Consider the following 144,179-nt stretch of genomic DNA (forward strand, 5'->3'; position numbering starts at 1 on the left):
ATGGAAATAGGCAGCTTCCTTTCCCCAGCACTTCCAGAATGCAATAACATAAAGTCTTTTCTTCACAGTAGTGTTTCATATTACATTATTAGAAATCTCTAAAAGAAATAAGGACATATAATTTTGATAATGGCAAAATTGGCAAATTATAGCATCACCAAATTCAGATATTATTGATACAGAAGAGGGAAACAATAACCTCTATGCAAAAATCTTAAGTATCTGTCTATCTATTAGGGTTTCCATGGTAATGAAAACTTGAGAAAACTCATTGTCAAAATACTTGCTAACTTCAGTGTGTCAGGATCAACTCAGAAGAAACTCTTAATCTTTCATTCAAGAAACAGACAACATGATTTGCAATTAGTAGGCTCTCTACACTTCTTCATTCACTATACATAGTCTAACTTAAATCGAAGATTAGAACTTTCTTATCAGTGAATTTAGTGGGAATGGTCCCCAATTCTTATCAGATATTTTTCATAGCACACTTTTCAGTCATTTCTCACTTAGGAATAAGCAAGAAAAAGTAAAGAACTTCTGACTGCTGGTTACTGTGAATGGAAAAGGTATTACTTAATGCTGTGAAGTATGCAAGTTTTTTTAATTTGATGGATGGCAACAAAGTGGATGTTTAATGAGAGACAACTAGTTTTGTAAACAGTAAAATAAAAAATGCTATTGGTGCTTACATCAACAAATACGAAAAAATCACACATGGATTTTTAAAAAAGTCTGCCTTTTTCATTTAAAATCATATAAAAGAAAGCTGACAGGACATACAATGTGGGAGGGAAAGAGTTATTGACTGAGAGACGCAGATCACAGAGAGAGATGAAAGAAAGATTATATGGAGAATTTTCTGTGATAGATTGGGTAGTTGTCTACATGTTATATACACATAAATAAATAGTGTGTGAAAAGAAGTGATAGTCAGAATTGCATGTCCCTGTGAGAATGACATGTTGTCTTCTGTTTCAAAATATTGCTTACTCTCAAGTATATATGTCAAAGATAATTCAATCAAAGTTTAGTTAATGCATGATGGCAACTGTAAATAGAGAAAATCAGAACAGAGAATTATAATTAAAGTATTTGGAGGAAAAAAAGAAAAAAAGCAAAGTTCAAAATAACGATAACCTTAGAGGAGTGGGATGGGGAACAGTGTCTGTGTGGTGTTTATTTAGCAGAGCATATCTGTTGTAAGGACTGATGTGTGCGCACTGAACAGGAGGGAACTCAAATATGTGGCAGTGAGATGGACAAGAGCTGTGGGTGATGGGAACCAAATTTAATTGCAGTACAGGTAACTGAAATCACACAAATCAACAGCATGTGACAAGGTGAGTGGGGAGCAGCTCCATAGAAGACACCTGCATGTCTTTGCACTCTAAAGGGTGAGTCTTACATTATTCCACATATTCTCATCCAGTCAAAACTAAAAGGAGGGAAAAGTTGACAGGAAAGTAGAAGGGAAGTAGATGCCACAAGTGGCTCCAATAAATGTTTATAGGGACAATGATATATATTTGCATGAAAACAATCCCCAAGATATATCCTTTCTGAGCAGCATGAAAGAAAACATCTGTTTCAGAGAGCACAGGGGCTTTGCATTCACAAGATGTTCAATTTTGTACGCACAATTTGGTCTTTTATGCATATTCTGAGACATTTATAGTGGTGCCTCACATAAACTGTGTCTCCCTTGTGGAAGCTAGCACTGGGGTAGGTTATTGGAAGACAGAAGCCATTACAGTGGTAATTTGAGCTGGAACAGAGTAATGGCACCACATTATGAACCAATAATGGGATACTAATATTTGTAATATACTCTTGCAGTGCATAATAATGAAGGGAAAGTATAAGTTTAAAATCAATCCTTAATTAGGTGAATGACTTTCTGATTCTGACAAACACTGAAATTTGCCCAGAAATACAGCACTGACTCACAATGTTTGCCGTATTTCTGCCTTAGGAAGCACGCAGGTCCCTACTAAGCAGTATTGCAGGCCTGTTTGCTTTAGCTCTTACTGAATTAAGCCACCTCTGAGTAGCTTTTCTAGTCCCTTAGATTTGCATAGTTTTATTCCTGTATCTTATGCTATTTGGCAGTACCCACTGCTGCAGTGAACATGTCATGATTTCAGCAGAGTGAGAAAGACAACAAAAAGGGAAAATGCTGACATATGATTCTATGATTTTTGGAGCAGTTGGCTTACTTTAGATCAGTGTGAGGAAACAGACATAGCTGAAGAAAATATTTTGGTAAAAATACTCTGACATTTCAGGTGACAAAGGCTGTTAACCTTCCCAGCATGCATAAAGGCTGGCTACTGGACGCCTTGTGTAGGGAGGACAGTGTCTAGATCAGCCTGTTGCATTAGATCCAGTATGAATGGCACCCATAGGGAATGCTGTGGATGCAGCAATTTTCTTCTCCTAGAGGGCCTGAATATCATGTGTTAGTCATATATGAGGGAGGAATTGATAAATTTAAACAAACATATAGAATGCTTGAGTCTGCAACAGTATTTACACACTGGCCCAAATTCTCTTCTGCTGCACAGTAGTATGAGTTGGAGTTTATAGTCATCTAAATGGAGAGTGAAGTTGGGCTCTTCAAGGCTAAACTGCAGAACCTCTTTTTTTATCTCTGTGGTTCTGTTTTAATAACCTAATTATTTATTTATTGAAAAACAATGTGTAAGACCTCTGCAGGTGCCCTTAGGTTCAGCTGTGCCAGCTTCATAGTCCATTAAGCTAAACGTTCCTGCTATTTTTGCTGATTTTATAGATGTGGTATAAAGGTTAGGGAATTCTGCTAAACATCTAAAAAACACACTAAAATCTGAAGAGCTCAGACACTGTATATACAGCACATTCATCAGCCCATGTCTTCAAACATCTGTGACAGCTGACAGACTGCTTGTCAGGCATTCACACCACAAAGGAGCAGCAGAAAGGAAACTGTCCATTTGGCATCTCCTGTTTGAAGTGCTTATATTAGGAACTCTTTCATTCAGAGTATTATTTGACGCCCCCTTACTGAAGCCTTTGGGTCTTCCTAGAAACGAATGGAAACTGATTTAAAATGGTAACCTTCATGGGGTAGCAATTATTATATAAATTATTTTTATTTTCCTAGAGAGGCATTACTTTCCTCTCAGAATATATATTTACTATCAATCCCTCCTCAGTTTGCTATTTATCACATGTCAGATCAACCAAGTCAATTTTTTAATGTCCAGTCATGGTTTTAGGTCATTTAATTTAGGGCAATTAAATTGCTAGAAATTTCAGCACATTCCAGGTTAATTCATTAAGTTTTGTCATTTTGAAGTTTAAATTTAACACTTTTCTGCTGAATTACAACTCTAATTAATTATCTTCTATGCTACTCATCAAAAGGACTCTTCTTCTCCTGTCCTAACCTGCTAATAAATGGCAGTGCTTATGAAGAGGAATGTGCCAGATTCTCATTTGCACTAAGGCTCTTCACAGGAAATGACAGTAAAAGAGGCCTAATAAGGGTGTAAGATGTTTTTCTCCAGTTTTAGAGACCCCCCTCTACTGATATAATGGACAATTATTTTGACATTATCTAAATTAGCAAAGATCTAAGATTTTGTGTGCAGAGAGGCAAATAGACAACAAATGACAAATACTAGTTCTAGGATTTAGAACCCATTATGTGTATATATACCATTTTTTCTTTGCTACACTTCATATATTACAAGAGGAACAGATCTTTCCTCCGTATCCCTAGAGACACCTAACTCTCCCTGTTGATAAATACTTTTTAAGGTTCTTTATTTTTCTTCTACCAGGTCCATTTTTTTTAAAAGCCAGTTTTAGCAGCCACATAAATAGAAAGGGGGTGGGGGAATGACACACCACAGAGAATGGGGTTATTTGTTTGTTTGTTTGTTTCTCTGACAAGCAGGTGTTTCCAGAAGCATGTTGACATTTCATTGTCCTCTGGACTCTTCTGCTCTGGAAGAAGAGCTATATTTTGTGGGCGATTGCTTTCAATAGACAGTTACAGCTTCATTCCTCTCCTGTATTAGTTTAAGCGTATAACCTTTTTGTCCTGAACAAAATTATCCTGAGCTGTTTTGAATGCAGGGAAGGGGAAATGAGTGGTAAGCAGAGCTGTCCAGGGCAGGTATTTGCATAGCTTCTATTCCTTGACCTGAAAAATATAGAAAAATTACAGGAAAGGCATTACATTTAATCAACCACAACTGTAAAATGACAGCAGCTTTGTTGCTGTTCCTACATTTTTGTGATTTTTTTTTTCTTTAGCCTTCCAGTCTTATTTTTCTTCCTAAGATTACATCTAGTTGATAGCTCCCATATGTATATGTTGTCAAGGACTGTGAGGGCCCTGGGGAGCATTAGGGCAGGACCTGGCAGCCAGGGGTTCATAAAGAGGCAGACTGGCAGCTTTGGTTACGATCTGACATGCCAGACATTTGTTAAACTGTAACTCATCTGCCACCTAAACACCCAGGTGATTGCCAGTCCAGCATCAGCTAACTGCCCAAATGCCTCCAACCTGAGCACACACCAAAAGGTTACACCCCAGGGCTTGTACCCAGGAGCAGCCTCCAGCTCATCCAGCAGAACATCTGGACAGCCACATCTGCCACATCCTGGAACTCCTTTGCTGCTCCAGTTTTCCCCTAAAGCCTTTCTTTTAATGAGGTGAAGGACACACCTGTTGTGCTGTTGGGGTGGCTCAGTTAGTGATGCTGGAGCTGAGCAGTCGTTCCCCATCACAGGTCCATACCTGATGCACAGAACTGCTGCAATGAAAGCTGGTGAAGAAAGCACCATGAAAAAATGGGAAAGGAGGGGGAAAGGAAGGCCTGTGCTGGGAGGCAATTATCAGTTCTGGGCCAGACAAGGTTAGCAGAACTCAGAAATGTTTCTCCCAGTTTCCGTGTTATTCAACCTAATTTCTTTCTGGAGGCATGTTTCTACCCTCTGCCATTTGCAAGGGAAGAAACCACCATGTTACCTATTCTACCCCCATCATCCACCTCCTGAGCAGTTGCTGCTTATTTTCAAGCCCATGATTCCAGCCTCAAGCTCCCTCTCACACCTAAAGGCACATAAGTGCTGTTGGCTTCTTCCCAGTGAATCTGCTGATGATTCCAACCTCATCCCAGGAAAAGCATGTTCTCTGAGCATACTGAACCTTCCTTTTCTCCCTTCAGGACCCTCTGGGGCCACTTTTCCCACCCAGTGTCACAGCAGTGCAGCGAGAGCCCATACCCTGCTGGTGCAGGAGGCCATAAGCCTTTTCCTCCTGTAGCTGTATACCCTGCCAATTCAGGAGAAGCTGATATCAGCTTATTGACATCACCACTACCTGTGCTCTGTTTGGTGAGGAGCCACACATCTGGAGACTCCTGTCTGTCTATACAAACATGGTTTAAGACTCCTTCTCTGGGGCAGCACCTCAGCAACTTGCTGCATCTTGGGTGAGTGTTGTGTGGTTGATACAAGCTGCTCTGTGACATTCCATTGCCCGTTCTGCACTTCCTACTAGCTCTATCTTATTTTTATTCGAGGAGAGACAAAGTTGGCTGCCAGCCTGGATTTGCAGCTGGTGTCTCTGGAAGAAAGCTTACAGAAGGAAAAAATCCCCACAAACCAATAGACAAAACAACCCAAATTCCATGCTGAATTTGCAGACTATGCAGTTGGCATCATTCAAACATATAAGACATTGGAGACCAAGAAGGAGGTTAAGGCTGTGACTGCTTTCTTTCATGGTGGGGAGAGCAGCCGTAGTGATTCTCCTCCAGTGGTGTCCAACAAACTGAGAATTCCAGGTGGAGGCAATGCTTTTAGTTACACAGCTCTGCTGTGCAGTGCAGGAGTTAGACTCTGAAAAGGAGGAAGAAAATAGAAATTTGCTGATAGCTTACAGAGAATACGCTATGTCACTGCCAGAAAATATCCCCACTGCCATAAATACGTAGCTCTCTCTTTCAAAAAAAAAAAAAGTTAAAAATAGTAGCTTGTTTTCCCACTTGTATTATAGACAGAACAGCAGAGCACAGAAGGTACAGAGAGGGTGATTCTGCAATGAGGTGAATAAGCCTTTTCTACAATTCAGCATTATACTTGGTAATATAAGTGGATTTGCATATGTTAAACATTGCAACAATTAAAGGCAGTCATGGGCCAGCAAATTACTTCTGACAGGTGCCTTCCATAGAGGCTGAGTAGCCCCTTTTCAGGGTTGTTTTAAGGGGCTTTGGGCACAATGTTCTATGCAGTCAGCAAGCAGAAAAATGCCTTCCATCCACCTACCCCAGTACTTCTGCTGTAGTAGAAGTGGATGGAGTTAAAGAATTCAGCTGTGCAGCATTAAGCTGGATAAACCTTTCCTTGAGCCTCTGGAAAGGTCTGAGGCTCCAGTCTTAGAAGTAACTGAGCCTGCAAACTGCAAAATGTTCATTTGTTTGTTTAATTACTCCATCTGAGAAAGATGATGCCCTTCCAGCTATTGTTTTTCCATGAGGTAAGATCTCATGGCTACCAGATGCATCACAATATTGCTCTGCACTTCTAGGACTTGAACAGATGGGAAGCTTAAGGGCTCAATTTGAAGGCACTAATCCTGCAACTGGACACCTGTGGGCAAGAACCCCATGCATACCAACAGACTTTGCCCAACTACAGCACTCTTGCCTAAACATTAGTTTGCAGCACTGGGGCCTATGAAAAATAAACATCCTCATCCATTCAGGAGCTTTTCTGTTTAGTGACACATGATGAAACTTCTCAGCTATCAGACAAAAACTTAGCTACCAACCAGTATGTTCAATATGGGAATAGGTTGCATGTAAGAGCTTTTTTCCACCTATTTTGCATTTGCATGATGTGATTTTTAAGTTAGTTGATCACACAGTTGATGAGCAAACAATAGATCAAAATAATTTGATAAATCTTAAAAATATGAAAGTGTCAAAGTGGAAGATGCTTACTTAGGAGAATCTGGTGCAGAAAAAAATGGACTAGATACAACTTGATTTAACTCACAAGGAGTTTCATTGATATGAGCCAAAAGAGTATGAAGAGATTGTGATCTTACTCCACATTGTAATAAAGTTTAAACAGAATCATTCTAAGAAATACTAATAGAAATTACAGAGAATAACTAGTTTCTGCACTTACATTTATTTCAACATAAGCAGTTCTTGTTTTGCCATTTTTAATTGTCTTGGGGCACGAGACAAGTCTATACACTGACGTGTAAAGCTCTAACCATGCATCTCATGCAAAATAAATAAAAAAAAAGAATTATAATAGGCATTCTGGAATATGAAATAAATCAACACATGCCTACTGCATCAATAATAATTCTTACTGAATATCTTTGAGTGATTGAGGCACCAGCAGGGAGGGAAAGAAAGAAATAACAAATTTTCAGAACTGGAAGGAAGCAGCAATCGTAGTCAAAGAAGCACATGTACAGGCTTAAAACCCTGGTATCTTACTCACTGAAAATAATCCTTTAATTTTTACAGTAAAAAGTAGATATGATAATTCTGAACATGGGTCCTGCACAATACGGCAGTTTTACTGAGATCTTCTGAAGTCAAGCTCAGGATGGGATGTGTGACACATCCAAACCCATAATTCCTAGGAGTAGTATATTCCACTTGTACCACTGTTAAGGCATGATTTATGAAATTCCATCTGTGTTTTCTAAGATGGGGTTATTGATGGTGTTCAGGAGATGAGGCCCTTGATGGCTGGCTCCTATGAAGTCAAGCAGGATCTCAGCTCCTAAGCATCAGCTAGGAGCTATTGAATAATCTGAGAGCTCCAGTACACAGGTTGCCCATCAGCAGACAATCAAAGTAATCATGCGGGGAAGATTAAAGTACCTAAAGATCTCACTGTTCTCCAGGTACTTGGAGATGGGAGAAAAACACTCAAATCACTTTCAAAGCCATGGAGAAGTTTTTTGTCCTGTTCATGATTTGGTTTTCCTCTCTTTGCCCCATGACAGCTTCACTGTATGTAGACTTACAGAGACACAGAAGGCTTTGGAAAACTTTTGCAGGTATTCAGAAACACTGATGTACAGCTAATTGATTAGAAGCTTGTATGCGTAAGAATTCTTTTAATTTCTGTACCCCACAGAGCAGCGCCATTGCTTACCTCCTGCTGAGATGCCTATCACAGACTGGCTGTTTACCACAGTGTGAAAGTAAGACAGATTCACAAGGGGTATTAAAACAGAGCTCTTGTCAGACAAACTTGATTATTCCTTTCAATAAGCACTAAAGAATTAGTGGGTAAAGGGAATGGAACAGTATAATAATTCTTGATTTCAATTTCAAGAAACCCTACTTGTAAAATTAATTCAAATTGACTTGGAGTGGAAGTGGAAAGCTGTGGTTAAAGATTATTGACAGGGCCTATTCAGATGTGGGAAAGGGCATAGGGATCACAGCAGAGACAACATGATTTTTTCAGAGACAGAAAAGGAAAAGTTACACGCCCAAGTTTCAGTAAATGCTAAATGGAATTAGAGATCTGAATCTCTCACCTGTGTGCTTTTGAAAATCTCTCATTTATGTTTTATTTGCCATCTTCTTTAATTATCTAAGATGAAATAAGTGGGATGTTCATGAAATTCAACTTAAAAAAGAAAAGAAAGACTCATGAATAATTAGAAGCGCAGAGAAAGGTAAAATATGACTGAATTTTTGAAGCGGTCTGGTTAGAAATAATTGAAAATCTGTGCTGTGTATTTCCAGGGGGATGAAGTAATCAGGAGAAAGACAAGTAAAGTGACATAAGTTTGCAATATAAGGAGGCAATAAAAAAGAGCATGCAATAATTCTATATATGGAAACAAACCATCAAAGTCCAGGAAGGGAATAACCTTTGTTTTCTACCTCTGTCTTTTCATTACTGAGCAAAACTACAATATGTGCATTTGTGGGTATCTCTTTCTCAAAAGAGGATTGAACAGTTGGAAGAAGTTCAAGGAGAGTCACAAGACATGTTTTAAAAGAGAGAACTGCACTTGTCAGAGAAGTTTCAGGTGATTATACACATAAATTTAGCAACTAGTCACAAAAATAGAAGCCAAGCCTATTTTCTCTCCAGGGACCAGGAAGATGCTGCTTAATTTATCCGTGAGGACATTCAGGACTAGCATCATAGAACCTGTGGAAGAGCAACTGTTTTTTCCCAAAGACTAGACTTAGTTCTGCAAGATGGTGAAACCAAGCTTTCCCTTCAGGAAGAGTATGCAAAGGCTCCCCATCCATCCCTGTCCAGAGACGGAAGCAATGCATATCATGTCCTGGAGGCGTTGGGGCTTCAAACCCTTTGGGATGCCTCCAAATCCACAGTGGCATGGAGGACGATTTTTAACCCTATCTTCTATAACTTCATTTCTCAACTGTGTGGCCACTGCTCAACAGTGGTGACTGAGGTGACTTCTGCTGTGACAGTAGTCACCTCAATTGCTGATGTTAGAAGCTTACCGAAGTAATTTAAATCAAGTGTAGGTATAAATCAGAACAATTCAGGATCAAAGTGTCTGTGATCAGTTTTGTGCTGCATTGAATCTAATGTTACCTTTGACAGACAAATAACACCACAGAAAACACGCAATTTACCTAAACAGGAAGAAAGAAAAGGGGGGGAAAAAGCTTTTTAAGGTCATTGATAGCCTATTTCCACACTTTATCATAGGCCAAACTAGCAATCTAGTAGGGATGAGAAATATTCCATCAGGTGCTGCCTGCTGTCAAAATTTACAATTCCTATGTGCAGTATGCATTCATGAAGAAAGCAACCTCTCAAAAATTTATCATGTGTAATCTGAACTTTGGGCACATTATGAATTAATCTATATTAAATTAATGAATTGCATATATGTTAAGCAGATAGTATATAAAGTCAGAGCTTTTCAGCATTAAATGTTGCTTTTGAATGTGGAAAGATTATTTATTGCTTATTTGTGATATCCCCTTTATGTTAATTTAATTTACTTCTGTTACTGTCACTCATCTGTTTTGGAGTGATTTCTTGGTAAAAATTGCACTACATTGTAATTGAAGGACCTAACATGTTCAGTACTAGAAATTATCTAACATATGTATGAAAGATTAAACAACCTAGTATCTCAGAACTAATCCCATCAAGCTATTTCTGAATTCTCTTTTTCTGTATATAAAGGAACATAAGGCAATGTTGTGAACAAATATAGGAATTTTAAAAAACAATGCAACACAGAGACACAGAAATCCCCATTACCTCCATCTAATCTATTATTGTTTTATCACAATCCGTTTTTGTTTCTTATTATCTGAAGAGATGGCCCAGCAAGAACACGAGTACTCCTTAGGGGAGAAGAAAATTCTCAAGTATTTATTCTCTTATGTTCATCACTAACTGCACTGACTCCATTTGTGCTTTTCCCCCAGTGCGCCTTACACAACTTAATGCCTGCAACTGAGGACTGCCAGGGTGCCAAGCGTCAAACAGATGGGAGCACAGTGGGTGCTGAGTTTATCTTCTGGGCACCATTTGTACTCTTTTTTCTTAGCACCGTTTTTCACAGTCACGAGCCCATTTTCATAGAAGGAACAGTGTGGTAAAGCAGCAAAGATCTCCCATCTTCTGCTATCTACACGTAGGGATACTATGATTTGGTCTCATGGGACAGCTGTTTTCTGTGCAAACAGTAATGATTCAGCTGAACAAAACAATCCCAGTTCAGATACAGTGATGCAGGGTATACCCATACGAAGGCAAGTATATGTACAGCAGCCTGCAGTAGGTACTATGCCCCCATGAATAGATGTGTACTGCATGAGTAGTAGCTCTTAACAGCTCTTACGTGCACTAGCCTCAGGCAGCCCAGCATCACATATCTGAACTAGGATGACCAGTTCAGCTGCAGTACGAACACACAGCAGGTGTGGATTGCAAACTGGATGATAACAGCATCAGCAGCCTATTTATTGGTGAATAATGTCTTTGTGGATACCTTCATTCTATGACTGGACAGCACTAAAGGGATTTGATGCCTGACAGTCTGAAAAAGAGCATGGGGGTTATATGACTTTTCCTTCCAGCTTATGCTTTAAGTTTTTTTTCTTGTCAGCAGTGCTGAAGTTTATTCAAACCAGCAAAATTCCCAGTTGCCCAGCTTCCCCCATCATTTTCCAGTGTGAAGACTATGGTGGCTCCTTCTGAATTTGGATATGGATCTTCCAGCAAGAAAAAGTTAACCTCTTAAATACAAGTGATGGTATGAATAGTAGCAATCGAAAAGAGAGGGGTAGAGAGGAAAATATAAAACAGGTTGAGAATTTACTTCTAGATAACAGATCCAGTAAAATAAACAACTTCATGGCCCACAATATACAAGCTGAAGTAATGTGTGAATGCTATTTTTATGAGGAGTCACATCAGGGGTGTGATCCTGCAAAAAGTTAAAGGTTTCCTGAGAATTTCTGATCATCTCAAAGAGTTTGGTTCAGGACACAAATCACTCATAAAGGGAAACCAGCATTGCCCTCTTGTTACCAAGCGTAATAAATTGGAGTTTCCACCTCCAGTAGTAAGTATATTTTTGAATATCATTACTTGAACAAAGATAGCATTAGCAAAGCAAATGATTATACATAGCACTTTTTTTTAAAAAAGGCCACAAAATGATGTTTTTTTTATACAATTTAGCATTTTTTAAATTCATTCAAAGTGAATAAAAATGAATTTGAAATTCTATTTCAGAATTAATTTCAATTTTTCTAAGACTTGTAAATTTTTCTTACTAGAAGAAGAGCCCAGAAATATTCCTTTAGCAATAGAATAATTAGTCCACTATGTGATTCTGATGTGTGTTTACACATTTTAAAGGTGTATCATTGTATGACAAAACTGTATCTCTATTCCCCATCTATCCAGTTAGAACAGGAAAGCATACAAAAATTGGTGCATATAGAACCTATTATGAAGTCTTAAAATTAATTTTTATAGTGAATAAACATGGCCAATGATAACAGTATTTCTCCAGCAGATTCTGATGTATTAATCTTGTGAAATATTAGCTTAACTGGAAGACTACTTAGTGAAGGAAGATTTGTTTTATTTTTATCAGATCCAAATCTTTAAACATAATCTAGAATATATTATTCTATATTGCTGAATATGTTAAAATTAAGAATTGAAAAGCATACAGGGATATGAATTTCATGTCGAATCCCCAATATGACCATAATTAAACGGATTGTGCTGATTCAGAAAAAATTCTGAAAAATAAATACTTCTTTTTTATAAGAATTAAGTTCTTTCCAGAAATATACTATGTTTACATGTTATATTACTTTTTGTATTTTATCTGGATTTTACAATTTGTTAAATATAATTAATCAAAGCAATTATTAATTATGAAACTAGTTGGTCTTTAATGACACTAAATTTATAAAAGGGTAGAAAGGAGGCCCGTGGGAAGTACATATCTGCCAGCCTCACCTCTGTGTCTGGCAAGATCATGAAACAGATTCTCCTAAACAATATGCTAAGGCACATGGAGGACAGGGAGATGATTAAGATAGTCAGCAAAGCTTCACCAAGGGCAAGTCTTGCCTGTGGCCTTCTGTGATGGAGTGACTACATCTGCAAACAAGGGAAGAGCACTCACAGCCCAGAAAGACAAACATAACCTGGGCTGCATTAAAAAGGCCAGCAGGTTGTGGGAGGTGATTCTGCCCCTCTGCTCTGCTCTAGTGAGACCCCACCTAGAATATTGCATCCAGCTGTGGGGTCCTCAGTGCAGGAAAGACATGGACCTGTCAGAATGGGTGTAGAGGAGGCCACAAAAATGACCAGAGTCTGGAGCACCTCTCTATGAAGACACACTGAGGTTTTTCAGTCTGGAGAAGAAAAGGCTCTGGGGAGACCTTATTTCAGCAAAAGGGGGCTACAAGAAATCTGGAGGGGTACTTTTTACAAGGGCATGTAGTGATAATTGGGAATGGCTTTAAACTGAGAGAGGGTAGATTTAGATTAGATATTAGGAAAAAATTCTTCACTGTTAGAGTGGTGAGACACTGGCACAGGTTGCCCAGAGAAGCTGTATATGCCCCATTCTTGGCAGTGATTGTAGGCCAGGTTGCATGGAACTTTGAGCAGCCTGGTTTAATTGAGGATGTCTCTGCTTGTTTCAGAAAGGCACTTGGACTACATGATCTTTAAAGGTTCCTTCCAACCCAAACCATCCTCTGATTTTATAATAAATAGTCCACATACATAACTGTAAAACATAATCCTATAGAATGTGAAATTAATATAAAAATTATCACAGATATATTGAAAGAAAAATGTACAGACTTTATTATTTACATTAATTTTTTTAAGATTTTCAAATGTCAGCTCATCTTTCCTTTCTAGAAAAATAATGTGTGTTAAAATTGTAAACCTCACATAAAGTGGAATTTTAATGTACTGACCACTTCCACTTAAGTCCAAAAAGCATGGGTTCTATGGCAGATTATTCCCATGTGTAACAAAATGAATAGCTGAAAAGAAGAGAAAAAGATTGAAATGCAAAAAGAAAAAGCAGTCATCATACAAAAGTAAGAAGAACAGAAGACAAAGGGTGAAATCATCCCCACCATGTGCTTCTAATACACAATTCTCTTGTAGCACCTAAGAATTTCCTAACAACCGTAGCCATCTAAATGCTCACAAGCTCTTCTATACCACCAGTGATCTCAGCTTGCTTCCTCCCTAATTACAGGCTGTTGTCTGGAAACTGTAGATTAATAACCATATAAATAGGGTTGGAGCTGTAACTGGGTAAACCAGATGAAAAGTGTGATGAGAGTTAGAGAATATGACCAAAGGACTCACAGGAGCTGTCGTTTTCTCCCACTCTCACATCCCAGTTTTTCACACTGAAAGAAGGAGGACAGTGTAGACTGTGCAATTCCAAAACCAAAACACTTCACCTTCAGATGCTGGTATGGTTGCTAAGTAACAGCAATGTAGTTAATTTCCTACATCACTCACTTGCCTCGTGGAGCGGTTAAGGTTATCATAAATCATAGGCTGCCTGCGTATTAAGGTATGCATATGCATTAAGATAATATTCTGTTCTCTGTAAGAATGAATTAAAAATGTTCGAAGAAACCTTAGGTAGTATGATAAAAGGAAAAGAAAAATAAAACTTCATAAAAACATCTATATATGAACAAATTAAAATGAATGGACATGGAAAAAAAATCAGGTACTGCCTGGAGTATTGAGAGTAACTTAGGAAGGCCAAACAAACCTCCAAACTCAATGGCAACATTTAATGGGAGGTTCAAGATGCTGTCTGAACCTAAAAGCTATCACCCAAGATGGAAACATAGCCTAAAGAAAGGTGATGGAAAACAGCATGAGGAATGAGAAATGCAATGAGGACAGATTCAAAAGGCTAAAAGAGATCTTAAATCAGTGTGAGATTTTTCAAAGCTCTCAATAATAGTCTAACTTTAGACTAAATAAAAATAGAATTGTACCTACTGGAGGTTAGTGAGTCATAGTTAAGTGAAGGAAATAAGTTAAGGAAATTCCACCAGGTAAAGACTATGAAGCCAAAGATTAAAAAAGAGAGAAAGTTCTAAACATGTCTAAGCAAGAAACTTTCAAAAGAAGGAATAGGTCTCTTGGATGTCAGAGAAAGAAGCAAGCAACGAAGGTAATGGCAGAGCTGAGAAGATAACTGGTTTCACACTAGTTCATACCCTGTAACAGAAGTATACCTTATACTCTTTCAAGTTATAAAAATATCATCGAAAGATGAAATGTTGGAGCTAACTGCTTAACTGAATAGAGTAACCAGCTCTAGATAGGTTAAAACCAAACAAAAATAGTGAATAAAGTTGCTGAGCTACTATCAAAAGTATGCAGTCTTTTGTTAAAGTAGCTTGTCAGGACTGAAAAGTAATACAGACATTAGGAATACACCTGGAAATTACAACACAAGAATTTCTCTTTACTTTAGCTAAACCAGTTAAAATTACCATTACTTGTAAAATATCTATTCTGACAGAAATGTATAGTTCCTGCTATAAAACATACAGGAATGGACTCCTTTAAATGTGCATGTGTATGTTTGTGTGTGCAGGTGGTAATATTTTCAAGTCTATAAGAACTCAGCAGCTCTCTTGCTAACTTCAGGGTCCTTATCCATTCCAGCTATGACTGTCTGAAGCACAAATTGTCTTCTTGGTGATGTTGTAATAAGAAAGGTATTAATATTCTTGTATCTGTGCTGAGAAAACTGGTTTGTCATATTGAGTTGACTATTCCTAGAAAACTCTTCCTTTGTAAATGTATCACACTGCTGTGATATTTTAACTCTTCCATTTCTAAGCTGATTTTTGTGATCTTATAGAATTGGAGCTCCTTTCAGCTCTGTAAGTAAAAGTACTCAGTTTTCTGGTTCATTCCCTGATGCTTCTTAGCATAACTCTCTTCTTCTTGGACAATCTGTATGGTGGTTCAAATTAAAAGTCCCTACCCAGATAATTTTTCAGCCACTCTTTAAACATTTGGGTTTTGTCTTATTTTGTTTGTTGGTTTTTTTTTTTTGTTTGGTTTAGGTTTTTCCGGTTTCTGGTTTTGTTGTGGTTTTTTTTTTTAGCAGAGTACTTATGAAAAATTTTTTTTAAAAGTAACTATTTCCTTGATTTTATTTTCAAAAGAGAGGAGACAATGACAGCCAAGAAAATCTACCAGAAGGTTCTTTTAATAAATACATTAAAGTCTCTTTTATTTTAATCCAGTTTTAGCGACTAATATAACAGAAACTTTCAGACCATCAAACCAGTTTTCACAATCTTCCATAAGTTTGCATTTCACAGAAATAATCCTGACAAGCACTAATAGATGAACGTTGTTGGTGCAATAATAAAACAGTATAAGGCATATTTACACCATCCTTACATACAGAACACTACACACAAAAAAATCACAGATCCAGAACAAAGAAAATGCAATCCCTTAGACTTTTTACTTTTATAGGCTTAGTTTCAAACAAATAACTCTCCAAGCAACAGACAACCTCTTGTTCCTGTGTGATTTATTTGTAACATTGTGCTCATGCAAAATAGGTATTTGCTTTATTGCATTAACATTGAAAGAAGGTTGGGAATTACTTCTGAAACCAGTTCAATCCGATTTTACACCCTGTTTTTCTTCATCCATAGCAAGTCTGAGTCGTTGTTACTGGTGACATAAAATGAGGCGTTAACTGATGACTGAGATTTTTATTTGGTAAATTCCAAAACAATAATGAAGATCAACTGACTACAGTTCGAAAACCATCTTTCTTGACCATGCACTTTTTTCTTTTCTATTATGAGGTGGTTTAGATGAGATGCCTTTTGTATTTTTTAAGTTTCTATCTTTTTCTATATATTATTAGAGAAACCATGTACTATCCAACATCCACTGTTCACAGAAAGAAATAAGCAGCAGGAACAGCTCTGGTGGCAGAGTTGCCCAGAAAGAGGACATCAGTAAGTTAGTAGCAACTTAATGAACATCAAATGCCCCAAAGATGCATCATGAAAGAGCTGGCTACTATAACCCATATTTCTGTAAGAGTTCAGACTGCCAGGGACGTTTGCGCTCTGGAAAGTAATCTGGAATGTGGATTTTTTTAAAATCTTGGATACATTTTCTCATTTCTTCCTCAACACTCAGCTTCTCACACACCTTCTTTTTGGAAAGATTTGTTTCTCTGGACTTGCTAATGAGAGTTTGAAAGAGTTCACTGTTCCTGCGTTTGTCTGGTGGTGGCATCCACTGCACTGGTGCCTTCTTAGATGGACGATCCAAAGTCAGAGTATTTGGCTGGTGGGCTGTGGATGGCTGAGTGCTGGCAGCATTTTCTTGAGGGGTGCTCGCTTCTGAGTGGCTGTCGCAGCTCGAGGTGGACAACTCATTACAAGAAGTTCCACTTTCACTGCCCTTGTCCAAGACTTTGTCATGTTTCCTTTCTTCGTGGTCTTGTTTGGGGGAAACAGTTCTCTGGGGGGGTCCTAATACAAGGAAGGAGAGAAAATGTGTTAAGCGAGCACTGGTTTACACCAAAAACTGATTAGATGCCATTTAAAACAAACGTGACTCAGAGTCTTGGCTGGCATAAATCAGTGGCATTTCCTTGTAGTCAAAAGAGCTATACCAGACTGGTGAACAAGATGAAGGTCTAGTCCTTCAAATTCTCGCTCCCAAAATGTTTACAGCAAGAATAACTTCACTGCCTGCCTAAGAATACAGGTAATGAAACATGTATAATGCTCATAGATTATCTGCACCAGAAATCCCTGCAGGCAAGTTTAAATGAGTTAGTTTGCTGTTACACCCCAAGAAGTTATTATGAGAAATTAGATTTTATAGTATTAGGAAAATACTGCCATACAATTTGTAAACTCTTTGCTTAAATAAGAATATTCCAAGGCTTCAGTGTCCTTTTTGGAAGTTCTTAACTCACCTTCCCAAAACAGTCTACTGATACTATGCTCTGCACATGTCAACTCTGCAGAAGCCCTGCACAGAAAAAGGAGCATTAATCCTAGAATAACAGAGATTGCTCACTACTGACAGAGTCTTTAGGCTTTTTTTTTTTTTCCTTTTTGTATCCTGTAGTGATTTCACCACACTTCTTACTGTCAGTTATTATCCCTGGCTTGCCTCAGTGCAAGCTCAGAATTCAGCTGTACTCCTCTTACTGCACAAGCTGTCAAGGAAAAGTAGGTTATGAAGTTATTGATGAAGAGGCACTCTGCAATGGTCTGATGGCCTATCAGCAGCCATTGCTCAGCACTTCACATGTCAGAAAATTGGATCTAGACTGTTATTCTCTCCAGATACCACTTTTGCTTTGAAGTCTTAAGCAGAATACAAATGTGAAAATTAAGTGGTAGCAGCTAAATCTGTACAAGTGTTTTCATTTCTGAAGCCCTATTTCAAAATTCCAGCTGTGAAGTGAGATGACGCTATGCTGACATCATATAAACGTCACAATCTTAATTTAGGACACTCACTAAGGCTTACAGAAATGTCTAGAGCTCAAGAGGCACTAGATCAGACTGAAAAGATGTTTAAACATCTAAATGAAAATGTAAACTGTGCCTGCTACAAATCCTGAAATATCCAAACAGTTTAGGCATCTAAATATTTTACAAAATCTGGATTATCCTTACAGTTTCTCCAAACACCACCAGCATCAGTTAACTGCTCTTGCCAGAACCAACACTCAGAATGAGAGCTCAGATTTCAGATCCTGGGACAGAGTAGCAAAGAGATTTTTTTGAGTCACTCTGTTTTTCAGAATTACAAATTAGCAATATAATTACAATTATAAAGAATGCAGAAGCAATATGAACGCTCGTGTCTTTTTGACAGTACAGTTCTATGATTCAAAGGAATCTAAGAAGATTGCAGTATTTCATATTTTATTTATGAGACACAGAGGAAAACAAAAGAAAGCGGGGGGAAAAAAGAAAAAATCAATAATAATCTAACAACAGAAGCATTCAACAACATGCTTTGCTTTTGTTTTAGTCAGCATCCCAGGATGCCATGTCACATTTCTGTAGTCCATCTAGAGAAACCAATGTGTAACCAACATCCAAAGAGTAGAGAGGTTTGTAAATTAAATTATTCAGGGTGAAAAAGACAAGTAATTTTCTACTTCATTATATTTAATCCAAATATTTAGCACATGGTTGCAGTGATTACCCTCCTCTATCTCTTCCACAAGTATGTTCACCTTCTTAAAGAGATGTATATGCTTTCCTGCTATTGTTGTATCAAGCATTTCATTTCATACCTCAAACCATTATATGAATATGCTAAATTGAGAGTCAGCTGTCATGAAATTACTCTGGCTTTGCAGCATGTGATTATAAAACCGAGTAGTTAATCAGTTAATGATTTCAGTATTGTTACTCTGATTTTCAGTAACATGATTAACATCAATATCTAATCTAGTTTACAATCTTAGCTTCTAACAAATGTATCAGCACACTCTGTGACTAAGAAATTAAAATTTTCTGTTAGCAACACCCTGTAGTCTTCAACTGTCTTTCCTGCACATTTTTTGCTGTAATAGCATAAATCAAGATATTATTTCAACTTATACTTACTTCTTTTAGCACTCCTTGCTTCTCAAGGGCTCAAATCTGCATGTACTAAGGCTCTACTTCAAAAAGGCACTGAAATACACCTTCAAGAATATAAAAAAATTCCACTTCCTGCTACAAGATTGTTCAGGAGCCTGATAATAGGCATGTATTTAAATGCTTTTTTGGATCACAGCCCTGAGGTTCAGTACCTTACAGTACTGAGCTCTCTATGCTTCATTGAACCACCTAAATTCACAATGACTTTAATCCAGACACACATTTCTCCCACACCTCTCCTTTTAAAAATTAACAAATCCTCCCTCACAAAGAATTCTTTACATGCTCCTGCACTTCTTTCTCAGCAGTGTGTTATTAACAGAAGCACCAGTTCTGCTACAGGGGAGGTTTTTCTCACAATATTTTCTGCTGGCTGAAATCCAAAAGAATTTATAAATACATAAGAAAAAATCCTCAGGAGATATTTGTTTAATTTTCAGCATCAGGGATTATCAGATAAATTTAACTCCAATTTGGAATGCATCTCCTTATTGCCCTCCAAGCTGGTGTGCTCATCTGTGGCTGGGATTGGGTGATGGGATGCTGTCTCCACTGGACCTTCTCAGCCCTTCCAGAGTAACACCAAAGACTTTCAAATACCTAAGTCTGCTTGAAACTATTTATTTTCCAGGAGTGCAGAATAGTTCTTAAAAACTCAGAGAAAGTGTATTTGCTCCATCGTGCACACAGAATCCTACAATGATAGAATCATTTAGGCTGGAAAAGGCCTTCAAGATTATCAAGTCTAACTGTTAACCTGACACTGCAAAGTCTACACATAACATTAAAAATACTTCAGTGACTTACAATCTATCCCTCCTGCTCCTGCCCTTTCTAGGATCTCCCACCTGCTGCTGGTTCCCTAACTTAGATGCTGGAACTGAGTCACTGCATCTCAGACCTCTCCTACTCATTCTTAACAGTCTTAAAGTTAAGGAAATAATATTAAAATTCAAATAACCTGAGTGCTCCATTATCTTGCTTCACCAAGGGCAACCCCTGCTATAGTGGGCTTCTATAATGGAGTGACATCAGTGGACAAGGGAAGAGCCACAAACGCCATCTCTCTGGACTTCTGTAAGGCCTTTGACATGGTCTTCCACAACACCCTTCTCCCCGAATTGGAGAGATATGGATTTGATGGGGGACAGTTCAGTGGATGAGGAATTGCTTGGATGGTCTCATCCAGAGGATAGTGGTCAACAGCTCAATGTCCAAATGGAGACTGATGACAAGTGGTGTCCCTCAGCAGCCCATACTGGGACCAGCACTGCATGATATCTACATCAATGACAGATAGTGGGATCAAGTTCACCTTCAGCAAGTTTACAGATGACACCAAGTTGAGTGGTGCTGTTGAAACACCAGAGGGATTGGATGCCATACAGAGGGACTTTTAGAAGGTCAAAAAATGGGTCCATGTGAACCTCATGAGGTTCAACAAGGCCAGTGCAGTGTCCTGCATCTGGGTTGGGGCAACCACTGGTATCAATACAGGCTGGGGGCCAAAGGGATTGAGAAAGTATGTTTATACTGAATGTAAGGAAGAAATTCTTTACAGTAAGGGTGGTGATACACTGGCACATGTTGCCCAGAGAGTTTGTGGGTGCCCCATCCCTGGAAACATTCAAGGTCAGGGAAGGGGCTGGAAGAGGCTCTGAGCAACCTGATCTACTTGAAGAAGTCCCTGCCCATTACAAAGGTGTTGTTTGGACTAGCTGACCTTTAAAGATTCCTTCAACCACAAACCATTCTATTATTCTATGATTGATTCTACAATTCTCTCTCTGTAGGTTGAACTCCCAGTTTATTGTGTGCACAGTGGCAGATTCAAGAATTAACTTCTTCCTCACACAGCTTCTTTATTCCTGCAGTGTCTCAAAGATCATTTGTTTGTTTATGAATCAGTTTATTTTTACTGCAGAATGTAAAAGAAGTTGTGAACATATGCACAGACTGTTGCGGTTAGCTATTTTAATAGCTACTGTATTGACAAGAAGGATGGAAAATCTTAGCTCTGAAGTACAACAGTTACAGCTGGATCTAAGAGATGTAGATAAAAGTTGAATAATGATATAAATATAGTCATTTGGAAACAAAACATGAACAACACTTTAAATGTGTTCAATAGGAAGTACCACAATCAAGAATGGAATCTGCTAGAGAGATGCTTTTACTGTTCCAGAAAATATATACAAAAAAGTGAAATTATTTGAGTTTTGCCAATCTCCTTGTCAGTACTACAAAATGAAGCCTGTTTGTTCACTTAAATAAAAACCTAAACCAATTAAAAAACCCCAACAACAACAAAACAAAACAAAAAAAAAACCAAATGAACAAACCCAAAATCTTGAGGTTTTCTATGATATAATTTTAGTGAAACAAAGTTCTTTGGGGTATTTTATCTTCATCATTTTCTGTTTTGTCAATTATACCTTAAAAAAATCCCCAACAGACCAAAGGCCATTTTTATTTGTACTTGTAGAAGATTTTGTATCTAATCCAACAATAGTATTTTCAGTTTAATTAATAATTTCTGCATGCTTAAGAATATTGGTCATATATGATTTTCACATGACTTTGCATGAAATGCAAATTTTTTCACATTGTTTTGCATGGAGAAGAATCCTTATTTTATAGGCTTTACAAACATCTTTAACCTGATATCAGCTATGTTAAACCCCTGAATGAACTTTTTCTCTACCTATTATCTCATAATTATATTATATTCAGAGTGAATATAAGATGAATCTTACTGTTTTATGATTTAATCTTAAGAATCTAAGCAAAAAAAACTATAATTAATATGCAATCACACAAAACTCCTCATAAAATATCACATTGTAATGGACTTATCCATCTTCAATATCTAGGGTTTTTTAATTACTTTTCATCAACATTCAAAATATTACACTAAACTGAATGCTTAGAGAAGCCACCTGTGGAATCTGATGACAGGTTATGGCCACTGTGGGAATCTTTTCGCTGCAAGACTTTTAAGTACTTAATATCACATTTCAATGGCAAATGATTTTCTTTCATGTCTAATTTTACTTTTATTTTTTTTTAAGATTATTTTAAAGAGATATAAAAGGATAGCTCTAAGCCCCTGACATATTCTGTGACATATTAACTATATTTTCAGGTTTAGAAGAAAATACTGTTCTTAGAGCCCAGCTCAATACGTGAATTCACTCCCTGAAAACAAAGGGATTCATCGTGCCTGTTACCACTGGAGTTGTAGGTTACAACTAACTTTATAGCAGGCAAATTTAAAGTGACTTCCTGATCACTGCACTCTGTCATCTTTAAGGCACAATAAAACCAAGCTAAATCCAGTGCTTGGATTTAACAGTGAGAGTTTATGTGGATTTTTTTAACTCCATACAGTTTGTCAAGGAAACCTTTCTACTTATTTTAGTTATTGCAATTCACATCTAACTTAGGCTTGTTGGGAGCCGGGGAGAGAGAATGCCATGCCCCACTTACTTAATTGCTATTTTCAAGCTAATATGCTGGCTTACATAGGAATTAAGTGGCATTAGCTAATCCTCTGTCTACAGATCAATTTTATCCATTATGAATATACCAAACAAACGATACTAATGACTAAGCATATAATGTGAGAAATGTCTAAGTGCTTTTGACAAACTCTGCTCTTGACAGCTTGCACTTATGGGGAGAATTGAAGAGTTCAGAGTAGAGATTTCAGTGGAATGAAACTTTGTGTGAGAGTCTTTATGCTGTGTGGTTTCAAATTGCTTCAAGCAAAAAAAAAATAAAATAAAATCAAGTTTCCAATTTCGGCCTCAGTTGGTATAAAATTTCAAACCACTTTTTTGGACTAAAGGCCTGATCCGAATAATGCTTAGTATATAATAGTGAAGTATTTTTCAGAAAGGAGGATTAAACCTCAGCATTTCCTATATTCTTTCTCATTTTAGGTGAGTGGTGAATTATGATGGTTAGCCAAATGCTTACACTTTCCTGTTATTTGACTTGACTGATGCTTAGCTTTAGTCAATGCGAAGTAGAATAGTTTCAATAAAATGAAAAGAATGTTCCTTTCACCTTTGATTACTTCAGGGTAACATATTCATTTGGAAGAAGTGAGTTAACTTCCCTCAGGCACAAGAGAGAATTAGCATCTGGGAGGCTTTGATTTATTAATGTGCTAAGCCCTGAACTCTTGGGTAGAAGGCCAGCACTGTTGACATATCAACTTCCAGTAGTTTGAGCAAAACTTGAATTGTATGTGATTTAAGAAAGCCAAGCAAGTCGTCTTGCAGATGAGTCTGCCACAGAGAGGTTTTGCAAGTCTCAGCAGGGCTTTCCTGACATGAAATATAGCACTTAGGCTCCTCACATTTTATTAAAGCAGTTTTGTAAATATGCCCTATGCTCTGGTGAAACTTCAAATTCATATCTACAGGGCATATAAATTGGCTTGGCTTCACTGACAAGCTGATGATGAGCTGTGAGTGTGGGTCCAAAACTGCATAATTTAAAAAAAAAAGGTTATACTTAAATGTCGACCCCATTCAAGTCGAAGTCAACACACTCTGTGATCCCAATTTACAAATCAATAATTAAAAAGTAAATCTTGTTCATTGTAGTGTGAATGAAAAAAAAAGATCTTAGAAGGAAAGCAACTTAATGGTGAAAGCAAAATGGGTGAAAAAAGACTCTCTTCTTGAAAAAAAAAAAAAAAGAAGTTGAAATGATTTCTGATTTCTCACTGCTTTACTCAGAAAGCATAATTTTATTGGAACCCCTGGATAATTCATCTTTAGGTGAAGCCAAGCAAAATTACTTTCAGATAATACTTTAGCCCCCAAATATTTTCACAAGAGTATATGAAAACCTCACCATAGACTTTATTATCATCTTTGCTAGAATACAGAACCTATAATAATAGGGTGTTCAATGAGTCATTGTAGACAAACTAAAGAAATTATGAGAAAAATAAAAAAAAAATCATGGTGATTATGAGAGATGGCAAAATATACTTCTTGATTATTCAGAAATGTTTTACCACATTCAGAATTTAACAGGAAATGCAAATCTTTCCATAATAGTTCTTGTCCCCTACTGACAAGCCCAAGAGGCATTTTACATGCTTTGATTCCAACACAAAATTTCAAAGTGGTAATTGTACACTGAAGTCTTAAGACTGAAAGTCAGGAAACCACCAGTACCATCAATATGCACCCACGGTGTATGACGCATGACAGATGTTACTAGTTTCAAGACTATATTGCTAGATCAATACTCTGCAACTAAATTTGCCAACCCAGCTAATGACCCTCGAAGAGACCACTGTTCAGCAGATTGCAAGATCTTCTACTAAAGATAAACTTAAAAAAATCTATCCCAGCTAAATACATACTGTAAAGTTATCTGACATGTTCATAACAGGCAACACAAATGTCCAGAATCAAACAGATGCTTCATGTTTTGTATGTACGGTTTTGGAGAAATAGGACTCACTGAAGCAGCACAGAATATTTGTCCTGAAGCAAGATCTGGATAAGTCATCACAGTTTTCATATGCTATATTAATCGTGTTAGCAGCAGAGTAATAGCTCTACTAGAGGATTTAAGTGTCAAGGATATAGAATCATAGAATCATATAAATGTCCTTAAGTTGTTTTTTCTTAACCATTTTCTTGAAATTACCTCTTAACACAGGCTTAAGTTGCAAGAAGGAAAAAAGCCCCAAACAAATTAAAAGGCAACAAAACACAGAACTTATGTTAAGGGCAGAAGTGAAAAAAAAGAAAGACAATCACTCCATCTTGGCATTGCAGAAACATATCCCAGATGAGTCTCCCTCCCATGATTCATAGGACAAACTATAAATGATTGCTTGACCCATGGGTTTAGAGGCTCAGTTGTATTTCCCCTTTGGTTTTCTCAGACCACATTTAGAGAAAACAGCTGTTGGGCTACAGGAGAATACTGACTTCTATAACCTTGTTTATTCCTCTTATAGCCTCAGATCCTTGGTGTCCCTCTGGAGCTGCCAGTTATTATCATTCTCCTTTTTCACTCCCCTTCCCTTTTATGCTAATAACATATTTATTTGTAAGTCAACTAGGAATTTCAATCTGTTGTCAACTATATTGCTGGCTGCTTCCTCCTGCCTTGTAAATATAAATATTGGTTGGGCATCCCATGAAGTGTGAAACAGTCTTTGAGCCAGAAAGCCTGTGTTTGGCAAAGCCCGAACCAGAGTTTTAGGCAACGTGAAGCTGAATCTTTTCCCACACTGATAAGCAATGCATTTCTTTGAACCATTCACCTTTTAATTTTTCCTGAATTATTTTTAACTTCTCAGCTGTCAGATGTGGCTCTCTATGTGGCCACATAAATGCTTGTGCACAAACAAAAATGGGAAATATTCAAGGGAAGGAACTGCACTCCTCAGTGACAGCTTATGGCAATTTGAAACGTACTTGAAGCAATTACTTGCCTTCTTGTGACATACACATATGTTAAATATATTGATTCAGTAATGTCCTCATCAAATATAGTTTACTTTCAATAAATGTATACATGGAATGCAAAAAATGACATCTTAAATAAGATCTACCAGTCAGAAACGTATTTCAGGGACACTTCAGAGATTCAACCACTTCCAAAATCACTGCTTTTCTCTTAGAAGCTCCAACATGAGTTAAAGCAGAGAGAATGTGATTAACACAGCAATCTCAGGATTCTTTGTTCTGATTTTTATTTCAATAAAAGTTCATTCATAACTTATTTGTAAGAACTATCCTCTTAAGGGACTGTCAGTAGCCTCAGACTTGCTTACTTTGTTCTTATAGTAGGAGTAACAGGCAAAAAAACCTCCAAACCAATCGAAAAAACCCACAACAAAAAAGGTACAGAATCAACCACCACATTTGTGGCTTTCTTCCCCATTCAGTTTCAGATATCTAACCAATAGTTTTCCTTGTTAACTTTTATTTCTGCTTTTCTAGTATGATCTCACATTATTTTGGTTTGTCAATTACTTTGTCAATTGTTTTAGCTAAAATGTGTCATCTTCATTTCTTCCTTCCATCTTTTTCAATTTTACAGGTTTCTTTCCTACTGGCATGCAAAATAAATTAATGTTAATGTGAATTTACAGAATGTGTACAAAATATGTTAGCAGAAAGTTGTCAAAATACGGTGCACTGGCTTTGGCATTAGAAAAAGTCTCAAATTAAAGAAACACTTCAGACAGCAGCAATCTTGGCAGGCTTACATAATACATATGACAGCACTTCAGGCAATAAGCAAGTTGGAAACAATGGGAAATGCACACTTGAATCAAGTTTACATTTTACTGAGATCTAGCAGTGAATTATCTGAACTGGGCAAGTGTCCACAGTGAATTATCTGAACTGGGCAAGAGTCCACAGTGAATTATCCTAAGGGTTCAAGCACTAAGAGGGAAGCAATTCAGAATACCTTCAGGTTATATTTATATAGTTTCATGCCTTTCCTCTCTGGATCCCTGGATAATAGAAGAGTCTCAATCTACAAGAGTTCTGTGAACAGACTGGAAATGTTCACTGAAAGCTTTCCCTAAGTAACACTGATGGTCATCATTGAGGTCTTTCTCACTTCTGTGTACAGAGCACGAAGTACATTTCAGACTAACATTTAAACTACAGCAGTGCCATTCATCTATTTTGTCATTAAGGTTTGGTACATGAAAACTAAAGTAAAACAATATGAAATTAATGGACCATTGAATCCTAAACTATGTAAACACATGCCAATAATAACACACTAACTTTAGATCCAAATTCCTAGAGCTGCCTTATGGAACATTCAAAGCATTCACCCCAAGTAAATAGCTACAGAAAATATTAAAACTGGTATAGATGATCTTAAGGTCCTTTCCAACCCTAACTATTCTATGATTCTATGATTCTATATATTTAAGTAAAATAAAAATTATTAAGATGTGAGGGATAATGAATTCACTCTGCACACATCTTGGTCTCCACAAAAAATAGTTTGCAAATAATCTGCATGTAAAAAACATACCCACACAAACAAAATATTATGGCTATATGACATAAACCCACAAACAGCAAAAATGAATGTTGAATTCATTAAATCAGTTCTCCTTGAGAAATGGTGAAACCACACAGATTACAGCTACAGTATAGTAAATACAATCTGAAGTTCTTAAAAGAAATCCTGAGTATTTGCAGAGCAAACTACATTTTTTACAAGACAGAGCCAACATCATCTAAGGGACAGGATTACAGTGGTCACATTTAGAAATTCAAAACATATAGGGATTCTTAACAGCAATATTAGACATATTGCAAAATTTCTTCAGACACTTCTTAGATAGTATTTGAAGATAAAAGTGATATTATGTATCTTGAACTAACCTGATATTATATATCTTGAACTAATCCAAATGTTTTGTCATTACTTAATCCTCTAAAAGTAACAAAAAGAAAGTCTAAAAAAGGATCTACTGCTATTACTGAGGTGGTTGTTAGTAATATTAATTTTATTTCCCTTGCAGACTGTATTTTCTAGTAACAGGCTACATTGTGCATAATGTAGTTGTGCTGCATAATAATTAATAGATTACCTTTGCCCTGAACAGGTTAAAATCTAAGAACAAGACAAGAAACAACAGATGGGAAGGGACAGACAGATGGGAAAGTACCAGAAAATGCAGTACCGGTCAGCACAATAGGCTGGCTGTCTCAGACCTCCAGCTGTCTAATCTTTTCTCAAAATTTATATGAGCAGCACAAAACCAGAGAGTTTTAAGGAGGATTTTGAATGATAATAATACAATAGCTTCGCAGATGTTACTGGTATCTTCTCCCTCAAGTACAGAGTAGCCTCAGAGGTGACATGAATGCGAGCAACAAAGCCACAATGGTCTGGTTGGGGCTAAGAGTCACCATTGCAACAGCAAATGATAGGGGCTAGGTGAGAACAGGCAACCAAAGTCCTTAAGGGTGGGGATAAGCAACCCATGTCTGACCTAAAAATGTGAGATTTAATGTAGGGACTGAGAGGCAAAGGTGAAAGCAATAAACTACAAAAATATTTTTTTCTACCAACACGAAGCAGATATTTTGGAAGCAGGTAAAGTAGCATTTCCCACAGCTAGATAAAGTTTGGATGGAAGACGTGGAAAACTAGTTGCATCCAATAGTTGCTTTTACATGTCACATTTCCATCCCTGTCCAAGTAACAAAGAGTCTATGATTACCAGCCCAGGTGAAACCAGCATCAAAAAGAACAGGAAGATTTAATCCTCCTATTATTCCAAATATTTCAGATATTTACCACGAAACACAATCAACATATATAATTGAGATATTTGATCACTTACTACAATTTGCAATGAATAAATTAGGCCCAGCTCAGATTGAAATGTGTTTGTTTAAACTTGTTCTTTCTTGAAATATTAACCACATTTGAACATTTTAAATAATAAAAATGTTAAATATTAAAACATGGACTGGTTTTCTACTGTCCTGCAAACTGAATACCAAGTACAGAAGGCTATCTAAAGAGGGTGACAGCATTCTTTAATGAAAATTTATTTTCTTACATTATTCTTAGCAATTTTCTAGATAAAATATACACAATCTTGAGCAATTTACAAAATATGTCTTAGCTGTACTGGAATATAGATACTATTAGTTGATATCTAATTTAGCCCTAATGGAGGCAAATAAAACAAACAAAAAAAAATCTCTAAAGAAAAAGTATGAGAGTTTCAGAGGAGAAATTCACATTTATTTATACATCTCACCACAATCCTACATTCCAGTAAATTATCTGAAGAATGCTTCAATTAGGAGCTGTGTGGCTTTTGTAGCTTTGCATAGCAACAAAAAAAGTTAGAGCAGGAAGGAAAAGTACACTAAAAAGCATCTTGAGAAAGTGAACAAACAGTACTATTAAAAATTTTTACATCAAATTTCATTTGCCAAATCAACCTGAGCAATTTCCATTTTATCATAGCAACCTACCTTATAATAAAAATATTACATAACCTCATTCTGATTATCACTGATAGTTCTGCCTCAGTTCGATCAAAGGCACAGTCAAAAGCTGTTTTACTAGTTTCATTAGAGCTAAAGTAGTCTATTTTCTCTTATTTCCTTTTCCCATTTTTGACTGGCTCAACAGAGGAATGACCAGCAGATGGAAAATTAATTTGGAATGTTATCACAAAAAAAAAAAGTCACTGTGTTATTAAAGCAGCATTCAGTGCATTTTATTAAGTGATCATTTATAATGAATACAATCTTATTTTTCATTAATCTGCATTTTCATTACATTCACGTAAGAGCTATCATATATTGGCTATAGAAAAACCTAAAATACACAGAATATAAAAATTTAGAAAAAGCTAAATGGCAGTAGATATGAAAACACATATTTTTTCTAATAGCCATAAGGCTTGGGGATATTTACTCTTTCAGAATTCAGAACTCATTTGTTGCATCATGGATATGGGCATGAGTTTGCAGTAAGAGTTGCAGTTCTGTATTTTTAAGTTTCCAACAGCAACCCAAACTGAAACCTGCTTCTGCTCACAGCTGAGATGGTGCTTCTTCTTTGTCACCATGCAGAGCTGTCAAAAAACAATACTCGATATGCATAATGGCTGTCAACGGCCAATGATAACTTTAGTGACTCAGATTTCCAAGTGCAAACTGTGCAGTTATTAACAAGGGAAAGGGCTATATGTGCCCTTTCTTCTCATTTTTTGTATTCCCAAAAAAAGAACCCAGGATCAAAATACTGCTATTGTTACATTCATTGGTCCAAGGTTTCTTATAAAGAAATATTTTCCATCCTACATCCTTGTTTCTCCTACTATTACTACTCTGATTCCCTTATTTCCGCAGGCTTTACCAACGATAGTGTATCTTTCCTATTCAGCTGTACATTGAGCTTTCAAATACAACAAAGCAGTTACCCAGAACAAATTGGTTTTGTGTCTAAAAATGTAATTTTCTTCTGCTTTCCGATGTCAATATGAAAGTCAGGGTACTTCTGTCTCAGTGACAGATTTTCTCCATCTGTAAAATGTGAGTTGTCCCTTCTGTAAAAAGCTTGAAGACCTACTGCTGAAAACTATGACGACTGGATGCTAATAATATGCTAGAATAAATCCTGATAATTTGTTACAAAATAAATTCCAAATTTATTTTGGGGTTACAAAATAAAGTACAGATGGGAAAAGAGAAAGTAAAGTCAACATCATAAACTAGGAAACATGTTTATCTAATAAGACTGCAGAAGATGTCTCACTTGCACATTCTTACTGCTATTTCTGCACCAATGAATGGTATGCCACAGTATTACTGTGGCTTGACAGATTTTAGGAAAGCAAAGAAAGCCGAAGTCCTTAATGGAAAAGATGAATGAAAATCTAGTAATCACAGTGTTGGTTCTTCTGACTGCTTCTGGTTGACTTTGTCTGATTTTCACTCTGCAGTGAAAAGTTTATGAAATTACCCATTCCTACTTGCTTTTTATTAATCTTAAAGAGTGTAAACAAATGTGGAAAAGAGGAAGAGAATTATGCTACATTCTCCCCACAAGATACTGCAGCTTGCGCACTTAATGATTTAGCTTTCCTGTTATCCTTGGTATGAATGAATGGCAGAGCTTTAGAGCTGCCTGTATTACAGTCAAGGTCACAAACAGGAGATGAACACCGGCAGGGACTTTTACTGACAGAACAAAACCTTTGAGATTTCCTTTGAAAGAGACTGTCTGCATTTAAACAAAGCAAAATGAAAATGGAAATGTGTAGAGAGAGCTCTCCTGATATATCCTTCCATTGCCCCACAGCTAAGCTTAGGAGCTTCACGGACTGGGAATGGTGACTGCAATAGGCGGCTATTTCATTATTCTAGTTAGTGCGTTCTTCATAATTATGCTAACATGAAGCAGGAGGCACAATCTTGGCTATGTGCTCTATTTGTTTAGAGAAAGGCTTTAAACCAGATTCTTTAAACCAGTCATGAAATGCTTTCTGACACAAATAACATCAGCACTTCCTTGTATAAAAAAAACAAAATAAAAGACCATTCTTCACAGTAAACTTACTAACATATTTGATTTTACTTTTCAGTCTTTTGTCACTGCTTTTATTTGTTTATAATTTTTCCTCCTCAGCAGATGTTTATATAAGAAAACAGAAAACACATGTATTTGTTATATCTAATTATAGTGGAGGTGTTGTGTTTTTTATAATATGCAATGGTCTATAACATAACAGAATTGCTTTTTCCCCTTCTCAGGGTGGGTTTTGACTTTTGTCTCTTGTTTTAAGAGACAAGATTTTCCATTTCAGCAAGTAGGATGCTCGTTGTATTTTTATAAAATAATGTAAAGAAAATTGGGAAAATAATGTAAAGGAAGTTTCTACTTACTCTTATAATTAAAGAAAAAAATAATAAAGCTACTAAATTATCTTCCAATGATTTTGGAAATCACCTGTTTTTCTCTTAAAATTACTTTTTCTAGGAAAAAAAATTAAACCCATGTGCTTAAAATATTTTAGCTTTAGATAAAACCCACAGTTTTTAAATGAAAAAGTATTTCAGCATATTTTCCTGAACATAACCAGTGTTGTATGTCCTCCACATTTTTCATCGCCCTGTGTCTGTGGCACAACTGAACCTACAGTTCCACAGATCACTTTTATCATATTTGTCAGAACCTATTTAATATTTTTATATGGAAGAATGAAAGGGAGAAAGGGACAAAGAACAAGAATAATTTTAACATGTATGGTAAGGAAATCAGAATAAGAGTATCTCTGGATTGCACAGTATTTATGGATAATGCAGATACCGTACAAAAAATACAGATATAGAAATACATTTCTACTAATGGCAAGACATTATATAATATATCCATATAACATTAAAAAAATGCCACTTTTTCCCTCAGCAGATTGAGGCAGGCAATTATTTTTCAATCATCATCTCTTTTTCTTCCTACTGCTATTGTTGTGCTCAGTAATAAGAATTTCAATCCTGGCACATTCATATGGATACATTTCTGACACTGTGGCTCATATTCTGAACAGAGTTACACTGCTTCACATCAGCAATGTTGATAGAGCTGCTCTGGTCTTTCACCATGCTCACAACAAAATATAGTAAGTTGAGTGAGCTCATCTCTCTTATTCTTATACATTAACCTGAAGAAGTGCAAGAGACATGCTCCTATACCCAGCATCCTTACAGCTGGACCTGCATGTTCTCAGTTCCTTTTCTTTCTTAGCACCTTCTAAAAATTCTCAGTTTCCAAAAACTAGGAAAAGTTTTCACACTGACCATCAAACAACACTGTTAGGATTATATTCTGTATTGGAACCATTGTGTTGCCCTTGCAGTTATTTTTTTTAATAATTTCTCTAGTTAGATATGTTTTTTAAAACATAGCTGATAAGAAAGGATTCATCACTTTTAGATGATTAATTGTCTTCTGCCTTACAGAACCTCAGTAGGCAGTCCAGGCATATACACATGAAAAGCTAAAAGCCTGGAAAGTGGGAAACTTTGCTGGAGATTGCAAGTGTTCCCATAGTGAAGCTTTCTTAGGATGACATTTTGGACTTAGGGGTCTAAGTTCCACCATATATGCCTAAATCCTCTTTTTTTTTTGATGTGGCTTTAAGTTTTCCCCTAACTGAAACACTGCTCAGAGATATTTGCTACTCTCCTGTCATGTGACAAATTAAAAATGTCAAGGTTTTCTCTCCATTATATTTCTTTGATAAAGACTTCACTGATCACTTTCAGCATTTCATTTAAATGAAAATAAAAGCCAAAGCTTATGGTTAGGAACTGAATGAGTGAAAAAGATTTGGAAATGGTAGTATATGCAGTAGCTGATCAGAGACAAAGCTAATAAAAGTAACATGGAATGAAATCCATCAACATTACCTGGGCAAAAAGAAATTGATGTTGCCTGTCCATCCCTGCTTTGAAGCATCTATGTAGGCAAATAGGTGCCTGCTTCTTGCAAAGATGTCCACTTCTGACTGTGAGTGCAGCACAGCCAGGCATTCTGCCTGGTGTGTTGGATACACGGATGGATGCCCCAGTGCTTGCCCAGCCTAGGTGTCAGGACAGGGTCACCGAAGCTGAGAACCCTCTCACAGAACAGCTGGGAGCTAACATTCTCTAAGGAGAAGCATTGGTGCTCACCTTCCAGAAGTGCTGCAAACCTGCTTTCCACACTTCTCTGCTCAGGGACATGAGCTAGACAACCATTTCAGTAAAGTCTATTGCTTTCATTTGAGCTTTTTTTCAGAAATAAATGAAACTCTTGCTTGCATCAAGGGACACCCTGAGAATGGGCTCAATTTATAGAGAAGCAAATATTACCTGATGTCCATGATTTCAGATGTAAGAAACAGTGATAGTCACTGAATGACAGTGTGCAGCATTAAACTACCCCCTTCTGAGAGCAGCATGTCTTTTCAGGATTAACAATTTATGAAGTTAATGCACATCTAAGTATGCAGCTGTCCTTTTCTATTTTTAATAACCAAAAAGAAATGTCACCAAGTAAAGGGGGGGAAAAGCTGCTTCTCAGTTGGGACTGTATATAAAATAGTAGCAGCATTATCCTCTGTGCTGTAAAATGGTCCTAACCAGTTTTGTCATGGAGCTTAAATATACAAGATAGACCTAAAAATTTAAACTCTTTTCATTTTCTGGTCACACTATTATTAAATTGTTCTTTGAATTAACTTCTTTTAACTGTGGTCACAAAATGGGTATGACCTCATGTGTGTGGCTTGGTATAAACAGGCATTAGACAAAGCTACTTGAGGTATTCCAGGATTTAATTCAATTTTCCTACTGCTTTACACAAGAATTAATATAAATAATTGTTTACTTTCTTTGGGCATTTAAGTATGAAGAATCCTTAAGTCCTTTGCAAAATTATATATGTGAAAGAAAAACGTTCAGTGCTTAAATACAGCAGTCCTCTGAATGGGCCTTGTGTAAATAAGCATTTTTTTTCTGCTTGCCATGGGTTTCTTGGACTTTGGTGATGGGTGTGCCATAAATACTTCGATAAGAATAGAATCCGCAGCTGCATGAAAAGATGAATTCTGAGCAATAAATATTTTGCTAAGACATCAGTACAACTTCTCACTCATTTGAGGAGTATTGTGAAACTTGTGCAGCAGTGATCAACAAAAAGCCAGACTAGAAGCAGACTGATACAAGAATACAAAGGTGGCTACAGACTTGAGTAAATAGGAGGTGAAGATGCACTGAAAATTGAATTGTTGAGCTAGAGAAAAGTGAGAAGTGTTTATTGTTAGGAATCATTCTTGAGATTAATCTCATTTAATAAGTGCATCTCATCTCATTTTATGAGTGTATCTTTAATGAATAATATGTTAGAAGAGCAAAGATCAGGATATACTGGAGAAATGAAGTGATGCTGAAGTCCTAAGTGATAGAAGCAGCATGAAATGTAATGGTAAAGAAAGCATCTTGGGCATATTATCAAGAATTTCTTAGCATCTGAGTGGAAGCAAAAGGAGAGGAAAAAATTGCTGTGCTAATTGACCACAGTTCCTCTGAGCGAAGTAATACAATCATGGAAGAAAAAGTTGAAGAACATGACAAGTGAGGCATACCCAGGAGGAAATACTGTACTGCTCTACAAGGCAAAGGTAAGACCTGACCTGACTTGGATACTGTGTTAATTATGGCTTCCCATGCTTATGAAAAACAATTTCAAACTAAAGAAAATGCTTCTAGATTTTTTTTATTCCTTTTTTTTTTTTTTTAATTTGAAAGCTCAGAAGAAGAAAAAGTTATGCAAACAGAAATTACAATGTTGGTACAAAACCAGCTTGATCTTACCAATTATGAATTCAGAAGAAAGTTTCTAAACACGATTATGTGTGGTTGCTTTTGATAATACAAATTCAGTAAACTAGGAGTTGTCTTCCAGCCACATCTATGATGAGCCCCCCAAATAAACTACAGCTTTGGGGTGGATCTGCCTAGATAATTTCCTTATACATATTTCTTAAAGGCTTAAAGACTTTTAGCAAGTGAGAGGAGAAAAGAACAAAACCAACCCAGTTTTCCTTGAATTGCTTATGCTACCATTTTTATTTTTCTTTTTTCTGGGAATTGCACACCCAGCAGCTTTGTGGATCTTTCCACCCTCTGTACACCTGTTGAGGGCACCAAGAAGAAGCAATCTTTCCTCTCTTCACTCAGCCTATCTCAAAAAGCACAGTGCACCAGCTTAAGGACAAGCAAATGCAACATGCATTCTGTCACACCTCACAATGAATCTCACAATTCATACACAAAATAATTTTTATAGATCCCGTATTCTGCTTAGAAAAACAAACAAAAAACCATATCTGGCTGGTCATCCTGATAATTTGCTGTGCAGTTGGCAGTAGCACATATATTACATGTGTGTTGCTACAGACATGGTGATATCAGCCACATTCCCATACAGTGTATGGGATCAAGACAGTGTGCCATCCCTGACAAGAAGGGGCTACAAAATACTTTGAAGCCAGATGTGTATAATAATCCAAACCAGAATGGAAAAAATAGTTCATAGTTCAAACTTCATAGCAGTAGGAGATGGTATAAGACTGTGTTAGAAGAGCTGCTGGATTCAACCAACATTTATTATCTATTTAAAACTATATATCCTGCTTTTGATCTTTTGGAAATTTTTTAACAAACAGCTCTGTTTGCGTGTAATGATAGTGGGTCCACCTTTTAGTGAAACCTTATCGTCATAATTGGTGAGTATGTACCCTACATACTGTTGATTTCATGAGACTTCATCACTTCCATGGCTGTCAGTCTCAGCATTCGCAATGTTATGTTTCTTCCTCACACACTCTAATTTCTTTAGCACAGGGCAGGCAGTGGAGCATGATGTTTATGCCGTTATCTCTGCTGCTGCTGCTACTACTTCATCTAGTGCATCTGTGATACAAGTTTTTAAACCATCACAAGAATAATAATACATTATGAAGCAGGCTACTTTGTTATATAAGAACTATGAAGTTCTTATGGTATTTTTAATGTACAGTTTAATTGCTATCATCACTGCAGTCTGCATAAAGCCACCTCTAAGTCTAGAACAAGACCAAATAATTGTAATTCAGTGTCATTAGTGCTGCAGGTTATGAAGCAAAATCATAAACACATATGAAAACGTTTCTTGTAATTCAGTAACGTAACTCTTTGAGGTTATGTTAGCAAACTGCACATTTCCCCAGTTTATCTGCATTAGGTTTCAGTTACTCTATTTAAAAAAAAAAAAGTATACTGTGTCCAGTTCTGGGGCAAAATGTAACATATTTTGCTCCTTTTATGGTCTCAGCAGCAAATGAATAGAATACAGCACTCACTGACACTGGACCTTAAATATCAGTACATGGGAGAGGAACCCTAAAGGTTCATATTCATCCTGAAACCCCGAAATTTATCCACAAGTGCTATGATTCCAGGGGGGAAACTTAGACTTACCAATTCCTCTGGAAGCCAAAGCAATTTGTCTCTTGTCTATAGTACATTTGTAGGGCAGATACCAGCATACATCAACACAAGTGATCATCAACAGAGGCAGAATTCAAGTGATATATAGAAGTAGCAAAGACAGACATCCTCTGGTAGGGCTTGCTGAAGGTGGACAGATCTAAAGCTTAAACTCTTTCTTCTCTCTGCACCTCTAGATGAGGTCATTGCCCCCAGAAACAGTAAAGAAAAAAAGCGTGCTGGCACCTCTGCTGCCTCAAATCACAGCCCAATAGCCAAATCTATTAAAAATCAACTTCAGTGTTGCATAATTATATATCTTTCTTGCTTGGTTGTATCACAGCCCTTGCTTTGGACTATGCTGTCCACAACAGCCCCCATGCCTTTAATGATGTAGCTTGACACATAGTCACTCTTCTGATCTAAGGATACCTACTGGTACAAGTCACTCAAGTTAAGAAATAAGGGGACAGTAATTTCTGCAGCTCTATCTCCTAATGAAGCAAGGGGGCATTACAATTTAGCAAGATATTACAGTTGAAACAATTAGAAGTTTTGTCGTGGTTTAAGCCCAGGCCATAAATCAGAACCACACAGTCTACTCCCCTAGCCACACCCTTTCACATCCCTGCTCCCAGCAGGATGGGAAGGAGAAGCGAAAAGAATGTAACTCTCATGGGCTGAGATAAGAACAGTTTAGTAACTAAGGTATAACACAAATCACTACTGCTACCACCAATAATAATAATTATAAGAGAAATAACAAGGGAAGAGAATACAATACCACCCACCGACCGATAACAATACCTAGCCCAATTGAGCAGAGAATTAGCCCTTCCAGGTAACTGCCCCCAGTTTGTATACTGGGCATGACGTGCTGTGGTATGGAATACCTCTTTGGCTAGGTTGGGTCAGGTGTCCTATCTCTGCTTCCTCCTGGCTTCCCCTCCTCCCTGGCAGAGAATGAGACTCAGAAAGTCCTTGGCCAGACTAAACATTTGAGCAGTAACCAAAAACATCAGTGTTATCAGCACTGTTCCCAGGCCAAAAGTCAAAACCACAGCGCTTCACCAGCTATTAAGAAGGAGAAAAAAAAATGACTGCTACTGCTGAACCCAGGACAAGTTTCTTGTTGCAAAATGGTTTGGAAAAAAAGAAATACATTCTAGCTTAAAAGCAGATTTGCATATAGGAGCTTAACTGACCAGACTGAGGGATATATTTTGAGAAGAGAGAGAGTACAGGTGGAGAAGAAAAGGATATTTAAGATGATTATGCCTTCCAGTTATGCCCTGTATACTTACCTTCTAACATATAAAACTTCTGTTTTCCAAATAAAACACCTCAACATCTTAATTAAAAACAAATACATTGAAAAACAGAAGAAGCATTTCCTACTCCTATGAGGTAAAGTGATAAAGCTAGCCAACACCATAATATAAGGAATACAGTCTAATTGCTGATAAAATGTCAATATTCCAATAGATGTATTCCAGCAGTCAATTAGATTTAATTAGGCTCTCTCAGCAAGCAATAAATAATGTAAAAGAGAAATTGAAAAGGAAATCAGCTGACTGCTGTGAAACACTCATGGATAGGTTTACCAAAGCTAATCTTTGGGTAAATTAAGAACCAGCATAGACATATTAAACAGAGGATTTGAAAAAAAAGACCAATGTCTAATTTTAGTTAAAGGTTAAGAGATTATACGTGAAAATCTAAAGGCACTGTTGATTTGCTCAGACTTTAATTATGATCTCATTATTGATATCATAAAAAGCATTAAGAAAGATCTGAATGAATGGGAACACTACACTGGAAAAGTAGGCTGCTTATGCACAGCCCCATTCTGGAAACTGATAATGATTAATGATTATGATAATGGTTAATGATAATGATTAATGATGATGATTTTTCAAGGCCAGGTTGGACGAAGCCTTGGGTAGTATGGTTTAGTGTGAGGTGTCCCTGCCCATGGCAGGGGGGTTGGATCTAGATGATCTTAAGGTCCTTTCCAACCCTAACTATTCTATGATTCTATGATTAGTGTGCAGCATGCGGACACTCATCCTGTGTTCAGTAGACCTCCATGTAGCTGCTTCTGTGCACAGTATCAACTGGATTAAGACCTGTAGTTCAGAGGGCATGAATGGAAAATTAAATGCAAATGAATCAGCAGCCACATTTGCAGGATGAGGGCAGAAGAGCAGCAAGTGCAACTCACTCAGGCTGCATCAAAAGAAGAATGACCAGCAGGCCAAAGGAGGTGATCCTGCACCTCAAGAGACCTCACCTGGAGTATTGTGTGCAGTTCTGGTGTCCTCAACATAAGAAGGACATGGAACTGTTAGAACAAGTCCAGAGGAGGGCCACGAGGATGATCAGGGGACTGGAGCACCTCCCATATGAAGACAGGCTGAGAAAGTTGGGGCTGTTCAGCCTGGAGAAGAGAAGGCTGCATGGAGACCTCATAGCAGCCTTCCAGTATTTGAAGGGGGCCTACAAGGGTGCTGGACAGGGACTCTTCATTAGGGACTGTACTGATAGGACAAGGGGTGATGGGTTCAAACTTAAACAGGGGAAGTTTAGATTGCATATAAGGAAGAAGTTCTTTACTGTGAGGGTGGTGAGGTACTGGAACAGGGTGCCCAGGGAAGTGGTAAATGCTCCATCCCTTGCAGTGTTCAAGGCCAGGGAGGACAGAGGCTTAGGCGACATGGTCTACTGTGAAGCACCCCTGCTCACGGCAGAGAGGTTGGCACTTGATGATCTTAAAGTCATTTCCGAACCCAACCATTCTGATTCTTTGAACACATTAAAACCAAGAAGGCAGTGGGAATAGAACTATGAAAAAAATAAAAGCAGTATTTTCTGTATTATAGAAACTCTGAGGAATGAAAAGTCAGTAGAATATAGTTCATCTGTCTCAATTAAAATTACACTTTTAGGTTGAGATCAATTATGAGATTTTATATTTCCACAGCTCTTTTCATTAAAGAAATGTCTGAAAAAGTGTACATGACATTTTAATAAACTAAAGGCAAATGAAACACAGCACATGGAAGCAAAAGAAGGGGAGGTTTTATGTTACTATTTGGTGGAAGATAAGGCATGATAGGAATAAGATTCAAGAAAACACACTTTCTAATTCAATTTTTTTTTTCCAAACTAATCACAATAGTTGCCATTTCTACTCCATTTACATAGCATCTGATGAAACTGGGATAGGAGAAAATGACAGAGTGACATTTCCAGAAGCCAGACCCACTTTGTCATGTGCAAAGCACAATAGTCTTCATTTATTCAAAAGTGATGCTATGACAGTTTGCATTAAGCACTGAGATGGGCATTGAGTCTGCACATTACAAATAGAATGGGACTGGTGAGAGGGGGAGGTTGAAGAGAAGTTTCTGCGTTTTTTGGCTTTATGGAAAAATTCTATATTCTTTTAAACTTCTGGCACTAATCTGCCCTCTGTGAAATTACCAGAGAGGAATTGAGAGGCAAATTTCTACATGTGGTTTTAGATTTAACTATTACCTGAGTTTACCTCTTTTTAACTGCATATTAATATTCTGTGAAACTAGCTCAGTGGTATAAATGCTAAATAGAACAGCAATTAGATGGGAAAAATGGAGAATAGCAGCAGCAAATAAGCTTTTAATTTGTAAACCTGTAAACTTCCAATTTGTGTATCTCTGTATCAGATTGCCTTAATGTATCAAAAATATTTTAAATTGAAGGTTAATAAGCAGTTTCTATTAACTTTCTTTAGCTGCTGCAAAAATAAGTTGAATATGTGCCTTTGGAATAATTGTGTTTGATGTGTGTATAAAACCCATTAAGGAAGAGAAATTTTGCACTCTTTTAAAAAAATAATTAGCTGATCTTCATGTTTCCTGCAAACATATGTCTCTCTTTGTTGGACACCAGGGTGATTTCTTCTGCAAAACTCTAACCTCTCAAGAGAAGCCATATTTACTGAGGAAAAGTAGTTCAGTATACACATGGATTGAGTATCCTGTTCACTGAGTATAGGTCTGGACTGTTAACCCCATGGTTTACAAAGCATATGCTCTGGTTTTCCAGATGTGTTTCATTCCTTCACATAGAGAATGCCATACCTCAAATCCAGAAGCCCAAAACACCTGGATCCACTAAGTCACACTACTTTAAGAATACACCACTTTAAGAACACAGTGGTCCACACTACTTTAAGAACAAAAGTTGTGCTTCAGCCAGTAGCAGGGATTTATTTTATTAGCTTATGTACAAAACTCTGTCAGTATTCTAATAACCACTAGCTCTGGGCAAAGCTTCAGTTTGAGATTACCCAAGATACTGACAGTTAACACATTACAGTGAGAATTATCTATGGCATATTTTGAGTGCTACACCTGAGCACCAGGGCAGTACTAACATGCATCAAGTCTATCGCTTCTGGCATTGGACAAGCTTCATTAGCACTTGCATGGAGATCCGCTCCACTGCACTGTGTAGATCTGCCCTATGGAAGTGAAAACTGTTCAAGATCCACTACGCCTTGAGCAGCTCATTCTTCGTTTTTCTTCTTTTTTCTTCATTTTGTTTTTAATAATCTGGAGACGTCCTTTATATTTCCAGTTTACAGAAATGGAAGTGTTTTCATGCAAACTCTGCATGGTTACTATGTTTTATATGCATTACTATTATGTCAGCAACTAGTGAGTCCACACAGAAGGGGAAAATTTACTCAATGATTACTTTCATATTATGCAGTTTTGGGAAGACTGGAGCTTGTCACCTGGCACTTTCTGATAAATAAGGTCTAATAAACTTTTTCTCAACAGGTTTCCTGATAAACTTGATTTTTTTTTCCTACTGGATAAATACATGGGAAAGGTTTAGAACTCCATGTGATTTTTTTTATTTTAATATTATTACCTTTAAGAATGTAATTTAGATGTTAAAGTATACCATTCTGGCAGTATTAAAGCACTCACCTATTCAAATTATTCAGTGAAACAACTCTGGAAAAATTCTTTAGTTAGGATCTGCAACCCACACATGCACCCACTTCCTTAGACTCGCTTAAAGACAGGATATTTTTGGTATTAACCTGAGAATTTAATTAGTTTGATTATCTAATTCCAGCTCAGCAGAGAATAATTTGCTGATTTGACCTTGCTGTGATAGAGTGCTTTATATTTGCTCAGTTTAAGATTATGTACAGTAGCTTAGGTTGGGTGATGTGTTTCCATAAGTGTTTTATTAAATTCTACTAATGCTGTCACATTTTGTGAAATAGATTTGGTTTAGAACTTTGAGGGATAAAAGGATATTAAATGCTCACCTGAATCAGACTTTGTTTCTCACAAAAACCTTACACTGAACTTTTCTTGACAGTTACAGAACAAGGATTAAATATAATTGAAGCTTGCAAACCATCCTATACATTAATTTGATAAAGCAATCATTACAAATTATTTGTCTGGGGGAACGGACTATATAAGGAAGAATTTGGCATCTAAATTTTGTTTCAAGTTTACATAGAAGAAAAATATGAAATCAAACAGCACCATTACACCTGATCAAGGTCGAAGGAGGTGATCCTGCCCCTCTACTCTGCTCTTGTGAGACCTCACTTGGAGTATTGTGTGCAGTTCTGGTGTCCTCATCGTAAAAAGGTCATGGAACTGTTGGAACAAGTCCAGAGGAGGGCCACATGGATGATCAGGGGACTGGAGCACCTCCCGTATGAAGACAGGCTGAGAAAGTTGGCGCTGTTCAGCCTGGAGAAGAGAAGGCTGCATGGAGACCTCATAGCAGCCTTCCAGTATCTGAAGGGGGCCTACAGGGATTCTGGTGAGGGACTATTCATTAGGGACTGTAGTGACAGGACAAAGGGTAATGGGTTGAAACTTAAACAGCATGGGTTTAGACTGGATATAAGGAAGAAATCCTTTACTGTGAGGGTGGTGAGGTACTGGAATGGGTTGCCCAGAGAGGTTGTGAATGCTTCATCCCTGGCAGTGTTCAAGACCATGTTGGATGAAGCCTTGAGTGATATGGTTTAGTGTGAGGTGTCCTTGCCCATGGCAGGGGGGTTGGAACTAGATGATCTTGAGGTCCTTTCCAACCCTAACTATTCTATGATTCTATGATAAACTAACTCATCTGAGGAAGCACTTTGGTCATGGTTATTGAAAATCACTCAGACATTTCTGCTGATGCATAAATAGAGTATTTTAATAATCAAAGAAACTATCCCAAAAGAAAGCTTATTAGGTGTTTTCTGAAACTGAGGCTGTATTCAGACAATGAACAGTGTATACCACCCCAAATCACCTTCAGTAGTACTTCTGAAGTATTTGCTGGTAGTGGAAGGAAAACTAGTAAGGCCATGAAAAATAGAGGCTGAAAGTAAAGTGTACCTCTATGATCCAGAGCTGTCTAACTAACCGTTAGAGGTTATCTTCATAATCCTTAGTAAGAGTTAAGTAAATTTACAGGATTGATGAAGTTGGAAGGGACCTTGTGGAGATCATCTAGTCGAAATTCCCACCCAAATCAAAGTCAACTCCAGCAGATTGCCCAGTGCCATGTCCACTCAAGTTTTTACTGTCTCCCAGGATGGAGACTCCACAACCTCTCTCAGCAATCAGCATTGTACCATTGCTCAGCCATTCCCAGAGTAAAAAGGTGCCCAGGGATTATCTTTAAACAGAATTCCCTGTATTCCCGCTTGTGCTCATTGCTCTTATCCTGTCACTGGGTACTGCCCAAAGGGATCTTGTTCCATCTTTACTCTCTCGCATACTCATTGGTACAATCCCCTTGAGCCTTTACTTTTCTACATTAAACAGTCTCAGCTCTCTTTGCCTGTTCCTACATAACAGATGCTCTAAGCTGCAATATGTGCATGTCTTTCTTGCACTGGGGAGTCCTCCACAGGAGACATCACTCCAGATGTATCTCACAAGGTCTAAGCAGCTGAGTAGTGTCCAGTATATATCCTAGACATTTATACATGAAAGAAGTTTGCTACTTGAGGATATTCTTGAACCTCCTGATATCAGAGGTCACAAGAGACATTCACAGGAGACTTGAAAGTGTCTAACATGTAAGTATGAAGATATACTTATTAATAGATTTTTTTATTAATTCCTGCTCCTTAATTAGATTTATGCAGTTTGATTTAATTAATTCCAAACTAAGGGATTGAAAAGCATGCAATACTGCTTTTACTCATGTTGCTAGATTTCCATACATACTGGCAGGAAACTTTAAATTCTCTGAACTAAGCAGCAAAGGCACAAGGAGGCAATACTTTTCCCACTTGGAATCAGAATCACCTAAAAGTATCATGAAAGCAACTTCTTATAATTAACAAATAACCTCTAATTACATTTTTTCTATGAAGAGTTTTGCACAAGATCCTTATAGATAGAACCCTGTGCAAAACCAGAAGGGACTCAAGAGCTGCCAAAGCCATCCAGAATGTGACTTACTGAAATTTTTAAGAATCCAAAGAGCTGCTTTGCAGTGAGAGGAGGTTGCACACTCCCCCTTTGCCTAGCCTGATATTTTGAATTTGGCAGTGAAGATTACCTCAGCTTTTCTCTGCTGTGTAGGCTACATCAACAATAGCACTAGGTTGAATGTTTATTACACTTACAGAACACCCTCCAGAGTAAACATCCTGTTCTCCACAGCCTGCTCAACTTCTGTTCAGAGGCTGCCCAAGTAGAAGATAAGCAAGCCCTTGCGCTCAGCCAAGGCTTACAGGCCCTGTGGATGTGGCTACATCTAGTATCCATTTCTAGTACACAACATGGGAAAGCGCAGGAGATACAGAAAGGTCTTAACAGGTTATTACATTTTTTATCCCAAGAAACTTCACAATTCCGTATATTGTCACAGCTACTGTGTTTGCTTCAAAGCTTTCTGTTCTTCTATTGGTGTACTCATCACCTATGCATCACTATTCTTTCAGATAAAGGAGTAAAAAGCTTTGATATTTCTCAAAACTAATAGTTGTAAGGAAGGAAAACTTCTGTCAGTTTTGGCAAAATATTTAACAATTTTTTTTATCAGCCATACCTTCATAAATACAAAGATGAGGAACATTGTGTGTATGTGGAGAGCCTCCATCCCTAGCATTAGTTCTCTTAAAAAACTATATTTTTCCCTAATTCTCCATGTGTTCATTGTAAATATGAGATTCAGAAAAGAGTTCAAAGTATCCCTGGTTTAGGTATCTTTTTCTGCTATGGTAACCATGTGCCACTGTATTGCTGCTTATATTGTGTCACTACTGTACTGTAAAGAGAAGTATTTTATTTACTAACAGAGGAACACAAGCAATAAACATCTACTTAGAAAATGGAAAATAAGTGACTCTAAATTCAGTGCCTGTTCAAAGTATTTTGAATGATACACATAACAGTTCATCAATCTTATTCATCAACTTTTCATTCAAATACTATCGAGTATGCTCTAATAAAACTAATTTTAATAACTTATAAATATTCCAAAGAAAAATGATGCTCCTTTGGAGCACATATTCATTCATTTGTTCTACCCAACTAGCATCAGCATCCAGACCAAGTCCATGGTGAGAAATTGATATTATCCATGTGTCATGTAAAGTTTGGAATTTGTGACTGAATACTGTTTTTTGTAGATATCAGGCATCAATTTACCAGTAGTGACCTTTCTATGAGAAGCTGAAGAATTCTGAAGACTAGTACTTTCTGAAGTTCTTAAGGTTTTAAAGCTTGAAGAGATGTTTATTAAAAAATGGCAGGGTACAGGAAGCCCAAAGGATTTTTTTAAGCTGGATGACATGAAGTAGACTGCAGACCACGACTTCAAAGTTGTATCTACAATGTCAGAGTAATATTTTGAAATCTTTCAAGTTTGCTTTTTATACTTTCAATTTTTGAAACATTTTGAGTCATACAATCATATGTGAGTGAAAAACATTGATAGCTATACTCTTTGATGATAAATCATTATTGTTAGGGGATATTTTCATTTAATCTGTCCATCAAATACAAACTTTACAGAAGTCTTGATTTCTCGTGTCTTTAAAAAAAAAAACCATTAAGAAGAATCATGTAATCAAATGCACAAACGTAATATATAGAGATAGGTATATTTTCCTAGATGTAATAGACTGAATTGTATAGAGAAAGTTACAAGTAAAAGAGGCAACAAAGTTAATGAGAAAATAGTCTTAGAGATTCATAGATTATGTCAGCTGGAAAAGACCTTTCGTATCATCCTATCCAGTCATTAAATCAGCACTGTCAAGTCTACCACTAAATCATGTCCCTAAGCTCCACATCTGCACATCTTTTAAACATCTCCAGGGATGGTGACTCAACCACATCTCTCGGCAGCCTGTTCCAATGCTTGACAACCCTTTTGGTGAAGACATTTTTCCTAACGTCCAGTCTAAACCCTCCCTGGCACAGTTTGAGGCCTTTTCCTTTCATCCTGCCATTTGCAACTTGGAAGGAGAGACCGACACTCACCTCACTACAACCTCCTTTCAGGGAGTCATAGAAAGCAATAAGGTCTCCCCTGAGCCTCCTTGTTTCCAGCTAAGCAATCCTAGTACCATCAACTGCTTTTTGTAAGACTTGTGTTCTAGATCCTGCACCTGCTTAATTACCCTTCTTTGGACATTCAAAATGTTTAAATTTCTAAATACTTATAAATATGTAGAAAGCCCCTTTTTGAAGGAAGAAGGTGATTTACTGAACATCTTCCAGCTTACAGAACTTAGCCTGTGACTACAGACTGAAGGAGACACAGGACTGGGGTACCAACACTGACCTTTAGGACTCCAATTCAAATTTTATCAACAACTAGTGCATAATAAACACCATGATATGAGAACTGTTTTGGTGAATTAGTTGTTTATTTCCTTCTTCCTAATTATCCACAGAAGGGCTTACTAGCTCATTATTAATTCAATTACATGGAAAAATGTGAGCTGGAATTTCTCTGCTGTGGGTAAACTCATTTGACTATTCAAAGAGCTACATACTTTGCCATATCAAAATATGATACAGGCTATGTCCTAAACATCCCAGCCTTTAAAAGTGAAAATGTAATGCACAAAGAATGCTTACAGATATTTACAGAAAGTTAATTATAATTGTTCACTGTGCCAGACGCCACCCTTCCCAGTTGTGATGGGCAGGGCCACACTGCACAGGCAGTCCTCAGATCTCTACTGCAGTTTGCTTAAAAAACTTCTGAAGAAATGAGAAATCTCCATCCCCACAATGGAGGCCAAGATAAACTGATGCTCCAAAAAGATGTGTTAATTTTTTTTAATTATTTCAAGCAATACTTAAAAATGCTACTAATTAATTTGCCTCTAAGGGTCTGATAAACTCTCTGATAATAGAAACTTATAGAGAGAATTCTAGCTAACCTAAATTACTGAATTTCACAGTGAATGCTAACTATGAAAAAAAACCAAAACAAAACAAAAAAACCCCACCAATGCCTAGTAATAATAACCATGAATTTTACAGTTACTGTGGTTAGATTCTGGGTGCTCAAAATAGCAAAATAATATAATTGGACTGAAAGACAAAAATGTTAATCCTTTATTATAACACCTGAATGCAGTAGCACGAGAAGCACCAGCATATTTTGGAAAGAATTACTTCTCTTTTATATAAAACAGAGCAATTAAAAATCCTGTTCAAGTGATTTCCCTTAAATACACTTATCAGCCTCATGCCTCTCACTACACTGTGCCAGTAATCAGCACTGGCAATCATATTTTTCTGTTTCCATTCAGATGAGAAGTATACTCATCCTGTATGATAAGACTGTTTGAAATACAATCTTTTTCTACCTAACAACCACGTCATCCAAACGGAGGTGAAGCTTTTCCATCATTTCAAGAAAAAGGAGCATCATTTGTCCTTGAAAGCATACGGACACAAAAGGCTTCATTAATGAAAAGTCAGGGAATACCAGTCACATGCTAGACCAGAGCAGCAACTGATGCACAACAATCTAATGCTTTTCAGTCATCAAATGCTTAATCCTAGATACCCCACTTACCCCCACTCTCCCACCAGCTGCCATAATTCACCCACCTGCAGCAGGTAAGCTAATATGCCAGGAGACAAGAACACACAGTATTTGTAGCTACGCCTCTATCAGATCAAAAAAAATAAACAGCTTTCCACTTGATGTATTCTAATAGCAAATGTATGACCCCGACTGAGTTATATCAGGCTAACCCAAGCAACTCTGTGTAATATAAAACAGATACTAAATATTGTAAAGGTATGGAAAAGCTACTTTGAGTGACCAATACAAGAGTCAGTGGTGACTGCATTGTAGTGTAGAAGCACATGGTTTATGTTCAGTTAACTTTAAACTACTAAGATCATATTCTGCTAGACATCTAATTACATCAGCACAAACCTCATCCAAGACCCACACCAAAGAATTTATTCTGTTCGTTGAGCAATGGTGTGATCCTCACAGCTACAAACCCTGTACCGCAGTCGGGGCAAAGAACAGCGAACACTGTAAAAGAAATGAATTCTATTACTATAAGAAAGCACTGAAGGTTTTAAGTTTACTAGAGCAATGAAGAGGCATATAACTCTTCCAGCATCACCTCAACATCTTCAGTCTGAGAGGCAGGAAAAATATATTAATTCACCCTGAGATTCCTCCTAGTCTCCTTTCTGATGCTTAAGAGACAACTATTGACTTACTAGTGCTGATAAATGAATGAGTAGTTCAATTGAGGTCTATGAAATAGTACTTTCAGAAGTAAATTCCAACTCGTGTTACATTCAGAAGCAAAATAGCTGTCAGAGAGATTTAACTGTCTAGGAGAAGTGTTTGGTAGGAAGATATGTTAAGTTTTATGTTCTTATCAAAACACAGTAATTCAAAACAGATTTATATTTTAGGAAAGAAAACTGATAGATCAAGAACATTTAAATTATGTTAAGTAAATAAAAACCATAAAAGCATAGTAGTTCACTTTCATCAATGTTTCAGGCTGCCCTTCTCTCAAGAATTGATTCAGGGAGAACAGTTATTTACTCCATCTCAGTACTACTGAAATAGGCTCTTGCTATTCAAGCAATAAACATCCTCCCAGATCAGGCGGTGTAATCAACTATCCTATGCAAGAAAAATTTGATTAGTTTTAGTTTAGACTAGCAGGTCTTGAAGAACAGATGACTGATTTTCACAGAATCACAGAATCCCGAGGTTGGAAGGGACCTCAAAAGATCATCTAGTCCAACCCCCTGCAAGAGCAGGGTAACCTAGCGTACATCACACAGGAACTTGTCCAGGCGGGCCTTGAATACCTCCAACGTAGGAGACTCCACTACCTCCTGGGCAACCTGTTCCAGTGCTCTGTCACTCTTACAGTAAAGAAGTTCTTCCTGATGTTCACGTGGAACCTCCTATGCTCCAGTTTACACCCATTGCCCCTTGTTCTATCACTGGATATCACTGAAAAAAGCCTAGCTCCATCATCCTGACACCCACCCTTTACATATTTGTAAACACTGATGAGGTCACCCCTCAGTCTCCTCTTCTCCAAGCTAAAGAGACCCAGCTCCCTCAGCCTCTCCTCAAAAGGGAGATGCTCCACTCCCTTAATCATCTTTGTGGCTCTGCGCTGGACTCTTTCAAGCAATTCTCTGTCCTTCTTGAACTGAGGGGCCCAGAACTGGACGCAATATTCCAGATGCAGCCTCACCAAGGCAGAGTAGAGGGGGAGGAGAACCTCTCTTGCCCTACTAACCACACCCTTTCTAATGCATCCTAGGATGCCATTTGCCTTCTTGTCCACAAGGGCACATTCTTTTTTTATATAATATGCTAAATAAAGGAACTACAAAGTATATTTCATAACCCCAAATGATAAAGTATTTGGTAGACAGCTTGAAACAGTGTTTCTTTGGTTTCTCTTTCAACTTTTTTCCTGTTCCCCACAGTACCTCAGCCTCAAACACAGGTCAGTCTTTTAGCAACAGGTCACTGACACACTTCTTTCATAAACCAGAAGCTTTGTGAATGCTTACTGCTGTCAGTTCCACTGTAAAAAACAACAAATACACACTCAAATTCTAAAAAAAAAAGATTCTGAATTACAAGCAAATACTGACATAATCAATTACGTCATTTTGCTACACAAATAATGTATCTTAATTTGTATCTTTCTGTAAACCATTTTATTATTGCTGTGTTTAAGGAAAGTATAAAACCAGAAATTCAGTGACAAACTTCAGGAAATGGTTTCAATTTTTTTATTTAAACAGTTAAAACCTGCCATGGCTACAGGGAATGTTATAATAAAGTTTAATAATAACCCTTTTGGATCTGTCAGCAAATACTTTGTTTTTGACTACTTCATCATAAGGAGGAAGATTAACAAAGTATGATTTTGTTTAAACTGGAAAGTCAAGAGAGCCTGCCTGAAAATAATCTGTACTTTAAGTGGAATAAGAAATGTTTCACATCCTCTGCTGTAGAAGTAGATGCAAAAACATTTCAAAGGAACAATATATATGCACAAGGCAAGATTTTATTGGAGAAAAGGAGCAAAAAATCCAAAAGAAAATAATCCCAAACCAACAACATAAAACAGGCATCAGGGTGGAACTTGGACATAATTATACTCTTAAATTACATTACATGGATGATTCTGGAGTTTATTGCCTGTAAAGGAGGCAAAAAAATCTATTGGTATTGGTATCTTACTAGTCAAGCGTTATCTAAAATCAAACAACATATAGTAAGCAGGCCTCCATCAAGATCAAAGCACTGTAAATTGCTAGATATAGAAATACAGTGTTAGAGATTGATTTCCAAAGCACTATATGACTTTGCCAATTTTCACATGCCAAGCCTTCCTGTAAAAGTTCAAGAACCACTAATGGCAGACTGGCAGATTGCCTACTGATACCCATGGACACACAGACATGCACTACACTTGTCATCTGTGTTTTGAGCCAAAACCAGATGGGAAACTGCAGTGTAAGAGGAACACGTGTCCACGATAATGAGCTTTTGCAAGACCATGCATTTTAAACTGGACTCAGCACATGTTGCTGCACCAAACGCTGAGCAATGTTTGGATTGGAGCTTGCTCAGAACTTGAGCAGGTTTCATCTGCATCAGTCAGAAATCTACCATATTTGGCCTAAGAGTGAAAATTACCCTGATACAGACACCACCTGCACTAGGGATGCAGAGACTCCTGCATTAAAGACTCCTCATTAAAGAGATGGGGCTCTTTAATGCATCTCCCGGAGACCTCAAGCTTTCTCATCCCAAAGTACACCAGAGTCATCATCACCTGCCTTAAATGATTTCTGAAAATCAGCAATACTATCTGTGCAATTTTCAGTACCAAAATACATGCTGGTAAACAGTCTTCTGTCAGAGCAGTTATGTAGGTATTCCTTCATAGAAGCTTAAGAGAAAGTCCAGCAAAAGCTACAAAAGGAGCACAAGAGGCTAACCCTAATGTCTTCATATGTTTTATTTCACTAAGGTCTTAATATGTTTCATTTTATTTTATAAGAAGATTTATGAACACCCTTGAAGAAAAAATATCATTTACAGATAAATCTACTGGAACCAGAAGACAAATCAAATTTTGAATCCTAATTACAGGAGGAGATATGTAAGTCTAGACAATCAAAACTAGAAAAGCAATAGGGGCATATGGCCTGAAATAAGAAGTCTTTCATGCAGTGCAAAATCTTTATATCCTTATGATGGAAAAAAAGTCAGACAGTTTCTAAAAGTATTTGGCCTAAGACTTGCAACTACTTCTGATGTTTTTCTTTACAGTGCTCAGTATAGGCTGCAATGCATTTTCTAGCAGCTGCATGTTAAATTGAAAGAATATTTGCTTAAAACATTTCCACAAGATGAGGAATAACAATACTTCATTGTATTGAAAAAAAAAAAAGACAAAATCCACCTCTGATAGCCTTTGTTAGAACTACATTTCCTTTTATATAAGATTTCCTATATAATTTCTTTTCCATATTTTCCATTTGGTGATGCCATATTAAAAGTACAAAGTAATTCATGAAGAAAAGTCAAGATGCATCCTTGAAAATACAATTTTCCATGGGAAATCTATGTATTAACTGATGGAGGCAAAGGATAAAATAGGCCAGAAGTTTTCTCTGTCAAGCTTTAAGCTTGAGAGAAGTAACTGATCCTTTAACACAATGGAATACAACTGTGTAATGATTTTTTTAAAAGGTATAAACCTGCCTGAAAATCATGGCCTATAGATTTTCAAGCTTTTCAGTCCCTTCCTTTTGGCTCTGGATTTCCATAAACCTCCAAGAAAGTTTCAGATGAACTGAAGTTCTTAACAGGGTCTAAAGTTCATGATTGCAAAATCCTCATAAATAACTCCAATTTTCTAGTTCTGTTATACTGCCAAATAGTGGTAACTGTTAACTGCTTCCTCAGGTAGGAACTTCTTGAGAAAGTTTAAGGACCCAAAAAGTGAACTCCTGCCACCATCGATTGATACACGGAAATGAATGCCTGGCAGAGGTGCTCTGTTTGATGTTATTTCCATAAATATATATACACATGAAATAAACAATTCATTCTAACTGCTGCGATCACCTCAGCTCTTTAGCAATTAGAAAGTTTCATTATTGGGCTCAGAAAATTACTTCTTTGACCTTATTTTTTGGGGGAAAAAATCCAGATGGTTTAACCTTGCTGTTGTCAGCATTAGAGATGAAGCTGAGCCTAATTCCAATTAAAACCTCGCCTGCTCTTTGATCACACTAAACAAGGTTTAATTTATTTTACCTGAAGGTGTAGCCTGTAAAATTCAAAAGAGTAAGTGCTACAAAGGAGCAATAGAAGTATTCATAATTTAAATGACAGCATGTTTTATACAAAAGACTGTCAAGGAATATGACAAGGCTATGAATTAAATTGAATGGAATTTAAGGAGTCTAATGCAGTTGGTAGAGCTAAACGAGAAAGATTAAAATCCTAGGTAAAGGAAAGGGCAATGGAAATTAAAGTAGTTAGAGATAGATGTAAAATCACTTTTGTGATTGCCTAACACATTTTTAGTATTTTACAAATAAAAAATAATTGTCAATTAGCAGAAAATAATTATTAACAGCATAATATAAAACAGAATTGAAGGAACTCAAAGATCAAAAGACTTGGAAAAGAAAACGCAGCAGCCTGCAAACAATTTTTCAGTTACAATTGGAGGTTCTTTTGTTTCTTTTAGTGGTTGAAGTTCTCTTAATGATGAAAAAGGTAGTGAGTCTTACATAGTCCACTGATTTGTTCAGGACTTATGTGCAATATGGAACATTTTCTCAGGTGTTTTATTTGAGTTGTTAATGGTAAATAAATTGAGTTCTTTTTCCTCTCTCCAATTCATGCACATGCACACAGCAGTCTTATAAAACATTGGAAGAGCTGAGGAAATATCAAAATTCCACGACAATAGTTTATCTAAACCACGACAATAGTTTATCTAAATATGAAGCTTTATGCTCTAATTACCAACAAGCTGACAAAAGATGAAACTAGAGTAGGGAAAATGAGAAGAGCCACTGAAATGTATAAAGCCATGAGACATCCCAGGGATGTTTTTTTGTCCGTAGCCATGTCCCTGAGATGTTCTCATTTGCCTGGCATCTCATTAAGATGTATGGGCCACTTCACAAGTCTTTGGAGAGTTTCTGAAAGGGCACAGAGACATGAAAGAGAGAAATGGTAGCATTTAACTTCTGCACCATTTAATGGATATTTATTGGCATGGGGATCAGGTGCTTACATTTTGAAAAATAACACAAAGAACCACTCCAGTTCTTTGAGGTTTTTCACTTTCCTTGCCCAAACTTTCACAAGCCACTATTGAGGGGTTTTTTGTCGTTGTTGTTCTGTTTCTTGTAATTAACGAGTTTAATGTTTCAAATTCTGGGTGGTAACAACAGGAGAACTATATAAAGTTTCTATTAATGTGGTAGCTCTCAAATATAGCTTCACAACAGATAATCTAAATACCTTCAGTACGTATAGGTTTCTTCGAAAACCTGTTAAAGCAGCCCACTTTCTTTTTTAGTACAGATGTACTTAATGTATCTTCTCCAAATGATCTGAAGGTTGTTAGTTTGTTTTCAGAGATCATGCTGACTGAAATCCGAGCAATCCTTAAAGCAGCAGGATAAGAATGCTATTAGACTAGTTTAACAGAAATTTCAGCCTGCTTATTAAAAAAGAAATGGTAGTAGGTAGAAAGAAATGGTGGTAGGTGAAGTTCTAGTGTAGCTCTAATTAGGCCAATGTAATTTCCCAGGGAACTGTAAGGGCTTTGAACATTTCAAGTCAATCTTCTGTTTAGAATAAGCACAGACGGTGCACTCCGTACACCACATGGTGGGATCTAACCATGCTCCCTCCCCTCTGAGCCAAACTGCCTCTGGATGATGAAGATTTCCTTGCTGCCTGGGACAACTGAATTTCTCTTGATGGAAAAAAGGACATCCTACAAAACCAGGGCCACTGCTGCATCTTCTCCTTATTCTGTACGTATTCCTTCTCTGCCTTCCCATTAGGAATTACAAAAGTAAGTAATGGTGCTATGCCTTCACTGTTAATGTGAGGAGAGAAAGGATTTTAGCAATACCTGCCATCTCCTCCAACAACTGTAAGAGACTGATTGACCACACAGTTATTTGATGGTTAGGTGCACGTGATGGAACAAAACTTATGCTCAGAGAGACAGATACAGTTGAAAGATGATGTAACCTAGTAACAAACAGTCAAAATGAACTATTAAGTTTGTTTGTTAGCATGTTAAAGCTTTAGCTTTAAGTAATCTGTAGCCCCCTTAGTGAGCTGAGAACATGAGATCTGCATTCGTTTCTCATGTTTTTGAAACCATTGTCAAGTGTGTCACCATGCCAAAAGGTAACAGACAAGTTTTGTTCCCGAACTGGAAATTCTCATATTCTCAATTTTAACAATTGCTATATATAATATGGCAGTGAAAGCCTCACTTCATGATATAGCACCTCTGCCTTATGAAACAGTGAAAATTTATCACTATATTAAATTTGCATAAAAGCAATTATAAAAACCAGGTATATAAAAACAGGTTTATTGAATAGCCTAACTGAAATTTATCTATACTAGTGGACATATATTATTTTCAGCATTTTCAGTTTCTTGTTCTGGTGGTTCAAGCTGTTCTGGTGGTTCAAGCCTTTAAAACAAGATTTTGTGGCATGCATTGCAAATAGAAGAATAAGGAAAATGCAGAAGACATATATATTGTATTTTATAAGTATTTTAGCAAGTATTTAAAAGATTCAGACTTTCCTTGAAGCATTTCCAGTTAAATAGTAGTCATTTTAAAATATCCTGAAGTGCGTCTAATGTGTTGTGAAGTTACAAGCTTCTTAGAATTCAATTCTAAAAAGAACAATAATCTAGAAGATCACATCTCTTGTGGTAAGATTTTTATTTACTAATTCATAGCTTGCTTTGAGCATTTAAAAGTATATATTTTAAATAAGTGACGTTTAAAAAAATAATTTTAATTTGATTCAAGTAAACAATTTTAAACTGATTTTTAGTTAAAGATTTTTTTATGCAAGCATCTTTTCATTTAAATCTATTAAAAAAGCAGTTCCTTCTGCATACTTTTGTAGGCTGTTATGAAAAAAAAGCCAACCATATCCTGGACTGCATCAAAAGCAGCATGATCAGCAGGTCAAAGGAGGTGATCCTGCCCCTCTACTCTGCTCTCGTGAGACCTCACTTGGAATATTGTGTGCAGTTCTGGTGTCCTCATCGTAAAAAGGTCATGGAAGTATTGGAACAAGTCCAGAGGAGGGCCACAAGGATGATCAGGGGACTGGAGCACCTCCCGTATGAAGACAGGCTGAGAAAGTTGGGGCTGTTCAGCCTGGAGAAGAGAAGGCTGCATGGAGACCTCATAGCAGCCTTCCAGTATTGGAAGGGGGCCTACAGGGATGCTGGGGAGGGACTATTCGTTAGGGACTGTAGTGACAGGACAAGGGGTAATGGGTTGAAACTTAAACAGGGAAAGTTTAGATTGGATATAAGGAAGAAATTCTTTACTGTTAGGGTGGTGAGGCACTGGAATGGGTTGCCCAGGGAGGTAGTGAATGCTCCATCCCTGGCAGCGTTCAAGGCCAGACTGGATGAAGTCTTGGGTGATATGGTTTAGTGTGAGGTGCCCCTGCCCATGGCAGGGGGATTGGAACTAGATAATCTTAAGGTCCTTTCCAACCCTAACTATTCTATGATTCTATGATAAGCTTACATTCCAACAGTCTTATAAAAGCAAATTCACCCTAGGTGGGCATAGATTCCAACAAAACATTTTAAGAAATACTTTTAAAATAAGTTTTACATAGAACTTTTTCAAGAAGTATGATTTTTTTCTCTCCCCCCATTCTGATAAAATGTTTGTAATACCCAAGTATTAATTTTCTATTAAAAATGTATATTACATTAAGATTATTCAATAGATGTTTTCATTTTTAAATCACTGCTTCTAATGGTTCAGTGTTTTTGTTTAAGAACTGAAATGAAACAATAAAAATATGCACTTTAAGCCAGTTGGGTTTAAGTCAACTTGGCATGATTAACTGCTAGAATACAGAAATTAGCACACTCGTAAGCAACTGAATAAACATTCAGTCTTCATGAAACAGAGCCATATATCTATGGGCATTAATTCTGTAATTAACATAAGTGACAATAACAATGCAGAGTAGCCAAAGGACTCTATTTATTAGAAGAGTGATTTTAATAACTCACAGATGAAACAAAGATGAGATTATATCTTCTTCCCATCTTTTAAAAATTCTAGTGAAAAGAACAGCTCATGTGGAGCCATTTAACTTTTCCTCTGTTGATGTCAGCTTTGCAGTTATACTTGGTAGAACAGCTTTGATTAAACATTTTATATAATTGTAAGCTTCCTGAGGGGACTCAGAATGCAACTATCAGGTGCCTGGGTTACATCCCAGATGGCAAGAGATTTGCTCAGCTTCACACGCCTCTTCCCACTGATGATGCTAAACCACAGTGGAATTAATTTGCAAGTAATTCTGGAACCATCAGGTTGAATTTCAGAGAATTAAAAAAAATCAAAAATTCTTCTTTTACAACAAAGCAGATGATTTGTAGTTATTTTTTAAGCAATTCCCAGGCTTCCCCTTGAGTAATTTTTAAACCCCTGTCGGCAAGCATTATACTCTAAAAGCACTGCTGTTGCATTAAGTTTACAAATGAACTGAAAAGACTTTCTGCAATTAATCCTTTCCCATTTTTAATTTAACATTTAGCTAAACGGACAGTAGTGTTAAAAAATCTAGATGCAAATATGTATGGTAAGGGAATGAAGGGAAGGCAGCCCATAATGAGATTCATTTGGGATACCATCACACCTGGCCACTACCTAGAAAAACTTTACCACAGAAACTTAGCTTCTGCAAGAGAAAGGAAGTTGGGGGGGGGGATCTAATCTCACCTGTAGAAATAGCAATGCCAAGGTACACCTTAAGCATGTTTGGGGACAAAGCTAGGGACACTGCTTCTCTATATTCCAGAGAGATGCTTCAGATGTGGAGAGCTCGGAGGACAATCATAACGAATGTTCTTGGAAATCCCTAATCACAGAATCACCAAATCCCAAGGGACCTCAAAAGATCATCCAGTCCAACCCCCCTGGCAAGAGCAGGGTAACCTAGAGTACATCACACAGGAACTTGTCCAGGCGGGCCTTGAATATCTCCAATGTAGGAGACTCCACAACCTCCCTGGGCAACCTGTTCCAGTGCTCTGTCACTCTTACAGTAAAGAAGTTCTTCCTGATGTTCACATGGAACCTCCTATGCTCCAGTTTACACCCACTGCCCCTTGTCCTACCACTGGCTATCACTGAAAAAAACCTAGCTCCATCATCCTGACATCCACCCTTTACATATTTGTAAACACTGATGAGGACACCCCTCAGTCTCCTCCAAGCTAAAGAGACCCAGCTCCCTCAGCCTCTCCTCATAAGGGAGTTGTTCCACTCTAATAACTATGTTCCTCTGTTTGCCATTTCCCTAGTTCTAGTGAATTGTTGACTGGCCATGCTTGTTTCTTACTTTTAAGTTGTCCTGAGTTCAGCAGTAGCAGTCATTTTTTCTCCTTCTTAGTAGCTGGTGCAGCACTATGTTTTTGACTTTTGGCCTGGCAACAGTGCTTATAACACCGATGTTTTTGGTTACTGCTCACGTGTTTAGACTGACCAAGGACTTTCTGAGTCTCATGCTCTGTCAGGGAGGAGGGGAAGCTGGGAGGAAGCAGAGACAGGACACCTGAACCAAACTAGCCAACGGGTATTCCATATCACAGCACATCATGCCTGGGATGTAAATGGGAGGGACCGGGAAGGGCTCTCTTTTCTCGGTTGGGCTCTTTTTGGCAGGTGGTATTGTATTCTCTTCCTTTGTTATTTCTCTTATCATTATTATTATTGGTGGTAGCAGTAGTGATTTGTGTTATACCTTAGTTACTGTTCTTATCTCAATCCATGGGAGTTACATTCTCCGCCCCATCCCTCCAGGGGGGTCAGGGAGGGAAGGGAAGAGGATGACTCCTTCACAGGTTGGCCACCCGAGAAGGAGAAAAAAGATGTGCAATTGCTAAGCACTTCTATTATATACCTCCCAAAGTATAAAGGTGGTGACCACACTGGGAACGTAAGCCAGATCAGCTTCATGATCAATGATTCTATTGTATTACAAGTCAGTACCATAAAGGACAGATCTGTCATTATCTCAACCCCTTATGCCTCACACTGGGCGCCAAAAATAACTGTCGTAATTTAAGCCCTGTCAGCTAGTCAGCCACACAGTTTCTCTCTCCCCACACTTCTTTCTTCTACCACCGTGTATGCTTATTTGTGCCTAATGACAAAGCTGGACTGGCTTCAGGAATTTTCTTATACCATGAAAATGGGACTTGAACACAGTGGAGGTATTTCCATACAAAGCTTCACCCCAAAAACTCTCATTGGTGACTGAAGATACCTAAATTCACTGTTCTGAGTTCAGATCCACTGCTTATCATGTACAAAATTGAACCAGGCTGATCTAATGCCTATTTAGACTGAACTGGACAGTCTTTTATTTCAGCACCCTAAAAGACTTAATTTGCTGTATTTCAGTCTTAACACAGCATCAGACCAGCCTTCCCCTTCCCGTGCTAAGTAGCACATGGCTGTGACAGATTGAAAATGCCTGAGAAAGAGCAAGTGGCCATAGAGAACTGAGTATTGGTTTTGCATTTCATCAAAATCATCATCATCATCATCAGAATAGTAACAACAATGTGATTCTTCTGCAAGAACTCTTTGAAAGAGTGGCTATAGATATACCCAGTCAGAGGGGAGGAGTTTGAAAAGATGGCTTTTTTCCCTGATCTGGAACCAGAGTTTTGTGCTGCAATGCAGAATGAGAACTAAACTAATGCTAACTACAAGGAGGTTGCTGGCTAAAATAATGCTCATTAGAGCTACTGCTATGTGTGAATTCACTCAAAGTTATTGCAGCAGACAACAGTAGAAGTGTTGGCTGCAGTGAAGTTAATGCCTGATAACCAGGATGGAGAACAACAAACACAGAAGTAATTTGCCACCCCAATTCCTTTTGTTCATTCTGTATTATTGACTTTTTTACTGATAACAGGGGAAGGAGGAAGAGGAAATACTTATACAAAATTTAGACTGACTTGCTTTTTCTGCCAAAAGCTACAGAGTGAATGGCACACCTTTGAATGGACTTCACTGTTATATCAGTAAACTGTAGTTTTCAGCTGAAGATCCATCAAAATACTGTTTGACAGAATTCATTACCCTCTGTAAAACAATCAAGGAATTTAACTGTGTGTAGTAATTTGAAAAATTAACAACAGCAATCTAATGTCAGACTGTCTTACCAATGTAAGATAAGACTGAGCAACTCTCGGATCTCAGCCTCAGGTTATTTAAGGACACAGCTATTTCAAACCCCATTTCACTCTGCAGAAGCAGAATAGAGAGCCATCACAGTGGAGCATCTTTACATAGTAACACTATGAACATGAATAAATTCAAGACCTGTACTTTCTTATCAATATAATTTGCAGATATTACCTTTGACTGACAGGAAAAAAGAAAGTTAAAGCAGTATTTCACAATATGTGATTCTTTGAATTAAAGAATTAATGTTAAACACAGAGTAAAAGTCAGATGAATCTGATCTTGGAAGATAGGGATGATGGACTGCAACACATTAAAGCCTCTGAAATCTCAAAAAAAATAAAAAGAAAGGTCAATAAAGGATTTAGTCAATTTGCTGATGGGTAACACTTTTATGAAAAATAAATCTTTTGTTCTATCAGATGATTAAAATGTCATGCCTGTGCTGTATTCTAGATCTAGCAACATAAATGGGAATTAAAAAGAACATAATTTCATTTCAAATATATACAATAGTATGTGACAAGTATAAGTTTTAAACAGTAATGTATAGATTTAAAGAGTTTTTCATTAAAATAATACTTAAAAAACAACATTGAATAATATGAAAAGTCACAGAAAGTTAAGTTAAAAAATTAATATATACCCAAAAGGACACAACTTACTTAAATTTTAAGTTTCAACTCTGTTTTGAAATAACTGTGATGGACATTTAAAGGTATTTGTATACAGCACTAATATTTTTGTGCTCTTAGTGCTGAACATTAGTTGTAATATTTTGATCCATCAGTTTGGTTTTTAAACTATGACAATACCAGTACTGAATCTAATAAAGTCTTCAGGACATAAGCATCAGCAACTTGTTCAACTTAAGTAACAAAGGATTACCTCTTCTGTAGTTCTTAAAGAGATTTTTGTTCAAGAGAAGGGTCAAAAATGGATAGAGTTCCCCTAGCCTGGAAGGAAACCCTCACAAACACTACCAGGCAGGTTGGTGGACTTTTGGGAGTGATGGTTTTGCTTGCAATTCAGTTGATTTCCATTTATGATTTCCTTTTCTTTACCTACTTCAAAATTTTTTTAAGAGACAAAAATTTTCAAAAGAATCTCTGAAATTATTCTCTAAATAAAACTGCGAATAAATGTCTCATCCCATCTAGAAATTGCTATGTAATTATGTAAACATCCAAAATTTCAGAAAGTTAGATTGCAATGTAATAATTACTGAGTCTTCATTGGATGTCCATGGACTTTCAATGTTGATATATTAGAAAAAATAACTACGATTAATCTGTTTATGCAAAATATTATTATGTATTCCTATGAGAAGTATATAAAGCAGAGAAAATTAACAAATCACTTTAAGCTACACTAGTTCTTCATATAAAGCTATTTTGGAACCAAAGCATTGTATATTTATTCATGCTTATGTTTTGTCCCTGCCAAGACTTGTCACAAACACCCAGGAAACATCATATTCCTAGCTCACTTCAGAGCAATCTTTATACTTTTGGGATTTTTTTGTATTATCAGTCCTTCTGAAATGCTTTAATGGAACAAAGTAAAAGTTTGGCTGTTGTTCTTGAATGGATATATGTGCAGCTGCAGTGATGCTACCACACTGATGTCTACTCAAGAAACAGCTTTTCCATGCTACCCTATTAACAGTACTTATTTAAATAATAAATATCTGAAATTCAATTATTTTTTTTAAAGTTAGGCATCTGTTGGGTGTCTTTTGCATTTTGAATCTGGCAAGGTCTTCTCTGTTCAGTTTTACCATCTTTTCCCTACCTCTGAAGTAGAAAAGATTATTATTACATACAGTGAGATAAAATGGAAAGTTCCATGAAGAAATTTAATTAAACATTAATCACATTAATAATTTCATCAATAGATAAGAAAGATTCCTCCTTTTTTTCTTTAAGAACCGTGATCAGTCTGATGACAAAGCTGCCTGCCTTACTTGCTCATCATTAAAAGTATTCAAAATATTTGTGGGAAAACATGAATTGCTAATGTAACCATCTTAATGTTTATAGGTTTTTCTTTTCTTTCAGTGCAGACTTGTATCACCCATTGCTTTTAGATGTTTCAGGAGGCACACATGAACATTTCAAATAAATATGTGGCAGCTTCTTAGGAATTTCCATTACATATTTCAAAGAGCAATTGTGGGTCAGATGGTGCCTGGCTTCTGTGAAGCTGTATAGAGCTGCAGCAATGGATAAATCTCAGTATCTTCTTTTGTACACCCATCTGGGAAGAACAGCAGCTCTGATACTGAGTAACACAGCTGTTCTTTCCGCATTTTTGCTCTAAGTTTCTGGACTGCTTAGATGATCCTTGGGAAGGGAGAAGGAAGTGAATTTTATGCTATCTCTTAACAGATGTTGCTTGAGGTGCACGTTATCTGCATACCATGCCTTTGGGAGGTCATTGAAAGGACATGGATTTTTCCAAAGGATTCAAAAGGGAAGTAAACTGTATGCTGGGTTTGTTAAAATACTAGGTTTTGTAACAGTCTAGTGTAAACATACCTGACGCTTTCAGATGTTCCTGTGTAAAGAAATCTGGGGGAAAAGTACACCTCCAGCTATACTAAAAAAAGAGGAAGGAAATTGGGAAGACGAGAAGGAAAAAGGCAATTTTTGGTTCCATGTCTAAGTGAAAGAAAGGACAAGTCATCCTTCTAAATATGATACAAACATTAATATAGTCTTTATCCTCAAGGCAAATGAGACAACTCAGACTGGCAACAAAAACCTTCCAAGGTAATCAGTAACTACAGGTTCTAAATTTAAGGACTGAGGCTCTGGCACTGCCTACCTAAAAGTTCCATCAAATATTTACTGGCGTTGGCAGTAGGGCAGCTTTATTCCCCAAGTAGAACTTCAATGGAAATCCACAGATGCTCAAACTTTCCTAAGAAAAGCAACAGTGTATGCTCATTTTTCTCTGTACAGCCCCTTGTGCCTGTACCTTCTTATGTCAGAAAAATTTTTATGATATGAACTTTTACAATGAAGATAAAGACTTTAAAGATAATGAAAAAACCCAGCAAAATATGCAATAGAGTAAGCAAAGGTAGAGCAAGTCACTGCTGGATGCTATTTGAGGGAAATTTTGTTATTGAATAAGCTTACAATTAGAGAGTATCTGTCAGCTATGATAAAACATTAAGGAAGAATGAATGAAAGATTGTACTATAAGAAAAATATAGTTCATAATGAGCAGAGTACAAAATTACCTCCTGTAGACCCTCAGAAGAATAGTAGGTTGTATCATAGGAGGAACAAACTAAATGTGCTGATTTATGAACACAGCCACATCTGACTGAGTCCAAGAGGAAAGTGACCTTGTGCTTTTAGACTTATGGGCAGTGCAGATTGACACTTTTGAGTGGCTGAAATCACAGAGCTAAATATTCATTAGAGAATATGCACATTACAAATGCAGGTAAGCCCTTTCTGAGACAATGAAGCATTCGTAAGCGTACACTTTCCAAATATGTTCAATTTTTACATAATTCAGACAGTTTAGCTGACTTTATTTTTGCTGGAAACATCATGAACAGCCTACCTGGACTGTTTTTGTTGCTTATTTTTTGTATTATTGTTGGAATTATTTGTCGATAATGAAACCACGGAGAAGAAAATAGAGAATGAGACTATGTAAATGTTTTTCATGAAGTACTTGCCAAAATACATACATCCTGCAATTACAGTTTAAGATGTGCATGTTTTTCCTGTACAGACCTTGTATAATGAATAACATGCAGATACATCTAATGTGATTTTTATATTAATTTGAAGCAACTAATAATAAAAAATTATTCTTAAATCCCAAGAATTTTCACATGCAACTGGAAAGTTTCTGTGTAATCATAATCAATGATAATCTTTTGACAGAGAAATCACAACAGTATAGCTTTAACTTTTATTCACGGAATTATTTCAAACTCTGCTGTCGTGATTTAAACCAAATCCTCACAGTACTCTCACTCACTCCCCCCCTTGCTCCCCCAACTCCCGGAGTTAGGAAGGAGAATCCAAAGAATGTAGCCCCCATGGATTGAGATAAGAACGGTTTAATTGCTAAGGTATAACACAAATCACTACTGCCATTATTACTACAAATAATAATGATACAGCCAATAACAAGAGAAAAGAATACAACACCCCACCAGCCACTGATTCATAACTCACTCCACCCTGCCCGGCCGAACACCGCGTGCTCCCTCCTCCATTTCCCCCCAGAGCTCCTCCACCCTTCCAGCTCTCTCTCCCAGTTGCATCCTGGGCATCACGTGCTATGGTATGGAATACCTCATTGGCTAGCCTGGGTCAGGTGTCCTGTCTCTGCTTCCTCCTGGCCTCCCCTCCTCCCCGGCAGAGCACATGCTCAGAAAAGGCCTTGAACAAAAACACCCTCACAACATGCTCGCTATCAAGCAACTGTTCCCAGCCCAGAAGTCAAAACACAGAACTGCACCAGCTACAAGAAGGAGAAAAAATGACTGCTACTGCTCAACCCATGACATCTGCTTATATCTCTAACCATATTACTATTCTCTGTGCACCCCAGAATTACCTATATAGCACCTTTGAATCATTTGTCACTTACTAAAAACTACAGGAAAGGCTAATGCTGCCCTTTCATATACTGCACATCTTTTGAAGAACAGCCAGATAGCAAGTTCCTTCAGCTGAGTCCCTATCACGTTGTTTTGGTATGTGTGTGTTCATAGGACAGTGCCAGACAGATTTCCACCATCAGTTATATCACAGGCTATACCGACAAAAATATATAGCAGCACTGCTGACTGAAGAAGATGATAAAATAAAAAGCACCAACTCATTTTAAGAAAGAGTTGCAGTAGAGCAGCTCTAAATCTGAGTAACTGCTATATGGCTTCTGTTATAACCAGGAAAATTCGTACTTCTGCAGACTAAGTAGGCAGTGATACAGTGAATTGGGACTGCCCGACTTGCTCTTCTCCTTTCTGCCAGCTAAGAATCACTATTTTATTTTTGCATTTCTACTCTCTTTATCCCTTAATATAACTCTACACTGGAGATCAAAGCATGGGGGAAAATGTTTCCTTAACGATATCAAATCAATTATTAAAACTAAAGTTAATTTTATTGTCTTGGCCTCAAATACTTCCAAAGCATATGCATTTCCCCTAACTGTACCTGAGGAATTAAAAATGTAATGCTGTTGTGCAATTCTACTATTAACATACTTTATCTAATGACATTTAAGTTAAATATTTTCTGTGGGCTTTATCCCTAAAAGTCAGGTTTATTTTTTTATTTTCCAGGACAAAGCAATACTAGTTTTACATACCAATTGAAAGCAGTCATTGTAGCAGACAGCTTCCAGTTAATACTTTCCTCTCTGCTTAGCTGTTTACATGTCCCTTGGCGTATGTCTCCTTTCTTGTAGCAGCTCAACATTTATCTGGTCTACAGGGTAAATCCAACAGGCTATCAACTGCTGTGACTGAAGTTAGGAAGGCAAGGGAGTAAAAGATGAAGGTATTCTCATATGTACTTATATTCCTTCTTATTACTTCCTTTCCTCATCAACCATACTGAGCCCACACATGCTAGGAAGCAAATAGTACCAAATGGTGTGCCTAAGGAGAAGCTGTGAGAACACGGTCCCTGTGTTTGTCCAATAGGCCAATGCTGTTTAGTATGAAATGCTTCTTAGCTGCATCTACCATAGTAAAAAAGCTATAATCAAAAAGCTTGTATTTTTCATTATACAGTATTTGCGAAGATGCAGAACACAATAAAAAGGAGTCTGACTTCAAAATTATTCATGCAAGCAGCTTGTAACTATGGGCAATGCTCTTCTCCCACCCAACAAAGCTTTTTTTTTTCTTTACGGATAAAACATCTTGCAGTCCTAGTATGATTCTTTTTGTTGAATAACATAATATGTATAATTAATAGTTTATTTATGTTTTGATACAAAAAAGTTTTTGCATAGTTGCAACAGAAAGACATGAAGCTAATATCAAATATAAAATTTTGGCTCTCATTCTGTACATTAAATCCAGTTAAGCTTTCACAGAGAATCTGCAAAGGCTTCCTTGAACTCTCCCAGTGTTTGCTTTGGTGTGAACTAGGTTCATCCCTCTAAATGATGACAGCTGTCAGCAACTTTAAATTATTCACAGTTAACGAGGTATAGGAAAGCCCTCAGCACTTCTGAGGTTAGAAGCACAGCCATAGTGTTAAACTGATATTCTGTCACCTGTGATGAAGACATGACGCCTGTACGGCTACTAAAATAGCCTTAAATTGATAATAGGCCTCTATGCCATAAATAGTAATAGCTCTGAACCCCACAGTTCAGGCCATACTCTTCTGGGTATTCTGTAAAGAGAGAAGCAGATATAGTTCCTGGTACAAATAACGCATGAATAAACTAACAGATTATTAAATGTAATGTTTTAAAACATCTTATGGCCAGTTATACTGGTACCAATCTCTTTTAACTTCCCTGTAATTCATTCATCAGTGTTTTTTTACACAAGGTTCCAAAGTATGTATGAAATACCTCTTTCATAGTGTGTTTCATAAAAAGCAACTACCATTGTTCCCCTGAATCTCTAATAGAACTACTTAGTCTCCTTCCAAAATTGATTTAAACAGAGCATAATCATTCATATATTTTGACTGACATATCCACTTTTAAATCAATCAATTCAGTCTTTTGGGTTCCAGGATGCTAATAAGACATCTGGACATCAATGAAAGTGAAAAAAACAGTGGTCATTTCTAGACATGACTGCTCAGGCAACAAACTCTTTATCCTATGATCTACTGGAGACAGTGATCAACCATAGCTGCAGGCTGCAGACTCAGTTATTCCTATTCATGTGCAAATTTTGCATTCTAACATGACTATGAAGACACTATGATAATTATCTCCTGTATGTTGTCTTCAGTTAACAGTGTCTCAGTCATCTGCTGTTTTCCAGCAATTGAGCTCCTGTAGGACTTCTCCAAGCCTTCCCCCTTCTTCCCTTCTCAAGCATGGTGATTTTCTACAATACCTCTGATCACCTGAAATGCTGAAATTTTACAGTAAAGGAAAAATATTCTCAATTCACTGGAAACAGAAAAAGATAAATGAACTAACTATAGAAGAAACATAAAATTATTGTAGGCCATATTAACAAGAAACTGCAAAATCAATTCTCTTGCTTGGTTCATCCTCATTGTCTCCACATACATGCAGAAACACCTGCAGAAACACATTACATGAAAGTACACCCACACAGGCATGGGTTTTGCTTCTTGCAAATAAATATGAAGATTTGCAATGCATTCTAAAAAAATCAAGTATATTATTTTACATCTAATTCTTTTTTATAATACTTGAGATATAATTCTTAGCTGTACCTTGGTCAGCTTTTTGTCAGATGGGGAATCCCTTTTAAGGAGAACCCTTAGTTTGCCATGTAGAATACCCTGACTATCTGAAATGGCCACAAACGTCACCTTTTTCAATTAGGGTTGTTACAAGTTCTTTGCAGTATTTTTATAGATTATGAGATTACAAGTATAAACTAGAAAAAGGCTGTAAGAAAAAACATATTTTACCATACATGGGTCATTCCAAAACAGATTTTTGTTCAGTTTGTAAGATGGAGAACAAAGTTTAGCAACAACTAGCTGGATTCTTCCAAAGACAGAAAACTTACACGTTAAGAAGAAATTTGAAAAAAATGTATGTACTAGTACCAGCCAGTAATGCCTACCAAATTGTGTCCCCCTGACAGGAACCCTACTGCAGCATTTCTCAACACAAGCAAAACATTTTGTTGATGCTTAAGAATGGCAACTCTAATATCTCATTTAATCTTATTACACTTCCTGTTATTAACATTGATTTATGATAATAAAGCAATTTCCTTTTGCTATAATTTTTCTATAAAGCAAACAATGTTTCTTTATAATTCATTAGATACATGCACTGTGTCTGTGTTGTCCATTACACTAATATTATATTCTGAAACAAATCCCAGAGGCCTATCAGTGGATAGCAGATGGAATTGATGAACACATGAGCAGGGCTGCCTTTATTCTTTTTGGTGGCTGGAAAACTTCCCAAAGTAACCCATGACACTCATGTATTCATCACTCATTTCTGATGTACTCTGAGTAATTCTCAAGTTAGAAAAAAACCTACACAGAAATGGACCTGAATGCATATTCCCTTTTCAGGGAAGATTTATCCTTCTGAGAGGTTAAACGAAAGCACCGGGACCATTCACTGAGCACTGCTGATCATTGCCTGCAAGGATGTGAACTTCACTGACTTTGTGGAAAGTCAGTGACTACGAAGATACTCAGGACTTTGATGCTAAATACTGACCTTTGATAATTAGTTAGAAAAAAAAAAGCAGTCTATTACATGCATGAATAACCTTATCTTAATTGCCAGCAAATGAAACCAGCCTTTTTTTTCTTTTAATACCTCAAACTTCCACATATTGACCATAAAAAGTTATCTTTGTGGCACTTGCAGTCAACTGAAGCTCAGGAGAGCCAATTAAGATGAGTAGAGCCAAACGGACACATTTTGACACCGGGAAGAACAGACTGTGAAAGAACAAATACTTTGATCTGAACCCCAGCCTGAGTAAGAGATCACATATAATGAAACCTCATTATAAAGCACTGAGTCTGGCATTAAACAGTTGCCAAGAAAAGGATACTGGGCTCCTTTCACCTCAATAGAAATGTGAGGTTCAGTATTGTGCCAGTTCAAGATTTTGGTTTATTTTCACATCCGTCTCCAGAATGAAATGAGACAGTATTATGACATTAATGGAATATTCAAATAAATTTTACTGCATTTGGAAAAGCCCTCCTTTGACTTCAGAACCTGCAGTTTTTACTATTTCACTCATCACAGGAGTTTGTGATGACTTGGTTTCCTCTGTGCTCTTTTATAGGATGGTGTGAAACAGCCTTGATTTTGAGTAGGGTTTATGGAATGCCATTTTCTTCAGATTAGGTCTCGTTTCCAAGAACTCTTCTTTATACCGTTCTTCTCTCTATATGTACTCAGCTCTGTTTCCATCTGCACACGGGTCTTCCTGAAACCTCTGAGTTTCAGAAGTTGCATGAATATGGTTGCTTTTCAGGTAAGCTTCAGTTCAGTAAGAATTTCAAAATTTCACAGCAGGGTTTTCAGTTTCAGTTTGGGGCAGGCTGCTTGAAGTTTCCAATAGGGAATTTTAACCCAGATTTTTCAATTCTGGCCATAGACGGCTATACACATACCTCAGTAGTTCTCAGAGTCCAAAAGTATCTTCCTCCCTAAAAGTGTATCTACTCCAAATAACTACTGTTCTTCCACAGTGGTTTGACCATTTTGGATTATGAAAACATGGAATATTTCAATTCTCCATAGAGCATCCATACATGATGGAGCTATTCTAGTATATTTTAACAGATAAACTTACCCAGTAGGTGAACTTTAGGGTTCTCTGTCATCTATGAAACATAAGGGGACATAAGTCCACAAAGGTGAACTGTGCTTGGGAGTCAAGTACTTAATGACTAATGTGGGTAGACAAAGAATTTTAAATAAATAATATCAGTTCAAGCATCCAAATTCAAAAGAGAAGTCTGCAATAATAACATTGGCTTTAAAGTCATGACAATAAGAAGGGTGCAATGTCAATCTTTTCTTTCTAACTTACAAAAGATGGTAACCACCTTAAAATCTTATCGAAAAGCTTAAATTCTGACTAATCAGATTAATCCAGGAGCTTGATTTTGATTTTTTGAGGAAGAAGACCAAGATGGGGCGGGAGTGAAGATTCTTGGTATATCATGGGATTTCACAAAGAATTCGAGGTGGATAAAATATTACATGATTTTTTTTTTTAAAAAAGGTACATATAAATGAATGTTAGAATAGAATACTAACTGCATGTGGCACTTAAAAAATTGTCATCTTATAAACAGGTACCAAAACACTTCATGAAAGTAATCAGAATCAGTACAACTACATTACAGATGAAAAAACTGGGACACAAAGGACTGAAACCATACGACAAAGGGTGCATACAGGAACACCCTTATATTGACTTTATATCTCAAAAAAGCCCACAGAAGTATTCCTTATCCAATAGTATCCAAAAAGAGGAATCTCTACACTTGCAGATTTTACTCATAAATTGTCCATGTTAAACAAAATGCAGACTAATATTATCCACAGCACCTTGCAAGTTGTTCATATATTTTGTCTGAAAATCTTGTTTCAATGCTTAGCATAACTACCTGATAAGAATAATTTTGTGCAAGCTTCAGACCTAATCAAATATAAATACTTGTTCATATTGTCTTTGTGAACACATAATGCTTTCAGGCCTTAATAAAAACACATCAAATTCTAATTGCTTTGACTCTGTGTCTTTGACACCAAACAAATTACATAAGGGCAAAGTACAAAAAGGGAGGGGAAAAGCAAAAAAGATAATTTCAAGGTAAGGCTTAGATTCATTATTTATTTGTCATCGAGACAGAGTAAAACTTTAGCTCATTAGAAGAACCAGCCATAGCACAGTTGTTGCTAATTTAGCAATACAATATAACAATATCTTCCTTTCAGTAACATTTCTTTGTCTTTGCCTTAAGCAAGGGGAAAAAATCAAGGGGTGGCATATAATTCAATCAGGTTTATCAATTAGAACACTTTGTTGGTATTTAGTAAATATTAGCTATCAGCACCTAAATTTTATTATTTAATCCTGGGAAGATTTACATGCAAACCTCAATTTACTCAAATGCTTAACATTTATACTGTACATAAATCTTTGGGATCATGTCTGAGTCATACATTTAATCATTGTGATATAAAACAGTGTGTCACTATATAATATATCACTGCCATTATGCTTGGAATACGAACTTTGCCTTCGAAGCTCACTCTGACCACATGAGCTGACAAGGCAACATTTCCAAAACTGCGCAGGAATACTTCACATAGGAAAAGCTGGACAGGAGAATAATCATAATTTTCAGAATTACATGTTTACAGATCTGAGTGATTTTGAAATGTAAGATCATCTGGCTGATTATTTACAGGTGACAACATTTGCCTAGCTATGACCTGTTACATATGACAAGCCACTAAGATCTGACAGTGAAAAAAACATTTGAATGGAAGCATGTCCCTAAAAAATTAAGCATAAAAACCAGCTTCTACTTGTAAAGTCTTAACTGTACTTCAAAAAGACAGTATTCACAGACAGCTTCCGTTCATTATAGAGTGTGTTTCTAATTTCCTACTGCTGACTCACAGCAATTAAGATGGAAACATAGCTGAGATAGACAGACTGGCAGACAATTCACTGTTGGCAGATAAGCTTATTCACAATGGTGAATTTGGCTTTAGGGGCAAGAAATGAGGTGTCATGAAATCCTACAGAAGGAAAGTTTTCATGTGCTTTAATTTGAAAATTACAGAAAATGGAAAGAGGTGTATGGAATAATTAGGCTGACAACACTATGCTTTTAGTTATAGCAGGCAAAGCAGCAACAAAAACAAGCAGCTGAAAACAGAAACAAGGTATATAAAGCATTGGGTTTTTTTCCACCCTGAATGTTTCTTTAATGATGGAATAATCTCTGTCACCTACATCAAAGAAAATGTTTGGGTAAAAACTGCATTGTTTTGACAATATTAAAGTAGTATATGCAAACAAACAAACAAAGTGCACAGCTGCAGTGGTGCAAAGCACAACAGAATTCAAGTCATAAATAGGGCTTTTACATATGACCTCAATATAAATACTCAGAGACATCAAGTTTTCAATAGTTAGGCAACTACACAGCCACAGAAGCTTGGGTAATACTCTGTTATAGTAAGTACAGACACATTTCCAAACCCGTAACCTTTAATCACATGAGGTTTTATTTCTTTATTTATTTAAACCAACTGTGAAACTAAGTGGGCTCAGTACAGAATAAAGAGGACACAGAAGTTCCCAACAGTTGACAAAGGAACAAGTACTGTGCATGTTACTGATTTTTCTAATCACGAGTCATCTGAGGTATTTTGTATTGTAAGATTATACATATTCAAGAACACCATGGTTAGTTTGTGTCAGAAACTACCCTTGGTGGTGCTGTAATCATCATTAAGATATTAAGTGCAAACTATCAATCTGGACAAGCCTTCCAGTGCAGATGGGCTGCCCCCAAAGTCAGAGCTTTTTGAATAGCTGAAGAAAGAAACCATTATTTCCCACTTTGCCCCTGAGCCCTTTGAACAAAACAAACAAATGAAATAAATCTCTGATTGGTGGTAAAGTGGAAACACACCTATTGGAAACACTGCACAGGAACAGACATTGTGCCCAGTTTTCTAAATAAAAGTAGGTGTCTGATAAAAGATACATACAATTTAAACAACTATATATTTAGAGCTAGAAAGTTTACAAATATTTTTACATATTTACATACTTTACAATCAAATGAGAAAGGGGTGTGATTTTTTTTTTCTTCTGCACTGTGCTAATATCCTTCACCATCTCATTGCCATTTAAAACTTTCAAGCACATAGCAAAGTTATTTACGACCAGGAGACTACTTATCATTCTCAAGGTCAGATGCTTATCTACAACCAACTAGACTTTAATCAGCATCACTGCTCTGTGAGAATAAACATCTCAGACCAAGGATTCTCTTTCATACTATGATGAAAACATGAGGATGAAAAATTCTATCTCTCCTGAACTCTATAAAAGCATTTGAAGTTCCCCATTACTGGTCTCTAGCCTTTGATTATAGTTTTTTGTTTTCTTCTACTTTTCATGTTGTCATTGATCCAATAACAAACTTGTTCTAAGTTTATAAACAGCTACACTTCACATTCTTTTTCACTGTTGCAAACATTATAGCACTTACTCATTTTTAGGGGAAAAGGTATTATATTCTATTTTTATTGAACATTCTCCAGTGAAAGAATTTCGGTATCATTGGTTATGGACCTCAGAACTCCAGACAGGAAATCATGGAGACATCTGAAGCCTGAGATGCTAATGTCTAAGAATAAATATTTTTTATTCCCATTTCTACTAGAAGAGTGGCATACAGAGTTACAACAAGGAACAAGACCATCTTATCAATCCAAATATGTCAAGTGTTTGTAAATTCAGTAACTATTAGAAAAAAAAAGCAAGAAAAAGAAGACTAAAAACTTTGAAATTAAAACTAACCCACTTCTCAACACCTGAAAATTTGATACTAGGAAAGTGTTCTATGTGAAGTATTCAGGAAGAAGAGGGGGAAAAATTAAAATCCAGCAAATAAATTATGAATTATTTTCTCAGCTCTTTTCAGGACACCATTGATGTGCTTTGGTGTCTCAAAGTTTTCTCTTCTTTAAACATAAAACATCATATTTTAAAATTTAATGAACAAGTCAAAAAGATATTACAAAGGATCTGTGTATAACAGCTACTTCAAAAGTATTTTAGGTAAGTAAAGTTTAATGTTGGCTTTAAAATAAATAATCTGCCAACAAAATTGTCTATCTTTTCTTGGTGAGACATTTTCTTCTGGACAAGAGGTAGTAAATTCTAGGCAAAAGACAGTTTGCAAAATCATTTCTCAAATAAAGGTGCTTCAGTTGAAATCAAGTTAACACTAAAGGAGGTAATGTCATGATCTTAAAATAGGTATGCAACTTCTATCCTTCCAGGTTCGTCTAGAGCTACCTCTCTCCATCGACTATATAGGATTAAACACAGATGCTTGGAACCTTACCCAGGTTACATACTTGAAGGTATCTTAAAGTTTGCAGTGTGAAGATTCACTATGGACTCATTCAAACCATAAGTATGTCTTTGAACATTTCTAGATACACAGTTGCTAGTATGTAGCAAAAAGTGAGGAATGGACAATCTCATACACAACAAAAATCATATGTTCATAGCACCAACTTCAATATCATAGCACCAAAGCCATCAATTCTCACTTGCAAGCTTGTATTTCAGAACGCTAAAATTATATCTGTGAACATAAAGAACAAAATATTGGGATGTGTTTGAAAAATTGCTTCTAAATAAATATTTTAGATATTACTAATATATTATCACTGTTGTTTAAATTTTGTATATTGTGCTATTATTATTTCTTAATAATGTTTTAGCATCAGCAAGTAATTAATTTTTATGATACTTTTCTATTTGAAAGACTTAAAAAACCTAAAGGCATTCTGTGAGAGCTTTGAACTTTCTATTTCCTTTGTACTTTCCATTTCTCTCCCTATTCTGCTCATTCACACATATTGAAAGATAAAACAAAAAGGTCACAAGTAAAAAAGACAGCTTGAGCAGGGCTAACAATAATACAGTATTCAAGTAAACAGAATGAAAACTAATCTTTATAAATGTAGTTTATGAAGGAAACAGAAACTGTTGTTGAAATGATTTAGTAAAATGCTCTTTAGTGACATTGTGTCACTAAAGCTTACATCTCGTCTCTGAAGCTACTAAACTGAATGTCCTTAGCATTTCAGCTTTCTAAACACGAATTAAACATTCTTGAGTGGACTTAAATTACTAAGCCTTTATGTTTTGTGAATTTCCCATTAGGTATTCCCAACTAGGACTGTCAACAAGTAAAATCACCCATGTATCTTTAGTCCTCTAAAAGAAAAAATTCACTGAGTTTAGTTCAGAGCATTTCCAAACAACCATACCTACGTGATACCCAGGTGGAATAATCTGCTTCCTGTAGAAACAACTCAACAAAGCATGCGTAATATCTTCTGAAAGTAGTTATTTAGGAACAGCGAGTAGCTTTCAAACACCAGTGGCAAGATTTGACATCTACATACTTCATTATAGATCACTGTTGGTGATGTACCTATGGTGATATTTTGCATATTTTTCATTTGATAGTGTTACTTTTAACACAGAGCATGTACCCAGCTATAGTAATGATTTACTGGTGGTGTTGGCTAAGCATTTAAAAAAAGCTGCTTCAGTAATATTCACAGAACTACTATATTTTTTCATTAATTTATAAAAGAAAAAAGTCAAATTTCAAAGAATCACAAAAGGCAATTAGTAAGCAGCAAATTGACATTATGCCTTTTCAGTGCCAGTCAAAAAATGACACATGGACAGAACCAGACAGGCTGCTAGCTGGCAACCAGATAAGTGAACAATAAAGAGACAATGTTTTAACAATTAAAGTATGTGTTTGCTGTGTCAGGCTGTTGATGGGTTTCTGAAGAGATGCAAGGACTAAAGAAAGAGAGGTGAAGAGAAATCTTGTTATTGATAAACACAAGGAAAGAGGCAATGGAAATAGTGGCAATGTTGGAGTTGCTGTTTTTCTCTCTGAAAAGGACAGCAGACTCCTACACAGACAGAGAAATAAAAGCAAGAGGCAGAAAATATTATATATGCATAAAAGGCCACTTAAATTACTTGAGGTATGAATATCCAGATGAGATATCACTGCGGTGCATGCAGAATATTGTTTGGCCTATGAGGAAATAACATCACATAGCTCCTGCATGTGAAAGTGCAGCTGGTGTGTTTTGTTTATACTGCTAACCACAAAAAATCACATGTGTTTGCTGCTGGCTTCTTCTGCAAGATATATCCCATTCTACAAACACAAATTTGAGGCTTTACCAGAAAGGGTATAATACTGCAAAAGAATGAGCAGAACCAGCAGGAGTGTGCATTGCTCCCCAGAAGCAGTGCTTCTGATGACAAGCAGCAAGCACTCACAATGTAAAGGGCTGACACAGTGTGCTTGCCTGGAAATTAGATCAGCATATCTGGGATGCTTTAAGTGACTCAATATCAGTGCTTCTGCATCATGGGATTTTGTCTCAGAATTCTCTGAATTCAATAATAATTTTGAAACAAGAGATTATTCCCAAACCAAAACACGCTGTTCTTCAACTGCCCACGTTTGCCACTATAGGTGTTTATTGTGCCAGCTGCCCTGAAGAACAAGGCATAACAGATCAGTTACATTTCTGCCTATGTTATCTGTCATTGACTGACTATTTCAGTTCCTCAAATTCAGTAAACTGTAATCACTACTGCTGCCTCACCACCAAGCTCTGATGAATTACTGAATGCTACATTGCCCATTCCTTCAACTACATGTTGTAAGGTCTGTGATTCACCTGTGCAGTACTTCATCGACATCCTTGCGATGTACTACTGCAACAGGCTGCCAGATCTACCTGTAGCAAGTCTGGATATTCACTTCCCTCCTTCACCAGCCAAGTTCCTAAAATGACTGCCACATATCCACCACCAGAATATGCTCTCCCTTAAGAGGAAAAACTGTTTCAAAAAATATTCAGAAGGGAAAATCATATCCCTATTCTTGCAAAAGATTGTTGAGCAATCTTAGCCACATTGCAGCAGGTTGCAAAAAGTTCTGAGTTTCAAGCATATCCTGAAAAAAGTGATAAATGAGTGTATCACTAGACAGATTATTCTGCGTGATATGCAAGATGCCATTAAAGAAGCTGTTGCTTCAAATCTGAGTCGATGCCCCTGTGTTTTTTAAAAAATAATTCCCAGACTGAAAGACTTTTACTTGAAATGAGTCAAGATCACAAACACCTACTGTAGCACTAGTGCTCTTTGTCAGGTGTGACTAATGAGTTACCAGGTTCTGTCATATAAAGCAACACAGACTTGCATTTCTAATGAATTTGAGGACTTTGCCAAAAACCTTGCTGATTTAAGCTATCACCATCAAATGATCAAGTTGAATAAATGATGCAGAGTTAAAGTGCCTTGCAAAGGCATACTGGTCAACCAGGTTCATCAGATCCCTCACTCATAACAGATCATTTCCACAGCTGGGCAAGGACAGCCTGAGCAGCAGTGCTATAACATGGACTCCATCTATGTCTCTGTTGAATGTACAGGGGTTTATTCCACTGATTCACAACCTGACTCTCCTTATACTTGTTACTCAAGAAAGACACATTGCTGCTCTGCTTGGGATACATGGGAGTTGCAGTCTCCCAAGAAACTTGCCCATCTAAGGGAGGCAGATATTGCAGAAATGTGCTACATGTTCATGTTGGAGATGGGTATTTCATATAAGGAGAAGGAATATTTATGTAGAAAGGAGACTAAAATTTTGGTGCATAGGATGAAAGTTTACATAACATGTAGGGAGATATTTAAAACACAGATGGAAGAGGTAGAACTGGATTTATAGATTGCCCCAGGAACCTCCTAGATAGACCAGGCAGCAGAGGCAGGAAATAGGAAGTATGTTTAGTTTTGCATGCTGTGAGCAACTGTACAATGGCAGACTGTCTCAGTGGTGGTGTAGAGTTAGCTATGCATGGAATTAACCTGTGCAGATATTTGAGCTTCATTGCATGTGCGTTAATTACTATGTTGCTCTGATAAAGCAGCTCTGTGAATCTGCTATGGAGCCACTCCTGTTATCAATGGCCAAAGTCCTGGCTAAGATATGAAAGACTAGTGTTGGGGAAGTTTTAGTCACACTAATGCAGGAAATCTGTCAGCATGCACGCTACAAGTTTCCAAAACATGTAGTTCTTTCAAATGACCTGGTTTAGAGGAAACAAAGACTGCCCAGAGAATTCGTATTTTTCTTATGTGCTTATGTGCTTATGGTGTTAAGCATGGGAATACCTGAGTCAAGTGAAGAGACAATGCCATCTCTTCCAATTCCCACCCACTTTTTGTCTCAGTAAAGGGCCTCTGTCAAACATGAACTGATGAGTGATACATACCTTTCAGACCCACATAGCTTCAGACCCAGGAGGGATGAGTAGAGTTAAGTATCTGCCTCTTTACTAGCTGTTGGCAGGCAGAGGATCATTGCAGGAATAAGTACACAGAAACAACAGACTTAACAGAAAATCAAGATACCTTTGCAGAACCCTGTAGCATGTTTGAGAAGTTGAAGCTAAAGGTAAAGATACAAGTATTGAAAGTGAGTGAAAGAAAGAAGGAATGGAAACTGTTGTTTGTAAGACTTGTTACTGATGAAAACTTTCGATAAGATTCATACCTAACAATTTTATTTGGACTGCTTCTAAAGCCTGAGAAAAGTCAGGATCATGGTCCAGGGGCCTTCAGGGCTCTTATTCCACCCCTGTTTTCTCCTTCCTCTTTCTCCACTCTTCTTGTCCGCTTGGCCATGTCTTTGTGACACCTTCATGATGTGGAGCTCACTAATCCACTGGGGCAGCATCCACAGGATTAAACTGATCAGTAAGAACAGAGTCCAACCCTCACCATGTAAGTGCTGAGAGAGAAAGCTGCATCTCTTTTTCTGTGTGTTCTGTGTACGCTTTACCGGCTTGCAGCTGTAACACATATTGGTGAGCCTAAAAGATGTGGTACTACCCGAAATGGATGCCCAACTCTCTCAAGTACATACTGCATACAGTAAAATAGCCCGCCTGGTCTTAAGCAGCTGCATGATGATCAAATGTAGGCACTTGGCTTGCATGGACTGTTAATTTCCCACCTTCCTTTCTTCGGACTGAAGCAACTTAAACCCTCTTAAAATCAACCTAGAGGAAGTCCTACAACACACAGTAAAAAAGTTGGAAATACACACATACTAGATGGGTACTGCTGAGGACAGTGACAGTAGATTGACCTTAATGGGAGGGAAGGGGACAGGATGCTACAAGAGGTAGTAAAATAATTATTTTTACCAACAATGCATGGGAATGGGAAGGCTGAGGTTGGAAGAGCAGTTGCTAATGCTGACAGGCTACAAGTAGGGATGAAAGAGAAAAGGCAGATTAAACAAACAGGCATAGATGAAATATAGCTAGTTATGGTTAGGAAGGACAATGATTAAATGATTGAAAGCCACTCAGCAAGAGACAATCTTTGTGAACACACAGCTCAAATTTGAATAAAAGCTGCTTGAAACAAGTGTGAAAATAGGTCACAACTGCAACAGCCCAAAGTAGCATGAATAAATAAGCAGAGCACGTTCTGCTGTGAGGAAGAGTCAGAATTATAAAATCTGAACAGATGTAGGAGTGTGATTACTTGTGAATTGCTCTCATAACAGAAATAAGTATATATATCCTCCCTCCATTCTTCTTTTATGTATCATAATTTACTAAGGATTATGATGAAAGTTATAGGAAACTGAAGACAAATAGTTAATTTTAAGGGCAGAAACTTTTCTGACTTTACTGATGATTGTGGACTGCTAATGAGTAATCCTGAAAACTAAAGATTTAAATGTGAAACACCTCCTTATCTTTACTGCCAAGTTCCAAAAACAAATGCTACCTATGGTCTTATTAGCAACATCAAAGCTTTTGAAATTTTTGTGGAAGTCTTACATTTACCATTTGGCTCAAAGACACAGAGGAAGGCTCTTCAAAGCCTTTGGGAATATATCACAAGCACAGTTACATATATTAATAAGAAAATGTCCTGGCCTTGTAACAAAAAGACCAGCTTGCACATTATAGCCAAGTCCAAAGAGACATATGCGGGTGGGTTGAATTACAGGTGGACTAATGGGCAAAAAATACTGATACCAGCTTATTTCCATTTCAATGGGAGCCTACTATATATTAGATGAAAAAGTTGGAAATCATTCAAAGAAAAATTTGCTGGGTATTTTAAAAGCAACTATCATTTTAGCATATTATGTAGAACTAAAGGCCAGAGGAAAAGATTACTATTTAAAATGCCTTTTTTTTTTTTCTCCTTACTCAGATAGACCCTGGCAGAAATGGTGAAAATGTAGATTTTAACCTTTCAGGTATCTACTTCACGTAATTTCACAGAGTGTAATATTACACTGTCATATCTCTCTGTAAGGCAGTTGATGTTGATGAAACAAACAACATTTTATGCTTACAAAGGTAATGCTGTTGACTGACCAAGAATTCAATTATAGACTTTCAATGGATAGAATTCAAAAGATTTCAAAGCTTTAACCTGGTAGGTGAAGTCATCCCGGGTAGAGTGCTTTGATACACTGTTATTTTTATCATGGAAGTAACCAAAAGACATAAAGCTTTTTACATTATGTGAAAGCTTGATTAGATCTTACATCCTGGAATATAACTCATATATAAATGGTTATACTAAGTATTTGAAATGATGTATTAAAAAGAAAAGTAATTAAGAAACTACATATTAGTAGTACAATTTCCAATTTAATTTAATTTAAAAGCAACATGAGTACATCTCAAAAGTGAATTCCTATTATGCTATTCCCAAATGATTGTGTCTAAGGTAGTCCATAAATCAAAAGCCAACTCACGAGACACAGATAGGACTTTGTGGTTGACAATCAATGGGTCTGGCAGTGCCAATGACACCTTCTGTTACAATAAAATATAATTACATATATAAAATATATGTGTATAATTGCCACTCCAAAATACATGGCATGTTATGGCAAAGCATTAAAAACAATCAATGAGAATTTTAAAGTTCTCAATGTAGATGTACAAATAGCATAACGTGTGACTTAACTAATATTTATCGTGAAAAGGATCTGAAATAAAACCATGTGAAATTTAAATCTTACGCAACTTCCTATTCATTGCAGAGTTCATCTACTCCACCCAAAGTTCTGAAATGGATGGTCTTATCAATTTTTGCAGAAGAATTACATTGCAGGAATGGTTTAAATTCACTGTGTATCAAAAGCCCAAGGCAAGCAAAATGTTTAAGTTAGTAGTAGGAATGTCTGTCTGCCACTAGAAGTGATAATGAACCCTATTACTAAAACACAGCAGTAAGCCTAATTCTGAAGCCACATATAAGTTATAACTTTAAAATTAGCATTTTTAATTTTATTCCTACTTTTAATATAGTTTCTCAGCAAACTGGTACATAAAAAATGTAAAGAGAAAACAGCAGGCAACAATCAACTCTTGATTATATGCTCCCAGACTCTGAAGGGGTTGTATAACCTGGGTAACCCAAAACCACATATAATACAAGATACACATAACATTTAGCCATAAGAACACACAGCAAGAGTCCAGTGGGAAAAGGGCAGGGCTGCTGGTGAGTGTAGAGCAGGGAGATTCCCCAGCTGGTGCCTGGAAAGCAGTCAAGAACATATTGTGTGCTCAGCCTCAGCATGCCTGAACTCGTCCTGAAATGAAACCAGCTCATGCAGAGCCAGCTCTGGTGGCTCTGCATCAGTGCACACTTAACCCTGAGACTGAACAATTCATCCTCAGATAATCAAGAGTTGACTGTATCTGGATGAGCTGAGTCCATTTATTAAACATGTCACCTGTAACTGTGGCTATATGCAAAGGGAAGTTTTCACTTGCCATATGCTCTTTACTGAGTGGGGTTCAAATATTCAGATCTTCAGTACATTAGCTGCTTATTCAATTTAAAGACTAAGATAACATTTCTTATAATGAACTTTCATCTGATATTATGAATGTTGCTTCAGCCTGCCATTTTGCTACTGTTAGTTATCAATTTTTTACATAAGCTCAGCATGGAGACCTAGTTTGCACTGAATTGACTAAAAGTATTTTCTTTCTACTCTCCTTTACTTCCTATTTAAACACTTACATTTATTAATGTAAATTCCTAACCTTAGTTTTAATTCTGCAAAGCACTGTGATTTCCAGTTACTCCCATGCTCGGTTTAGCTCATATAAATGAATTGCAGATTTGTATTTTCTTCTCTGACTGCATTATGCTGTATTTAAAGCAAATGGTAACTCTCACATATCCTAGAGATGATGTGAGCACTAAATCATATATTTAAAATGCCCTAAAATCTTCAAGTATGAGGGGCCTCAGAAGTTTAAAATATTATTACTAATACTCACCAAGAGAAAGAAGACTAATTGCTGTTATACCTCCTCGTAATACTATACTGCCACTATCTCTGGTGGAGAACAATCTGTGCTGTCAACCTATCTGTTTAGCTTCAGTTAAACAATTTAGAAACATGAAAAACAACAAGGTGCTTGGTGACAGCCAGCATGGCTTCACAAGGGGGAAATCCTGCCTGACCAATTTGGTGGCCTTCTATGATGGGGCTACAGAAACGATGAACAGGGGTGGAGCAGTTGATGTCATCTACCTGAACTTGTGCAAAGCGTTTGACACTGTTCCACACCTCATCCTTGTCTCTACATTGGAGAGACATCAATTTGATAGGTGGACCACTCGGTGGATAAAGAACTGGCTGGATGACTGCACAAAAACAGTTGTGGTCAACGGTTCAGCGTCTGGCTGGAGACCAGTAATGAGTGGTGTCCCTCAGGGATCGGTGTTGGGACTGGTCTTGTTTAACATCTTTGTCGCTGACATGGACAGTGGGGTTGAGTGTGCCCTCAGCAAGTCTGCCAATGACACCAAGCTGTGTTGTTCTGTTGATACGCTAGAGGGAAGGAATGCCATTCAGAGGGACCTTGACACACTTGTGAGGTGGGCTGATGCCAACTTCATGAAGTTTAACCATGACAAGTGCAAGGTCCTACACCTGGGTCAGAGCAATCCCAGGCACAGCTACAGGTTGGGCAAAAAGGAAATTCAGGGCAGCCCTGCAGAGAAGGACTTGGGGGTGTTGGTCAATGAGAAAATGAACATGAGCCAGCAGTGTGCACTCACAGCCCAGAAAGCCAACCATATCCTGGGCTGCATCAAAAGGAGCATGACCAGCAGGTTGAAGGAGGTCATCCTGAACCTCTGCTCTCGTGAGACCTCACTTGGGAGTATTATGTGCAGTTCTGGTGTCCTTAACAGAAAAAGGACATGGAACTGTTGGAACAAGTCCAGAGGAGGGCCACGAGGATGATCAGGGGACTGGAGCACCTCCCGTATGAAGACAGGCTGAGAAAGTTGGGGCTGTTCAGCCTGGAGAAGAGAAGGCTGCGTGGAGACCTCATAGCAGCCTTCCAGTATCTGAAGGGGGCCTACAGGGATGCTGGGGCGGGACTATTCGTTAGGGACTGCAGTGACAGGACAAGGGGTAAAGAGTTAAAACTTAAACAGGGGAGGATTAGATTGGATCTAAGGAGGAAATTCTTTACTGTTAGGGTGGTGAGGTACTGGAATGGGTTGCCCAGGGAGGTAGTGAATGCTCCATCCCTGGCAGTGTTCAAGACCAGGTTGGATGAAGCCTTGGGTGATAGGGTTTAGTGTGAGGTGTCCCTGCCCATGGCACGGGGGGTGGAACTGGATGATCTTAAGGTCCTTTCCAACCCTAACTATTCTATGATTCTATGATTCTATGATTTTTACTACACTTTGGGAACAGCTATCAAACATAAAATATGACTGAAAAGTGTTGCTGAATATATTGCCTAGTTGACTAAATATTGTTTTAATGTTACTTTTTATTTACTCCTGCAGATTATAGTTTTCTGACAAACTTCAACACAGAATGTGCTTTTCATGCTAACACATGCTAAATAATTCCCCTTAAAGTTACTAATATTTAAAAAATCATATAATTGGTACCATTCTTTAACACACAGAAGAAATATTCTTTGCTTTTAAATCATTCAAATGTTTAGAATACTATGCAGCTGATTTTCTCATATCAGTACATTAAAGTTCAGTAACAATAAATTCAAAAACAAGGCAAGCTACTGTGTAAAAATCTAAAACTGTAATTTTAAAACAGGAAAATTTAGGGCTATATGTAAAATTTAAAGTAATTTTAATCCTAATGTATGTAGCTGTATGGCTACAATAGTTAGCAGCCCAGTTAAAAATATAATTAGACCAATATTTTGTGCAAAGATATATACTGTTATTATCACAGTGGGAAATAACCCTGGCCTTTAACTTGAAATAACTCAGCAAGTTACCTTCCTGATAAACAATGCAATATTAATGTCACAGTTGGGAGCAGTTCTCTGAACACTCACAGTAGGTATCAAATTTGTTGTTCAGTTTTTATTGGAAACGTAGCATTCCTTTCTAATGGGTGTCTTTAGCTTCAAGTAAGAGGAACAAGTGGAGTTCAAGATATAATTAAAGTAATTTTATATTAAGTCAAAGGACAAAACAATCCACAGAGCAGCAAATATTAAATCATGAAAAGCATAAATGTTACAAATTATTCAAGCCACAGGTAATGGTATGGCACAAGATTCTTAATTATCAGTTCCCAAGAAAGCATATAAAATTTGAAAAAAACCATACCAACACTTTGGGAAACACTTGTATCCAGGTTCAGTTTATGCTGAGATTCTCAGTCAAACTGCATGATCTATTATGGTCTCATAGATAACCCCTTTTTTTTTTTTATAAAAAAGTCCTCTTAAAAAAAATATCAGTGACAACCTTAAGCACTTTCTGGATTTTAAAAATACAAGAAACACTGGTTTGAACAGGAAAGGGTGAAAGTCTGACACAGTTATTTCTTCTACTTTTGAACATTACTTATCCTAACATAACCTTCTGCACCTTTTAATACACAACAAGATGAGAGGTTTTCTTTGTGACAAAGCACATTATTTGGTAACTGAAAATCAACTGTAACACAGACTGATAGTAGGTCTGCTCAAGAACTCTGCTCAATTTCCAGGTTATTCCTAATTGTATAACCAATGAATTCTCTTGAAAAAACACTAAACTGTACTTATCAGAAGACTTCCATATCTAATATAATTTTCAATTAGCAAGTTGTGATAAATGCTGCTAAGTGTTCTGCTGTTCTTTTATTCTCAGATGAATTTTACCCACAACTCACTTTGGCATTCGCCATGGCTCCTCTTCCCCTTCTGTTAACACCTGAGATAAAAGGTTGGGGGTTTAGTGTACTGAAAAACTCAAAAATGGAAAATTATATTTCCTGAGGAAAAAAAAAATGGCACTCAAAATTTAAAAAATACTATTTTTTTTTCTCTTGTGTTTATGATGGTCACATTGTAAGGAATTTTAGCATACAGTATTTAGATTCTTTTTAAAAGTGCCTTTCACATTTTTTCTGAAGTAGCTTCGGCAACTTCAAAGAGCAAGGAGATTTTATAGCTACAGAGTGCACAGCAATTTATGCACCAGAACAGTCAAAAAGAAACTTCAGAAATCCCACAGTCAGCTGCTCTTATCTACAGTTGCTTTTAGTTCTACATAAAATAAAGTGAGATTAATCAGAATGTCAGCTGTCCTGCCTGTCAGTATTATTTGCTGCTGGAATAAACACAGCACAGAAAGTAGAAGAGCCTGTGTATTGTATCATATTGATGTTTTGCTGCACAACCAAAAAGCCCCACTGTCAGTGATTTTCTGTTGCTTTTTATAGAAATCTGCCTTCAAAAATTGCTTTTGTAATTTTATCAGGTGTTGAGTTCAGATAGATACATATATATAAAAGATGTATAAAAGTTATTGTTAAAGGCCTCTATTCCCTGATAGATATCCTATATTAAAAAACCAACCAAACAAACAACAAACAAAAAAAACAACATAGGTTTATATGGTTCATATTTTGTAAAAATAATGCCAAGAAACCAATGGAGACTGTTGAAGCATCCGCACAGTATGACAAACAAGTCTGGCTCTAAAGCAATATGAAAAATTATCTGGACTACCCCATTCAAGTAACCAGTGGAACCATGTCAAAGAAATAATTTACAGAAAGAAAATGGTTTTTCTTTAAAAAGCAGCTTTGTATTCACTCTGGCCATACTGTCCTGGATCTCTAGGCTGTAAAAAATGCAGCATGGCTGTACCATGGCTGCAAAAAAACCCAACAGTTTATAGACAAAAAAGAAAAAAGAAGAAAAAATTTTAAAAAGCCCACATAAAACCAAACAGAAAGAGAAGAAATCAAGTTCTTTTCCAGAGAAATCTTCCTGACAATAGAGGGTTCAGGCAAGTCAATAAGCTAAGAACAGAATATCATAGAAGTAACGTGAAACCTAATGGAGTGCAATGTAACGCTACCAAGTGAAATCACTGCTATGCTAATGACAAGAAATTTCTTGGAGAAGACAAAGATATTACTATCTTAATTGGTAAACTAATGCCTGCATGATATGGCTTTGTAAAAATTATAAATGTTATCTTAAAATGTGTAAATGCCTCAGCAACGATAAAATCTCATCAAATGTACCCTATACAATTCTATCTTTCTTCAGATGATGTACAGTTAAACAGGATCTGATGCAAAAAACAAAGCTACTAGAAAGATAAGAAGCATGGCAACACTGTCAAATAATAGTACATAACAAAATCATATCTTGTTCATTCTAGTAAACCAATACACAGAAAAAAATATGACCATTCTTTATAATGGAACAAGAAGACCTATTTAAACTCAAGCAGTATCAGCATCAGCACATAACAAAAAGAATAAACTGACTCTGACTATAGCTAAAGCTGAACATTTTAAAGTGGTTTCTACCCAACAAAAGTAGTGACAGTGAACAAAGTGATAGTTTTTAAATTGATACATATGTAGTAACAGGATAATATACCTTTACTTACTAAGGCAAAGACATAGATCATTAGTATCTGAAATGTCACGCCCATGTTTATGTCCTACTTTCTACAAGCCAACCAGTACAGCTGGAAGTTGCACAAGGAGAGCAATAGAACAGAAAGCTACAAATGTCTCAATGCATCACTAGACAAAACCTATTATATCTTTACCCTTGTCTCAAAATACAGAATGTATTCCTAAATGAAGACTGAGAGAGCAAATAATCCACTTCATCCAATTCTTTGTGATATTTGATTACTAATTATAATTTGTTCTTTAATTAAACATTTGGATAATATCTGGGTTACCTTACCTTTCCTACAAAAGGAGATGCAGGATTATATACAAAAAACAAGGTTCACTACTACCCTGTGGGAAGGAAGACTGATCTTGTGATAAGAAGAATAAAGGCACTGTCATTCCACTCCCACGCAGCTGCACTAGAAAGAGCTGAGAATCTCTAATCTGTGCAGACCACATCATAATGAGTGTGATCAACTGCATTTTAGCTCACAGAAATAAAATTATTGTATCCCATTAATTTACATATGCTTTGAAGTATGTAAAAAATGCATCAGACTGAAACTGAATCCTTGTCAGACTTCAGGTAGATCCATTCCTTCTTACTTGTCCTAGGCATAACTACTTAAGCAATTATGAATGTGCAAGTTTGGGGCACACTTCTGTATTACCAGCAACTACACCAGCCCCACCGGTATTAGTTTTCAGAGATTTCACTTCCAGAGAACACAACATCAATAAAGTGTATACTTATGTCACCAAAGAAGCAACATATATTGGCAATTGTGAAACAAATACATGCAATACCAATAGTTAAGAAAAAGAAACAGGGTTTCAAATCTTATCTATTATGCTATGTTTTTCATAACAGGTCTGTAACAACACTAAAGGTTGCAGCTTTCTTCACTAAGCTCCTCCATTCAATAAATATAGTAGGTGAATAAAACTTCAGTGACATTGAGAAGTTAAACCATCTACACAGACTGCCACTGAACACTACCGCCTTCATGTGCACGTCACACGGATTGCTGTTTATATTGCCATGAGGAATCAGAGCCCAGTAAAACGTGATGCAAAACTCACGATGCCAAACTGATCTATTCATAACAGACAACAGAACCATGTAATAAAATCAAACTTTTGCAAATGTTCTACTCATGTTACTATGGAAACCTAAGATGCAATTCTCTTTTTCTTTTCATACAGTCCATTTTCATCTGCTACAAAATCATATTTTAAAGTCATAGAGCCACAGAATCATTTAGGCTGTAAAAGATGAGACCGTTAAGATCATCAAGTCCAACCAGTAACTTAACACTGTCAAGTCCACCATTAAACCAAGTCCTTCAGGAAGATCCAAAATCTTTGTAAGCTGGAAGGAGTGAAGTAACATTTCTTATTTCCTTTTCCAAAAAACATCACAGTTGGAAACAAGTTCCACCCTCCAGCAGGGTAAATGAGAATTAAAAACCCAGGGTACAAATTCAGCAAACTTTGTCAAAAGATTGTTGGCAAATACTTCAAATAAAGATTTACATCATGTCCAACCCAAATGATTTAAAAATATAAACAGAAAAGAGGAAAAATATATGGCACATGGTTTGCAAATGGAGTGAAAACTGTGATGTGATCTGGGAAGAACATGCAGAAATTAGGACTCTGCCTCTTCATTGTGTCAAACAAAAATCTCTAGCTGTTTTGAGTGATTTTCAAATGGTCTCTCTGAAAAAATAAATAGCGAAAACTAAAAGGGATGGAGAGAAAATAATAGAATGGAATGTTATATGGCAGATATTCTGTTTTGCAAGATTTAATTCAACTGATACTTTAAATGTCAAATAGGAAACTAAGTACACTAAGATCCAAAATGATAAGATACTAGGCATGCCTATCATGTCCAATAGGAATGTACATGTTAATACATTGTGTTCTAGAGTTTGTACCACCAGCTGATTAAGTCATCCTTAGACACTTAGAAAATGGAAAAGCTTTCTCTCAACTTGCCTTGCTCTTGCTTCAGCCTCCTATATCTGCTCTGACTTTCTGTGTCTAAAAAGGCTTTGCCCATGGCAGAACCAGGAGAAAGTGCTGGTGCAATCTACCCACTGTATCTGAACATCAGAAATGGAAGAACAGTGGCAAAGCATGTGCAACACACAGCATCCATACGATGGATAGTGTGTGGTGACCACATACAGCATCCTAAACTGAAGTTTGTCAGTAACAAGCTTCAAAAGCAAGAAAAACTATAATAGTGGTAACTGGGTTCCTCAGGATTGGCAATTTTGGATATTTAAATTAAAATGCCAGTTCTGGTTTTGCCTCCTCTCTGTATACAATGCTGTAATCATTCCAGAGAAACATCCCGTGCCTTTTGTTGTTGACTTCTTAAGAAACAGCAAGACTGAATATGATGTTCCCTTCCCCCTCAAACAATTCCTCTTGAATTTTTAATGCTTCATGATTCTCTTGTCATCTTTGTAGAGAACAGTATTTTCCACAAACACTCACTTTAATATTAAATTTCACAAAGTTAAAAAGACAGTGAGGCAATGCTATAATTACACACCTAAAACTGGAAATCAAATCTACAGAATACAGGATGAGGAATAAAAATAGCTGATAGAAAGTAGTTTTTATGATAGTCTTTTTTGTGATTTCTTTAAAATAAAATAATTTACAAGTTGGGCAAAAATTTCTTAGGAACTTCTTTAAAATGAAGAAAATTCATTACATAATTATGTAGCAATATAGCACAGAAATTAATGCATTTCAGTTTTACAAGGCATTGCCTCTAATAGTGGCATGAATCTACCTCACTACCTTTGCTCCTATTATTAGATAGTACATTCACACTTATGATGGTGGATCTGAAATGAGGCAGAAAGTTTAAAAGCTGCAACAATGAAACAGACAAAAACATAAGACTCTAAAAAATCTTTTTAGCTGTTGTTTAATCTTTTTGCCTTTTTATTTTTGTACCTGTCTTAAGAAATGAAAATACTTAAAGCTCTACTACTTCTCTGCTGTAAGGGCAGCCATAATTTACCACATGTACCAGCCTTCGAAGAGCATGTCCTGATTCTCACATGGGAAGGAGACATAACTGCTTTCCATCTGAAGGAAACAGGCATTTACTAGATAAAAAAATGACACCTAAATATGGATAACAGGAGTAGCCACAGCAAGCATTGGAAATCAGAGGGCACTGCTGGACCTGCTGCAAGCATCAATCAGTACACTGGGAAAACATTCACTGGAGAGGTGGGCTGGTGGGAACTCAAACATCCTGAGGGGTCCTGCTGCCCATCAGCTCCTTTCTTCAATTTTTTTAGAAAAGAGTCTGCATTCCATGTGAAATTGTCCTGACATACAAAGAGAGGGATCTATAGGTGTTGCCAAATAAGCATACTGGCTCTGTGACTAATCCAGGACAGTTAAAATGATAGCAAGAAAAATGCTAATTTGGTTGTTGTTGTAGAGCCACAGGCCAAACATATTTACAGCAGTTCTACAGACTATAGCATAAGTTTCTCACTTCTTCACTTGCATCTGAACCTTTTCTCTAGCAGCCAGCTTGACTTTTCAGCTGTACTGAAGATTTGAATCTATGACAGCAACCAAAGCAGTAAATGGAAGTGAAGGATTTTGAGGATGTTGGAAAATTTTACTGGTGAATGCAATAAATTACGAAAGCATTAACATGAAAATATGTATTTCAGCCCCTATTCTAAAACACATGAATTGAAAGAAAAAAAAAAGTATTTCATTTTATAAAGCAAAAACCAATTCCTTATCTCTATTATGCCACCCAAAGAACTTGCATTGATTTGGAACAGCATGTGACCACAGGAAGTAATAGTTAAGGAATGGAAATGAGGGAACCAGCTGTTTTCCATATGTCTAGCAGGATGGAGATGAGAAAACAAAGACAATTAAGAAACAACCAAAGCTGCTATCTTCGAAAGGTTTTAACTTTGCTAGAAATGAAATAAAGTGTGATAGCAGACTCCATGTTATGAAAACCATAAGTACACAGTCTTCAAGTGCCGGTAGAACAATGTATTCAATTTTCAAGAAACTCTACAAAGAAGCAGGAATTTTCAAACTAAAAAACAAAACAACAAAACACTTTCCAGGTTATTAAAGAAAAAAAAAAAACAACAAACCAACAAACAAAAACAAACCAAGGACAAAATACTGGTGGATGTTAACAGTAACAGCAAAAATCCAAACACACACAAAAACAGAGAAAAGAAAGGTATAAGAATAGCCATATCACAATGGAAAAGCTAATGAACTCATTTATAAACCTCTGAAGAAGAAACTAATCAACATCACCTGTCAGTGTGTGTTTGCAGACCAGGAAGCCAACCATATGCTGGACTATATCAAAAGGAGTGGGGCCAGCAGGTCAAGCAAGATTCTCCCTCTCTAACTCTGCTCTTATCAGACCCTACCTGGAGCACTGTGTTTAGCTCTGGGGCGCCCAACATAAGCAGGACATGGACCTGCTCAAGCAAGTCCAGGGGAGGACCACGAAGATGATCACAGGAGCACCTATCGTATGAAGACAGGCTGAGAGAGCTGGGCTTGTTCAGCCTGGAGAAAAGAAGGTTCAAGGGAGATCTTACAGCAGCAATCCAGTACCTAAAGGGGGCCTACAAGAAAGCTAGAGATGGACTTTTTACAAGAGTATGTGGGGACAGGACAAGAGAGAATTGCTTTACTGAAAGAGAGTAGATTTAGATTAGATGTAAGGAAGAAACTTTTACTGTGAGGGTGTTGAGTCACTGGAACGGGTTGCCCAGAGAAGCCGATGCCCCATCCCTGGCATTGTTCAAGACCAGGCTGGATGAGGCTTTGAGCAATCTCATCTAGTGGAAGGTGTCCCTGCATGTGGTAGGGGGATTGGAACTGGATGATCTTTAAGGTCCCTTCCAAACCAAACCATTCTATGATTCTGTGATGGCAAGAGGAGAAATTAAGTTGTATAGGTCCAAGTAAAGAATCCAAAAATTATGAGAACAACAGGAGTGCTTAATTAATATTTTGCAAGAGTAACTATGACAAGAAAAGCTGTTCAAAACTGAATTTATGAAATTTATGTTAGGATGCATTTCCCAGGTCAAATGAGTCAGAAGGATATCTTCAAGTGCAATGCGCAAAACTTAACTAATAAGTAATTGGACAGTAGGAAAGCTGCAATGAGGAATGCTGACATTAACTAGGCAGGAGTAGAAACTCTTGCATTACTATGGTGGAGCTGACATTTCAGAATGAGAATGAAGCAAGCAGAATACTGGGGAGGGGAAGAGTATTACAAACCCATAAGCAACACCTTGACAGTTTTCCTCATGAATGACAGATTATCAAACTGTACAGCCTTGGCATTTTGTTTGCTTTTATTTTTCAAAAGCACAGCCACAGTTAACTCAAGTAAATAGTCTGGAAGAGAACATTGCCTTTTTGAGGAAATAAAGTTTTAAATATGAGTGTTAACATTTAACAAACAAGGGCAGTCCTTATGCTTACAAAGCCCGACTCTTGAAGGCAAACCTAATGCTTACAATTAAATCATGGATATGAGTAAAGGCAAGTCAGTTGGGTGGTTTGAAGGATCCTGTCATTCATTTGTTCTTCAGATCTAATCAGAACTGCCATGCAAGCAAGATAAAAATCTTCTATTGAAGCGAGCTGCTCCTGGCTTGCATGAACAAAAAGATGAGGGTTACCATTGCTTTGTGAAGTGCTGGTCATGGCTGTTAATAAAAGTAAAAATGGCCACAGAACTACTGATGAGATAATCAGATTTTAATGAGACATTCGAATTATTGTTAAGATACAGATGTCAACTTTCTTTGGTACTTACGTTAAAAGACTACCTTTCTTCTTTTTTAACTGGAAGTTGATCTGCATACTACACAGATTGGTTAGAGTCTCTGAAGGTGGTATTTTGTTAGTGATAACAAAACTCTAGCACTGGGGTACACAAAAGGCTTCTATATCTCCAAATACTGTACATCATGCAGTCTGTGAAACTGTGTGCTCAGGAATACTGGAACTCTGATAGAAATTGACTTACTCTCCATATGACTTCCTTTTCTCAGACTTCCCAAAGATCTTTACAAAGGGAAGATCCCAGTTTATCATCTAACCACAAGATAAAAGAGAACCCAACCAAGACAGAACATTAACACAAGCCCTCCAAACTCTACAACAGTCCTCACCAAGCTCAAATTTTTCTGCATGATATTGTTTGTATAAATGCTCTTTTTTTTTCTCAAACAACTATGCTTCACACTTCCTACTGATGTGAAGAAGCCTAATTGGAAAACAAGTTTCTGTTTTATGAAAGCCTTCAAGGCAAGATATTTATATTCAAATTCAAGATATTTATATTAAAATTCAGAAAGAAAAAAAATATTGTTGCAAAATGAACAGGCATTTCTCTGACAACCTAACCTGGTGATTAGAAAATTCATCTCAGAGGTGGGACGTCTATATTCAATCACTTGTTCTCTCTGATTTAAAGAACTGGAAACTTCTACCTCCCACATAACTGCCCCAAGCATGAGGCTCACTCTCTAGCACCAAATTCCAGACAAATTCAGCACCATTTGCTGCTTCCCCTAACTAATAAGGAATCGTCTAAGTGGTACTATCAAATATAATTTGCATTGCATTTTTATAGCAAGCCATCTGCGTCTTCTGCTCTGGCAGAATTATGTAATAAATTATAGGCAGGACTATCACTTTCTGTGACATGCAAAAAAATGACAGCAAATAATAGCAGCATATTTTGCAAAAAGATTCAGTTTCTGTGAATGTTGTGGTAGAAGATAGGCAAACATTCCTTTGGCCTGCCTGCCTTCCAGCATCATTAATGAAATTTCAGCTAATGCTGCAGATTCAGTAAAAAAACAGTGAGAGAAAATTTGTTTTCCGGTATTTCAATTTGTTTTTATCCAGCTCAATCAGTAGACATGTAGCAAAAAATAAAATAAAACTGAATAAATAAGGCAGAAGCTGCATGTAGCCATGTCTCAGGAGATACTAAGTTTAGTTAAATTTTCTTTAAGTAAATGTATTCATGGAAGTATTCTTCGCACCCTCAGGCAAGAGCTTTCCTGGTTTTAAAATGTTTAACTCCAGTGAGCAAGATAGAGGTACTGCATCAAATTTACCTCCTGTTAAGTAAAAATTGGACTGGAACTTGAAACAATCCCAATATTTTTTGAGCAAAATCCATGATGAAGAGACTGTTCAGGAATTTTACATAAAGTTGTTTCATTTGTGGTCCTCCATGTCCTGACATCTTTTTCTTCAGGCTCTTCTATACCTTTCAGCTGTTTCTCATACAATCAGTCATTCCTATGTCAGGCTGGCTTTTTTTTTTTTTTTTACTGTTACTTGTCTTTTACGGTATTTAATTTCTCCTGATCATGTTATGCAACTGTAACGGCAGAGCCTACTGGTATTTTCTGGTTTTTAAATTCCTGTTTTCACAGGAACTTTTCAATTTTAAATTCTTTCTTTAACAGGATCAGGTGCAGGATTTCTTCCAAGCCTGTGAACACAAGATTGAAAATATGAACACCAGATACACACAAAACAAAAGACAAATGGTTTTTCTGTTTGCTTTAATAACCTGTGGTTTTAAGGAACTTATCCATAAATTTTGAACACTGTATCTTAATTTCAAAATTAGGTTGAATTTCAACTGCAAGCTTCCAGCTTTTAGCTTTCTCCTCTAACTGCCACATTTACACTTCCAGAGCCCACTTGTTTCTAATCCTGATCAGTGGTCACTATCAGAGTTCCACAGACTTTGCAGTTAGCTAAAATACTTCAACCTAGTAAACTCCCAGTCTCTCATATAACATACCATCCAGGAGTGCACCCCAGGATGTACATGCCCTGGCTGTCTTCTAACTTTTAACACAGCAATTCCCAGATGTACCCCACCAGTTCTCAGCTCTCCATCCCCACCTCTCCAGCACCTGGTTTTCTTGGAAAGAGAAGGAAGCTGTGTTTTCTCTCACTGACTTCTCAGTATAGACAACATATGGCTCAAAACTGTGAGGCAATCTGCTCAGAGTCTGGATGCACTCTCAGCTCTAACTCAATACAGCGTTTCATGTGAAGTTTCTATGAACACTGTTCTTTGGGAACAGCACAGAGAGACAGCCCCATTTGATCTCACCTATGGCAAATTCAAGCCTGGTTCATTTGTACAAAGGAAGGGGGGAAATAATTTGCATCTTCCTTTGCCCATCCATATGTGGCTAATGATAATTCAGTCTCCCATCTGCAATTCTTTGAGCCATGTATGTGAAAGAAAACATGAAACAGAAGGATTTCTTCACCCCACCACCCCCAGACAAATTAAATCAATTCCCCTCTCATGCACTAGTGCTAAGGCACTGCCATCTAGCGTAGAAAATCAATATAACTAAGAAAGAGAAGAAAAGGATTTGCATACTGCCTACATATCATATTCATAACACTAGTCATTCTACTTTATGAAAGCACACAAAAGCTCTCCCTTTTATAGGAAATTCCCTGACCTGATGGACTGCAATGTACTGATTGTATTGTGTCACGTCAGACAGGCTCAGCAGAGCACTTAGTCCCTGCAGCCTCCTTTGGAGTAACTTTATGAAACTAAAAATACAATTCTACAGTATATAATGGCAGGAATCATTTGGTAGAAAAGAGATTTTTCTGAATTACCACATACTTTGTTGCAAATTTACAATTTCAAGATTTTACTCTCTAATACACGTGATCTGGAAAGCATTGCAACATAACAGTCTGCATGACCAGAAAATCAGGAATTTCTGAGTTTTGCCTCTGTGTCTATACTAGCTGAAGATTTTCTCTTGTCTTCCAAGAACATTCCGGTCCATATAGCCCCAAGTTTCCGCTGGTTGTGTCCTGTACAATTACTTACAACTGTTCAATGAACATTCAAAAGATCTGACCTGTTTTGCTTGGATCAGCTTTGTATAGATGAAGTTAAGCACATATGACATGAGCCAACAGAGCACAGACATGGTAATTTTACAAAACTTGCACAGCTCTCACAACAATCAGTTATTATAAATAACTTTAGTATTTCTACAATTTCTTGTAATCTCTGTATCACTACTGAGCTAATTGAGGTTTTTAAGTTCTCAAGGAGCAACAGAGTCTACATCTTTCCAGAACCACAAGAAAACAACATTATATACTATTTGGCTGGTGGAGATATTCCACATCATCTTCATCATCATACACAGACTGCATCAATGACTCTCAAAGTGCATATAACAAGATTCTGCATCCTGATAAATATATGGTTATTTTTGTCTTGCTAAAAATGCAGGAGAAACACTGCTAATCTGGAGAGCAAGACAGTAAAGAGAAAATAGCTTTATGTGGCAGTGAGACTACTTTCCTATACACTAAGGCCTGGAACATCATAATCTTCAAAAAGAAACATGTGGAGGGAAAATCCTATTTAAAAAGCAGAAGTCAGAAAGAAGAATACCCAAAAGGCAGAGTTACTTTAGTATAGTATTTTATACTTGACAACATAATTCTCATGTATTTGATGTAGGATTTAGGACAGCATAAAATGATTAATAAATCAATATTTATATTGTGGTAACTGTATATACTCTGGGTCTTTACATACACATATTAAATCACTAAACTGAATGCAAATGCTTCCAGAAGCTTTGAATCAAGATGAAACAACAGTTCTTAATTTGTGTAAAACAAGTTAGGAATTATTTTGTATTGCAAGTCATACTGCAAACAATTTCAACATTCTAAACATTCTAATAATGCCATGGATCCCTGAAGTATTCCTTTAGCTTTTCTAAAAAATGTGCAGAATAATGACAATTATATATGATATGTCAATATTCTGAATTGCATTGGTACAACCATTTATTTCATGTATGTCATAAAAAAGAAAGGAAATAAAACAGCTTGCCAAGTATTTAAAGCCTGACAATAACATTATAAGGAAAAACACTTTTGATAGAGAACTGTATTTAAGTTCCTCCCAAGCCACCATAATATGACTCAGTTACAACATTGAGCCAGGATGTCACAATCTAGCTAATGCCTTTTCAGATTACTAAATATAGATAAATGTAAATACATACAGATATATGTATGATGCATAGATTTAAGATTATGATACATTAAATTTCAGAAATATCTGGGAATATTGGGTTGCTAAATTACTAATGTAGTTCCAATGGTAGTCTACAAATGAGGGTGTACAGAGGGCACTGAAAAGATAATGAAAACATAGCACAGTAAATCCTATGCTCCTGATACACACGATCAGATGTGAATTTCAGGCTTTACCTTTATAAAACAATTACTTGGTCCTCAAAGTTGAGAAGAAAACTTGTAGCTCGTGACATAAGACATAAGTTCATGACATAAGACATAAGCAGTGAAAAAAACAGTTAAAGTCTAGAGAAAAATCTGAAAGTAGTCCTGAGGCCACCCATGCAAATCCCCAGGGAGCTATGCTCCATGATCCACTGCTTCTAGGTCACCACACGCTTAGGAGATGGGGAAGGGATGTGTTGAAACCCTGTGGTTGCTGTTCCTCAGAATCCCTTCCTCCCCTCTCTAAGGGACCCATCTTCATCTCTCTCTCAGAAGCAAAATACAGCCAAGCCACAGCGTTTTGAATACAGTGTCACATAAGTTTTGTATCTTATTTAATGTGGACACAAACTAGCTAACACCATCAAGAAGATATCTAAACCTTCTCTAAGTGGATGTAGGTGAGCTCATAACAAAGGTATCAGTACCAATCTGCCCAATCCCCTCTATCACTATGGATGCAGTGAAAATATTCTGTACCTTAACAACACGTTCCCTTCCCAGGAGGGTAACTTTAGAGAAGGAAACACATTACCAGGCATACTGACATAATTTCATTGACATCAAGTGTTTTGACAACCTACAACTGACATAAGACCTGTCTGAAGATCTTTTTATTATGCTTCTTCTCTATGACTATATACATACACTTATCTATTAGGTGTCAATCCATACCAGCAATATTTCTGGTTTAGTTTGTTGTCATAAGCAATATTTAACAGCAAAAAAAATTCCAGACATATCACTTCAGCAATCTTTTCATTAATGTGGGAAAGGCAAGAGGAACATTTAACATTTTTTGTACAATTCTAGTTATTAGTGCCCCATGCTCCATTCTTACATTAAAATTTCAAGAAGGAAAAGAGACAACCAAATTGTTTAAATATCCTAATAATTAACTATATTGCTATTACACTATGCATTCATTCAGCAATGTATTGCTGAAAAGTAATTCAGCATTGTTTATGTTTGCTTTATGATTTATTTCTTTTTTTATACTTCCAAGCTACCTAAAAATTACCACTGGGCATTTTTGCAGTTGCTACGTAAATTGATTCAAGCCATGGTAAGGGAAAACATGGAGGCTGAAAACTCAAAAAAAATAGTCACATAAAAGGAACTCAACAATATCAAAATGGAGAAAACCCCAAAGAAATACAAGGTGATCTGTCACCTTTGTGATAGATCGCACCAGAATCCATCTAAAGAGTGACAATTAAAATGGTTAGATACTAAAACAATGGTGATTTGCTAAATTCTTGAGATTTCTTTCTTCAAGCAACGTATGATCAATAATCATAGTGCTATCCAACATTCATTCTGAACATTTGTTTTAGATACTTTCTCAACTGTGGCCTATTTAACATTCAATGATTTTGAATTTGGGCCAGAAAGTCCTCTAAGAAACTTCCTCCTGAAACATTTCTTCCAATTCTGACTACAAGTAAGACACACAGAAGTAAGTAACAAAGTAACATAAAGTTAAGGCTTTAAAGCTTGTGATTTTTAGAGTAATCACAATTTACAGCTCTATAGCACCTACTGGAAGCAGTTTACTCTTCCTTTCCTGAGACGTGATTTCAAATAGCCAATACCAACTTAAATCACATCAGAGAAGAGAATCACTGGATAACTTAGGTCTCTGGTCCAACCTCCTGCTCAACAGTGTGGTCAGTTACGAGGTCAGACCAGGCTACTTGATTCAGACGAGCCCTGAAAGCCTCCAAGGATGCACATGCACAGCATCACTGCACAGCTTGTCCCAACACCTGACTGCCTTAATGGGGAAAATGTTTTTCCTTTTATCAAGGAACTTATAAATCTATTAAGAAGCTTGAAATCTGAGAGTTTTATATAGCTAGCACATGTAATGTTTAATAGCCTTAATTTACTGATCCACAGTCTAACACACATACCTTCTTGAATAAAAATTATTTCAACCCGCTCCAAAGCAGCAGTAATTGTATAGTAACTTGCAATGCTCTTGCTATATGACCGCTTGATAACACAGTAAATAGCTTTTACCTCTATTGCTTTCACTGTTATAAACTGAGCAAATTAATGCCTGAGAGATAACCACTGCTAGAAATGAAGGTGAACTTTGGTGCAATGTCAATTTCTGTATTGTTAAACCTCTAACATAACCACAGGATTAGGAAGAGAAGAGACAAGTACGGTTTATTGCCAGTTACAGAGGTGGTAAGAACTAAATTTTCCAAACGAGCAGCCTAAATTTAAATTTGTCTACCCCTGCTGCTTGAGCAGAACCCACAAGTGTAGATGGAAGTTTTTACTGAACTTGGCTGGATTTCCTGCAAATATATTCATGATTGCTAGCGTTGATTTGGAGGTAAATTATAGACTCATTCTCAAATGTGATTTGTTGCATGGTTCATTAAAAATGATAACTGTTTTTTTCTGGTAGCCTCACTACTCTAGGCTCCTCACTGGCAGAGAATAAGCCTGATTCCAGAAACATGCATTAAAATATTTTTTAAAAACCCAGTGTATCTTCTTAAACTTCAGAGCATTTTTACTGTTTCAAAAAGTGCAGCCAAGCAACCCCCCAAACTCCTCTGTACATTTTATACATGTGACAATATGGAAGGGTTTGCATACAGTCAAATCATTCATATTAAATCTAAACAAAATATTTCTGCATACTCTAAAAAGCAATTCATTTCTTCCAGTATGTTTTTCTTCAGTTAGCAATGACTTAAAACAGGTGCTTTTTTCATTCCACATTTTGCAGACAAATGTAAAGAATATTCAGATTAAGCATACTGAATTAAAGTTTACTATTAAATGTCTGCAGCTTCAGCAGTATGGTTGCAGAAACACAGTGTGCCACACCACTGAGTATAGGTAAGATACTACACTTGTTTTAGTGGCGTCTTTGACCAAGAACTGCCTTCTTTTCCTACACAGACATAATTAAAGGAGTTATTTCTTACGCATTTTATGATATAAAAAGTTAGTGAAATTGTAATAAACCCCACCCTGAATCATTGCTCTAGTATTTTGAGGCCCTGAAGCAGACCTGTGATGATGGCACCTGGTCACAGGCCCTTGGATGATGCAGCACTTGACTTATTTCACAGTATCACAGAATGGTTTGGGTTGAAGGGACCTCAAACAAAGCTCATTCAGTTCCAACCTGCTTCCACTAGACCAGGTTGCTCAAAGCCCCATCCAACCTGGCCTTGAAAACTGCCAGGGATGGCAGACTTACCACTTCTTTGGGCAACCTACTCCAGTGCCTCAGCACCCTCACAGTAAAGAGCTTCCTTATATCTAATCTAAATCTACCCTCTTTCAGTTTAAAGCCATTCCCCCTTGTCCTATCACTACATGCCCTTGAGAAAAGGTATTCACAGAAAACAGACATGGCCACGACAGCACCAGGCCCCAAGGGGACACTACCAAGCTGTAATGTCTCTCTCAACCCCTCCCAGGGCCCCATCCTGCCCCCCTGCTCCCTTCCCAGGGCCCCAAGGCCACAAGCAGTCCCCAAGGCCACAGCAGAGCCAGTCTCTAGATCCCCATAGCCCTGTCCTGACCAGCCACAAGCCAACAAAGAGCACCATGAGGTCCACATGTGTTTTTGGCAGGGGTGAATGATGTTCAGCCTTTCTCTTTAGTCTGTATCAGACCCACAAATCAGAAAAGGAAAGCAATCTTCTGAAGACATGGACTTGCATAAGCTGCACAGCTTTTATTCATCGCATTGACAGCAACAGGATTTAGGAAGAAAACACTGCCAGAAGTCAGTCACCAGGGATCTGATTAGACAGAGAGCATTTAACATAATCTCTACTGTGAGCGCATTCTTCTTCCTGTAATTAAATGTCATCACAGATGCAATTATTTAGGGGCATAATTCCACCAATTTAGACACCAAACTACTTCAGCTGCAGGTGGAAAAAGTAAATAAAGGACAGGAATGAAAATGTGGGTGTTGTTATGACTAGAGGCTGGGCTACTAAGCAACTAGAAGTCATAAGAAAAAGCAGGTTATGAGGCAGAACTTCAAAAACTTAAGTAGTGCTCAAAATTATCACACACTAACAGAAATATTTCTGAAAAGTTTGTCCCTTCTGTCCTAAAGAATTACAGGATTATTTTGAAGCCAAAGGATATCCTATCTGTTACTCCAGATGGTTTTTTTGGGAAGCAAAAACACATAGACTTTGTTTATCTCTGTCTACAATATTTAGAAACACTATATTTATTTCTAGTATGTATATTATATTAACATTACATTCATTTGTATCCCCAAAGACAAACCAATGGCATGAAGATCAGAAATTTATGTTTGCAAACTATGACACCCAAAAAACAGGCAAATACGCACATCTTTCTGAGGGACTGCTAACAGAGAAAATTAAAGTCTATGGCTTCTGGGAAAGTCAAAATTCCATGAAGGATTGAAAATTACAGTGGTCTTAGTTATATTCTTTATGTAACTCTGGTTAGGTTATCTACCCATGCAGATGCTGACAGTTTCTGCTCTGAAGAAGTGGTACTTTGAATGGATATGCCCCTCAGAAAAGCAGGTGTGGGTTTTGAAGCCAGAATTTTGGAAGTAAGAGAGGCTAAGCGGAACCCGACTTGAACATCAGTCTCATTCTATCTTGTATCATAAACAGCTGAATTATTTTGGTTTCGGTTTCTTTTCTGAAGTTCACATAGCTTCAGCAATGTTGATCACACTTTTATAAGGCTGTATATTGGTATATTTAGAAGGATGATACGAATGATATTTATATTCCCAAATACTGGAAAGTGACAAAACTATGCGGCAAGAGTAGCCATGCCTCTCCTTGTTTCAGATCAGCTCAGAAGCCACAATGGGCACTAACAACAGAAACAGTTAACAGCTGTCTGGAAAGAACAATACTGAGAAGCAACTGGACATAAATGACTGACTGTGGGAAGAAAGGGAAAGAAAATGTGTTTATTAGGAAAAACTACTAAAATACTGTTTAGTTTTAGTCTTTCTCCACTATATTATCTACACATTACACTGATTAAATTGTTGGCACTCTCTTTTACTGACTTATCTGTCTTCTAACAGTTTTGTAGTTGATTTTCATATTATTTTGTGAGTTCCAATAAGAATTAAAGAACCTTGGATTAACAACCAGAAGTTTTGAGAATACTTCTGAACACACAAAATAAACATTTGTCATTACTCTCACAGCTTTGCAGGAATGGTGGTTTTAATTGGGATTTGAGTAACAGGCAGAAAAAAAAAACCCAGTGTAATTAAACTGTCATGAAACATATGAAATTATATATAATCATGTATAAATGCAATCCTGGGCCTTTCTCCATCCTATTATTAAACAACTATAAACAGCTTCACAGGTAGGTACCTGAGACATATATAAAATATTCACTGATAAAATTCATGTGGAATCACAGCACACTTTCAATAACTTCAATGGAATACACAGAAATTGTTGTAGGCCTTACAGGAACTTCTAAACATCTACCTTCAATACAATATAAAACGATTTTACTATTAACTCAAGTTGCAGGAGGCTGTTTACAACAAAGTGTGACAAAAGTCCCTGAACACCAACTTGTCTCTCTATGGGAATATTTGTTAATAGTACTAAATGGTAAATCCCAGTGAGGATAAAAGAGAAAATATAAAAATGCATCTGAAGGTTATTGTTGTTTGTTCATATAAAAAATAAAATATACTGACAGATTCAATTTCTGAATCATATCTTTCTGGTAATGCAAAGAGAACATCCCTGTATGTATTAAGTGTAATACAACTGAATGTATGCTAAGTGAATACCTGGAATATTTTATTTTATTAATAAAAGTTAATGATGGTGTTGATTTCTCTCTTCAGTTTCTCAGCCCACTCCTTCCCCCCACAGACATGTGCAGTGTATCTACTTCAATGTATTAGCTATCATCACCATGTGTACTTGCACTTGTAATTGAGTTGCTGTATCTAGATTGAGGCACTGTATTTTTTTTTAATGTTGTAGTATTCACTTCAAAAGAAGTATTTTTTTACTTATTATTCTATAAACCACTCTAGTTTTCTTTATTTGCTAAGTGCATGTCACTGGAACAGAAAACAAGTTAGGCAAGTGTACATGACACAAGCAGTGGAAAGCACACCTGAGGCGCACACAGCCCAGAGGCAGTGGCAACCCCCAGAGGCAGTAGCACCTCCTTTGCTTGGAGCTTTGCTCAAAGCCCCATCATAGTGGTCAGGCATATAGGGTGCAATGAGAAAGGGAACAACTGAATTCTGACCCTACTACTCTCATCTGCAAAGCACTGATGAAGGAATTGGTGCACCACCTGTAACTGAAAGCAGTACTGACACAGCTTACAGCCATGCAGGCCCCACAGGGTAAATTACCCCCAATGGGTAAACACATTGTTCCCTACCTTTAAATCCTTTTTGAGAAACTTTGGGGAAGACAGTATCAAAATAGAAGCCATTCCATACAAGAGAAGTAATATTTGCATAAACATTTTTAAAACACTGTATTCATCTTGTTGCTAGAAACATAAAACTCATTAACACCACTCTGATTTTTACATGTGTGGTGAAGTCCTCAAAATATTTAGATGTGATGATATAAATAGAGTGACACCTTGCAGTAAGATGCATTCTTTAATTTAAATGTCTTCTGAAGCTAAACTGTCAAAATGTAAGAAATATTACAAGTTTTGTTACCACAATTTGCTAAAATGCAACCAAAATGGAATGTCATTAATTTATAAAAGTGCCATGAAAATGTAAAAACATCATTGCTTACCACTGCCAAAATTATTTGTACTAGAAACAGTTATGAAAGCAAATAATCACTTACGTAGTTTCAATTTCACTTCTGCATGAAAGACTACACCAAGACACTTGCTGCTTCAGTCTCAGTGAAGGTCTATCTTACAGATGTGAATGGGACATGAGTGCAAGCTTCACACACTGTTAGTCACTGTTTATTCAATTAATTCCATTCAGGTCCTAAATAAATAAATAAACTGAATTATCCTGCATAAAAATAAAAATCATGTAATACTTAAACTCTGTTGAGAATGCTAATTTAATTTTAGACATAGCACCTTTTTGTCCTAACAGTTTTAACTAGAGCATAACTTTTCTCAAAAAGAACATGCAGTTTTATCAAGCTAGAGTAAGCAGCCTCCCTGGAAAATCCATCATGAAGCATTTAATTTCCTAAAGCAAAATGAAATTTGCCTGGTCATTTTTTTTAAGGATTTTCCACTGGACTTACCAGTGGCTCAGTTTATAGGAGAGCCACAATTTGAGTGCCATTAGTATTCTACCTGCCTTAAGAAATAAGGATCTTTTAGGCAAAAATGAAATAAAATCATCCTTGGATAAAAAAGTAACATCCCAGTTTAGGATGTTAGCTGGTATAGTGAGTCCTGCTTTTTTCAACAGTTACACCAAGTCAACAGGTCTTTAAGCAATATGGTCTAATGGAAGGTGTCCCAGCCCTTGGAGGGGGAGGGTGGTTGGAACTAGGTGATGCTTAAGGTCCCTTCCAACCCAAACCATTCTGAGATTCTATGAAATAAGCACCAACCAAATAACCAGTTCGTGGCATGGAAAAGCCCTGCAAACATAACCTTGGTCAACTTAACTCTGTGCAGACTTCCTGCATGACTCTGTCAATAAAGTAATCTAAAACTGGAGACAGAAAATCAGAGGGTAAATCTGTGCTGTGCTATTGCTTTCTCCTGCAGTGACACCCAGGATTTGCCTAGTTGTTGAGACAATGGAGGGCAATGCTAAAGTGTTTCTGAGTGTCATAGGTACCACACAAGTCTCAAGTAGCCCAGGATCCCAGAAGCATGAGATGGCTGAACACCACCTTACACACCTTCTGTGCCCATCTAGGTATCTGGCTAACCAAAGATTTCACTGGTAACACACACAAACATGACCAATTATTTCTGGTCACTTTGTTCAGGTCATACTGATGCTCATCTGGACCAAGAAGAGAGTGTTTCTTTCTGCCACTTCTCATACCTATAGCATACTACTTCTGACATCTACAAGAGCTGCCTGAGCAGTTTTTCTTTTCTGGAAATCCATGTTTAAATGTGGAACTATGGCAGAAAGAGGATAATGTGAGAATCTATGAACTCTCTCTTGGTGTAATGCTTAGAGAATTTTTGTTCGCCACACAAATTCCCATCACAGTGTAACAAATGGGGTATTTTCTGCAAAGGAAAAAAAAAAGCAGTGAAATACCAGCCATATCACGTTGAAAAATCAAGTATATTGAAAAATGTATTTTATTAGCAGCAATGTTTTAATTTTAAATCATGTGCCTGGCACAATATTATACAGAAAACTTTTGTACACATAAATTCTTCACTCAAACAGCAGATAACTAGAAGTTCATGTTGACAATAAAGAACAAAATAAAATATGATTTGTTCATACTACTGTGGAAAAGTAAACATTTCCTTGCAACTACTGTCATAAATCCTCAAAAATGTATAAAATGATCTGACACCAAGAAGCAGTTTTCCTGCAAAATATTACACATCCAGCAAAGTCAGCTTCTTCAACACCATCACTGTTCCCATGTAATCCACAAGAAGTGCAAGTCCAGGATAATATCAAAATTCAGCGTGTTTCCATTTCCCAGCATCATAAATATCAGCTGCTTGTATCAAGGTGCTTATTGCTTATCTAGTATTGATCCTGGCAACATCCAGGATAGTTGATTTTGTCAGTTAATCTCTAATTTTACTTTTAAAATACTCCACAACAGCTCCAGTCCTCAGATCCAAATATCAAAGTGGCTCTAAAGTACCAAAAAAAAATATTTTATTGTAACAAGACCAGGAATTGGATATAGTGATTAAAATTTGATCACAAATCTTTGCATTGAATCTTGTGTATTTCTACTGAAGCGTTAAGAAAAATTAAAAGGTTCCTGGCACAGTTTCTCACTGTAGAGGAATGCAGGTTGGTTTCCTTATTTATTTATTAAAAGGATGAATTTGTTGAAACTGCTTTTTAATCTCACATATTAAAATCATTCTCAAATGAATTTTCTTGGTTGAAATTATGACTAAAATGAGAACACCAGTTTCAGAAGTCTAGATTAGCATATGCTGTGTCAAGTGATGGCACAAGAGAGATATTCTCATATTAGTAATTTATGACTGTACACTTTGATTCATCCCTTTACATTCAGGGACATATATTTTGGAAAAAAATACAACATAAAAAGTGGTCTATTATTTATTTATTTTTAAACTTTATTAAAGTTCATCTGGAATCACAAAGCAGAAAACCCTTAACTTTTATGTCAGTTTTCCGAAGTCACAGGGCCAGAACTGCCTACAGAGTCTCTCTTTAAAGGGCTTTGCTCAGTACTCCTACCAGAAATAGCATTCCTAGATCTTGAGACTGTCAGAAATACGAAACTTTCCTATGTCATGCTTGTGATACTGATTTAATTCTTCATGTCAGCTTGCACTACAACATGATGGATGGAGAGCGATTTGGCATGGTCACAGAAGCCACATGCAGGGTGGCTTTCATACCACTCTGCCCTCAGAAGAGCAGTTTATCTGCTGACCCACCAACCCCTCACTTGCATCAAGAATGATGAGCTGAATTTAGCATTCACAGAGCAACTAACACTTCAAAGTATTTTGCGAACATGTTTGTTCCCCATGTTTCAACTGTCAGCCAGGTTTTGTTGTGGATGAGTTTTTTAGGGGGTTTGGTGCTGTGGTTTTGCGAGTTTGGGGGTTTTCTCAAAATTCCATATTGTTTCCTAAAAGTGAATTGCTTCCAACTGCTTATTCCCCACTGATTACAGAATTATTATCACTTGCTTATGACAATTTCCACAGCAACCCATATAATCTCAGACTGCTGTGACTTCAAGTGGAAAATAAGCACCATAAATTCATGCAAATGTCACCTGTTAAAAACTGAAGTAAGAGACAAGGAAAAAGATATTGTCACATGTGATACAGGAATGTCAAAACAGAATGCAAGCCAAAAATTTTTGCATGAAATATTGCTGCATTTTTCTTACAATAAACATGTCAGTTCAGCACAGAGAGCTTCCAGCTAAGCACGATGCTCTCAACACCCATAAGTCAGATTGCATAGCAGATGTTAAACGTAAAATCCATTAAGACCAATTAGATTCTGCAGAAGAAAAAAATAGTAATAGCATGCACAGCAACGCTACATTACACAACAGTACTGAGAGATACAGTGAACCTCAAAAAAAAAAACCCCACAAACACAAACAAACAAGCTTGAAAATGTAAATTATGCTTTCTCCTCACAAAGAAGACCAGCTAACAGAAGGTATGTTACATTGCCTACAGCCTTGTGAAGCAAGGTCTCCTGCCTCCTGGTCTCCTGTCTCCAGCTAGAAGCAACTTTGGTGAAGGCCATCACCTACAGTGCTCCAATAGGTAATTAATCAGTGGTCTCTATGGCAGCACAAGAGTTTAAGCCTCTTTCCCAAACTGCATATGCATTGCATGTCATGTTAACTGACCCAGATCATCTTCATGAATACTAAGGTGATAGCTTCAATATCTAGGAGCCAAGCTATCAAGGGGCAGGGGGGAAATAAGGAAAAGATTATGATATACTCAGTAGACCCTTTTCACTAACACATAAGAATTTACTCCTTTTATTAATTATTAAAAAACAGGATTTATAATGGACACATGGAACAGATCTGTGAGCACTTTTCAGAACTAATCCACCAATACTAGGTGCAGGTTGAATTCTGGCTGTGTAGTAACTGTGTAGACAAATGAAGTTGTCACTGTATACATGACAGCCTGCACACCACTGGGGGCAAAGAACCTAATGTTTTTTTTTGTAGGAATTATGCATAGTAAGAGGAAAGTCTGTCTCTGTACTTGTCAGGACATGCTGCCAAAGGCTGAAGCATTATTTCCTGGTAAGCAGTTTCAAATGACCTCCGGTTCTTCAATCAGAATTAGTTTGCAACAACTAATCCTTCCCTAGATATTAAGGAACTCAAAGAGTAATTAAATATATATGTAACATCCAAGATAAATTTAATCTGCCTGAAGGTTTAATAATATAATTTCTTTTTCTTTTTCTTTTTTTTTTTTAAGTGATATATCATCATTTCAACTCAAAATACTTACTGAAGTTTGAGATATCCTAGAAAAAGACCTCAACCTGAAATCTGTTCCACAAACCATAGATTAAACCTTTGGCCACCAAATATGCCTTAGCAGCTCTAAGAAACATACTCAGCTACTCAGGACCTAAGGAAATGGGTGGAACATATATATCCTAATGTATTTTTCCAAACACTTTGCTACAGAGTTGAACACAAGTCCTGAGAAGAATGGGTGAAAGAGAAGTTTGTGTAATTGCTATAGAGGTACAGACCAACAACTAATACAGTTGCTGGTTGCAGATGCTCATGCTGTGAATAGCAAATGCAAACACAGCTAGAGCTTTTCCAGCAGAACATAACACTAGGTTTCTTCTCTGCTAGCACTAAATTAAGTCTCAGGTGCTGGCCAAAACCAGAACAAGCTCCCTGAAGTTTTTTGTCTTGATAATTTTCCCTGTAAGGCACAGTCCAGAGCTGGACATTCCCCATGAGAGCTCCTGAAATCAGCAACCTCCCAAACAAAACTGGGGTTCATGGGGACATGTGGCAAGGAACAAATTGAAAAGTGATTGCTCTTCTCTGTATATTAAGGTCTGTTTATGTGCGAGGAAAGAATACAATCCAGGCTAATGCTGTTGGAGAGCCTGCAGCCAGTAAGCCTGACCACTCTTCTCACCCCTGATGCAGGCTTCCAAGGTTTGCTCTCCCTTTGATGAATTTTTGTGCAGCAGTCAGGCAAAGTAACAGCAAGCACCCAATGCATCCAGGGCACTTAATGCTCTATCAACAGTCATCATCAATTGGACATTTAAAAACGAAAAAGCAAACAAAACTAAAGCATTACTTCAGGCATTGTTTTTTGCTTGTTTCTCTTCTCATTTTGGTGATTTGTCTCCATATTGCTATGTTTCAGAAAAATATATCTACTCATATGAACATGTAAAAAATTGTTAAACAAAAAAGATTGCTAAACACATAACAAGCAGCCAAAATTAAAATATGCTCCCCATCTTTTCAGCCTACTTTTATCTCCGCCATTTTTGCACTCAGAAGTAAAAAAACCAAAACATACACACCCAAAAAACATTAAACAAAAAGAAAAGAAAAAAGAAAGGTTAAGTGTACTGATTTAAGCAATAACTTTTAGTTATCATAACATTGTAACTTGGAAGACTGAAAATCAAAACAAAAATCATGATGTAGAGCATCAAATTCATCCCTGGCATTATTCCACACAAATCAGTGGTATTACACCAGGGATTAATTTGGAAGACTGGTATGAATTACAGCACTGTTCTATAAAGCAACCACATGCAAAATATAACCTAAAGCATTATAAGCATCACAAATGCACACAAATAATTATGCACCTACGTATCTATTTCTGAGCAAACAGAACCAAGTGTTCACAGTCTTGATATGAAGAAGGAACTTCTACTATTTAGAAAATCATTATGACTATTTTTCTCAAGAAGAAGATTTAATAATCATGTAAAATACTTGATGAAATTCCACCCTGTAGATTGTAAAGCTCCTCTACAACTCAACTTCTACATATCGTAATGAAATATGATTGACAATAAGTTATGCAATTAATCTTCAAAAACTCATTTAATATAGTGTGAAGATTGATTTTTAAGCACTTAAATCTGCTCAGCAAAGGCTGGTCACCACCCACACCATATACAGTAGTGTAAATTATTTAATTAATTTCTCCCCCAACTAGAAACCCTTTCACTTTTCTATCCTTTATTAAATACCATGCTTAGGTTCAGTTTTAGACACTAAACAGGTTGCTTCTGTTTAGCTGCCCTGCTGATGAAATTAGTTAGAGGCTGTATCTCCCACCTCACCACAGCAGCAGGCGGATGCTCTACCAGAGCATCCGTCCTGCGCTCAGGGAGCGTGAGACCACACAGAGGCAGAAGAAAGAAGCGAATGGAGTACAACTCACTCTTCCATAGGCTCAGCTGGCTCTCAAAAATATCTGTTACGTTCAAGCCTGCCTGTGCCTTTCAAAGACAAATCTCAGATAGGGGCTGGTGTTCTCCATCCAGCTGCGGTTCCATTATTCGAAACCACTGCCCAGCCAGTGCCCTACATAGCACTACATACTTTGCCAGATCTAAACTCATTCGTTCTTGCTTGATTTTCCTATTTGCAAGTGATCTGAAACCTTAAAGCCTAACCCCCAGTCAACCAGCGAAGTTGCTTAGGAGCTGTGTACCGGCCACGGAGTGGTTTATTTTCTTTTTTCCATTGTTCCCCCTTTCCCCCCATGTTGGAACCACGCCGTTTCTTGCTCCTCGGGAAGCTGGCCGTGCCCTGGCTGCCCCTTGCCTCACAGAGACCGTGCCCAGGCGCAGTGCGCTCACTCGGGAAGTAAAAGCAACCATAAAATATTAAAACCCTTCCCCGCTCGGGGCTCCGCCGTTCCAGTCTCCCCACTGCCTCCCTGGGTGGGAGCGCCGCAACCCTCCACCGCGGGGCCAGCACTGCGCCCGCCCACAGGAATGGGACCCCCCGCTGCCGCAGGCCCCCGACCCGGCACCGGCGCGACGTCCCCACGCAGAGCCCGACAAGGGCCAGGTAGTGCAGGCGGACGGTTCTTCCCTTGGCACACGCACCAAAAGGTGGGCGCAGCTCCCGCTGCTTCAATGCGCGGGAGAAGCTGGTCCCCCGCCGCGCTCCAGACGGGGCAGTAGGCAGCCCTGTCCCTCCCGCTCCCCAGCGCATGGAATAGAATGTGAACTGTGGCGGTGGCAGCACCGAATGAGGGTGGAGAGGGGGCAGCTCCAGTTCCTCTTGGGCTACATGTTGCTTTAGGACAGCAAGGGTCGGAGTGTAGGGGTGAGGGTGCACTTTTAACTGCACATTACAGTGCACCCTCGCGGGGCCGGGGCGCGGGCGGCACTTACTAAAGAAGATGTACTCGGTGTAGCTGCTCCAGATCTTGTCTTCTCTGTACTGGTTGATGAATGCGGCGGTGCCGGTGGAGTTGCAAGCCACCATGTGGAAGCCCGCCTCGGAGAGCCGGTCGAAGGCTTGCTCTAGGTAGGTGAATTTGAGGTAGAAGCGGGAGGTGTACTTCTCGGGGGGGCGATCGGGGTCGCGGCTCTCGTTAAGGGTCTCCCCGAAGACCTCCTTGGCCAGGGCGATCCTGCCGCACACCATGATGCGGGCGACGCGGCGGAACTTGGCGTCCGCCTGGTTGTCCCGCACCGTGGTGTAGGAGCCGCGGTAGCCCACGGTGAGGAAGCCTGAGCGCTTGTCCAGCGCCGCCCGCTGCAGCCGGTCGCTGCTGCCCTGTGAATTGCTGTCCTCCAGGTCGCTCTGGCAGCCCTCGTCGTTGAGCGAGCTCTGCTTGGTGACCTTGGGCGACAGCAGCTTCACCAGGTCGCCCAGCTGGAAGTACTCGGCCTCCCGCAGGAGCCGCTCCTTCTCGGGGAAGTGCTCGGGCAGCGCCAGCTGCTTGTCCCGCAGGTAATCCAGCACGTACCTGAAGAGGAAGCCGTCGCGGTCGATGAAGAAGCGCGCTCGGCTGTCCCTGGGCAGCTGGCGGGCTGCCGCCGGGCCGCCCCGGCACGGGGAGAACATGGTGGCCAGCGTGCTGTCCGGGACGCTGAGCAGTGTGGAGTGCCTCGTCACGTACACCTGGCCCCCCACGTTCAGCTCCACCACCTCGGGGAACGGCGAGCCCGACGGCCCCGACACCATGTCGCTGATGGGCAGGATGCTGCCGCCCGCCTCCTTCAAAGCCATGGCTGCGAGCGGGCGGCCGCGAAGGAGGGTCTCCCTCCTAAAAAAGCCGGCCTCCCTCCCTCCCCTCTACCCACCCCACCCCTCTCTTCCCTCCCCTCCTTCCCCTCCTCCTTCTCCTCCTTCCACCGCCGAGCCCGGAAGCGCCTGGACGGAGCCGCTGCTCCCGCCGCCCTCCGGAGCGGCCGCGCTGCTCGGCGCCAGCCCTCACCTGCCCCCCTGCGCCCCCTCGCTGCCCCGGTCGCGGGACGGGCTGAGCTGCGCTGTGGGCTGGCACGGCCCGGCCAGGCGCGACCCGCCCCGCCCCGAGCTCTGCCCTTGCCCCTACCCGCGCTCCGCCCGGCGGTGGAGCCGCGGGGACCTGCAACCGCGCTGGGCTCACGGCCGAGCGGCCGCCAGAGCCGGCTGCCGTTTGGAGAAGCGCTGCCAGGCCCGGCCCAGGGAAGAGCCAAGCCCCTACCCCGGCTCCTCCCCCCTCCTCGGCTGGATGGCTTTTTTGGTTCGCTTTGGCTTTTTTATTTGTTTTCCGCCTGAAAACCTTCCAGCCTCCCCCAGATCCGTCTGCCTCCCTTACACTGTCACTCCGGTTGGCACTCGCAGGGTGCTAGAGTGAAGAATGATGTTCGTCCTTCCAAAAGTAGTGTTCTTCTAGACGCACATGATAGCATTTTTCACCATCTTCCATATATGAGCATACTCTTACCGTTGGGGTGGGGGGGGGGGGGGAGGGAATTTAATTGAGGACACAAAAGAAAACCGCATTTACTGTGCTGATGATACAAATGTACCCTCTTGCCTTGGTGGGACACAAATGCTGCGTTTGATGTCCTACTGCTTTGCTGGGGCACAGCACACTGAGATCTTGATTTTGAGAGAAGCTTAATGTGCACTCTAGTTTGACGGTGGAATTGGGGTGATTCAGAGCAGAAAAAGTCAGCTGCCATTAGGATCCAGATGTCAGATATAGATTTTGATTTGGAACACATTAGCGTCTGGATTCTTGGCCGTAAAGCAACTAAATTTGTACTCTGTTTAAGCAGTAATTTTTTAAAATTTGTATTATTTTTAGGCAGAGCCACAGCTAACCTACATCCAGATTTCTGATGATTGTACTTTCAGGCTTTGCTGCTGGAATGTATCGGAGCACAGACTTGTGCACATGTGTCAGATGAGAGGTGTGCAATTGCTCATGCCAACAAAAAGAGAGGCCTAAACCTGAGTGCGTTTCTCTGACTACCAGTGCCAGGTCTAAGTGTGACTCTGTTTGCTGGGTGGTTCATGCATGGGAATGCTTTAGGTTTTGTTTCATTTAAACAAGGGTCACTTCAGCCCTGGGGGTAAAAGCCATCAGTTTGCAGGCAGATAGAGCTGCAGCTTTTTCCTTCTCACTAGTGCTTGGAGATCAAGAAAACCAGTTATCCAAAGCTTAGTCACATTCTTTAAAATACTTTTGTAGACTTATCACTTTTAAAGCAGTAACACAGACATCTTCACATCACCTCATCCCACCAATCTGACATACCTTTTTCAAGGTGGGATGAACCAGTCTCTGGTCCTACCTTCCTCCCTCCATTCACCATAAACAACCCCTAAATCTACGTTGAGAGAGAGCTCCTAGCTTTTACATGGCTAGTACTAAGGGAAGCACATCCACCACCCACCCATCGGGCGGGGAGTGCTGGGAAGACTGAGCAAAGACTCCTAGAAACTAGATGTGTTTTGTTCAAACCTAAAGAATTATGTGGGAGTGAAAGGCCTTGTAGCAGAGAACAAATGTGCAGGAAAGATTTCTGCAGTGCCCCTTCTTGCCTATTTACTGAAACTGATTAATAGTTTTGAAAAAGGGGATGACTGTAAGTAACTAAGTAACATTCTTTCTCTTTCCTTGGTTATTTCACCTGAAATGCTCTTAAGGTCAGAAAAACCACTCAGTCTGCTAGGCAACAAGAAAGCAGGGCATTGTTTTTTATTGACCATTTTGTCATGCATTTCTTTACATTCAAATCCTTAAAACACAAGGAGACAGTTTTCATTGTTTTGGTCTTGCCTGTAGGGAATATTGTTTTTCCCAGGGGCTCATTTGAGATTTTTTTGCTAATTTCATGTCCACTCTCTTCTGTCCAATATGGAATAGTAATTTAACCATATCTAAGACAATTCATGCCAGAGCACTACATGGCTCATAACACCACATTATAGAATCATAGAATCATAGAATAGTTAGAGTTGGAAAGGACCTCAAGATCATCTAGTTCCAACCCCCCTGCCATGGGCAGGGACACTTCACAATAAACCATATCACCCAAGGCTTCATCCAACCTGGTCTTGAACACCGCCAGGGATGGAGCATTCACAACCTCCCTGGGCAACCCATTCCAGTACCTCACCACCCTCACAGTAAAGAATTTCTTCCTTATATCCAGTCTAAACCTCTGCTGTTTAAGTTTCAACCCATTACCCTTTGTCCTACCACTACAGTCCCTAATGAATAGTCCCTCCCCAGCATCCCTGTAGGCCCCCTTCAGATACTGGAAGGCTGCTATGAGGTCTCCACGCAGCCTTCTCTTCTCCAGGCTGAACAGCCCCAACTTTCTCAGCCTGTCTTCATATGGGAGGTGCTCCAGTCCCCTGATCATCCATGTGGCCCTCCTCTGGACTTGTTCCAACAGTTCCATGTCCTTTCTATGTTGAGGACACCAGAACTGCACACAATACTCCCAAGTGAGGTCTCACGAGAGCAGAGTAGAGGGGCAGGATGACCTCCTTCGACCTGCTGGTCACGCTCCCCTTGATGCAGCCCAGGATACGGTTGGCTTTCTGGGCTGTGAGTGCACACTGCTGGCTCATGTTCATTTTCTCATCGACCAACACCCCCAAGTCCTTCTCCGCAGGGCTGCTCTGAATTTCCTTTTTGTCCAGCCGGTAGCTGTGCCTGGGATTGCTCTGACCCAGGTGTAGGACCTTGCACTTGTCATGGTTAAACTTCATGAGGTTGGCATCAGCCCACCTCACAAGTGTGTCGAGGTCCCTCTGGATGGCATTCCTTCCCTCTAGCGTATCAACAGAACCACACAGCTTGGTGTCATCAGCAAACTTGCTGAGGGTGCACTCAATTCCATTGTCCATGTCAGCGACAAAGATATTAAACAAGACCGGTCCCAGCACTGATCCCTGAGGAACACCACTTGTTACTGGTCTCCAGCCGGACATTGAACTGTTGACCACAACTCTTTGAGTGCGACCATCCAGCCAGTTCTTTATCCACCAAGTGGTTCACCTATCAAATTGATGTCTCTCCAATTTAGAGACAAGGATATCGTGTGGGACAGTCTTGAGCTCTTTGAACAAGTCCAGGTAGATGACATCAACTGCTCTACCCCTGTCCATCTGTTCCGTAGCCCCATCATAGAAGGCCACCAAATTGGTCAGGCAGGATTTCCCCTTGTGAAGCCATGCTGGCTGTCACCAAGCACCTTGTTGTTTTTCATGTGCCTTATCATGTCTTCCAGGAGAATCTGCTCACAGATTTTGCCAGGCACAGAGATGAGACTGACTGGTCTGTAGTTATCATTGTGGGCTACTGCCATACCCAGTGCAGTGCCACTAAACAGAGGACAATTCAATTTCTTTCTCATGTGCAGAAGCCTGTGACTGCAACAGAACCATGCCTTAAACCTTCTCTCTAGAGGCTTGTGTTTATAAGGATATGTAATGTAAGGATATGTATCTTGACAAATGTTACAGCGAGATCATTTACCACACAGGATTGCCCAAGTTTGGCAGGTTGTGTAGAAGTCATGCATAAAATAAATGTTAATATATTTCTTCCCAGTATTATCAGGGAAAGAAGGGAGAATCAGTGCTTCATTCTTTCTAGGCTCAACAGCCATTGCCTGAAGCACTGGAAAAATCCTTATACCAAATACTTGCAGTCACTTCTTTATTAAGCTTCTGTATGCTGCCTCTTATTTGGTCAGCTCATGGTTTCCTCTCTAAATAAGTATATGCTGGGCCCAGCAATGTCTTTGGGTTGATGGAAAAGGCTCTTATAAATTCCAAAAATAATTTTTCATGAGAATGGGCAGAGAGAACATATTTGTGCTCTGTGGGGTAAGAAATATCTTCCTACACGCTTACATTATACATAGTGCAACAGCATCCTGCAGTGCCATTTGAGTGAAGTCTAAGGCCAGTACAATGGAAATAAGTAAAACTGCAAGTACATAAGTAAATATCCTTAAGGCTTAGGTATATGAGGGTTTCTGATGCTTAAAGCAGAATAAAAAAAATGCAGGAGAAAGTCTGCCGTGATTTGTCTCCGTATTTGTGGGAGTGTTTTGAGATAGGGCTGAAGACTTCATGTAAGGGAGAATTTCTTTCAGAGATTTCCTTAGGCAGGCAGAGTGGTGAAAGCAGGCAACAACACCACCCCCTTGAAAGCAGCCTGGAGGGGCACAAGGCAGGATGTGTTTCTCAGCAAAAATCTTTTCACTGTAGTTCTTTCTGCTTTGGAGTTAGTCAGTGTGCTGGTTTAACCCTGCTACATGGGGAGAGACATTTTAGGAGAGCCTGTTGTGATAGGACGAGGGGAGATTCAGGCTGGATGTGAGGAAAAACCTCTTTATGATGAGGGTGGTAAAATACTCGAACAGGTTGCCCAGGGAAGTGTAGACGTGCCATCCTCAAGGCCAGGTTGGGTATGGTTCTGGGCAATCTGATCTAGATGGAAATGTCCCTGCTCACTGCAAGGGGAGTCAGTTAGACTAGATGACCTTTGAAGGTCCCTTCCAACCCAAACTATTTGATGATTCTATTATTCTAGACATTGGAGAGGATTGTGGTGAGAGAGGGGGAAACAACAGAAAGGAGTGTCAGGAAGATCATCCAGACTACATCATGTAGATCAACCAGGGCATCCTTATGAAGAAATCATGTAGATAAAACACATTTACTGCTACTGAGACTGTCCAGTTCTGGAATGGAAATTAGGATATCAGGAATTAGTACATTTAGTTGGCTTATTGCTCTGTTAGGTTTTGAGCTGATACACTCAGCAAAAGGTTACTTTCTTACATTTTAAAAATGTTTCGGTAATGTCTTGTGATATTGTATTTGGTAAAAACTCTTAAATAAAACATTTGGAGTTTCTGACAAGGAGAGAGGTGGAAGTGAAAGTTTTCTTCACAAGAGACTTGTTTTAAAGAAGCACTTCCGCAATATTAAGAAAAGTGTTTGCTAATAGATGATTCCTGCAATTAGCAGTCTTATTTTTTTTTATATCATTGAATAGCACAAAAGGAAGGATACAAAACCACTTTTCAAACTGAATTGCACAATACATCTTATTTGTCTACTGAAAATTAACAAAAAAGTAGGGGATAATGTGTAGGAGAAGAGCAAACACTGAAATCAGACACTTAATTGGAAGTTCTTACAGAACTATGAAAATTCCATAATCCCAGCAAGTTAATAAATTAGGTGAACTAGTAGGGTGAAGATTTTTCTGGCAGAATCCCAGTGAAGTTAAAGGGAATTTTCCTTTGTCCTGAATTGCAGGATCAGGCAGGAAGAGCAGTTCATCATGCAGAAAAAGTTCCAGCTGATTACTATGAGCAGGTCTGCAATAATTACTGAAATCATCTAATAAGCATTTAAGATGATTATGTTGTCTTTCAAAAAGTCATCAGCCCAAGAAATGACATTAAAATTCTAGACAAGAATGTGACAAACTGCCAGCAGAATCATATTTCTAACACTGCTGTACTCTGGTTCAGGAAGCCCTAGGAGTCTTGGCCACTTTCCTGATTCACTCCTTTTGGTTGTCATTTCTGTCACTTTCTTGGTTATTAATATTTTCCTATTAAGAATGCTTAGATCATACTAGTTCCCTTACATCTTATTCTCTGATGACAACAAAGCATCTTTCCAAAAGAAATGTCTTTTCTAAAGACACTGAGCTTGTCAATTTTCCATCCACCTAACAGTCATAACCTCAATATATATGTTACATTTGTTCCTTATTAGCTGTTCTCCATACGACACTTTCCTTCTAGTCTCAATATTCATATTTTTTAAACTTGAAAGATATTTTAATGGAACACTGCTTTGTTCCAAAATGATTGGAACTCTGTCCTACAAGGATTTAGAAATGTATTTATTTATGTAATTAATTCTCAGAGTTAAACAGAAGCACTCGTATATGTCAAGTTAGTACTGTGGGAATTTGTACATTCGGGACCTTAACACCACTGTATACATTTAGATTAATATTATAGATTATTTAGTTGCACTGCTGGAACTAAGAGCAGAAGAAATTAGTCTGCACACTTGATTCCGAGAATGTAGGAACTTTCTTTCCACAGTCCATAGAAATACATACCTCTAAGTTGCATTCGAAACATAGCAAGTAGTTATTAAGGTTTCAAAGATTATGTATTCCCAGGGAAAAAAAAGTTTGGTAAGAAGTTTTGTCAGATTAATCAAAAAAGAATTTAGCAAGTTTTGTTTCCCAAAGACTAGAAGTTTCTGATGCTAATAGCTAATTACTACATTTTCTGACAGTATTTACAGAGGTTACCACATGAAGTCAGCTCCATCATACTCTAGCTGAAACGTTTTGTTTCAGTTATTTGTGGCGACAGCTGCATTAGCTTTATCCAATGAGTTCTTTGGGTCCAGAGTCATTTGTGAAAGTTAAAATAAAGCCTGTTCTTTCACACTATAGCTGTTTGGAGTATCTCCTACATTATGCTATAATGCAAGAGCAAAAACAAAGCAGGAATTACAAGCCAGTCTAGGTTTATTAAAATATTCAAATTATGTTGTTTTATCCAAACATACAGGAGAATAATTTGATATTCTATGTTATTGAATTTGTTCCGTTAAGAATGCACAATTTCTTTTTCATCATTAAGATTGTTGCTTAGAATTAGCATTTCCAAAGTACTTGGGCTCATAGGTCCATTTTAGGGCTAATGTGTCTTCTATGTGAATTTGCACTAACTTAAGTCTAACTAAGTTCTGACTTCAGTGTATCAAACTCTACATTTAGCATGTTCTGGACATAAACACCCCCATAGTAAGAATCTGTTAGCATTCTGTTAATTAGGCCTAATAGACTGAACAGTTATGCAAGTGTGTCTCCAGTATGGCAATGACATTTTTGTCACTTTTTCTCAGTGTAGGCTGTATTTAGCATTTGAATGTACTATTTTTTATCTTCTTCATTCATTTATCCTTTAAAAAAAATCTTTTATATGTTGATCAGTGTGAAGTAATCTGCATAGAAATACTGCGTATTGATGTTCTGCTCAGCTGCGTATTTCTTTTTATTCTCAAGCAGCAGTTTTCCAGATTCTGCTAAAATGAACAGCTTAACAAGACACACATATATATCTGGCACCATACTGTTTCATTATAGCGGTTATGTTATATTTCTCTAACACCTGGCTCCTGACTATTAAAGCATATAGTATGGACACTTGTGATGGCAGCAGATTTTATGTAATTATGCACCTTTTCGCTGTCACCAGAGCAGGGAATCTCATATACTCTCACTGCCACTTCTTTATGAACCTAAATTGAATCAAATCCGGAAACCTCAGGTACTGATAGAACATAGGTGTATTAGTGCATACTTCTGCTGGAGCAGCTACAGTATGACTGTAAGTGTTCTGCCAATAAAGATTTTGCTTTTCCTGTATTCTGATAGAGTCTACATAATCACAGCTCCCTTTGGCTTCAGCTTGTGTTTGTGGTATTCAGGAGTTCTGATAAGTAGGCACTTAATGTCTGAGTGGGTATATATCTACAGTCTAGCACAAGGAAATTAATGCAGCAGTGCTTATTTCAGGAACTCCCTACAGTAGTACAAATTATGGCTTCACTAAATTCAGTATAGATTTTTCCTGTTTGTTGTAGGTTATCTAATATTGCAATGGATCATCATAACATTTTTTTTCCTTCATTAAGGGAGAAAATATAAGAGAAAATATAATACACAATAATTTCTCAGTATAAGATTATGCTTGATTTTTTAAATGTGCAAAACCAAGAAATGTGATGTTTCTGGTAATGTCCTAATTTGCTATATTGTATGTCAACATTTCTGTTGACTATGTGAAAAAGAAAAAGGAAATGTTGGGCATGGATCTGATTCTGCAAAACATGGTCAGATCTATAACAGAATATACAAGAGCATGTCCTGATTCACTGAAATTAATATGAGTGAAATGCCTAAACAGGAGGTAAGTGCTTCAATACCATATTGGCACTGGACATATAAACACTTTTGCAGCTTTTGAAGAGCCCCATTGGCTATGATGAGAGTACTGATCAATGTAAAAATATTCACATGCAATGCAGGATCGGAACTTGTAGTAAGTCTTTGCTTCTTTGTCAGTTATACTGATATTTCCTTACTATGAAACAATATTTATGTACAGCATAAAGTAATAAGTCATAATGCTTTAGAGCTTAATGTCTACTCAGTTCATTCAGCAAGAGAAAAATATCATAGTGAAATATGAATATTTGTTTGTAACTTCCATATATTTTTTCTTCTTTCTTTGAGTATATGGCATTTTATTCCTGATGTTGCATTGAAGAACCAAATCAGACTATAAAGATGGAATTTCTTTGTCATGCAGGAGGCTGCATTCACAAAAGAAAGCTGCAAAAGGTATTATAAATTAATGATAGTTTTAAAAGCAAAATTATAAAAGTGACAAGATTACAAAGAAGAGTAAATTAACACATGTGAATGTGAAAGTCAGTAGTAAGTACTAATAACAATGTGCATTTGATTTTGCAGCAAACCAAATTGTTGTCACTATCAAAATAGTATTAATAAAAGCCATAAAGGAAAAAGAATCAAGTAAAATTTTTTGCGGTGGTTGCTCAAAAGGATTTAGATACAGCTGCCTCCCATGTCTGAGAAGTTAACAACAACAATGACAAAAAAAGTCAGGATTTTTACAGCTATGAGAGAAAATAGAAAATAACAGACGTATGAACACGTAACACCATAAAAGGTATATTCTGGATGAAACGCTCTAGCAGGCTATTTTCTCTTACTGTCATATTGATAGCTTATAACTGTTTTGTGTTGTGATTGACAGACATCTTTTTTGTAAGGAACATAGTAGCAGGCATATATATATATATATATTCTTTATATTATTTATTTATATTATTTATATATGTATATATATTTTTATATATATATAAATAATATATATGTATATATATGTAATATACATGTATATATGTGTGTGTATATATGTATATATGTGTAATATATATGTATATATATGTATTTATATTATTTATATATGTATATATATTCTTTACATTAAAGTATGTGATGTAAAATGTAAAATGCATGACTTGACTTGTACATAACCATTTCACTGTTACAAGGTTTTTCTATCAAAATAGGCAATTTTATTATATACATATATATACACACTTAAGATATTAAGACACCCAACTGTTCTGCCTACTGTGAATTACTCCTTTGATTTCTGCTGACCGTCTCTGATTTAATATATTGAACTGGGGAGAAAATTATTACTTCTGGAAATTATCTGGGTGCATCAGTAATGCAGGAGTTTTTTTGTATTTTTCTGTTAGAAGAACATATTCTGATCAATAAGGTAGTATCTTGCAGTCACCTGAACCTATGCAAGCATACCCAAATCTTTTCTAATGTGGCCTCTAAAATGTACATGGAAAATATGTAAACAAAAAGATAGAGTAAATGCTAACAGGAAAATGTTTGGTTTTGGTTTTGGCTTTGAGATCGGAATGTGCTATATAAAAGATGAATGGGGAATTTGTAGACATTAATATACAGTAATGTAAGTTACATAATAAAAGGTTATTAAAATGCCTATGTAAAAATGTAAAGGAGTCTAACAAAGTAGGAAGGAGAATGAGAGACCTAGTCCTTTTAAGTAGGATATTATGGGCATAACTTAAATCTGGATCAAAGATTACATTAACTGGGCTATTGACAATAAAAGATACAGATTAGATGAAGACAACGGAAATGTGAAATAGGAAGTGTGTGAAATGGGAAGCCTGCACTTTCATAACAAACACAGCCCTTAGGAGTGAGGCTACTTCATTCCCTTTTGCTTTGCAAAGTACTTGGTGAAAAGACAAGGTGTGATACCAGCTTATATTAGTCAGCAAATTCAACATGGAGAGGAGATGTTTGGGTTTTCCTTCCAGCTGGTCCACTCTGTGCTACGAGAAAAGGCAGATGGGAGTAAAAGGGTTTCTTTCTTCATGCTTTCCCACTGCAGGTGTTTGTATGAGCATCAATTTCCTTGCTCCTTGAGTGAAGAACAGTGGCAACCTGATCATTCCTAAGGCTGCAGTGTCACCCAAGGTTGAATTTTAACTGGCCTTGGAGAATGAACTACTTACAGAAATACGCTATATTTTGCCTTCTTCAAAATCATCTCAAGTGTGAAATGACTGAGCAAATGAGAAGGCATATGGAAAGGTCGGGAGAGCTGTAGGAGTAATGGGAAATTTTCTTAATCTCGACATAGATTTGAGAGAATTGAGTGAAAGAAATGAAGCAGGTAGTATATATGTGGAGATAAACACAATCACTATTTTCTACATAGTAAGTTACAAAACACTTTTAGCACAAATACTGCTGAGAGTGACAAACCCCACAAATAAGAAAAGTAAGTACGGAGGATATCAAGCATAAACCTGAGATTAAAAGTTAATAATAGAGGTGAAACAAACTTCTGCTATTAAACATCAGACCAAAGTGTTTCAGGAACTGATAACTAAAATCCAATGGATTGAGGTACTATGAAATACAAAGAGATTTCGATACAACTGTTGAACATACTAAAGGTATTTAGTACTTCAAGCAGGTAATAAATGTTATATAAACACTTATACATAAAGTACTAATAAAGTATTAACACAGAATTAAGAACATGGCAAATGAATTTTGGATTTGACTAATAAACTTTAACATTGGTTTCAGCTTTATGAAGTGTACTTCCGGTCTTGTTTAATATCTTTGTCACTGACATGGACAATGGAATTGAGTGTGCCCTCAGCAAGTTTGCCGATGACACCAAGCTGTGTGGTTCTGTTGATACGCTAGAGGGAAGGAATGCCATCCAGAGGGACCTCGACACACTTGTGAGGTGGGCTGATGCCAACCTCATGAAGTTTAACCATGACAAGTGCAAGGTCCTACACCTGGGTCAGAGCAATCCCAGGCACAGCTACAGGTTGGGCAAAAAGGAAATTCATGGTAGTCCTGCGGAGAAGGACTTGGGGGTGTTAGTCAATGAGAAAATGAACATGAGCCAGCAGTGTGCACTCACAGCCCAGAAAGCCAACCATATCCTGGGCTGCATCAAAAGGAGTGTGACCAGCAGGTCGAAGGAGGTGATCCTGCCCCTCTACTCTGCTCTCGTGAGACCTCACTTGGAGCATTGTGTGCAGTTCTGGTGTTCTCAACATAGAAAGGACATGGAACTGTTGGAACAAGTCCAGAGGAGGGCCACGAGGATGATCAGGGGACTGGAGCACCTCCCATATGAAGACAGGCTGAGGAAGTTGTGGCTGTTCAGCCTGGAGAAGAGAAGGCTGCGTGGAGACCTCATAGCAGCCTTCCAGTATCTGAAGGGGGCCTACAGGGATGCTGGTGAGGGACTATTCATTAGGGACTGTAGTGATAGGACAAAGGGTAACGGGTTAAAACTTAAACAGCAGAGGTTTAGACTGGATATAAGGAAGAAATTCTTTACTGTGAGGTTGGTGAGGTACTGGAATGGGTTGCCCAGGGAGGTTGTGAATACTCCATCCCTGGCAGTGTTCAAGACCAGGTTGGATGAAGCCTTGGGTGATATGGTTTATTGTGAGGTGTCCCTGCCCATGGCAGGGGGGTTGGAACTAGATGATCTTGAGGTCCTTTCCAACCCTAACTATTCTATGATTCTATGATTCTATGAAACATGACGGGTGTTTCTCATTTTTCCATCTGCTGGAAATTTAAGGATTATATTCCTAAAACCTACAAAACATTCAAATCTTCAAACTGACTTTTTTTGTACTTCATGTATTCATTAATTGTATATGTTGCAAATACGTTTTAGACCTCTGGTTGGCAGCTTGTGTTGTGACAGCTCTTGGTCACCAAAAGGTGACTAAGAAAAGCAGAATTAATACCATGAGGTTGAAGTTTACTATGTAAATCTTGCAGGGGATGCTAATGAAAAAAAGTTGAAATCACCACCTTAGCTAAATATAAGATCTGTTTTCCTTCATGCATTTAATAGCATGGAAGTCACCTTCAAAGAAGGCACCTCTGTGTTCCACGGACCTATAAGAATAACCATGTGGAGACAGAAAAGGAGAATGCAGTAGAATAGGACAGCAGAAGAGAAATTTATCTCTTAGAGACTTAAAAAGCAAAGTAACTGAGTGAAAAGCTAGCTTCCCTGAAATCAGCTGTAAAACTCTCATCTAACCTGATATGATTTTGCCTGGGGAATCTAGAATGTATCTCAACTAGAACTCTGATTTAAAAAGAAAAAATAAAAAACAAACCCCCAAGTAGACAAATTCATAGTTATTATAATGTGGCACAATAATTTAAAGACTTTAACCCTAATATGAAATAGCTTGCTTCCTCATCCTCAGCGTTTTCTAGACCAACGCTGGCTTGAGGGGATTTGTTACACTTGAATGAAATATGTGAAACAAAAAGCTCAATGAATCATGCAAAAAAGCAGTGAAAGTGCTAGGAGGGTGAGAGATTGTTAGAGAATTAAATAGAAGCAAGAGTTGTAAGGAACAATTTTTTGAACAAGTAGAAATATCACTTGAAACAAAAATCTCCAGCTCTACAAAAATATACTCTAGAGACTGTAGGGAAAACTAATTTTAAGTGCTATTTTTCTGTGTCTTGTTTTTATAGAGGTTTATATCTGATCTATAGCTATTAATGATGAAATCCTTCCATTTTAAGAACCAGTACTGGGCCTGTGTACTCCTTAAATCTCACTTAAACCTTCCAAATTGGGTGTGAGAAAATAAAATGCTGTGCACTGCTGTGAATAATGTCATAGAGCACACTTTCCAGTTTTTATAATGAGATTGAAATACAAGTCATTTTTTCTTCAAATGAGCAGTGAAATACTCTCACTATGGGTCAACAATGCTCCATTGTTTTCTTATCACCTGCATGCTTTAGGCAAATATTTCATATTCAGTTGTTATACTGCATAGGCTCCTTGTACAAAGACTTATTTGAGTTAGGTTACATTTATATTCAAAGGACAAGTCATAATTCATTTTTTGAAAGATTCTTTGATAGTGCTAAATAGCCTGATTAGAAATATATCATTATGGTACATTATGTAAACCAAATCTTTATGAGGTAGCATTCAGACTGCCTTTAATGTTTATCTTCAGTGATATCCAGAAACGAAGACCGAAGCCAAACCTGGTCATGCTGAGAATGGAAATTTGAAAAGTCTTTTTCATTTATAATAAACACACACAGCTGGGAGCACAGCTGCTAACTAGGGAGCCAAAGCTCTAGATTCATTCTACCTGGGAGGGTCTAATTACAAAACCACCTAGACTGACTCAAAACTGCAAATGCAGGGTTAGGATTAATTTAGGCATGGACCCAAATTCTGTTGGCAAAAGGCATCTAAACCAACATTTTATCACAGTGTTGATACTTTAGACAGTAATATAAATCCAAAGAGCTGCTAAATGAAACTGAAGTGATGCACTTCCAGGGGTGTTTGGCTTCAAAATTCTAACTGACCCAGTTTGGCTGATCTCCTTTTACAGAGCCATTTGCAAAAAAATCAACCAAGCAAACAAAGAAAAAAACCAAACAAACAAGCAAAAGGAAAAAACACCACCAACCCAATCCACAGACTTTCCTCAAAATTGAAAGTTTAACACTTAAACAGAAAAATAGCCCTTTTCAGCCCAACTTATCTAGCAGATCTCGTTAAATGGACATTTAGAAAATCAGGTAGTAAAGTTCTATATATGTGCCCATCTTCCTTATTCTTGTTATAAAAAAAAATGTTATGATAAACTAGGAAGAAAAATTGTCTTCGCTATATTTAGATATTCTTGCAACTGTAGTGTAATTTCCTGGATTTTGAGAGATTTCAAGATAGGGAAAAAAAGAATTTATAAAAAAATAAAAAGTTAATTTAATTAGTGTCAAGTGAGATGCCAACAAACATGGATCAGTTGTTCCAATAGGAGGACTCCTATTCCAGAAGTATGCAGAAGGTTTCCTTTGTTTTGTGTGCATCAATAACTATGTTTATTTATAATCATAGAATAGTTAGGGTTGGAAAGGACCTTAAGATCATCTAGTTCCAACCCCCCTGCCATGGGCAGGGACACTTCACAATAAACCATATCACCCAAGGCTTCATCCAGCCTGGCCTTGAACACCGCCAGGGATGGAGCATTCACAACCTCCCTGGGCAACCCATTCCAGTGCCTCACCAACCTCACAGTAAAGAATTTCTTCCTTATATTCAGTCTAAACCTCTGCAGTTTAAGTTTCAACCCATTACCCCTTGTCCTATCACTACAGCCCTAATGAATAGTCCCTCCCCAGCATCCCTGTAGGCCCCCTTCAGATACTGGAAGGCTGCTATGAATGCAGCCTTCTCTTCTCCAGGCTGAACAGCCCCAACTTTCTCAGCCTGTCTTCATATGGGAGGTGCTCCAGTCCCCTGATCATCCTCGTGGTCCTCCTCTGGATTTGTTCCAACAGTTCCATGTCCTTTTTATGTTGAGGACACCAGAACTGCACACAATACTCCAGGTGAGGTCTCACGAGAGCAGAGTAGAGGGGCAGGATCACCTCCTTCGACCTGCTGGTCACGCTTCTTTTGATGCAGCCCAGAATATGGTTGGCTTTCTGTGCTGTGAGCGCACACTGCCAGAAATGGCCAGACTTTGTCAAGCCCCTTTCTTCCATGAAATTTAATCCTGAAAATTTTGTCAATCACGTACATTTTATCATAGGATTTTGCCATAGGGCTTAATATCTGACAATTATATCTGTATTTTGAATGGTCTTAGTCTTCCAGGTTTGCTGATTAGATTACTCCATTTTATCTTTCCCCTTTCTGTCCATTTCTTCCTATCTTTTTTTTTTTAAGCAATTTCATAGTGTAGGATTCCCATAAACACTTCAAATTAAAAGGCTTAATTATTGTACATATGTTGCACTGTACAAAAGAGAATAGATAAACCAATTAAAGATCAAATGTGGCATTTAAAGATAATAATAACTGAATGCATTTTGTCCAATGAGGCGATTCTGCATGCATGCTCAATATATCTGTGAATGTTCAACTAGCAGGTGATGAATGAATGATGAAAGATGGTAACCAACAGGAAGATTCATGATATAATGCACAAGAAGATCCTTTCCACATTTTCCCTGGTTCCTGCCTTACCTGTTCTCCCATTCTGCAATGTTCTGCACCTGTTACTCTCCCCTTACTGTCTGTCTCTCTTCTTCAAGTATCAGGTACCACCCGCTTTTCTACGGAAGTGTCAGGAGACCTTCTATAGGAGCAATAGGTGTAAATGCTATTTTCCTTGCTTATTTGCTTCAAGAATTGGAGGAAATATCTTTAAGGAAAGTAAATCCTTTATCTGCCTTTCTGCCTCCTTTTGGACCTGCATCACAGACGAAAGCAAGAAAGGACAGACAGTTGCCTCAGAGAAGAAAATTAAAAAAAAATATCTTTTCTTAGCATGATTAAGGATTAATTTGGCATTTCACCAAACAGTGAGGCATGTAAAATTTTACAGAGGAAGTGGGGAGATTTCTGCTTTCTTTATCCCTTGAAGCATTTTAATCACTCCTGAGTTTAACTTCAGCAGTCTGAAGATTCGTTGTGTGACAGAAGTCTTGTAGGACTTCACAAAGTGCCATTGTCCACACCACCAAACCCCTGCATGACATGTAGTGTGCTTTTCATGCACTTTATTCATGTGCAGCTACACAAGTACATCACATTCAGACAAGCTAAGGCAAGGTTTGGATGCTAGAGCTCTGTTTAAATGAGATTTGGATACCTCTAATAACTACAAATCAGGTTCAAAAGATAGGTTGATCCACATTGATTTTTGGTACAGGGATTTATAGTCACTATGGTTTTGAAAAATGGACAGAACTAAAATATGTCTTAATATGTCTGAAGTGCTTATGGTCTTCTCCTTCATGTTCCATTGTAAGGTCATGGAAAACAATAGCAACAGGTTAGGCATCTGTCTTTCAGACAATTTAAAACCTCCACTCTTAGCCTCTCCACTCACTTACAATTTCCCTTTCATCCAGAATCAGAGTTGAAGTCTAGATATTTTTCAGATTCATGCATTTATGATTAAAGGATAAAATTCCTTCTTGCAGTCTGCTTCCCAGTGTGTTGCTCCTTCATTAGAGTTACCAAGAAAATAATTTTCTCAAACATGGCATTAACAGCAGCTATGCCTGATCTTCCCATTTTTGCAAAAAAACCCATAGCATTTGGGAATACATTCCTGCAGCTGCCTTGTCTGCTTGTTTTGGGAGCTCTTTGTGGCCTGGTCTGGACACCACTCTGTGAATGAGCACCCACAGACTCAAGCAGGTCTGATGAACAGCCTGGAAGTGAAATGGAAACAGTTAAATGGACAACATTATTTGCTCTTCTTAGTTTTCAACCATTAGATGACATTACAAGAGGGTCAGGACTCAAGAGCGGATGCTGACTTATGAGAATGCAAGGCACAGACTGCATATGCATTTGAAAGTGTGTTGTGTAGGATCAGAGGATAAAAGCAAGTTTAATCATTTTTATTAAACAGCTTCAAATCTGCTTCTTATAAGGGGTTCTATTATCTTCTTTCTAGGCATCAGCTTCCTATTGATATTAATGAGAATTATGCAAGCTTAGTTATAATGATATTAATTTAGTTATGGAAAAACATTTTTCTGTTCTAAGTGATATAACTAATTTTCTATGACATACATGTACCCTTTTTTCAATAGATGTGCTCATTGTTCACACTAACGCTTGCTAAATGCAATATATTATTTATTTCAACACACAACATGGAGAATCCTTATACCTTTATTATTCTTATCACTTTGAACAGTTTTATTCTGAATATGTGATACACCTCTATCTCATTGGAATGATCTCATATTGAAAATTTCCTCTGTAGAAAACAGGTGTACAGATGCAGGTTTTTTTTCCAGTGACTTACCTATTTCTACTGTTTTTTAAATCTCTGTATCAAATTGTTACTACTTGGAGTTGTAATTCCCTAACCACACTTTGTGTGGTTCTAAATTTCTGCTAATTTAGGAGACTGATTTCTGCTGTAGATGGATAGATAACTGTGTTAATTTTTCAACGAGCTCAGATAAATTTCTACTACTTGTTACCAGTATGGTAGTGGTATAGGAAAAAGAAGCCAGGATTCCACCAAACCTTAACTTTCCAAGTGTTTCTTGCTTATTTAACATTGGAAATAACATCGTTATGAAACCTGTTTTGTACTCTCAGCTGGACGATATCTTCCTGGTACATGGAGTATAGTTCTTACATTACCTCCTTTATGTGGGCACATATATGACGATCTTCCATCTTGCACTTAAGCAGAGGATAATTCAGACTAAAAAAAGGCAAGATGAAAACCTACTTTAATTTACTGCAGAGATTAAATCGTGAAGACATAGTTAATAGTACTTGTTAGTTTTGAGGAAGATTGTTACAGCAGCCAAAAGACACACACCTATATATTACATAGCAGCTCAACATCTAGCAAAAATGCTTGATGCTGCCAGCTTCGTGGTAAAAATCCCTCTTAAATCACAATAAAAGACTCAATCCCTGGCATACTTCTGAAAAGAAAAATATGGCCTGCCAGTATCCTGCCTTAGCTGGGAGGTAGAGAAGATTTCATTCACTGTTTATCAGTGTTTATGCCCATGCTTTTTCTGTGCAGATGAAAAAGTAGTAAGGCGAAAGCTATTTGGGGAATATAAGCAGGCTGGCAAAGACCTACAGCAAGATACGAAAATAAAAAGCTTCAACCTATGTGTTAGAAATTGCAACACAAACTAGCTCCAAATCTGGGATAAATCCTCCACTTTTTCAAGTACTGTTAGTTTTATTTTTGCACAGTTTCTAGTCTTGAATTTCTATTAATAAGAGTTCTTAATCAAATGGTTGTCTTATACTTCAGTTACATAGAGATGGATAGCTGATCAAGGAGACAAAAAAATAAGATGTCAAATTACTGTGTAAAGGTTTGTTGAACATTCATAAAGCTGTTTAATGTGCCAGTGTCAGTGGTAGCTTCTATCATGTATTTATCTGGCTCCTGTGCTAAATAAATGAGTTTGATGTCTCCCAAGGGACTGACACAGCATGACTTTGGATGAAAGTATTTAATTTTCTATTAAATATGCTATATCTCTGCAGTCTTTCAGAAGTGTGTGTTTCGAAATATTGGAAACAAGCACTGAAATCATTTGATACATGTACCCAAACATACATAGGTACTTTTTTCTTGAAAGCTGGACAAATGATGGATCCACAAAACAAAGACAAGAAGAAACCCCTTAGACTCCTCTACACAGGTCTACAGTCTTGATGTCAGTGCTTGGCATATGCAGCTAAGCTTGACAACAGGCAAGAAAGGAAGGAAAGGTAATACATGGCTGTGCTATAGTCTCCATGATTTTAACTTCTCTGAGCTCTGTCTCAATCTTTGATTCTGCCCTTCCTTCACCTCACATGTACTGCCAGGCGGCTTACCCATGTGCACAGCACTACAGTGCCAATCCAGATTTTACACTGCTCTTTTCCAGAGGAAAGACTACTTCAGAGTGGCTGCCTCTGCCCCTGGCACAGAACTATTCTCATCTGTTTAAGCAAAAGTAAACGGTTGAGCTGAAGTAGTTAAAGTAGGCATCTAATTATTATTTAATTTAAAACAAGATGAAATGCAAAATGTACACTGAGAGTGAAATGTGTGTTTTAAGACAGAGTATCTCCAGAGTCCCTTAAGCCCTTCACAATTAAAACATCATGATAGATTTAAGTCTTTTGGAATCTGTCCTTTTCCCTTACTGCTTCTACAAAAACCTTGAAGTTTAATATAGGAAAAGTTTTTAGGTCATCTAGTCTATCTTATGCGGTTTGGATTATGTTCACTGGTATTATGCCAGTTTTCTAGCCACCTCTAGAGCAGCAGCTTATTTTTTCTCTTTGTCAAGGATAGTGGTTTACTGGCAAGAATAGTGTGGGGAAAACTACAAAAAAAAAATACTGCAGTATTTTCTATGGAGACCAGCCAAAAAAAAAACCAGAAAATTAGAGTGAGGGAAAGAGGCTAAGAAGAGAGACAAAGGGGGAAATAATGAAATAGACAGGAAAGAAATATGGTAACAGTACAGAAGAATAAATAAGACATAAAGAAGGGAACAGAAAATTAGCAGCAAAATTATCAAAAAATCTAAAAAGAAAAAATCTTAAAATGGAAATTATTGGTGAAAAAAATGGGGAAATGTTTATCTTTTAAATCCTGAATAGCATTATGACTGTGCTGGCACACAGCTGCCAGAAAGGCAAGAATATAAGAAAAGCTCATGATTCTTTTTTTTTTTTTTTCTTCCATTCCTTTGTATTTTCCTAAGTAATTTTTTATTTGTTTGTTTTTTAGCCAGGTATCTAAAGCAGTATTTTTCTAAATTATTGAGGCATCTCCTCACTACTACTTAATTGCTGTGGTGCATCAACTTTCATTATGCATGAGTGATTTATTCATAACACAATAACCTTCAGTCTTTGGCTATCTAGTACAATTGCCAATTTTAGCCCATCTATTTTATGTGATTTATTTTCCTGTCCAAAATGATGAAAAATAATAACAGGGACTTGAAGAGTGCACAAGGATAAAACTGATAACAATCTGTATTTCAAATGAAATGAGAATTGCAAGAAACTTGCTTACCTTTGGATATCTAAAATGATAACAAAGTTTTCATTATTAATCTGTGAATATAAGTACAAAACAGTCAATGATAGGCAATAATTCTGAATCAAACCTCTTCTGTAAAAGTATTAATTATTACAGGAGGGTACAGCTCTAATCCAGGTTTGTCACTATATACAAAGGCAGTATTAGGAACAGTAAAAATATGGGCCTCTGCCAAAATATTCAAGATTAGTTTACCAAGCCTCGTTTCTCTTAACTATCCTTAAGTTCTCTTTGCTTTGCCGAGATGTATTTTTTGTAGTCACACACAAGGATGACATAAAAATTTTGGTCATTCATAAACAGCTTCCTTTTTCTCTCAGAAAATTTTGCAAAAAACTGTGTTATAAACATTCATCTCTGAAGTGTATGTGTACATCTGTGCTGCTCTGTCACCACAAAACTACAAAATACTTCACAGTATATGTAGATTTGTATTGTAAGGGCTGAAACAGAAAATCCAAAGAATCGCTGATGTCCCAAAGGCGTATAGTGAGGGGATCTCATCAGGTGAAAATTCCCAGCACATCAGTTCTAGTTGCTCATTATAGCAGGCAAACACATCAAACTCAGTCTTTTAGATTCCTCTCATAGATAAATCCTCCATTTCTTTTTCATTGCAGCAATACTTTGGCATCTTATCTGGTGGCATGCAATGAGTTATTTAATAGAAAAGCAAGTATTTCTACTGCTTTGTTGTTTCCAGTGAAGACCCCACTGTTTGTAGGCAAAATTCTTGCTTTAAGCCGCAAAGTTCATGGCCTCACTTCTAATATTGTCAAACATCATCTTTGCTTTAGCCTAAGGTCAGGTTTTTAATATTATATTCCAGTCTTCTAAACTGAAAATATTTTATACCTGATGTCCCCACATTGTGCAGCAAAAATTGTGGAAGCACTATCAAAGTTGCAATAGTCAGTATGGCTTTTCAAGTACACATGAGATCTACATCTAGGGAATTATTTTGCTGCTTGTCCAATTGAGGCTGTGGAGGTTTTCTTCCCTTCAAAAACAGTGGCAACTGAATCCAAGAACACAAATCTCAGTTTCACACATCAGCATTAGTAGTTCTTCATGCTATCCTTCAAAAACTTATCCCTGTATTTTTTTATCACAATTGGTAAAAATTCAAGACGGGTCTTTCACATAACTTTCTCACAATATACAGCCAGCCAAAAGAGCCCATGCTCTTTATACATAACCCTTCTAGCTGAGAGAGCCAAGTCTGCCATGGTACTGAGGACCACACTGTCTCAGGTTTTCGTGGGGAAGGGGCAAGATTGAACAGGAATTCTTACAGAAGCCTTTCAAGAAACACACTGGCTTAGAAGTGAAAAAGGACAGCAGGCCTTTGAAAAAAAAAAATAAAATAATTCAAGTAACATCATAAGCTCTCCAGCCTGCTTTGAATATCTGAAAAGTAAATCCTGCTAAATCCCACCTATGCCTGCAACCAGATGCAGAGACTATAATAGGGTATAGCATCGATTTATTTTTTTTTTCCCTTGGTGATTTTGCTTCTAATATAATTTTTCTCCTAACATTTCTCTAAGTTAGGACCTCTCAGGTAGTTTCATTAGTGGTAACAATAGTGAGAACATTGTTTCAAGCAGGAGATGGTGACCATTTATATAACACACTGCTTACAGCTTCTTAGCAAATCCAAGGGAAGATAATATAGTGGTTAAACTCCCCTCTGCCATTACAACTTGCCTACATTTAGACTCCATTCTAAATGTTGAATAGAATCCTCAGGACAAAGCAGAAATGTTCAGGCTGTTGCTTAGATACTACTTTCACAGGCTTCATATGAAAAAATCTATGTATACAGGCAAATAAATAGATAAGTTAATAGGCTGAACTCGCAATGGACAAATACAAATAATTTCTTTTGCACTATACTTGGGGTCAGAAGAAACAAATGTGAAGCACATAGAACACTCACACAATGCAAAATGAAAATATCTTTGCTTTTGCTGGGATGCCTCCTTCATGCCTGGATATTTGGGGCCAGACTATCCTAACAAGAGCAAGTCAGGCTAATTTGCTTTAACTTGGGTCACTTGATTTATCTATATCCCTTCTTGCTGTGTAGCATACATACCTGAATATCATGTTTGTTTGCTTATACAGGAATCTTTCATAATTTGTGAATTTGCAAAAACAGATCAAAACCTAGGTCATATCCTAAAATTAGAAAATCACCTTAGTCATATAGAGTATGAGCTTTATATCCTAAAACAGAGGAGTTAAAATTGCAATGGTTCACATATTCTATTCAGAATTCCCAAATTATATCTAGTGAAAACTGCTTTACTAAAAAGAGATGCTGTTCTGCATGAGTATTAGATTGGTTCCTGCTATGCCATTTCAACAGTAGGAAAAAAAAAAAAACAAAAGCAAAAGAGAAAAGGAAAAACAATTTTGGGTTGTGTTCTGCTTTGCTAACATGAAAAAAAAAAAACAAACCTTAATTTTTTTAGCACCAAGACATCACAACCTGGAGCAACGCACTGAACAACCTGGGGATTATGTCAAAGCTGATAGTTACAACATCACAAAAACAGAGCATTGTCTATTATGTAGTTATGGTGACACATACTACTCTTGTGATATATGACACAAATTATGTGGGATTTTTGAATAACTCCATTTTGCTCTATTGACCAAAGTAAAATGACTATACAAATTGCTGCTTTTTGCCTTTTGTTGCATTTTTTGTTAATCCCCTGCAAGATAAGTGTGTGCCTTCATAGGTATTTGCATTAAAAAACAACTGTGCAAGCAACAGAAGCAGAATGGAATTCAATACCCAGATTATACTAGAGGAAAGAATAGATAGCAAAATAGTTCTGAATTAAAAACCATACTGTTTTATAAACAAATTTTCTCTCCTTGAACTAACTCTTAATTGTTTACTTGGTCCTGCCTAAAGCATTATTTTTTATATCAGCTTGTCATGTCTTTCATAGAATTACTGCAAAGATTAGAAAATCAGTCTTTAAAATGGCAAATCAATGTAATTATCCACATTAAATGTACTTTACATCAATTTCCACTACAAAAGAGTATGAACTTCTATTGCAACTTCAAGATGAAAAATTACATATATATGCCATTTTCTATATTTCTGAACCTGACTTTTTACCGGGTAGTGAAAGGGGACAACACTAACTGCCAACAGAAGTAACTGTCTTTAAAATATTTGTATAATTACTGTAACAATAATGACATTCCTTACATTATATACTGTCTACAAAATTATCTTACAGTACAATATAATTTTCCAGACATGGGTTTTGGTAAGAGAGACTGAGTTTTAATGATTGAATTCAATGTTTGCTTTTATGAAATGAGCCATGTTCAAATATTATCAATATTATGCTTATAAAAAAAGAGCTTCATCTTCTTACCAGGATTCACGTCTCAGTAGAGGTGATCAGTATTGTTTGCTTTTGTTTCTCTCTAAAAGATTATTATTAAATATTGTATTTTTAGTAAATATGATGCTTGACTTTTTCTCAGCTTTTCCCTAAAATAATGAAGTGTTGATAAGTTTTGTGTCTACAGAAATAGGTAATTATTTATCATGTGTTTCCCCTAAAATCCAAGCAAACATTGTTTAAATAAAAAATCCAAGAAACCCAAGCCGTTTAATCAAATCTTTTTACAGTTTATAATTAAACCAATCAAAATCATGTCATAACTTTTCCACTATGAACCAAGTAACATTACTTAGTTCCTCCCCCCTGTATGGTTCAATATCTTCCTTCCCTTTGAGGGAATGCTACATTGTTCCAGCTGAAAAAGGGATAGGGGTTCATCAGTTCATCAGTTCACAGATATTTGACATTTGTAGGCTTTTCACAATAGGGAGGAGGCATTCATATACTTAGATTCCTTGCTGGAAGGGAATACAGCAATGGGAGGGAAATGTCTGTTCAGCCTTCAGGTCAGATGACCCTGATGTGCCACTGAGACCCGTGATGGTTTGGATCAGGTACACAGCAGGGTACTTGGCAGCTCCCTCCTGTTCAGTTCCTGCAAAAAATCAGGTGTGCACATGCAGCGGATATATGCTCAGGTCTCATCCTGGCATGGAGTCACAAAGCTGAGATCTCATCTCTCACATCACAAGGGCCAGGCAGGGTTCCCATATCCCACAGTGTAGATATAGACTGTGATACCCACTTCATTCTTCCTTCGTCTGAACTTCTCTTTACTAACCAAGAGCTGGATCTTGTTATAACATAAAAGTATATATCTCTTAATAAGAAGTGTTAAGAAGTAAAATTATTCCTATGGAAATTAATCTGACAGTGAGAGGGTGCAAGTTCATTGTCCTGTGCTCCCACATTGCAGGAAGAGCCAGCACGGAAAAGAGATATTTGCAGAGGAGCATGTCATGATTATGCCTCTTGATATCTTGTCTTAGTGATGGTGTAGTGTTACAGTTGGATAGAGCTTTTGAGTGACTGAAATCATATGTCATGTATAATTGTGATTCTATTTACTTCTAATTAAGGTAGCTTGATGTCTCAGGGTCAGATAGTTCTTTTTCCTATTTACTATAAGTGATGCAGTGTATAATATTGGAATGTTCATAAATGCAGGTACGTCACAATTTACAATCAGTCAAACTCTACTTTTATGCATACACTATTTACCAAACTGTACTTATACTATTAATTTTTAAATGCACTGCTTGACAATTTCAGGTAAGTTCTTAGAACAGTATATGTTACATCCATTCTCTTTCTAGTCATTCAATGGAATCTTTCCCTTCCCTTCAAGATCAAAAGAGCTTGTGTTTTTTTACTATTGTTTATTGATATTTCAACAGGTCTCAGGCAAGTATGCTGGTTTTAGTGGCTCCAGTTCCTCAAGATGATGCAGATCCTGAGGAATAAATGTAAAACTGCTAGACTCACCTCAAAACAAGCAGACCTAGACAATCAGGGTATTTAGGCTCTGATTCCAGAATCAAGATCTTTGGTCATAAGTTTGTCTTCAGAGAAAAGTTCATCTTCAGAGGAAAGCTCATTGTACATTTCAGTAAAGAGATGGATCATGTCAGATGTAACAAAATCAATTTCTATTGGAGGCAATCAAATACAGCAAAAGAGCATTCACCTTCCCCCTTCCTTCACCCCCCTCAAGGTTTATTCACTTCGGTCAAGTCTGTGCTTAAATTTTTATGCATAAAAGTAGCTGTCATTCAAGAACACATGAAATTGCCATGTAGGCATAACGAGAGGCACTGTAGGTTTTCAATTTGTTGGAGCAGTACCATTCATTCATCTGCTCATTCACTTACTCATGGTATTATTCTTATGATTTTCATACTCATTGTGAAAAATGTAGACACAGAAAATTTCACTTCAGCAGAAGTCTGTCCGTATGAGATGTTGCTTTGAAGTCACATATGTTAGTGGTCAGAGTGAACAGTTTGGAATCTCAATTATGAGCCTAATAAACCCTAATAAATTTTTCGAATAACATTTTCACAGCAAATTCATCAACCTTAGAAGAGCAACATGTATCTTAGCATACTCAATATACAAAGAATGGAAACACAGAATTTGTTGTGTTACAAGAAGGAATGTATTCAAATACCATAACCATATATTTTATGCACTTTCTCCATGACAAAATTATACAAGAGAGTGGACCAGTAAATGACAATATTCACCTTCCTGCTGTTGTTCAGCCAGTTGAACACACCACTTCTCACTCTGCTAATCAGATGTTAAGCCCCTTAATTTATATTCCATAAAACCACTTCTAAGGCATAATTTGTCTAATTATTTTTTTCCACAGGGGAAGAGACACAGCTCAAAACACAAGGTAGTATAAGCTATCTCCAGGAGGGCTTTGTCACTTGTAGAGCTTGCTTGAAATGTCTGGGTAGATCTTTCAGTCAACCCGTTTGTAGCAAGACAGTAAAAAGCTGATGTGACATGATTTGTATATATATATATATTTATTTTTTTTTTACAAATAGTAGAAATTCTTTGAACATGAACTGATTTCCGTTGTCATGTACAATCTATTCAGAAGCTCTTTGTCCTTGAAGACAGGAGTCTTAAGAATTCACTATCTGTGCTGAATTAGCTGAATTCATATGGAGTAATTCAAGCCATTTACATTAGTTATCTGATACAGAAAAAATAGATGTATATGTATGATAGGAATACATATATTTTCTACCAGTGATCCATGTTATTTAGTTGCACATCACAAAGTTAGGCATCAGGACTGACTTCTGAAGGGCATTCCAGGATTAAGGGAACATGTTTTAGGGTGACAGAGCCCCAAGATTTGAATGAATGCAAGCATACAGTCAACTATGATGAACCAAATACAGCAGCAGTAATTTTCCAAACAGAGAAAGTTCAATGAGGACAGAGACAGCCACTAAACTTTTTCTATTATTATTAAAATTAAAACCAAAAGAAACAGGAAACTGATTACTTACAGCCAAGTACAGCTTTCAGCTATTTTTTTAACTCCCCAAACTAACCTAAGAGCTTTTTTAGGCAAATCTGAAAGAGATTTAGAGGCAAAGTCAATGGGCCTTTGAATATGATCTTCTGCTACATATGAATTAGCACTCTTCCTCAATATGGAATGTCAGCTTAAAGTAACTTTAATTTAATTTCAATGGATCATGGCAGCTTGGGATGATATAACCTTCTTGTCTCCATCAGAAACCTCCTGATGGTGTGCGTGCCAGCACCTTGTCTAAAAGTCAGTATGAAGGAAGCAATATTCCTGGTGTGCTAACCAACAGTGAGAGATAGCAACTCTGTTCATGCAATAGGGATTAATCTTCCACTGCAGTAAGGACTGTATCTAAAATCTACTAGATTCACTACTCAGATGAGCCTAACTCTTGTTAGGGCATACACATAGCTACATTAACAAAAACACAAGATACAAGATACTGCGGAGAGCAAACAGGGGGTAACATTTGTAGATATCTAATTCTGACATGGCTACATTAACAAGAAGTAGTAAAAATGAGAAATACAATTGATAACAAAAGGGGGTTACTAACTTAAAGGAATTGCTGATTGAGGTAGAAATTACCAGTGCAACCATATCACAGATACTGAAGAGATATAAACTACCAAAATTAGGGGCAACAGAGAAGAGTAAATAGGGACAGACTGTTTATTTGAGAGTGGATGAAGGTTGTAAAGGGGAGAACTTGAGAAGCAAAAGAGGGAGAAAAGGGGAATATAAGCAGAAGTGCACCATTTAACTAGCTGTTTAGGGGTATTTGTTGGGCAGCTTTCTGTTGATCTCACTTGGAGAAGGAAAATAAACCCATTATTGCTCTGATCATATGTGTGTCTGGCATTTTTCTCTGTGTGGGTACTTGAGATGTTTTCCATAAAACTAGAGAGGGGGTACATGAAGAGTATGGACTAATCCTAATAGCTGTGGTACTTAGTTCTTAGAAGAATCTATATTCAGAGTAAGGCACCTAATCTCACAATAAATAAGCTCATGAAGGTTAGCAAGCTAAACAATCTATTCCAAAATGCTGAGAAGCATACAATTGCTTATGCTAAGCCAAATTCAGCACTCAGTATGGTTGTTAGCTGCCAAAACTACCTGTCACTTACCCATGCTCAGAGTAGTAGCATGGAAGTAGTAATGCCACATACTTACTCAGTCCTGTAATGGATGTTTGGGAGGGGAGACTCAGAAGTAGTTCTTTTCCTTACCTGAAGTAGACCCATAACAAAATAAGAAATTATATCACATGGAAGTCTCTTGATATCTCCCAGTATATTTTGTGCAAAATACTTATATAGTTACTGAATCAGAATTGAATTTTTAACAGTCTTCTGTTTATGACTAGAGTTGCTTAGGTAGCTTCACCAGAATTACATGGAAATTTGGAGTATATGAGTTTTGAATGTGCAAACTTCTCCTTGTTGAAAATCAAGCATTTGTCTGGTTTTTGTCTTAAAGTTCCAGTTGTAATGTTAAAGACTGCTGATGCCTTGAGTACAGGTAAAATTTGGGTTACGTTCGTAATTTTTTGGAATCTGTATGAATTTTCTACCTTGCTGGTTACAGCTGTTTTCTGAAAGAGAAGACAATACACAACACAGGATTTGTGGTACAATGCATAAGCTTAGCATATGCTGATTAAAATTTTTATGTTACCTTCCATACAATAAGGCCCCAGTGAGTGATACATGTTTTAGTAGCACTGAGGTTTCTACAACTTTGTGGGTTTAAGTGGTCTCTGATTGTCCTGCTGTGAAATTACAGAAATAGCATACTTTGTAGCAAGCTTCATTTTAAGTTTTCCCCCTTCTACTTGTAAAGGGAACCAAATAACACTTCATTTATTGTCTGCTAAATTAAACAGTTGTAGAGGAACTATAATGTTCCCAGTGGCTTCCATGTTGCTCTCTACAAGTGATAAAACTGAAGTCTTCTCGTAATGTCCTCTTGGGACAGAGGCTTGCTTTTGAATTTATCTGAACATTTTCTATATCTGCCATAGTTTCTTGGTTTGTTTTTTTTTTTTTTTTGTTCAAACAGCCATCTTTTGTACTGTATGACCACTTCCCATGAAAAAAGCAGGCAATTAAATTTAAAGTGTTCACTAAAATGTGGTAAGGCTAAACTCATTAAATCAGACCTCTTCTGCTATTTCAGTATGCTGGAAATGCCATGATGTCTTATCATAGTTGTTTACATTAGTCACATTATTGACAGTTTTGCCAATAACAAAATGTTGTCAATGAAATATTAATTATCTTTACATTAGAAGACAGAAGATGTATTTACAGACCTACAGCACAGGTTCTAGACACGAATTGTGGGTTGGGATGTTCAGGTTGGACATCAAAAGAAACTCCACCAGGAACAGGGTGCAGCACTGGAACAGGTTGCCCATGGATGATTTGGACACACTTGGAAGTTTTCAAGACTTGGGTAGACAAACTCATGGCTGGCATAACTCAGTGTCGGCGGTAGTAACGCTTTGAGGGAAAGATTGGACAACGTACTTCTCTGATGTCCCTTCCAAACAAAATTTCTATGACTCTGTGATGTGATTCTGTCATTCTGCCTTCCCAGGTCAGTGGAAAACCATGTGGAAAACCATTTTTTTTTTCTAAAACTGGACTATTATTCTCATTACTAAAGCAGTGCAACAGAACTGCATTTTTTTTTTCAAAAAGTAAGCATATACATGGAAAGCAACATGGGCTCTGATTGTACAGTAAAGCTTCAATCCATTCTTCCATTTTGCATGTGAAAACCATGATGTTAACAGAAAGGCAAAGACTGTGAATTACCTACACGGAGCCCTAGGTCCTAAAGGGAGTACAGACTGAAACCTTAAGAGTCTTGGATATTTATGAAGGATGTTTTATTCTTTACCCAAAATCCTCTTCTGCCTCTATCTTCCCATTATTCAAGAAGCATGACTGACCTATTAGCCAAGGATCATAATTCCTCTCTTAACTATAAATGACATCTTTATGCCCTCTATTAAAGGGTGGAGGGAGACAACACTAGTAAAGGAGCATTCAGTGAAATCCATTCATTCACTTTCACACGTAATACAAACTACTGCAGCAGACAGACAGAATACTGCAATGAAAATGTGTTCTCAGTCTCCCTCCTTTCTCTCATCCACTTTTTCTAACCATATAATGTAATATTTTATGGCTAGCATAAAGAAGCTACCTATGACTATGCAGCCAGGGGTAGCCCAGCACATAATGGCCAGTCTCTGAGCCTGTACTGCTGGGAGCAGTGTGTGTTCGCTACCTTGTGTGATGTACAGAGAAGGTGTGCATACAGTGCATGATTTTTAAGATTCTTGTGAATAAGAAAATAAAACCTACAGGAAGAAACTGAGGCTGGCATTCACCAAGACAGCAGAAATCATCAAGTGAATTAATTTTTCTTGGTCTAAATGTATGTGGTTTGTACATGAAACATTGCTTGGGGAAGTGATTTTACAGGCATGATTTATGGGATCAGTAAGCAGAGCTTACCTGCTATGCTTGTCAGTCTTTGCATTGCATTGACAGTTTACAAAAATAGCTTTAAAAGTAAATAGGGGCATACTTTGTGATTCCCTTAAGGATATATATGGGCTTGTTATAGAGTAGACACCTCCAAGGGACCTTTCAGAACTTTAGCAAGGAAAAGCTTTTAGATTCAAGTGGAGTTCTTTGGTGGATAAAAATGTAGCTGCTGCACTAAATATGTGTCTTATGAAGAGAAAGTTGGGTACTGAATAATGAATTCCACCCAAGCCTCAAGCTTTGTCAGACTTTTCCCTATAAATTTCTGATGAATTGGTAGTGCCTCACTAAAGAAATAGATTAGAAACTGACTGATCCCCTTCACAATAGTGACCTCAATTTTGTAGATGCTAAGAATCACAAACCAATCGAACAGTCTCCCTTTTTTTGTTAGAGACAAACATTTTATTTTACTTTGTATTTATTTCTTCCCAAGGACTTCTTTAGATTCTAACACCAAATAAGACCATTTTCCCAGAGGTGTACTGTGATTTCTCTGCTTGTTAAGAGAAAAAGGTGTAGAGGAGGCATAGCATCAGTTAATTTATTTACAAGTACCTGCTTCTACTGATTAATGTTTGTCTGAATCAGAAGGAATCTGCTTTCAAGTTTTTTCATTAAAAATGTGAAAGCAATTTTGCTAACACCAACTATTCTTTGTCAGGTATGTCACAGCTATTTTACACTCCACAGAGAGCTGAAAACTGTCTTTTTTTCTATCCTTAAATGTAAACCCTGCTATTGCCTAGCAATGTGATGTTAGCCAGACCTCAGGTCTTCATATTCCTACAATCCTGGCACTCATATTTGCTAACGACCTTACTCCAAATTTATTGTATTATAACTCAGAATAAAATTCAATCTTTTTTGGACTAGCTCCCCTCCCTAAGCACTAGAATGGTGTTTAGGATCATTCTTGGACCTGAGGGGAAAAGTAATTCCCCTTACTATAAGAACCTGTGGATGGAATTGTACATTCTGTACCAGCTTGGAGGTGAATCTACATGATCAGCACTCCCTATTACTTTAAAATTATAAGCTGGACTGACAGTTTAGATGGTATGGCTTCACCAAAGTTACCAGAATAAGCTGATTTACTTATAGAGTCATGGAACCATACAATGGTTTGTGTTGGAATAGGCCTTAAAGATCATCCAGTTCCAATCCCCCTGCCACAAGCAGGAACACCTTTCACTGGACTAGGTTGCTCAAAGCCCTGTCCAGCCTGGCCTGGAACACTGCCAGGGGTGGGGCAGCCACAGCTCCTCTGGGAAACCTGTGCCAGTGCCTCAGCACCCTCACAGTGAAGAACTTCTTCCTAATGTTTAATCTAAATCTCCCCTCTTTCAATTTGAGACCATTCCCCTTTGCCCTATCACTACATGACTTCGTAAAAAATCCCTCCCAGATTTCTTGTAGGCCCCCTTTAGATACTGGAAGGCTGCTGTAAGGTCTCCCTGACTTTTCTCTGCAGGCTAAGACTGGCAAGAAAAGACTTTGTGTGTTCTTGGCATAGCCTAGCAGCTCACTGTATCCCCTAGACATTTCTTACACCCTCTAAAAAATGAATCATTGTTTTATATGTTGAACTCAGATATATCTTGATCACAGCATCTCTCTGTGCATGCCTAATGGTACCTGAATGAAATGACCTGGTATGGCAGGGTTACAAGAGTATAATGAGTCATCACTAGTACAAAAATCCTAAGGAGTGATCCCAGCCTATCCGCCAGCCAGACTGATTAGCAAGTGAGAGACAAAAAGAGAGGCAAACCTCCTTTCCTCCTCTGTACCGTTTTCCAAAGTTCACTGACAACCTGTTCAGAGGTTTTAATAATGCTGAGAATTTATTATACTGTGTTTGGTGTACAGTTTATGAACAGCTGAAATGGTATCCACCATCACTACTAGGAATGGGTATGTTCTCAGTTTTCACAGCAAACAATAAAAGCTCTACCCTACCGGTGAATCTAGTGAAAGGATTACTATTGACTCTGATGGGGGATGGATCAGGATTAAAATGAAGTAGAAAATTATTTTCTCTGCTTGCTGTTTATTTGAAATTGATCTAAAGCTGACTTAAATAATTAAATTAGTTTATTCAGTCTAATTGCTCTGATGTTTAAAAGATATTTGTCTAGGATACAAGTAATTAGTATAAAAGAAACATTTTGGACTGACCAAAAATATTCTCTTTCCTTTTCCTTGCTATTTGATTGCAGTTCAAATTCCTTCAGACTGGAATGCAGCTTTACAAAATTCCCCTCGAGAAAAGGGATAAGCAAAATAATACAGGCACTCCTGTGATTAAGGCATTGACCCAGTTCTTTGAGTTTGCATTCAAAGGTATAGAAAATAGCACAA

General features: G+C 37.6%; 1 protein-coding gene across 2 annotated transcripts; it reads right to left on the bottom strand.

Annotated features, from left to right (window-relative positions):
• Nucleotides 1-16,629: 16,629 nt before the first annotated feature.
• Nucleotides 16,630-111,669, bottom strand: KCTD8 (potassium channel tetramerization domain containing 8). Of its 2 annotated transcripts, XM_034064911.1 has the most exons (7): nucleotides 110,826-111,663; nucleotides 99,051-99,063; nucleotides 76,775-76,785; nucleotides 75,659-75,666; nucleotides 47,003-47,015; nucleotides 33,708-33,716; nucleotides 16,630-17,030 (listed from the first exon to the last, which is right to left on the bottom strand). In XM_034064911.1, the coding sequence occupies exons 1-7, from the start codon at nucleotides 111,622-111,624 to the stop codon at nucleotides 16,630-16,632; spliced, it is 1,254 nt and encodes a 417-aa protein (XP_033920802.1). In that variant the 5' UTR covers nucleotides 111,625-111,663. The 2 variants fall into 2 exon arrangements, with proteins under 2 accessions (XP_033920802.1, XP_012984506.1); XM_013129052.3 differs by lacking the exons at nucleotides 33,708-33,716; nucleotides 47,003-47,015; nucleotides 75,659-75,666; nucleotides 76,775-76,785; nucleotides 99,051-99,063 and having other exon boundaries at nucleotides 16,630-17,090; nucleotides 110,826-111,669.
• Between the last annotated feature and the right edge of the window lie 32,510 nt (nucleotides 111,670-144,179).

The sequence above is a fragment of the Melopsittacus undulatus genome, chromosome 7, assembly GCF_012275295.1.
Source record: "Melopsittacus undulatus isolate bMelUnd1 chromosome 7, bMelUnd1.mat.Z, whole genome shotgun sequence".
Classification (NCBI taxonomy): Eukaryota; Metazoa; Chordata; class Aves; order Psittaciformes; family Psittaculidae; genus Melopsittacus; species Melopsittacus undulatus.

Excerpts from the sequence above, each read along its gene's own strand:
- KCTD8 (XM_013129052.3), bottom strand. The coding sequence starts at position 111,669 with ATGGCTTTGAAGGAGGCGGGCGGCAGCATCCTGCCCATCAGCGACATG. Across the intron at positions 17,091-110,825 it reads CACCGAGTACATCTTCTTTA|GACCCCCCCAGAGAACTGTT; the intron begins GTAAGTGCCGCC and ends TCCTTGTATTAG.